Here is a 119,909-nt window from a genome sequence, read left to right on the forward strand (position 1 = left end):
CTGCGAACTGTTTACTGATATTTCTCCACCAACTACATCCAAATTAAATGATGCAGAGATGAACGTCATAGATTTTTTTTAGTAGTTCTGTGTTCTGACTCTCGTGATGTCATCAACTGTGGTTCATTCTGATGAAGCTGTTGAACGTTCTGCTGGTGAAAAAATGTCACCGGTGACTTTGAAACTTTTACAGGTGAAGCATTTTCCACAAAGCTTTGAGTAAAATATAGTGACAGAAAGAGGGTTAGGGTTAGGGCTGGTCACCAGCTTGGTGTGTGACCAAGCTGGTGAGCAGCATGAGGAGGAGGTGCCAGGCTGTTGTGGCTGTGTAAGGTGCTTCCACATGTTACTGAGGCCCCTACTTCTCATGGCCACAACCCACATACACCATTTCATAAACAGGGTTTCCAGCAGTATAAGATTTATTGCCAAGAAGCATAGTTGCAACAAAAAAAAAAAAGACCAAACACAAACTGTCTCACCTTTTGTGCTCAGATTATGTTTGCAAAAATCAGACATGAAGTCACTCAGTTTTATGATAAGGGGTGATATCATGTAAAGGTGGAGCAGGCACTAGTTATCGCTGCAACCCTACAGATGGGAGGAAGCCCATGTTGCACAGGCTAGGACAGGTACCAGGGAGGTTAGACTAGATGGCATGCTTCTGATACTTATTAATATCTGATGAAACATATGGGAGAGATCCGAACTACTTACTCCGATGCAGGATTTAGTCTTCTTTAAGGTTTAGTGTGATAATAAAAGGCAGCTGGTGATCAATTCTGCTGCATGGCACATATGGTGTCCAAAGTTTTTCAAAATTGGACAAAGTACGGAATGCCAGAATATGTATTTATTAAAAGTGCAGTCATTTTTCACTGTTTCACTTCAGAAGGATAAATCTTTGCACAGATGATGTTTATATGTTGATTACTGACTTACTGGATTAAAATGTGAACTAAAGCATATTTTAAAGGGGTTAATGTTTTTATATTAATCACATACATATCCCCTCACACTTCAACACAATAACTCATGGTAAAAATATAAAAAATATATAATATTTGCATTGCCTTGTAATCTAATATATATCTTACATTGCGCAGGATGTAAATTGTTTTGGCGATCTTTTTTCAACATGTTCAATATGAGATTTCCATGTTAACTTGTGTTCCACTATTACACCCAGAAAACGGAGTTCAGCCATAATTTATTTACATCAAACCATTTCTTTTTAGTTTTTTTTCATTTCAATAACCTCAACTTTAGCCAATTTTTTCAAGTTTTCTCCAGAATAATAAAAAGATTGTGTCATCTGCAAACAAAACAAAATGTAACATTTTTGACACATCACAAATGTTGTTTATATATAAATTAAAAAGTAGGACAGGATCAGGAGAACCTAAGCTGCAGGCCCAGGCTGCTGAAAGTTTCCCATGATGCACTGAGCATTTCTTCTTCATTCACCTCTCTTCACTCGGTGTTTATATAGCACTCTGCATTTAATGCTTAATTATTTTTGTCACAGCTTTTGTCCTGCCTCCCTACTGTAACCCCCCAACCGGTCGCAGTACATGGCTGCCCCTCTCTGAGCCTGGTTCTGGGGTCGTCTGGTTGTTGGGATTTTCTCTCTGTAGGGTCTTAAAGGACTTTGAGGGGACTATTGTTTGGTGATATATAATTGATATTAATCATAGCATAATCATACATCAATTCATGTGGTTCACCTAGGTTTATCATTTTAAATGCACATGTGCAGTAGTTGTATTAATCATGCTACATATTATTATTATGACCACTGAGGCAGGGCAGCTATAGCTATACATAGTGTAAGATTAACACGGGATAAACATAACAAAAACAATAAAGTTGTGAATTATTTTTAGGGCCATTCATTTTATTCACTTTATTGGGGCAGAAAAATAGATTCATTTACTACAGTTTGAAACAAGCAAACATACAAAAGTCCGTTTAATGTAATGTAAATTTTCCCTATCAAAAGAAAACACTGGACAATACTAATACAATAAAAACTGCTAGAACATGGATCTAGTTTTATTTGCGGATGAATATCAGTCGATGACGCTTCTCCGGTATAAAAAGTCCTGTTTCCCTTGGCAACTGCAGTTAGAGGGTGGTGTCTGTGTATCTGTGAGAGCAAGGAAACGTAAGTGAACCCAAGCTGTAAGTATGACTATGCGTTTTTTTTAAAAGCGGTTTTTGTTAGATTTCTGACATCAACTGCTTTTCCGCTGATCTGTGAAACACATTTTAAATGTTCTTCATTTAGTTATTTTTTAATGTGCGACCCAACAGCTATATAAAGAGTGACTGTAAAGATGTAACTTGTTTAGCACCTGATATATCAATTCTAAAACGAATACTGTCGTTATGTTACGTTGGAAGCAAGATGCTTTCTATGAACTATGCCGTAAAAACGCTAACGTTAACTAATAAAAATGGCTACCGTCCATTAGGTTGTAACGTCAGCTGGACAAAAAGGAGGCAAACAACAATCGCTTATGTTAAAATGGCGCTGGTACGCGAAACACCGGTTTCCTACCAGTATGTTATAAAACTGGTGTATGACTCAGTCCTGTTTATCGCGCCTGCTGGAAGGATAACTAGTAGACCGACTGATAGTATATAAAGAAAACGTATGCATAAGCCAATTTTGGTGTGCGTTTCTACAAGGAAGAAATAATTGCCCAGCATTTTACAAATACAGTACTATTGCACAGCATGCTGATCAAATATCTTTATTAGTGTGTGTGTGTGTGTGTGCGCGCCTTATGTTTTATTATTGGTAATATGGAATCTTTTTCACAGGAGAAAACATGCAGATCTTTGTGAAAACCCTAACTGGTAAGACCATCACTCTCGAGGTTGAGCCCAGTGACACCATTGAGAATGTCAAGGCCAAAATCCAGGATAAGGAGGGCATTCCCCCCGACCAGCAGAGGCTGATCTTTGCTGGCAAGCAGCTGGAAGATGGCCGCACCCTCTCTGACTACAACATCCAGAAGGAGTCCACCCTCCACCTTGTCCTGCGTCTCAGGGGTGGCATGCAGATCTTCGTGAAGACCCTCACTGGCAAGACCATCACCCTGGAGGTTGAGCCAAGTGACACAATTGAAAACGTGAAGGCCAAAATCCAGGACAAGGAAGGCATTCCCCCCGACCAGCAGAGGCTGATCTTTGCCGGCAAGCAGCTAGAAGATGGCCGCACCCTCTCTGACTACAACATCCAGAAGGAGTCCACCCTCCACCTTGTCCTGCGTCTCAGGGGTGGCATGCAGATCTTCGTGAAGACCCTCACTGGCAAGACCATCACCCTGGAGGTTGAGCCAAGTGACACCATTGAAAACGTGAAGGCCAAAATCCAGGATAAGGAAGGCATTCCCCCTGACCAGCAGAGGCTGATCTTTGCCGGCAAGCAGCTAGAAGATGGCCGCACCCTCTCTGACTACAACATCCAGAAGGAGTCCACCCTCCACCTTGTCCTGCGTCTCAGGGGTGGCCAATAAATGATTAAGTGTTTTTATTTACTTTGCAACAGAACCTAACTGAATAAAGGATTAGATTAAATTCTAGGGCGGTTTCCCTTTGATTCAAATGCATATACAGCCTTACTAAAATGCACTTGCATGATAAATCATCTTATGCTGTATATTAATCAACTTGTGTTATGTTAAGTTGGGCTTTTGATGGCTTAATAAAAATTTGAATAAACTCAGCTTCTGCCCATGCTCTTTAATAATTAGTCTTTGTTGCTTTACACCCTTTATAAGTGGAGCACACTTGTTTTTCTCTTCAGACCAGTTAAGTGAAAAGTGTTATTTACAGTTTACTGAAATTCTGGAACAGAAATTGAGCTTTTGACTGGTCACACTGTGGCAAGATGAAGCTTGTTATTCATGAAATGCCACAGGAATCATTCAATCAATAAAACTTCATTGATCCTGAAGGTTGACCCCGAAGGAAATTGGGTTAAAGCTGCCGACCTTTGCCAGTGCCATCTTACCCTTCCGACCATACATACATTACACAAACATCACATGGGGAAGACGGGTCAGAGAGGTATAACAATGGAAAATGCACAACATGAGAAAAAAGAACTCCCCCCAGACTGAGCTCCAATGGGGAGCTCTGTTTGAGAACAGAAAAAAACACCTCAGCACATGAATCATCACATCTCGCAACATGGAAGACATAAGCTTTAGAGGGGGTGAGTGTAGGTCTGTGTCAGTGTACATGCTTGTGTGTGTGTGTTCCGTGTTCAGTCGAGAGAAAGTGTCCTTTCACCCGGTTAAGCAAAAGTCAACAATCTTCAGTCGACACGCGGGTGGCCTTGAAGGAGGGGGAAGAGAATCACAACACAGTCTTGTTATCTAAGGGAGAGAATTATTATTCTGTCAGCTTTTGCCTTGAGCATCCAGCTGGCACCAGGGAGGCCACATGAGATGAAGATGGTAGTTGTTTTGGTTGGTGCGAACAAAATGCTTCAAATTTTAAAGTTGGTCTAATGTCCGTCACTGGTCACCAGGTCTCTCAATTCCTGTTGTTCTTCTTCAAGATGTTACCTATATTGCAGAGCCATGAGCTTCTCCAAGATCTTATCCATATTGTGTTCCACAAAAACACAGTCTGAGTACTCACAGCCCTGCCCATTGTCTATCATGTTGGCCAGCCTTGTGGCGATAAGCCAGGTCCGAGCCAGCTCCAATCAGCCAGAACTCTGTTATCATGGTTCCGAATTGGTAGATGTCATTCAAAGTCCTCCATCAAGAGTGTCGCCAGACACACGGCGCAACCGACCATCGAGTATCCGGCAGCAAACGTCTCTGCAGGACAATCAGGCTCTCCCAAGCTCAGGAGTTGTCAGTTTCGTTAAGGGACCAGTTGATGAAATCCATAATTCTTCTGTAGGTTTTTAGAGAACAAGTCTGGGAGACTCTCTTGGGGTTAGAGAATAAGCGAGACTATACAAAAGACATGAGAAGTGTAGAACATCTGACTAATATTGTTCATTAATGCTGCTTCAATATACCTGTTCCGTGTAGTACGCTGCGCAAAAGTGAGACCCGCCCCCCCGGGAGTGAGGTGGCTTACGTGTAATGTCTGCTCAGTTACACAGTAAGCAAAGCTTGCTAGTAATCACGAATCCAGAGTCTTTACTGAACATCAAACAAGAAACTAAGCAGGAAAGATAAGGGAGAGGGGAGAGGGAGAAGGAGCTTACTTCTGTGCTTACTACAAGTTCTCCAATCAAATCAATCTTCATTCTGGTTACATGAATTCGCAGAGCCACAGGCTCCAGGTGTTCCAGTGAAATCCAGTCCCAGAAATCTTACCGAACACCGTTTACTGAAATCGAGATTCTAAGGTGAGAGCATGCATGGCATTTTGGTTGGTGTTGGGTCTGTGTTTCCACAAGCCCCGCTAATTCTAGAGACTTATTCATCATGAAGAAAACAAGACAGTCGATCGATCGATTATTTGCGCAAGGGAGGCCTCGTCTGTGTCCACCACGAAAATGACCCCCAGATCTGACCTCCTCCTGCTACCTTTTATTGAGAGACAGTTCACACAAAACACGTCAGAACAAAGCCACGCCCCCTTGGTTCTAAGACAAAGCATTTTATGTATATGTGTGAACTTCTGTAAGAATGTGTGTGTGTGTGTGTGTGTGTGTGTGTGTGCGTGTGTGTGTGTGTGTGTGTGTGTGTGTTATGTGAGAATGTGTGTGTGTGTGTCAGACCTCCTGCTGACCAAAGGGTCGTAAACGCAGGAAGCTTACATCAAAAGAAGATGTAAGCTACAGATGTCATCTACTAGATATTAGCGCATGATGGCATGTAGTGTTAAAGATTTCCTGTACCTGTCCTTCCTGAATGAGTGTTAGCGAAGGCGCTCTGCTGCAGCTTCCTCAACCTTTCTGCAGCATTTCTCAACAATGAATATGTTGTCTTCATTCTCAGTTCTCCTTCCAGTTATAGACGTCAAGTGCCTGTCATTCTTTTTCTTTCTTTCTCTCTTTTTGTTTTTTTGTTTTTTGACTGGCCATCCATTGCAACATAAATTCTATAAATCCCCCCCCCCCCCAAAAAAAAAGAAACCCCGAAACAAAACACTGTGCTGTGATTTGAGCCATCGATAAATAAAAAAAAGTACTAAATGTTTCTGCTCAGCATGTTGATTGTGAACAACATAAACAGAATGCAGTACAAGTGTAGAACAGCACAAAACTACAAACATGGCCGAATTTGGTAAATAGCTTTTTCTATGAAATTTGCTTTTTTCAGGAAGAACAGCTGAAACTCGAGGGTAGTAACCAATGGCAAGTGTGCGTTTCGCTCTGTCCACATTTTAATTTTTAAAAATGCAACAGTTACAAAAATAATTTTACTATACTTGTAAACACTCATGACAGTGTTGGAAAACGCTGTTGGAAAAGTACAAGTCGCCGTATTTGCACAGGAATGAATTATTAGCAAAGGTGCTGCTGCACACAGCTCATGTAAGTCAAAGTGAGTGTGTAATCAAACCATGCAACAACATAAACTTTCCCTGCGTCGCTCTTCCACAAGGAACTGAGTGGAAGACCCCTGTCTCAGTGGGTTTGCCCGCTGCATGACAAGAGAAGCAGCTGTATATATCAGCTGGGGGACTGCGAGCTGCCGTCTCACTCGGCTCCACCGTGCGGGGAGGAATGGCAGGCTGGGGGGGCTTCTTATTTTCTCTTCTCAACTACAAAACGGAGAAATATGTCATTGCAGAAAACAGAAGAATCGGAATATTATTTCGGCTCTACCAGCTGGCAGTGCTGGGATACATTATTGGGTGAGGTGAACTGCATGCACCCCCTCCAACTAGCGTGTTTCCTTTATGGAATAATAAAAGGGAGAGTGACTAACAAAGTTAAAAATAGTGGAGCTTGTGGAAAGGTTTTTACTTTGTGTTAAAGTGGTAGCGCAGTATGGGCCTTTCCTACTAATACTCCCGTGTGGGTTATCTGGTTGAGGACAAACTGTAGTGTGACATTTTTAAGTGGCTGGTGGTTATACAATCAAGCCTGCTATTAACAGTCGATTTTTCGTTCAGTAATCTTTAATTTATGGTATTTTCAAGCGTTTTACCCCTTATGCATGTGCGAGATATTTTCTAAAACACTTTAATAATCATAATATTAGTAATAATAACATAACTCTGCAATGTAGACAAGGGCTACATTGAACACGTCATGAAGTTATGCTGAATGTCCCAGGTGGGTGTTTGTGGTGAAGAAGGGGTACCAGGAGAAAGAAGAGGCCATCCAGAGCTCAGTCATCACCAAGCTTAAAGGTGTCACTCTGACCAACACTTCTGAGACGGGGCCTTACCTGTGGAGTGCCGAGGACTATGTCATACCCCCAAATGTGAGTCTATCTTTTAGTTTGTAGGATAGCAACACTGATGGCACTGATAGCAGCACTCGCTAATTATGTTCCTGTCAAGACATATTACGAGGCTATTGAATGTTTGGGCTGCCTTGTATCATTAGTCTCAATGTCTGCCTCGGCAGATTTAACAATATTGAGCTTCTTGGGGGCACTAATTTGTTTAACATTTTGCTTCTTCATCTCACTGCCAGGACTTAATTTTATTTTGCAGGGTGAGCAGGTGTTCTTTGTTGTAACAAATTACATAGAGACCCCCAATCAAAGGCTGGGCTTCTGTGCTGAGGTGCGTATTGGAAGGAAATTAGCATTTTCTGAAAGCAGAAAAGTCATAGTAAAAAAAATAAAAAAAATAAATAAATAAATAAATATATATATATATATATATATATATATATATATATATATATATATATATATATATATATATATATATATATATATATATATATTTATTTTATTTATCGTGCCTCTAACAGAGTTCCAAGGTGCCAGATGGACGATGCAAAACTGATGATGACTGCATGGAGGGGGAGCCTGTAACAGCAGGTCATGGTGAGGGATGTAAAAATCTGATTGTTTGTTTGGATTTATCCTCGCTTTTTCCATTCTCTGATTTATGATCTGTATAATGAAACAATACAAAATATTGTCCTGATACCGCCACTCTTTAATATTACACATTTCATTATGTCTCTCTGTGTCTTTTCATTTTTTAAGTTCTTGTTCAGCTCCACCACACAGCCTGCCAACTCTTTGCTCTCTCTCTCTCTGTTAGGAATCAAGACTGGCTTGTGTTTAAACAGCACCGGGACCTGCGAGATTCATGCCTGGTGTCCCGTTGAATACAACAAGAGACCCGCGTGAGCATTCATCATCCCTCACAGAACTTTGGAAATTTGCCATTTTGAGCTGCTGCTGCATTAACACTGGCTCTGATCCCTCACACAGACCCAGATATTTCACAGGTTCTATTTATTACTGGCATAGGCTGTCGCCTCCCTTTTCTTTTTTCACACAGCTGCCTGTCTCTTTCATTTCCAGAGAGCCCTTACTGAGTGATGCAGAAAACTTCACCATCTACATCAAGAATTTCATCAGGTTCCCCAAGTTTGAGTTCTCCAAGTAAGTAGCTATAAGTGGCTGCTGATTGCTGGTGTGCCTATGTCTTCCAGGGATTGGGGCATAGAGTGACCTGGGGGGATATGCACACTCCAGTGGCTGCTTTAAATAGCTTTAGGGTGCAGAGAGCTTTCTATTTATACCATTCTGTGCATTGCACTCAGTGAGACAGTGAAACAGTCATCTGAGACGTCCTTGACAGCAAGCCTTGCCCTGGACAGGTGTCCTATCAGAATGGGCTAGCCCATTGAGCTACCCTCTCCGCTGTTCCCTGCACGAGTCCTGCAATAATGCACAGAGATGCCCCAGCTATAGCTAATTCATCTGTCAAGATCTTACTATAATTACGGATACATCTCTTATGTTCCCCTACTAATCTTGGCATGCCTGTGATTAATGAGGTAATGCTTTCGCCTGAATGGAACTTACTTCAAATGGCCGGCAACACTACACATCTTACAGTGTCCTGTATCCAGTTACGTTTTTTTCTTTTGCTTGCAGCTAGAGGGTGTAAGCTTTGGTTTGACTGACATACGCATGCTGCATGCGCCACTTTTGTAGTGTACACTGAAGAAAGCTTAGTCAGATTAGTTGGAGTCCAGACAGTGAAACTCTGAAGTGCACAGTGGTACAGATGCAGAGGCATATGTGCGTATCTGAGGACCAAAGTTAAGGCAAAGTTAAAATGGTATGAGATCACATTAAAAATCTTCTCCCCTTTAAAAAAAAAAAAAAAAAATGTTATAAAGATTTATAATCATATAAAAAAAGGAAGATAAATCTTAGATTCTTCCATATTTCTAGCCAAACTGTGGCACTGAATTTGTTAACATCTTTGTGCAAAAAGTAACATTTTTTGAGTTGTTTCCTTCCCCTGAAGCAGAATAGAACAGGTTGATTTGGAGAACACATATTCCATCATAACTGAGCAAAAGTGTCACTAGTCAGCCTGTTATTCTTAGCAACAAAGAGCTTTGACCGGGTCATTGTGAGTGTGAAGGTTCCCACAGGGCAGAGCTCTAAAATGCTGGAAAATGGATGCAGAGTGTCCAAAAGCAGCCATAGAAGATCAATACATCCAGCTTTATTCACTGCAGGAAAAAAACAAAACAAAAACAGATAAATCAAAAGACATCAATAAAGACCAAGTGAGCAAAAGTCAGCAAAAGTTGTATTAAAAAATGTACATAATGGAAAAAAGTCCTATTTATTGAGAAGACCACCTAGTGCTATGGAAGTAACAGACTACTGGGCACAAGAAAACCATCAGGAGGAAGAAAATGAATGAATCTAACCAAAACTGGCTTAAAAAATCCAGGTCCTGGCAGTCCTGGTAGTTTATGCGAGTAATAAAGTAGCTTCTTTGTGGGCAAGTGACACTAAAAATACACCTACATGCTTCGGCTTACACCTTCTTCTGGATGTGAAGTCTAGAGTTGTTTTCTACCCTGGACAAGTATGTCTATAATAAAGGACCTTCACGCTCAGCCAGTAGCCCCTTCCTGTTCAGAAACATGGCCTCTGTTTTGCATCTGAAGGATTCACAGTGCTGCAGGATAATAGGCCAAGCCCAACATTTTATGGTGTAAAGAAGACCAAAGGTTGGGTCTTAGTAAAGCAAAAGGAAGAAATACCAAAGACTAATATATATTCTAAAAATCATATTTTCAGAGATTCAAGTTTTCAGTCAAATTGTCAATATTATCCTAAGTATGACAACCGGTGGTCAGACTCTGATGTTGCACTTTCAAGTCATCCATCCATCCCATTTTTCTTAAATGCTTATCCATCTAGCTGCCAATGTCAGCTAAGATGCAGGGTACACCCTGAACAGGCAGCCAGTCCATCACAGGGCAAAAAAGAGAGCACACATTCTCACATCCACGCCTGCGGCCACTCAGAATGACCACATAACACAACATGCATGCCTTTGGTCTGTGAGAAGAAACCCCAAACAGGCACATGGAAAACATACAAACTTTAGACAGAAAGAGCACAGCTGGTTCAGGCATGGAACCAGCTGTGCCTTATCTGCTGCCATCAGCAAAACCCCGATAACTCTAACTTCCATCTTTTCACTTAAGTCATTTCATTGAGTGAAAACACAAGTTTCTGATATCATTAACTCCACATCTGCTGTCTATTACTTCTAGAGCCAATGTCCTTGAAACTTCTGATGAAAGCTACCTAAAGAGATGTTTCTATGAAAAAGAGAATCATCCTTACTGCCCCATCTTTCGCCTCAGAGATCTTGTCAGCAGTGCTGGACATGACTTCCAGGAAATGGCTATTAAGGTACAAAGTGAAACAACAACACTCAAAGAGAGCAAATTCCCCTGAAGGCTAAGACCTATGCTAAAACTTTAATGTTTCATGATCATGTCAGCATTGTTAACATGGAAATCTACTGGAGTATATTAGTGTAGCATATTGATCATTTTGTGTCGTTTTGAAGTCGTCAAGCGTTGTATTGAAAAAAGAGCTAAAAAAAAAGAAAGTTCTTATGTTCCCCCCAGTGACGAATATCTTGGTTTAAAGTTTGGAGATGATCCTAGCTCATATGACCCTGACCTTTGACCAATGACCTTTTAAGCATTACATGCTAGAATAGTGTATTTTATGATCTTTACCTTTAATACTGGAGCAGCTCTGGCTGGAATCTTTGACTTCTATAAGCTGTAAAACATGAGCTTTAAAGATATAATTATGTGGTTTTGCAAAGCTTTCCAGCATCATGGTGACGTCATAGGATGTTGTATTGAGAAAATAAAAAGTGCGTCGTACAGCTCTTTGCATGCCCTTTCATATGATATAATACTCAATATGGTTTAATTTTTTTTGGTCAAGGTCAACTTTAACCTTGGGTGCTAACATTAAAGGCCAATGTTAATGGCCAATTTCAGGTACTCATGTCCCCCAGGGTGTAGCATATTGTTGTGAAGTTTGAAGATTTTTTAAACTGATTTTTACATTTGGTGTGACCTTGACTTTAACCAGATTTTGACCAAAATTGAATCAGCTTGAGTTGTTATTGATATCTAACCTCAAACTAAATTTGAGAATGAATGAATGAATTTGAAATTGAAATTTGACAAACTCTGGATGCAAAACAGCAAACAAACACACAGACAGACAAACAATTAAGACTATGTGCGGGAGTGATTTTGGTTCCTCACTTCCTCACAGTTGTTTGCTAACAAACTATAATAGAAATCTGGTCTCAGTAGCTCGCCATCACTTGTTTAGATTTCTTGAGCAGATCTTCTAACATTATAAAATGTTAGAAGAGGACAAAGTACAGTGAAGATTCTGCAATACACAGTTTATCTCTCTGTGGACACACAAACTCAAATCAGTTGATTGATTTATAGGGAGATGGTCTGCTTGCACAAAAAAGCTGATTTCTTTAATGATTTGTGAGAAAATCTGCAAATATCCCACAAACACTTGAATCTCTCTGCAATGCAAATACAGTAAAGCTGTGTATTAAAAGCCAGCTTCTGGTAGACTACTAACAGCAGGGTCATTCATGAACTGGTTAGATCCACATACATGTCGTTATGTGTCGTTGTCGTGAAGCTTTTTGACACATCTTGTGGTCTTCATCTGTATATGTAGATGTATCTGTTATATAATCAGCTGGAAGAAAATGGATGATGGACATGTGGAGTTTTCAGTAGTATTTAATCCTTTTCAGTTTCTGTTTAGAGTTATGAAAAACTGAGTTTCTGGAACTGCGTTTAAGTAAGATATTCCTCTATTAGCTTTGATGCTCCACATTGGCTGGTCCCAAATTAAATCTGTGTTGCCCGTTACAAGCAACTTGAGTTTGAGGCTCTGAGGGAGAAAGATCAGGGCACCTCAACTGAATTACATCCCAAATGAACACAGTTGTTCAAAATAAGCATTTTCTTGCCAAAGCCTCATGTAACTTGATTTTATCTGCGTATGTCTTCTCTGGTCGTGGTATGTTATGTTTAAAAAGTTTTACTTTTTGTAAAGCACTCTGTACGGTATGGTTTGTGGTGTATCCGCTGATGTGCTATTAATATTTACCCTTTGTGTCCATCAGGGCGGCTCTGTTGGCATTCTCATTGAGTGGAACTGTGACCTGGATAAAGATTATTCTCTGTGTAATCCACAGTACAGCTTCACCCGTTTGGACATTAATTTGAACAACTCAATCACATCGGGATACAACTTCAGGTATGGTACCCACTACCTTCACTCTGCTCACTGTTTCCAACATGTTTTCAGCCTTTACATCTTATGTCAACTATTTTTTCTACAGATATGCCAGATACTATAAGGATCAAAATGGGGAAACCTATCGCACGCTGTATAAAGTGTATGGGATTCGCTTTGATATAATGATCAATGGTCAGGTACTGTGGAGATAGTAGCAGTTTAGTTTTTTTCTAAAGCACATCATTCTGGTGGGAGATTAACAGTGAGTTTCTGGTTATTGTTTTACAGGCCGGGAAATTCAATATTGTCCCCACAGTAATTGCCATTGGCTCAGGTGTTGCTCTCCTCGGTGCAGTGAGTAATTTATTAGAATATTCTGCTGACGCATGTGTGGATGATTGCTGTGCAATTACCACGGTGCTAAGTTCAAAAACTGTCATTTTACAGGACAGTGGATGATGTGTAATCCCCACCAAGAAAAGTAATATTCTCTCCTGTTCCAGTTCATTTGTTTATTTTTCTCTTTTAGGGAGCCTTTGCCTGTGATATGATATTATTGTACATGATGAACACGAGCTCCTTCTACAGAGAGAGGAAATTTGAAATCATCAACTTCAAGTAGGACTTCATATGTTTGCAAAAACTTTGCCATTTTCTAAATCTTGCTCCTCACTTTCGCACACCTCTCTAATGCTGTGTGCAACAGAAAAGAGAGGACCAAAGTTAAAGATGAGAAAACGGGCCATCGGGAAAAGAGGTCCAGAAGACCAGGGACAGAGAAAGGGGCTACAAATTCCATCAAAAATCCAGGAGAAACTGAGCCCACTGCAGGATCTTCTGCAGAGAGCCAGCCACCTACAGAGAAAAGGGGTCCCACAATTCCACGTAACACGGGACAGCGATACTCTGCTCCACCCCAAGGCACCGAGACGAAGCATCATATCACTTTCATGGCTCACAATTAGGTCTGCAGGCAGAGCAAGATCACCTGTTTGTTTTCCTGCATGAGGCAGAACCCAAAGGTGGGACTGACGTCCACGTCTTACCTGCCGGCACAACTGCTAGCACGGTCACTAGCATGAATGATGCCCTGACTGAAGATGTGTTGATCCAGGGGAATGTAAATGTTGTGCAAAGTGCATGACATCAGGACGTCAAAGAAAGTAGCAGGGTCAGGATTCAAAACAGATTCATTACCACTCAACTGGCAATTAGCAGTGACAGTAATTACAATATATAGTAATAAAAGTAAAAAAAAGTAGGCATGAAAGTTTTTAAAAACTACACTTAGAAGCAATTCATAAGAAAATGTGTGGTCTTAATTGTGTTTTTACAGCTCAACACATGTATTGTGTTGTTAAAATGCACAAACACTGTTGCTGCTTTCTGCTGTATGTTCAGTTAACTGTACTGATTATGGCTTTGATATGAAGCTTTTACACAGTATTCACTGGCGACACTGAAGAATACAGCCTGACATGCTCTACGAGTCCAAGTGGACATATTCTCTGTGTAATGAATGGAAACTGAAATGCAGAGTCTCCCTTTGTTTGCTGTTCCTGTTTCTATTTATTGAATGTTCTTTGTCATTGGAAACACATTTTTGTCATCACAATTTTATTATTATTAGTGACATTCCCCAGTGAAGAAAAAGTGATCCAAAAAACTTCTAGAGAGATCTTTAATCCAGTCAGTAATTACATCTGCTGTTTTCTGACTTGGTTTAACTTGTGAGGATTTGATCTGTAAACCTACATTATAACTATAGCTCTCTAAGTACAGGTTAGAGTTCATTCTCTGGTAAATATGGAGGAAAGAAAAGGACAGTTAATTCTCTTAACTCATCGTTTAACATATAAACAGTTCACAATGGAAGCCTTCCACTAACAGCCTATCTACAACAGCAGGGCAGACAAACCTAAAGAATTACAGAGCATTAGACAAATATTTCTGAGTTATTTCGAGTAGATGTTCTAGTATACGTGCACCATCCCGTACAAGAAAGTCCAGAACAGGACATATGTGAAGAGGCCTCCGACGAGGCCTCCAGTAAAGAGCAGCCGCCGTGATTTGAAGAATTTGTTCCACCGCCGTCCGGCCTTGAGAATAAGCAGCAGCGAGAGGAGAAAGGATGATAGGAAATAAAAGATGAAGCCGTACAGTCCCGTCAGGCCAAGGATACCGGCTGTTGCTCCCGAGAGCGCAGACACAGAGGTGCGGCAGTAATCCAGCACTGCCGCGTTGCCTCTCACTGCCACTTCACTGATGAACTGTGGTCCCTCGCGCTTGGCCCCAACTCCAGCCATCTTGGCTCTGGTCGGCTACCACAGAAGGTGCTGCTGTAACATCAAAGATTAAGGCAACAATGTTAGAGCAACAGTACCTACTATGATTTTATGTACCTCGCACAATGAGGTTTTTAATTCATAAATAATCAAAATCGAAATAACATGATGAATAGTAGGACTAATGATTTCAAATCCTAAACATCCTGACTCGGGATGCTTTATAGAATTAACACCAAATAGAAACAAAACAAAAATAGCTCATTTAAAACAGAGTCCGATCGGTTTTACTTTAAAAATCCATTGACAGACAATTTTCACCAGGAATAATTTAAGGGCCATCTTACTGCTGGTAATGAAGGTTATTATATTAAAAAAGAAAGACCGATCATCATGACACTGAATCAACATAAAACTACAAATCTGGACACATTAAAGCTCTTCACTCTGCGTGACAAAGAAAGCAAGTCGGGTTCGCTTAGCTATTGCCAAACTTCAAGGTGATTCAAAGCCTCGTTTTGACATAAAAAGGTAAAATTATACGACACAGACATCAGTTTTCAAACTACACAAAGCAGAGTCAGACTATTGGGGGCTAAACTGCACATCAGCTGAACTATTTTAACATTTCTACCAGTGCTAATTCTAGCAGTGCTAGCTCTCCCAGCTGCCCACTGACGGTGACAGGTTCTCACCGGAGATTAATGTAGGGACTTCCTGTCGACTCCTCACGACGCGGTCACAAAAACATAACATGCAAGATTTACTTAGCAAACCTGAATCTAAAGCAGTTACAGGAAAAGTCAGCTGCTGTCACCAAAAGAAAAAGTGCATTCATTCTCGTTCGGATGACACTCCTATACGAAAGTCAGCCATGCTCCTGCGCAGTGCATTGTGGGAAGGCGGTAGTCAGCCTCAGGAGGAGCCGATTTGGTGCATTCCTTGACAGTAAAACAGTAGGAAATTGATCTACCCTGAATAACGTTTAAGCAGGGAAGCTACCTTTGAATTAGTATTGAAGGAGACACTATGTTACATCAAAATGTAAATTCGTTATTTCACATTTTTGGCTAAAACAGCAGTTTTATAACAGCAAATTTAATCTAAGTAGCAAAGAAGCTCTAAACTCCTTTAATCACATGAATGCAGCAGTGAGGACTTTTGCATTTCGGTATGAAAAAAGCTCAAGGTACACATCGTAAACATCAGTCATGTCTAACTTTATCCTGGGTTTGGACGTGGGTACCTCTTCAGTAAAAGCCGTTTTATTAGACAGAGGATGTAGAGCTATAGCTGCCAGTCAGTCTTTACCGACTGTTTCTGATTTAGCCGACGATAGCGGGATAAAGGTGAGTGCGTTCACTTGTCCCGCAATTTTAACTACAGCTCAGTAATCTAAACACCTCTGTGTGATTGTGTGTAACGCAGGCGAAAGAGCAGGACACGGGTCGGATCATAGACACTCTGGACCGGTGCATTGGCCTCCTGCCCAGAGACAAACTGCAGCATGTGTGCTGCATCGGGCTGACCGGACAGATGCACGGAGTTTTATTCTGGAAACCAAAAAGCGGTAAAGTTATTCTGCGCGCGGGCTGTGGCATTTCATCGTCAGTGTGGTAACTTGTGTAACAACGGCTCTATGATTGGGGATTGTTTCTGATTTTCTTTTCACGGGAAATGAGAAAAACATGATCAAAAACAAAATCAGGTGTCAAAGGAAAGATTAGACATGATTTTCAGGCTCACGTGCAGCCCTGTGCCAAATACAGATGACACTGCGCAAGAGCCAAAATAGTCTTTGTTTGGCAAAGTGACGAAACAAGTACTTCGGCTCTTTACTCAAGTAAAAGTCATAATACCAATTAAGAAATGAGTCAAACGATTTCGCACTACATTCAGGAGCTATTTCAGAATTAGAGACATTACTTTGACAGTGCTTTGACTTTTATAATACCACATAACACAGGTTCTGTTTTTTTCATTGTCTACCTCTTTCCTGGGACCCAGATGTGGTAGGGTCAAAGAGTGAAGGTAGAACATGGATAGATTTTAAGATCTACAAATTAATAAGTAACTAAAACATTATCATGAATGTAATGAAGTGCAGTCCTCACTTACATCTCACCATTGATCCTATCTATGCCCTGATCCAATGGCATGAAGCAATGTGTGATTAACAGTGCTCCAGTCTAATGGTAAATTGTGAGTGGGGAGTAGTTGATCATGTTTTAGGACCTTTACCACCCAATGTCCCTTCTCTGAACACAACCATCAGGGATTCAGGAAACATACTGTGTATATCAGTGTAATCTTAATTCTTGTATCTTGGATACATTCATTTAGGTGGAGGATGGAAACATTTGTGTAAAGATGGATGAATTATACCAGGATCATCACAGATTAGGTACTGAAGTGATGCAAATCTTAGATAGATTGGAGAGAATTTTTCTTAGGGTGTTTACAGCCACACATTTGGACACTTATACAGCTTACACTAGGACACACTGGAAACATGTATACCTCCTGCAAAGCTTTCTTGACTTACCATGTAATCACCATTTAAAAGTCCTATAGTTTTCTGACTATCGCGCTGTTTATCAATAGAATATTTTCATTTATTTTCACTAAGTAATTATTTTCTCACTTGTCAATCTGATCTCTTCCCAAGATATTTTAATCTTTCCACACTGCCAAACACTCTGGAACCCCCTTTTTTTTTTAGCATCTGTGTATTCAGTATCAGGGTTCGTAAGGGTGATTGCTTACATTTCAGATGTGGTGCTTAAAAGTGCTTGAAAGTGTAACTGTATTTCATTCACCACAAATAACTATCTAATTGATTTATTTATTTATTTTTATCAGATAGAGAAATAAAATGAGTCGCAAAATGTAAAAGCAAAATTTCTCTGCCTTGCACCTCTGTGGCTGTCTGTTTCAATATGTGACCCGCCTCTCCCCCTAACTGTCGGGATGAGCACGCTAACATACCTGCAGTTATAAAGTTCTTAAACAAAAACAAAAACAAAAAACATACCTGCAGTTGCTGTTTTAATGAGTGTTTGATGGAAAACGACAATGGCGGAGTTTGCGCTCTCCAGTCGCATGATAGGTGAGTCCTAGTGAATAATTTTCCAGTACGTTACACATGCTAATTTTTAAAATTATGATTATTATTTTGCTAGCTATCAAACTCGCTGGAGAAATGATTGAAATGCAATGAGTGTGATGCAATACGGCAGCGCTATTATACAGTTAGTTATGGCATTAAGATTTATGGAATATGCTGTGAACTTAGCTAACATTACTTAGCAGTAGCAGTAATATGTGTTACTTTACTCATGTGAAAGCTTTAAACTAGGGCTGGGCGATATGGGCTAAAATTCATATCGTGGTATAATTTGAAGTATGTGCGGTAACGATATATATCGCGATATATTCTTTTCTTCTGTATAACGTATTTTCCACTCTATAAGGCACACTTAAAATCCTTTAATTTTCTCATAAATCGAGAGTGTGCCTTATATATGAATTCTGGATTGTCAGAGCATTACGGCTGCCATAGTGAGGAGCTTCGCGGAGTAATCTGTGTCCAAAACCTCATCCCCTTCAGGTCCCAAAGTCAAACCAACACTAAGAGTTAAAAACGGTCTAAACTCTTTCATCTTTAATAAAATCATCAGCGTTGCTGCTTTATCAGGTGTAACAATTAAGTTTAACATCCATGCATCCATAAAAACAGAATTTATTAAATTTAATGGAGTTAGAAGTTAACAGGAAGTTAGCTCGCTAGTTTCCACCTAAACATGACATACCATATTCTGACTGAGAGATTTTTGAAACTAATTAAAACGTACAGCTCTGCTACCACTTTCAACATAAATGAAGACAGAAAACTAAACAGCAGTGGTGTTTGCAGAGTTACTGAAGTTGGACTACCTGGTATATAATGTTGTGCTATGTGATTGCTAGCGACACAGCTATGTTAGCATAACATTAGCACAGTGAAGCTGGAGGATGAACAATATGGGAATAGAACAGCTGCGAGAGAATTCAACATTAATGAATCAAGGTTACGGAAGTGGAGGAAGCGCAGTTTTTGGCTTTCCCCATGTTTCAAAAATGTTTCATCTCTTTGCTATGACTGTCGCCCGGCATAATTTGCAGATGATAATGGTTGTAGCAGCTGCGATGCTTTCGACCAAAACAGGCGCAGCTTGATGACATCATCAACATGCGCTATCGTGATATTCAAAATCTCTATCGTTGGCCAAATTTATATCGTTTCTATCGTATATCGTTTATATCGCCCACCCCTACTTTAAACATTTAGCCAGTTACATAACTAGCCAACTTAAGGCTTTCTGATTAACCCTCTAGGGTTGACGGACTGAGTGTTAGTTTCAATTCTAAATAAAACAGTGGTGTTTACAGCGGGAAGAAACCGTAAAAACGGCGTTTTCTACGGACAGCGGTAGCAAACACTCTCTGCTTGGGAGTGAAAAAAAAGAAAAAGTGGAAAAATGTGCCATGTCGACCAATCAAAAATTATGTGGCATTTGGTTGTTTAGGAAGAGGGCGAAGTTTTAGGAGTGACACCGGCGAGAGTGAGCGAGTGAGTTTTGATACATGATAGATTTGTGATGTTTACTGTGTTTGGACTCAAGTTAGTGTGTTGTCTTGTGTAGTTAATGTGTAGTGTAGTCGTTGTTTTGTTTTGTGTGTCACTTCTACTAGTGAATGTCACAGTTGCTGCAAAAAAAGCCACCAAAGGCAGATGTAAACGCTGTCTCCACATGGAAAACAGGAGTGACACACCTTCTGTCATACCTGCAGGATTTATCCCTGTGCTGTTCTCCTCTGTCTTATAGTGGACACAAACTATTTTTGGAGTTGCATATATAATTTGTGTGTCTTCTTATTTGATGCAGAACACCTCATTGTTCTCTAAATAGTTTTAAATGGTTATATAAAAAACGTCTGAGCCTTGGCTGCATTTTTAGATAAATAGTACCATATAACTTTGTTGTTTGCAAAACTTGTGCATATTTTCAAAAAATGTACAATTTCTATTTGCATTTCAAGTTATGAAAATGATTCGTAAAACATGTTTGTGTTTTTTACAGTCAAAAATATAACTTTTTTCTACTCATATTTTAAATTTTGTCTGAATTTAGATCAGTTGTGCTTATACAGTATGTCAAAATGTGAAAATAACAGAATTGGCAAGATAAACAGTTTTTAAAGGTGAAATATAGAGGACAAATCAAAAGTAGTCAAAAAACAACCAGTTATACCCTGAACCCCAGAGGGTTAAAGGCTAAAAGCAAAGTTGTCACCAAGTACTTTTTATATTTGTGTGTATTGTTGCAGCTTTTTTAAGTATTAACTTGGTGCCTTTGGGTGAAATAATGGTAATATGAGGGACCGATCCATATGGTCACAAAGAATAGCGACAGATACGTATAGAGTATCTGTATAGAGTGGTATCTAAAATAAGCATGCAGTTTAGTTTGACTAATGTTTAAGTGGATCCAGAGGCTTTAGAACAACATTGATTGATAATAGGACAGGGCAAAGGACAGAGTCTTTCAAGAACACAGCAGTCAACATAACAACTCAAACAAGGGTTGTATTAAAGTTGTAAGCACTCAGTTGACTGTCTTTTGCACCACCCAGGTTGCGTCTGGTCCAATAGTGATTCCTTAACAGCCAAAGACACCAGTCAGCTGATCACCTGGCAAGATGGACGTTGCAGCAATGACTTCCTCACCTCTCTTCCCAGACCAGACTCTCATCTCAGCGTCGCCACGGGGTTTGGCTGTGCAACAATCTTCTGGTACATGAAACACAAGTAAGCTCACATCTTTAAAAATAAATACATTATAAATAAATACATTTTGCAATTGGGATACAAAAGCTGAAGCTGTGTGGTTTTTTCCGCAGACCCAAATTCCTTGAGGACTTTACGGTTGCAGGTACTATCCAGGACTATGTGGTGTCCATGCTGTGCGGTTTGGACAGGTGTGTGATGACACCCCAGAATGCAGCCAGCTGGGGCTTCTTCAACACGTCATCCAATCAGTGGAACGAAAACATGTTTGTATAGTGTTGAACGTCCTTCCTTTTTACAACACTTTACTAGATGCACCTACTGCATGAAAACTGTTGTGCATGTTTGGTTTGCAGCCTCATTTACCTAACACTTTTTGCATCAGTGCAAGCATACGTAACAAGCACTGTATGTGTGTGTGTGTCCTCTAGTCTGAAGGGTGCTGGCTTCCCTTTGCACCTGCTTCCTAAGTGTGTGCCATCTGGTAGCTTGGCAGGAAAGACCTGCTCTCAGTGGCACGGCATCCCTGCTGGCACGCCAGTAGGGGCCGCGCTAGGAGACTTCCAGTGCTCCGTCTACTCCTGCATGAGCGAACGGACAGATGCAGGTGAAACAGGATATCCATTTATCTCTCTTAATGAACTAAATGCACAATGTTCTCACAGTTGATTGTGGATCTGCATTTATAAGTTAATTCAGATTCGGATAACTTTAATAATCCCAAAAGGGGAATTTGTTTACAGCTTAGCTGAATCACAAACCACACTATTGCCTATTGTAGCCAACATTTACATGGAGGAAGTCGAATGTAAGGCTCTTGGCTCTTTTAAAGGGAGAGTACCCAGCCACTGGTACAGATATGTAGACGACACCTGGGTCAAAATTAAAACACAAGAAGTGGAATCCTTCACTGCGCACATTATCGCTGTGGATAAAAACATCAAGTTCACCAGGGAAGACACAAAGGACAACTGTTTGCCTTTCCTGGACTGCGCTGTGCACCTTGAAGAGAATGGCAACCTCAACATTGAAGTTTACCGGAAGCCCACACACACAGACCAGTACCTCCTCTTTGACTCCCATCACCCTCTGGAACACAAACTTGGGGTAATCTGGACCCTACACCACCGGGCAGAACATGTTCCCTCTAAGCCTGAAGGAAAAAAGAAGGAACACACACATGTAAAGGAAGCACTTAAAACATATGGTTATCCTAATTGGCTGTTTATAAAGTCAGCAAAGATGCACAGAAAAGAAGATCAGACACCAGCGAGGGAGGATAAGAAAGACAGATGCAACAACATTTTCATCTCCTATGTAGCCGGTGTATCAGAGAAACTCAGGAGGCTCTTCTCCAAGCACGACATCCCAGTGTACTTCAGACCCAGCAACACACTCAGACAAAAACTGGTTCACCCGAAAGACAAAACTCCTAAACACAAACTTAACAATGTGGTGTGTGCTGTACAGTGCAGCGAGGAATGCCCAGACCTCTACATCGGAGAGACCAAACAGCCAAGCGCATGGCACAACATAGAAGAGCCACCTCCACGGGACAAGACTCAGCTGTCCATCTGCATCTAAAGGACAAATGTCACTCTTTCGAGGGAGCAAATGTTCCCATTTTGGGCAGAGAAGACAGATGGTTTGAAAGAGGAGTGAAAGAAGCCATTTACGTCCACTGTGAGCGACCATCTTTGAACAGAGGTGGTGGTTTATGACACCAACTGTCTGCCATCTATAATCCAGTTTTGAGATCCCTTCCCAGACGCCTTAACGTCCACTCACATCCTGGGCCATCTGACCTCAGGAAATTGCATGATAAGGTGGGGCCAGGTTTCACAATGAGCTCACCCGAAACCTTGGCTGATTGTAACTAGAGCTGGGCGATAGAACGATAACGATATTTATCGCGATATAACTTTTACTCGATAGAGAAATTAAACTATCGCGATAGACCTCGCCGCTCTTATCCTCTTTAAAAAAAAAAAAAAAAAAAAAAAAGGTCAGCCAATCCAAATTAAGTAGCGCAGAGCCGAACCAATCACAGCCGCAGCGTCACGTCGCGTGACTTGTTACGTACAGCACAACTGCCAGGCCGCACATGTGTTTGGGAAGCAGCCAGCCACTGTACCGCCCGGGTAGTGGAGGAAATGAGTGTGCCGACTAGAAAAATCAACCGAGCGTGACCGAAGGTTACCGAAGAGAAAACAGATGATGGTTCCAATGCCGGAGAGATTGTCGAACGGAAGAGCCATAGAAGTTCCGTAGTGTGAAGGTATTTCGGCTATTTCAAGTCTGACAAAAAACAGAGTAGCGTGCACTGTAAATTGTGCCGAAAGCAAGTCCGGAAATACAATAAACTGGTGCATGCGTCACACTGTGCGCCACGTTATTGTTTCGATGAAATGAATTTCTACAATACTGTTAATTCTACTCTCTGCAGTGTTTAAATGCTTACATATACACACAGTTACTGTCCCTCCACACATACGACTCGGTTCTGCTTCTATGCCCCAGCTTTGTTTACTTTTTCCCACCGAGGCTTCTAGACTTCTGATTGGCCAACATTTCTGCACAGTTAGGAATCTAGCTCCACCTGCTGCTTTGGCATGTTCATAGCAGCGTTTTCCTTCATTTCTGCCTTTATGTGTGGACGGGATTATTTTTTAAAACGGAAACGGAAAATCTCCGTTTTCAAAAATACCCGTGTACGTGTGGACGTAGCCTCAGTCTCTGACTGGAAGCGCTAATTCGTCATTCGGCTTTTGTCAGACTAAAGTAACTGTTAAAACTGTTTGAAAAGCTAAGCTATACAACAAGGAGAGATTGAGAATTTCCTTTTAGTTCTCAGTTTATTTGATATTGACAAAAGTTAGTCAGTTTTGTCTGTTCTTCTGTAAAACAAACTAAGATTTATTTTTAGAATTAATATTTTGTTTCTAAGTGGAATTGACAATTTAGTCTGTTTCGTTTGTTCTATTTTGAAACTTAAACGCTTTAGCGGCTACCTTTTGTGTAGTTTGCAATATTTGCCTTTATTTATCTGAAAAAGTCTCATGTTCCTTAAGTACATCTACCCTGTTGAACTTCATCCATCCATTCACATCCGCTTAATGGATGAACTTATTATGGGAAATAAATATTTAAATAAAAACAAGCTGCTGATTATTTCACATTTTACTTGTGAGCAACGGCACATTTAAATCTTACAAATATAGTTATTTGGCTTATATCGTGATAGATATCGTTATCGCCTGAAATGAAAAAAACATATCGTGATATGAAAAAATCTTATATCGCCCAGCTCTAATTGTAAAGCACACCCGCTTTCACACCTTGGCTCATGTGATTAGGTAGAGGATCATCAGGGGGTCCTTTGTCCCTCTTTGGGGGGAAACTCCCACTGGGTTTAAATCTGGGGCTCTCCACCATTTGACTCTTAGAACTGAAGAAGCTTCTCGGATAAGAGGTGAAACGTCTTCAAGCAACTCAAAGAAGTCCAGACGCTTTTCTTTCCAAGCTCCTTAGACTACGATGACCTGGATGACTGAGAACCTTCACAGACACAAACCACACTGTTGCATGTCAAGTGAGAGATCAACAAACAATAAGGTTGAGGAAAAAATCCAATATAAAACTTATTGTAGCTGACTTAGGGGTTTATATTTCAGGACAAACACATCACTAACCATCACAGCTAATTCTCTTTAGCTGACAGTTTCTTTCTTTTTTTCAAATTTCCCAGTCCTTAACATAAGCACTTCAGCCCAGCTGACCTACGCCATGCCAGCTGACTTCAAACCTCCAGATTCTCTTCAGCCTGCCTCGTCCATCTCCTACTTCCCTTACTTTGAGTCCACATACTTGGCTGTTGCAGCATCGCTCAATGGCGGGAATGTGTTGGCAAGTTTTGTGGAGATGCTGACTTCCTGGATGAGAGAGCTTGGTTTGTATTCTTCTTCTATTTTCTAGACCTTAATCCATCGTCATCCCTCTCAGGAAAACCAAACAGTGCAGGCTGACTTGCAGATGGACACAGACACTGTGATTCCACGTTTTATTTTTTAATCATGATTATTACAAAAGGCTTAAAAAAGTAGAATAGCTTAGTAAAGTCAAGTACAATATAACGAAACAAATTATTTCAACAGTTTCATATTCATAAGGTGACAACTTCTCTAAAAATCCTACCCCCTCTTTACTCTAAAACGGATTAAAATGTAAAATCGCGCATCACATTGTGTATTGATAAGATTTGTGAGACCAAAAACCTCAATAAGAAAATGTTTACTGACACTTTGCATAAACCGGCGGATACCAATATTCAGGGTTGAAAAAGCTGTATTTTGGCCATTTCTTTTCTCTTTTCAGGCACAAATCATAAACAGACTTCCCTAACGTTTGTTATGCGTAGTTATTTATGTAATTATTTAACCTAACTGCTCGGATTAGCTGGATGTTGTGTTTGTGGCTTTCCAAAGAAGTGTGTTGCCAACAACAAGAGCTCCCACTGGTGGGAAAACTATGTAATTTCAAAACTCAAGACATGGTTGAAGGATGTTTCTTCTGTCTCTTCTTTAGTTTTTAAATTTTTTTTATTCATCAGCAGTTATAATATTGATACAGATAGATCAGCAAATAGCTAATGCCAGCTGACATTGTTGATTAATCCTAGTCTTAGTCGTACAAGTGAGCAGCAGGGACGTGTTATCATATACTTTTTTTTACAACTGTTTCAACCAGATGGACCGCTCCCTGTTGGCCATTAGGAAAAATGTAGTTTTAAGGTATATCTTCATTATCTTCACATTTCACACTTGATGATTATGCTGTGCCCATCATTTATATACAGTCTTTACATAAAACCTATAACTAAAGGGAATGGCACTATAGACACCAGGTTTAAAACTGTGGTATATTCTGATATACAGAAAGTTTTATCTGCTGCTTAATCAGGGTTTATGTGAGCTCATTTGGAAAGATCCATGTACACCTCACAGGCTCATATACTTAACATATTCATAGAGATGATAAATGACACCTCTCTAAACTCGTTACTGGAGATGCAAGAACCAAAATACATCCCAGCTTTATTCAGAAACGTTGGCAAACAGTTCTAGGGAAAGGTTATACTTGCAGATCAACAATCAAAGCTGCTTAAAGATGAAAGCAAAGACCAGAGACGGCGCAGAGATTAGAGAAAACTGACATTAAATGAATAATTAATCATGAATGCAATAAACAAAATAACAACTGTAGAACAGTTAAACTAAAGTCTGCACAGATAGATGACACTAAAATGCCCCCCTCTGCTGCACCCCCGCCCCCCCCAATCTCCACAGGTGCAGAGCTGAGTGACTCGTGCTTATACGAAAAGCTGATTCATTGTGCCCTGAACCAGGAAACCAGCAACCTGAGGGTGAGTCCTACTATCTTGGGAGAGAGACATGACCCTCTCTGCCTGGGCCACGTGACTGGCATCTCCACCTCCAATCTCTCCCTGGGTCATGTGATCAGGGCTCTCTGCCATGGAGTCCTGGACAACGTCACCTCGATGATGCCCGTAGAGCATCTGCAGCAGGCGGGGGTCCGCAGGATTGTGGGCAGTGGGAGCGCGCTCGCTCGGAACGAAGTGCTAAGACAGGAAGTGGAGAAGGCGTTCCCTCTGCAGGTGGTATACGGACAGAACGCAGACTCTGCTTTGGGCGTGGCAATGATTCTCTGTGACCGCCTTTGAATTGGAATCGCTATCCAGTTCTGTCTGTTTACATGACTGAGAATTTTGCACATCAACTAAAGCTGACCCTAACAAATCTTACACAGCTCATTTTTATTTTGAATCTTAAAGAAAAGGCTGTGTTTGACAGGATAGAGATCCAATGTTAGCAATTTTATAGGACCAAAAGATAGAAGATGTTCGTGAAAGCTCAAAGATTTTACTGTGACTGAACAGCTCTCATCAATATACTGGGCATTTCTGATATTTGGGGTTGGATTTTGTTACAGTGTAAGTCACAATCAAAGGACGGCATCTTTTTCCTAGACCTAGCTGCTCTTCATTCCTCAGGAAAAAAGTCAGGCCTCTGTCACTTAGCTTTACAGCTGCTTAATCCAGCACCAGACAGATGCATTAAATGATAGAGGCAACAAATTCAAACTTGTTAACTGTAGGTGTCTGAAATTAAATAATGACATGGAGAGAAATCACAGTGAGTTGGAATGCTTTAAAGCTTCTGCATGATTTATGTTCCCTGAGATGAAGATGCAATCAACATGTCAACACTGAAGCAGAAAACAGCATGTTGAGGTGCCTTCATTTTAGGTGTCTGGGACAGATTCATTTGTAGTTTCCTGTGGGATGGGTGTTTCCTTTTCAGCTGCCTGATTGAAACAGGTCGAATCTTTGTGTGTTTGTGGGTTAAGTATTTCAAAACACTGATTGATCAGAATTCAGTCTGATCATGAAGCGCAGATTACCAGGGTGATCCACGCTTGGTTTAGAATCAACCAGTGTCATAATAGCAGGAATCCAATGGAATGGTTTCATTTTTAGCACCTTTTTTCATTCTTGAGAATGATGAGAGACTTGAGTGTTTGTTTCAGTGTAGACTCTCACAGTGCCCGTCAACTCCCACTGAGCCTTATTTTTCTTTTTTAATCGCACTGTCACAGCTTGGCTCACAGGCTCAAAACGGAGGTAGTAACTAGTAATGAATCTTTTAACTAATTGGGCCCAAGTGTAGCTCATGCAGCCAGTTACTTCTACAAGTAACAGCACTATAACCATAGCAGAGACACCTAGTGGCTGGGGGTTGTCACACTCTTCCTGGACACCAGCTGAATCCAAATCATTGCTTTCCCCCCCATTTACACTACTGCATATAAAAGTTTTACTCAGTTACAATGTCTCATTTTCAACCACACTCTGTTGTATCATGTTCACCAAGTTTACTGCAACAGCCTCCCCAGTCAGTGCTAACTCCACTCTCTAACTCAGGAAACCTGGTGCTTGGAATAGGCACTTGAACAGTAGGCTGGAAAAAATGAAGGAGCTGGAAAGCTACCAGAAAACTGAGTATAGTCTCAAGAATAAGTTGCTCTTGACAAAGCACCACAAAACATCAAATCACTGGGTGCTGGTTTATCTCAGTTGGATGAGCAGGCAACCATATGGCGTGTGGCTGAGAGTGGCCTGGCCAGGTTCGAATTTGACCTGCAGCTCTTTGCCACATTTCTCTCTCTCTTTTTCCCATCAATCTTCACTGCATCTGTCTAATAAAGCAAAAAAAAAATGTATATACATATATATACAAAAACCCCATAAGATCCCTGATGTGATGGATGTCTGAGCCATATGATTGCAAAAACAAAAAAGCCAGTGCATTTGGACAACAGAATGAGTGCAGGAAATTGAATGAGTGATAAAGACTGATGTGTCACTTGCTCCGTTAGGGGAACTTGCTAGGAACTGTTCAGTACATCAAGTTTACTGACAAACTGAGCTGAACCCACCCTGTTCACGCAGTCTTCCATCCATGGTAGAGGATAAGCATCTGGTTTAGTCAACCCACTTTTCAGTGATTGGTACAGAACCCGGGAGTTGTTGGCTGTATCCACCAACAAACAGGGAGAAGCCCAGCTTGAAGATGAAGGTTCACAATACTATAATTGAACATATACTGAATTTCCTTCTCCATCACCTTCTCTTTTCTTTCCCAGAAAGTCTTAAAACGCCAGTGAATCAGTTGTGCGTCACCCACATCAATACCATGCTCTGTTAGGTGTGTTTGAGTCTGACAAACGAATAATCATTCATGATGACAGACGTGAACGGGCTTCCAATTTACAGAGGGTCCTTCCTCGGCAGGCTTTCACTGGATGGGTTTACCCCATCACCCTCATGTGCCAGTGAATCCATGCTTCCCACTGTGCTGTGGTATGTCTTCCCCAGTTTTACAGGGCTGGGACACCCTGATGTAATGGGGTTTAAGCAGATTAATATGACAAAAATGAATTTAAAAAACAAATAGTTCTACTCTGAACTTGAATGGCAAAGGGACCATAAAGTGCCCTGAAATGAGACACCACCAAATGGCATCAGAGCTAAAACCTGCTCACCTGGACCGAACTGCTGCAGTTTGGCTTTTGGATAATTAAGATGCTTCATTTCTATAATCCAGAACCGGATTCACTATCTCAATGGGGTTCAGGCTGTACCACAGAATCCCGAAGCAAACCGTGTGACCAAATACCATCTCATTTAGACTAAACCCAGTAATGAGTTGAATTACATCCCTGGCAGCCAGCAACAAACAGCCATGGGTCTTTCCCAAACCTGGCCTAATTCACATTACCCCCACAGCAGTGTTTTCAAAGTTTGATGGAACCAATAAAGTGGCTCTGAATGTGATTATGCCTTACTCAGACTCGTTTCAAAATTTGAGTAAACAGATGTGATGAAAAGTTTGAGGGCTGAACAATCTGTATCACCTTTATGATAATTGTGGCGGGAACGTAAGCGCTGAAACCCTTGAGCCTAGTGAAGCAGCTAGAACCGTCAATGACACCTGCAACCTTGGATGTGCCTCCAAGACAACCTTTTTTGACAAAACACTAAAAAAAACCCTCCCCAACAGACCAGAGAGAATCCACATTCCATCAGGGACAGAACAGCAGCTGCACCTTATACAGACTTAAACACACCAGGCACAGGCCCAGCCAAGCTCAAAGCCACATGAATCACAAGCCGAGGACAGCTCAGTGACCATAACTTTCAGCAAAACAGTAACATAATTTTTTATTTACTACATGTCAGAATCTCCCAAAGCCAGATTGCTCTGGTCTTTATAAGACTTTATAAGCTAGAGTAACAAAGCATCTACTGCCTTGGGGGGGTCATCGCAGCATCCTTTAACTGACCTGTAAGAGCCATGGGAAATCTTCTTTCTGATGTTTACTGCTCTTTATTCACCTCTTCTGACATTCAACCTTAATTTGACCTTTAACTTAGTATATGTTCTACTCAAAAAGTTCATGGATGTCCTTTGTTTGTTTTTTTAATATTCCTTTTCATACTTGTTGTCATTTGGTTTAAGGAGATACGATTATGATTATGAAGATTAAAAGTCATCAACCAGTTAAAGAGAAAACCTGTTTGTCAAGTCTATAGCTTCATATTTTACTATAATCACATAAACACAGTTTTTTTTCCACAGGCACATATAGACGTCACAGTCCACTGCGTTATAAGTGTGTTCACTCACTCATTATGCTGCATTAAGCCACAGTGATAGTGATGCTACTAGAAATAAACCAGTGTTAATAACTGAATTTGCGCCTGACTGTCTTTGAATGTGTTTTTCTGCCTGCGTGAGCTCAGACGGGCTAATAAAGAGAGTTTTAGCTTTGTGCACATTTCTGTTTTGTATTTAATCAAGGCTCCTTTGAGAATGACAAGCTCAGATACAAATGGGATCAAGATCACAGAGAAGTTTTTTTGGGGTTCAAGTGACGGTTTTGGTTATGCCATCATATGCAAACGATAACAATCTCATGCATCCTTTTCAAAAGTAAAAAAAGGAAGTTGTCTCATGCGAGCTCTGCAGCTACAGCTCACGCTGGTAGGCAGATGCTCCGCAACCACACATTTAGTCACAGGACCAGAGCAGCACTAAATAAAACACACAAGTACATCACATTGAGAACACGAAGAGGCTTGTAAGACGTACAGGAAACTCTTGAGCAGCTTTATGGACTAAAAAAAAAACCCCCAGAAGACTTACGACCAAAATCTTCAATTTGATTCTTCAGGGTAAGTTTCTCCTTTTTGAAACTTCTGCTTTCATTTTCTGTGGATTTTCTGTGGACAACACGCCAGTGCTCTTCTGCTTCATGCCTGCTTTTTTGTTCAGCTAAGTGCTTCAGTGGATTATTTAGTTTGTATAAATTCAAAGATAATAAAAGATTTTAACTGTTGTTTTAACACTGCAATCTGCTCTGTAGCTCCTCTTTCCTGAAATCATCAAAAAAAGCCAAGCTCTGTTGTGTTAGGTCAGAAAATACACTGCATTCTCTGTGGTATTTTGTCATGTCCAGTAATGGTCAGTACAGCATCCTTTTAAGCACTCAAGCCCAGAGTAAAGTGCTCTAATTTTCTCAAGGGCAGGTTATCATATTTCCCTCTGCCTTGGTCCTACTATTTCATTTCTCTTAATGCTAAGCAGGCATCTTCAGAGACACAACAGTATTCACACGCCCATGTCTCTGAGGGTGTGTCAATACCTCAGTGGTTTTGACATTAACATCAGATTTTTTTCAAAACTTTTTAAACAAAGGAAACAGTACAGACGACGAAGATTGAAGTCTGGTGAGTCAGCTCGTTTGTTACTGCTTTGATTGCCACTTTATAAAAAAAATGCTTTAGTTCATGAAGAATGTGCTACTGCCGTGGCATGTTGCACTGCTTCGGTATATGGATGGCATGTATGCAGTTAAAGGGATGTTTTTCACAGTTTAGATTGCGCCTCAGTGAGAATACAGAGCAGATTATCTTTATTATTGTAGAGACATGTTTGTGCAGCATTAAAAAAAACATACATGGCTCACATTACTGAGCATCATGGATCAATAAGTCATAAATAATACACCAGGACATAATCACATGATGTCGGAGAGGTTCCTGTACAAGCAGTTTTACAATGAAAACATTTATAGACATGCAAGCTTAGCATTTCTTTCTTTAAAATACTACCGTTTCAGTTGTGCGATTGAAAGCATCTATTTAATTCATCTTTTACATGATGTTCAGCAAAATGTTTTTTTTACCACAACAGATGTTCTTATTCTCGGTTTTTAGTCCGTTGTTGTTTTTTTTGCTGTGTTCCTCCCATGATGTCCATGGGGTATAACACAGTTTCCACTGAATCAGTAATTCCCCATTTTCTGACTCAAAAAGAGGAACAAGAAGCCACAGAAGATTTCTGTACGGTCTCATGGCCCTTAACGCATCTTTCTTTAACATCGGGGCATAGTGTCTGTTTACTATCAGCTGAACTTGGAATCCTTTTAGACTGTGAATGTGTAACCACACTGTAAACCAATTGGTCATGTCACAAAGCAGCAAGCAGCAAGAAGATCGAGTGCTGTGTTTCTACTGTTGTCAAGGAAGTGTTTTAAATAAAAACTCCTTTGTTCCACTGGTTGAGGAAACATCACATGTCTGAAAGCTATGCTCGTGCCATTTAAGACGGATTAGATAAGCCCCTGTGGTAAACATGTTTCCGATTCTGCCGATGCAGCCACGCTACACGCTCTGACCTGAATTATTTACAGTGGCTCATGGCTGTGTTTGTAACCAATTCAATCCAAGCAGTGTAATGACATAGTTTTATATGGTTTAACTTAAATCTTTACTTTGATTCCTCCAATTGTTGTAGATGACTTACTGTGGACACAGATTTGGGTGTACAGTGATTTTATTGCCCTTTTTCTCATGTTTCAAATTTCTGCAGGCTAAATAGGACTCGATTAGTTGCTTTTAGTAGATTTTTTTCAACAAGAAGCACCCAGAGAGAACAAACCTCCACCAAGACAGCCAAGACACTTTTAAGGGAATAATTTGGTATAGTTTGGTATTTTGTAAACAAAATTTTGTAAACAAAATACAAAAATTTGTATTTTGTTATTTTGTTTACAAAATACCAAACTGGTACTTTGTAAACAAAATACCAAACTTGTGTAGGAGAAGCTAACGGATAATAGGTTTGTTATAATATTGATTTTTACAACTTGTAACTAGACGTAAATAACTGACTAGCAGCTCATGCTCTTTCTCTTGACATTACTTTCTTTAAATCTGTAATGCATTTGGGGTTAAATGTAAAAGTGAGGTCAGAGGTTAAATTTTGACATGACACACATACAACCACTACCAAACTTAGTCTCCTTAAAGCTCATAAACCCGGTTAACTACAATTTAAATGAAAATAAAATTTAAAAAAAGCACCAGTAAAATGGTAGTTACTGAGTGTCTTAGTTATTAGGTATTAGCAGTGAAACAGTAACAGTGTCTTGAAAAAAATCTCTACACTTTGTATTGAAAACTCCTTGCAGCACCTCTGTCACTTCTGGATTATGTATAACTGTGTCGTATTTCCATGCAGATCACTGGAGGAAAGGGTGAAAAATGAAGAAATCTGAGATGTTTGGTTTCACTCTGGAGACAGACGACAGGACAGAGGAGGAGAGGTCGCGCCAAAAGATGACTAAGAAAGATGGTCTGGCTTTGAGGTTGAGCCCGGAGGACCCCAAGACACCTATGGACACTGATTACCAGGAAGAAATGGAGAAGACGAAACCTCAGATCAGATTCAATTTCAACTTTGACAAGTGAGCCTCTCCATGCAGTGATAAAATGAAGTTTGCCTCAATATAACACTCATTATAGGATTGGTGCTGGGTATTTTCAAGCCCCAAAGTGCTGATTTAATAACCCTCAGCAACCCAACTGTTACACTTTTTTGGTTTTTTGTATAGAGGGATTCGAGGTGTGGATCAGCATGATAACAGGAGAGACAGCAAGACGTATAACCGTGACAGACTGTTTGAAGCAGTGGCCAGCAGAGATATCAGCAAACTAGATGGCCTTCAAGAGTACTTGCGCCAAAATATGAAGAAACTCTCTGACTCTTTGTGTGAGTGTTGGAGGACCGGTAATGCAACAGCTGCAACTAAAGTAGAACATGCTGACCTATGTGTTAACCACATGGATTTGTGTTTACATCCACAGATCGGTCCTACGGTAAAACGCCCTTAATGAAAGCTCTGCTGCACCTCAAAGATGGCAGGAATGAGACCGTCGAAATGTTGATTGACATTTCAGAGAAGATGGGTGATGTTAAGGAGTTTGTGAACGCAGCCTACACCAACAACTACTACAAAGGTAACAGATTTTCTGTGTCCGGGAGATTTATTTGAAGTCTTTTAACCTTGTCACGATATCCGTATTCCAGTATTTTTTTCCAGTAATGCAGTGGACATGTTTAAATAAGACTCATTTTCTTGCAGGCCAGACAGCTCTGCATATAGCCATCGAGAGGAGAAGTATTTTTTATGTGAAGCTGCTGGTCAGCAAAGGTGCAGACGTCCACGTCAGAGCTTGCGGGAAATTCTTCCAACCACACAAGGGTCCCTACTTCTACTTTGGTGAGCACATGCTGCTGCAGAGAGGAGTTTCCTCATGCAAAGATCATATGCCGACGCAGTGAGTCAGCCAGTTATTTTTGTAGTTTTTAGAATCAGAGCAGAAGTGTGATTTTTTTTTTTTTTGGAAGGAACAATATGATGGCCCAGTTTCCTCGATCAATACTTAATACTCAAATATGTATAGAGGAACAATGTGCAAGTTGTTCAAAGGGAAAGATTGTCCTATTTTTGGACATGCTACTACCTTTCCAAGTTTCTTATTCTTTTGCAAAATGCAGAATTCTGAATTACATGTGAGTACATTAAAAGACCAGTACAGCTTTGAATCTCGAATGAGAAACAAGAGCGAACTCAAGATAAGTAAAGGTTTCCTCGGGTTCCCTTTAACTATGACACCAACTATATTAGTATCCCTATCTACATACTGTTACATAACCTCTGGTACTTATTAAAGCCTTAAAAGTCACATATGATACATTTTTCTTTGGCGTGTAACAGTATACTCTTTAATCAAACATAAAATAATTGTTTCAAATGTACAGAATACCTGGAATATTAAGTAAATATGATCTTCATGTTGGCCATAAATTTCACAATTTATAATCAATTAATTATCTCTCTGTAACTCATCTTCCTCTATTACCAGTTTAACAAAAAGATTATTTGGGTCAAACTTGCTCTTCTTTCGGCCAGATAGTTTTTACAAATGCTGATTTTTTTTTTTTTTTAATCTAGTTAATGGCTAAATCAACGACTTATATTAGCTGATGGTTTCAAGGCGGTTTCACCATATGTGTGTTTTTCTGTTGCTGCCTGGACAGACTTTTTTTCTGCATGAGCAACAAAAGCTTGCTCAAACATCATTGGTCAATGGAAATTTAACTGCAAACACACCACAAAGAAAAACAGAACACTCTTGCTACCAACAGTCTCATCCTTTGCTTAAGGATCCCGAAAATAAATTTTTCCAGTTTTGCATTTGCATCTCTAGCTTCAGAGGGAAGATAGAGATAAAAATGGACAATACGAGTAATGCAGGAATCTTTCCCCCACTGATAGCTTCGTGTGTAGTCCCTAAATCATAGAGGAAACCATGACTGGATTCAAAACTAGTTGTCACAATATAATGCAAGTTACAAAAAAATGTTTCCTCAGCTGCTCGGTGAACCTCAAAAACCAAGCGATGAACTGCAACAGCTGGCAAAATTTATTACAGTGCAAGTCTTGAGTATTTAAAAGTAGAATGGGAGGGAGAGCCTTCAGTTTTCAGGCCCCTCTTCTGTGGAACCAGCTTCCAGTTTGGATTCAGGAGACAGACACTATCTCTACTTTCAAGATTAGGCTTAAAACTTTCCTTTTTGCTAAAGCATATAGTTAGGGCTGGACCAGGTGACCCTGAATCCTCCCTTAGTTATGCTGCAATAGACATAGGCTGCCGGGGGATTCCCATGATGCATTGAGTTTTTCCTTTCCAGTCACCTTTCTCGCTCACTATGTATTAACAGACCTCTCTGCATTGAATCACATCTGTTATTAACCTCTGTCTCTCTTCCACAGCATGTCTTTTATCCTGTCTTCCTTCTCTCACCCCAACCGGTCGCAGCAGATGGCCGCCCCTCCCTGAGCCTGGTTCTGCCGGAGGTTTCTTCCTGTTAAAAGGGAGTTTTTCCTTCCCACTGTTGCCAAAGTGCTGCTCATAGGGGGTCATATGATTGTTGGGTTTTTCTCTGTATCTATGAAGCGCCTTGAGGCGACTTATGTTGTGATTTGGCGCTATATAAATAAAATTGAATTGAATTGAATTGAATTGAGCTAACCGTCTTTTCTTAACATTTTGTTAGGAAAGTGGGAAATAGTTACAGTAATTTACAATTTACCAAATTTTGACAAGATCCCCAACACCTCTGGTTAAAATACAGCCACAACCCATGATAGAGCCTCCACCGTCCTTTACAGATGGGTGTAGACACTATTTGTTGTACCTCTCTCTTGAACTCCTCAGTACCACCTCAGTGCCATTTCTTTCTTTCAGATATTGTTCATCTGTTGCAGATAGTCTTTTTTTAGGCCTGCCAGTTCTTTTGTTCTCCACCTATCCAGTTTCTTCAAACTTTTTAAGGACACTTTGCACACCATGTCGACATATGCCAAGTTCTTCGATAATAGCTCTTTGGGAATCACCTTGTTGGTGCAAAAATATTATTTCATGTCTGTCAAACTGTTGTTTTTGGCATTTTTCATAGATTTAACTAAAGAAATTAGAACAAAACATCTCTTTTTGCAGCAGACTAAGTGACAAAGTGCTTAAAGATACAATTTCAAATCGGTTCATTGTTGTCTGGTATGTGCAGACACAACACTGGTTCGTTCCTTGACTTGGGTATCCTTTTTAATGGTTGAATGAGCAATGGTCAATGCCTATAATACAATAGCTGTAATACTTTTGCACAGTACTGTACTGTTCAGTACTGATAGCATGAATTTGTCAGCTTGCTCTTTAATGGTTTGGATTGACTAGACATAGAATGGACCAGCAAAAAAATAGTCCCTTTTGACTGATTTTTAATTTTCAACCCAGTGATGTGATCGTGGCTCAAGAGTTGGGAGTTTGTCTTGTAATCAGAAGGTTGCCGGTTCGAGCCCTGGCTTGGACAGTCTTAGTCGTTGTGTCCTTGGGCAAGACACTTCACCCGTTGCCTACTGGTGGTGGTCAGAGGGCCCGGTGGCGCCAGTGTCTGGCAGCCTCGCCTCTGTCAGTACGCCCCAGGGTGGCTGTGGCTACAATGTAGCTTCCTATCACCAGTGTGTGAATGACTGGATGTGTAAAGCGCTTATTGGTCCTTAGGGACTAGCAAAGCGCTATACAAATACAGGCCATTTACAATTTGATGTAATGTTCTGTACTGAAAGAAGATGGCGCAAAACACGTTTTAAAGCCTTTAAGCACTTATTTTTTAAATCCAGTTACATCTGTGTCAGTTGTTGAGGGCAGGGCTCCATGGTGTAGCCTTTAAACATTTAGTGTTTCACTTCCACTTTCAACACCCTGATTTTGATTCAAAAAAATAAGTAAGGCTGAAATAAAACTTTAAAATATCATCAAATCTTTGTCTGCAGGTGAGCTGCCCCTGTCTCTGGCAGCCTGCACCAACCAGCCCGACGTGGTAGACTTCTTAATGGACAATGAATACCAGCGAGCAGATGCTAAGATGGTAGATTCTCAAGGCAACACGGTCCTGCATGCCCTTGTGATGGTGGCTGACAACTCCAAGTGCAACACAGAATTCATAGTCAGCATGTACGACCGTATCCTAAAGATCACAGCGAGACTGTATCCCAAGGTGCAGCTGGAAAACATTGAGAACAAGAAGGGCCTGACACCTCTCAAAATGGCTGCCCACACTGGCAAGACTGGGGTAAAACACTGCAGTTTGACATTAAGAGTACTACCAAGTGAGAAAAGCAACAGTGAGAATGAAGTGCAGAGCTCCTTTACTACTGACAGGGCAGAAACTATACGTTTTGGTGGGATCTGTGGGTTTCTGGGTTTTCAGAAATAGATCAGACCTTCACAGACTCTCTTTGTTCTAGCTTTCCTTTTTACTTGTCTACAGCTGTTCTCACACATCTTAAGACGAGAGTTCCAAGAGACTGGAACCAAACACTTGTCCCGTAAATTCACCGAGTGGGTTTATGGGCCCGTCCACTGCTCCCTGTACGACCTGGCCTCCGTGGACTCATATGAGGAGAACTCAGTGCTGAAGATACTGATCTACGGCAGCGACATCCCTGTGAGTTCCAGCATCGTGACACCAGTCAGAGCAGTAGTTGCATGCTGTTCGGTTCTCAAATGTGCATCCCTTCCTTTCTCCTCTCAGAACCGTCACGAGATGCTCGAGACGGAGCCTCTGATCCAACTGCTTGAAGAAAAGTGGAATAGGTTTGCCAGTGGAATGTTTTTCTTCAACTTCCTGTCCTACCTTGTGTACTTGATCATCTTTACTCTCCTAGCCTACTATAAGAAAGAAAGCATGGTAAGCTGACTGACACAAAAGAGGTGAGCTGTGCAAGCATCACAGACAGGCCTGTGTTAATGTGGATGATGTTCTCTCTGTGCCCCACAGCCAATGTTTCACATTAACCTCAAGACTGATGATCACCTGTACATTTTAGCTTGGCTGCTGACAGCAGTTGCGAACTGCTACTTCTTTCTCATAGGGGTATGTAGTTAACTTTGTGTTTGTGTACATCTACTTTCTTATATCACCACCTAGTGGAAGTTGTAGTCCAGTAACATGACTGATTACCTCATCTGAATTCCTAGATTATAGATATGATGAGGAAACGACCAAAGCTGGAGACCCTGCTGGTTGACGGATATTATGAGATTCTTTTGTAAGTAGCAGGCATGCTCAAAATTAAAGTTACCTTGTGGAGTTTTCTCACCTCTTTATAATGCAGTATTATTCCTGATACAGAGTCGCAACTTGCATTCGTGCAGCAATCAGCTGAAGCCCCTTTACTACTAACATTTCCTTTTAATAGTTTCAATTGACTGCAGCAGTTGTTGTGATTTAATGATGTCAAAAGTTTGGACACACCTTCTCATTTAATGTGTTTTTCTATTTACATTGTAGATTCTTACTGAAGGCATCAAAACTGTGAATGAACACATATGGAATTATGTAGTAAACAAAAAAGTGTCAAATACCTCAAAACATGTTTTATATTTTAGATTCTTCAAAATAGCCACCCTTTGCTATGATTACTGCTTTGCACACTCTTGGCATTCTCTCAGTGATCTTCATGAGGTAGTCGCCTGAAATGGTTTTCAAACAGTCTTGAAGGAGTTCCCAGAGATGCTGAGCACTTGTTGGGCCTTTTGCCTTCACTCTGCGGTCAAATCTCATCCCAAACCATCTCAATTTGGTTTAGGTTAGGTGACTGTGGAGGCCAGGCAATCTGGTGCAGCACTCCATCACTCTCCTTCTTGGTCAAATAGGCCTTACAAAGCCTGGAGGTGTGTTTGGGGTCATTGTCCTATTGATAAATAAATGATGCTCCAGCTAAACACAAACCCGGATGGGATGGCATGTTGCTGCAGGATGCTGTGGATGCACTCCGACACCAAAACACCTCCTCCTCCATGCTTCACAGTGGGAACCATGTATGTAGAGACCATCCGTTCACCTTTTCTGCGTCGCACAAAGACACGACGGGTGGAACCAAAGATCTCTAATTTGGACTCATCAGACCAAAGCACAGATTTTCAACGGTCTAATGTCCATTCTTTGTGTTTCTTGGTTTAAACAAATCTCTTCTGCTTGTTGCTTTTCCCTAGTAGGCGTTTCTTAGCAGCTATTTGACCTCTAATCTGCTCTAATCGGTTAACTTGCGATTTCTGAGGCTGGTGATTTGGATGAATTTATCCTCAGCAGCAGAGGTGACTCTTGGTCTTCCTTTCCTGGGGTGGTCCTCATGTGAGCCAGTTTCGTCATAGCACTTGATGGTTTTTGCGAATGCACTTGGGGACACAAAGTTTTTGTAATTTTCCAGAATGATTGAAGGTTTGCAGTGCTGTCGCCAAAGCAAAGGTGGCTACTTTGGGGAATCTAAAAGATAAGACATATTTAGAGTTATTCATAAATTTTTTCTTTGCTACATAATTTCATATATCTTACTTCATAGATTTGATGTATTCAGTTTGTATCCACAATGTAGAAAGTCGTAAAAATAAATAAAAAGCATGTTTGTGTCCAAACATTGGTAAGTTGGTTATATACTTTCTATAGGCATTGTGCTTCTTTTGGGAAAAAATAGGTTTTTCCACAACACTTTGCAAATAAATGGTTTGTGGAAGATGTACAGCACAGTAAAACTCCTCAGCAGTCATGTTAATAGTTATTACAGTGCTGCCGCTGATAGTCTTTTGCAGGGTGTCCTCTTCCTGATCTCCACTGGGCTCCACCTGTTTAGGAGGGATGAGTACCTCAGCTTCCTGGTGTTGTGTCTTGCTCTCAGCTGGGTGAACATACTCTACTTCTCCAGGGGCAACGAGCACATGGGCATCTATAGTGTCATGATACAAAAGGTAGCCCTCGCATGTCACGCAGTTCCACAGAGAAGATAGTAGCAACTGATCCCATCACTGAGGCTCTCTGTCTCCTTGTTTGCAGATGATCCTCAGTGACATCCTGCGCTTCCTGTTTGTCTACATCGTCTTCCTCTTTGGATTTTCAGCAGGTATTATACCCTCTCTAAAAAGGAGAAAGGTTTGCACAAAAACATCTGCATTTTTTGATTCCATTTAAAAAGTTTTACATACAAAATACTCTTTTACAAAAAGAGTATTTTGGGACAGAATCTGCAGCTTGTGTACCCTGATCAGACCTGCTTAACCTGCTGTAACCTGCTTCCTATCACAGCGGTGGTCACCCTGCTCAAAGACCCTACAGCGGACAAGTCTCCTGATAAAGAGCTGAATACAACAAACACCACTAAATCAACTCGTTTTCACCTTGTTGGTCTTGAGGAGGATTGTGTCAAACCCACCTTCTCAAACATCTCCTACACTACCCTGCAGCTCTTCAAGTTCACCATTGGCATGGGCGACATGGAGTTCATCCAGAATTACAAGTACATAGACGTCTTCTATGTGCTCCTCATCATCTATATCATACTTACCTACATCCTGCTGCTCAACATGCTCATCGCGCTCATGAACCGCACTGTGGAGAAGCTCACCAATGAGACCACCAGCATCTGGAAGCTACAGGTCAGAGTGTTCAGAGCTGATGTGAGTATATAAGTGAAGTATGCGTGATTTAAATGATGTGACTGCTTTCAGAGGGCTATCACTATCCTGGACATGGAGAGGAGACTGCCCTGTTGCCTGAAGGGTTATTTTCGCTGTGGGGTGGAGAAAAATCTCAACACTGCTACCGGAAAGGACCGCCGACGGTGTTTCAGGTTGGCTTCTATTCAGTTCAGTGACAGCACAGTGGTTAGTCACACATTTTCAAAGGGCTGCAAATGCCCTGGACATTCTAGCTCCAACATAGGGTTGACATTTGTGGTTTAGCATCTTCATAGCTTTTTTTTTAATGAAATCTAAGCTTTTAACCAATACCATCTAATGTTTCTGTCAGTTTTGTTGACAAAGACAACATGTTAGCAAGCAGACATTAATAGATACCACAAAGATCAACATGAAGCTTCTTCCTTCTTGAATGCTACGCCCTTACCTTAACCCCTACTGGAGATAGAGGCCTCATTTTTTCCAATGACATATTGGCATAGGGCAGGGTTGGAAATCTGTTGATTGAAGTCCCAGCTTCCTGAAGGCTGCAGCTCTTGTACATTCCTAGTTTAAACATGGCAAAAAGTTTCAAATAAAGAAAGATTTATAGTTTATAGTTATATTTATTTATTTATTTTATTTTATTTTTTTGGGGGGGGGGGGGGGGGGGGGGGGAAGAGAAGACACACTTATATAGATATCAAAAGCTCACGTGTCAAATATGATACATTTGGTGTTACAGGGTTAATAAGGCTGTCTCAGGCACATCAGTGAGCCCAGCGGCCACACCCATCTGCTGTTAAAGCCTTTCTTTTATTAGGAGCATCAGTCCAGAAGAATTTTTTTTTTTAACTGTGAGTCATGCAAAGTTACTCTAATGAAGTCCAAGAGTGAAAATATAGAGCTGCACACGATTATAATACAGGAAGTTCCTTTAGTTTTCATCTAGCAGTATTACAAAATCAAATGTTTCATTCTGCATTTATGTTTACTTAACGACGGGTTGCAACACCTCGTCGTTAAGGAGGTGTTATCAAGACGCGGTTTGATAACCATTAGAACAGTTTTTGGGTTTTTCCAAGAATAGCTGAACAGGCAGAGACCACCTTCACTAGCTTCTGATGCACACGCAGTCATTTTGTTCAATAAGGTGAAATATGACAGATACCACTCAGCTCAGAAAAGAGCTTCAGTGGTTTTTCCTAGTAGTTTTCAGGGGTAACAAGTTATTTGTCAATTATTGTTGTTCCAATCAGCCTCATCTGCACTTTGCATTTATTGCACACCAACATACTAAACCAGCTGAACATGGATAATTTAGCACAAAGCACTATGATGCCAAATGCAGCCTCACAAGTTATGGAGGCCCTGTTGGGTCAAAGCTTTTTCTCTTAAAATGTAAAAAAAAAACAAAAAAAAAAAACACTACTACATGGGTCTGCATGTCCTGTGTCATTCTTGCTTTTCCCCTGCTTTACAATTGTCCTTGTCCAAGAAAGACTAAAAATGCCTGACATAAATAATGACTATAATCTAACTTAGTCTAACTTTGAATTATTTCAGCTGACATGATGTTCAAATGTTGCATTTACTTTACTAAATTTGTTAGTTTGATCACTACAACGTGCATTAGCACTAGTTGGCTTCTGTGGCTGCAGAAAAACAAAATCTAGAAAACTGGCTGTTAGTGAGCTGCGGCTTGAACTCGCTTGCAGATAAATCCAGACATGTATAAAGACAGGAGAAAAGAACGCGTTTGGGTATTGAATACATAATTATTAGAGTTATTAGTCATACATTTGGCTACGTTTCAGTATTGGCTATATTATTTGTGTTCAGCTGTGCTAAATTGAACCTCTGCATGTGTGTCAGTCTTTGTGGGTTTGTAGTGGGTTTCCTGGTGACAGGAAGGATGATGTATGAGGTCTAATATTAGACTTATTATCTGACTTTATTGGCCAGGTTTTCATATTAAGATTCTTCATATCAAGGAGTATAAAATCCCTTGCATGAAACTGATCACCACTCTGCTGCTCACAATAAAGGCTGATAAAGGCCAACTTCATCAAGGCACAGTAACAAAGGAGAAACAAAGGTTTAGCATTGAAGAGTTCATCCAAGACGCGGCTGTGTGAGCATAATCGATTGATGCACAGTACACCATGTTGTTCGCTAATTTTGTTGACAGCTGATTGATGTGTCACACGGCAGACAGTAATTGGAGCATGTGTCCTCTTGTCTCCTCAGAGTGGAGGAAGTCAACTGGAACAAATGGAACAGCAACCTGGTCAAAATCGATGAGGATCCCGGCTGTTGGGAGCGTGTCCAGCAGCCAGGCACTGAAACCCCGCCTAGGAGCCAACAAAGAGGTGCGGAAACATGAATTCATGGATTTGTGTGAGGGAGGAAAGTAATTCGAGTCCACTAACATTTTCCTGCTTTACCCACAGGGAGGAGCTGGAGAGGCTTATTCATGGATGGCAGTAGGCGGTGGCAGGCGTACCAGTCCACAGAGATGACACCGGTCTAACAGAGAGCTGCTCTCTGGCTACTCAGCCTGACTGGCTGTTTTACTTGCCCAATAATTTTAACAGACATGGATAATCTACTTTACTGACTGATTGATACCCCAGTGTAACCTTCCCAAGAAAACCTTGTGGACACTTTGGGTTTGACTGACAACAGTGTAAAACAGCAATATTTATCAGTATTGAACGCCAGGCAGTGTTGTGCAAATAGCAAAGAAATTTTAAAGCAAACCTTTAAAGCAGAACATTTAATCCAGCGGCTTCTTCTACATGCTGCTCCTGCACGTCAACTGGATGCACATCCTCTGCTCAAAGGCCATAACCTGCTGGCACCTCTGGTATCGCTCGAAAACCTTCGTGGAGTAATGCCACTCACCAAGGTGCTGATCCTTCCCTCCCACTGTGTGCCCTTTATACTAGGCCCATTTTCATCACAGCCAGACAAGCTAAATCTACTGCGACCAGATCAGTCCCACAGATTTCACAGCTTGCTTTGTCTACTCCACTTCCTGTTCCGGCCTGGATAAATGGCATGAAGCGGCAGCAATTGGTGTAGCAATCACCACCTTTGGCTCTACCTGTCACAGTTACAAATGTGGCTTAGACAAGCCTTTAGAAACACCGAGTCGCTTCTAGGGCTGATTATGAGAGAGACAAATGTGTGTGTGTGTGTGTGTGTGTGTGTAGCTACCTGAACTGTCACAGAGGATGACAAGAGCTAGGCTGCCTGCTGTTAATTTAGACAAATTAATGTTCAAGCGAACTGAGTTCAAAGCATAAATTAGAACTTTATTTTATTATTACAATATTACAAAAAGAGTAGCACAACTCTCACGCTCTTGCCTCTTATCTGTCGTACAGAATGACACAAAAGAAAGGCTCGTGGACCTTCTTCCATTTCACAGCAACAGTACAAGAAATAAAGAAAAAAAATAAAATTTTAAATAACAAGCAAATCAAGTATTATAAATAGTCACAACTGCAAACTGAAGCTTTGAAAGATTGTGGGGAGGGGAGGGAGAAGAAAAAAAAATTGTTACAGCTCAAAAAACTACACATTGCTAAAAATATATAATTACAAAATATTACTCATTTTCCTCACTTTACATAATAAAGAATATCTAAGGAATTGCTCTGCCTATTCAACAAAACTTCATTAAAGTAAAAAGTCAAAAAAAAAAAAAAGAAAAGCAAAATAAAATTGCTGTTTCTGTGGATCCTTACCATTGCCTCTTCCTTCTTATTTGGGGTTTTCATTAAACCATGCTCATTTTCAAAGGAAAGTCCAAGGACCAAACACTTAAGGCTTTTTAAGGGTCATTAGGGGGTTAGGAGAACAAAACATGGGTGCCATTGCGTTATATCTCACACACACACTGTCTACTGCACACACACACACACACACTCACCCTTAACCGTTCCCACATCCACAGGCAGCATTCATACACAATCATTAAACTTTAAAGTTACAGTAGTCTAGTAGGTAAGCCAGTGTACAATAAAATAAACAATGCATTTGCTGTTTCACTTAAAAGTCGGGCTTCGTTTACCTCCGAGTGCTCTTGCAAGTGATCAATTTGGTCTTTTCATTTCAGCATCAGTAGCAACAACATGTAACTCTGTTTGCTGAGGTGCCCATTGTTGGGACCACAAATCTAGCTAGGCGTGTAGTGAGTTCCTACGGGGCATTGACGCGGATTTCATCTACTTCAGAGACTTTTGTCTGTGCCTTTCAATACCTTCAAAACAAATCATCTCAAACATTCAAGTAAACACATTTGTCATAGATACAAAGACGATCTGAAAAGGACACGAACTTTAAAAATGGCACCGCTTCCTAACAGTGTGTCCTTGTTAACCTGACTTTGGTCGCTTTTAAAAAGGTAGGAGTAAATTTTATCACAACCTTCCTTGTCATAAACATTTCACAATCTTGCTGCCAAACGTGGCACTAACGCAGTCTGTTATGCCTTTATTTCTTTTTCTCTTTTTTCTTTCCTTTGTAAACACCTGAATTCATTGCAGCATGTGAAGCAGGACCAAGCATCAAAGTTTTTCAACTTGTTTGCTCCCTCTTGGAACTTAAATATGTACAAACAACCTGATTACAGACTTCCTTAAGTGACGGAGAGGTATCGATCTTGAAGAATCCTATTATACAAATAATGACATTTAAAAAGAAGGAGAACCCCTTTGTGCATGTGTGCATACTGCAAGCTTTGCCCGAGGCCTATTCCAGAAAGCAGATTTAGCCAAACTTTGAGGTTTGTTAACTTTGACATGCTGGATCAGTCAGTTGGCATAACCGACTCTGTGACTCTAACCTGCAGGTTCTTTTTAACCTCCTATTATCCAGCAGTGAATGCAGAGTTGAGAGTTAGGATACTATCTGGTTGAATATTGACTTTGTTGTCCGAGGACTTTCTTCCTTTCAAGACTATCGATCTGGACATACAGCGATCCGTGGACATGGAAGAATAAAATCTATTGCATGCTACATGGTCTTCCGTTATAACTCTGTAGACAGGATGGCAGCTGTCAGGTTCTTAACCACTTTCTCGACACTAAACTGCATATTGGCATAATCCCTGTTTAAATAAAAAAAATCCTCTGCATGAAGCTTGTCCTGTTTATTGGCCATACTATCGTTTATAAGGTACATACTTCGAGTATTATTATCATATCTCATGATATATCCTATTTTATCACAGCGGCATAACATGGTGAAGATGACTGAGGGAGGATGATTGCGTACCTGCTGAAACCAGCTTCTTAAACCAAGCTACATGTAGTTCAGAGTGAGTCTTTGAGTCTTACAGACTGCAGACAGTCCAAAAGTGTTCCCATAGCATGTGAAATATGCACACATGCTGAGGTCAATATATGCTACTGAGCGAATGCAACAAAGCTGTCTTAAAAGGTACAGTCAGTTTTTTTTACTGCAAATCATTACAACACACTTTGACGTTACAGTAATTAAATGCCATCATATCTGTTTGATCCATATTCCAATATTCCACTGCTGTTTCCTGTATTTCAGCCTTCAGATATTGTAGCCAATAAAAGGTAGGATTCCAACTTCCATTAAAAAAAATAAGTAAAATTCAAGCTGAATAAAATGTGGCTTTAAAAAAAAAACGAAAGAAAGAAAAAAAGAAAAATGTGACAGATTGACAAACATTCATATTTCCATTTAAAGTGGAAGATTTGCTCTTTATTTACCCGTTGCCATAGTGATTGTTGGACTCGGAGCTCCACTGATAACTGCTTTTTTTTAAAAAAATTTTTTATATTACCTAAGCTGACTGACCCAGCTGCACTTCATCAACTCAAACTAACTAAACCTGCTTTCTGGAACAGGTCCCAGCTGGACTCTGTTATACTTCACTAACTGATGGCTTTGCATTGAAGCACGGTCATCTCTCTCTCTTTTGTCCTGAAGTGACTGCGTTTAATCATCGAAATGAAACTAATTTAATGAACCTAGTCGGAGCCAAAAAATTTCCTGACATGATCCTGTTACAGGAAGAAGAAAAAAAAATCTATCAGCAGATGTTTTTTCAGAGAGGGATCTGTTTTTCTTTCTTGCATGCATAAGGAAACTTTAGTGGCAGGTCTGAAGTAGAAATGACACAGGATCACTTGAGATCCAGGCACGTAAATTGACAAGTATCATCAAGGGAAAAAAGCAGGTAATAAACAGTATGAAGTGCCAGTTAGAAGCCCTCGTTAACAAACCTAGAATTAGCAATTGATCACTTGCAAGATTAAACAAACAAACAAAAAAAACCTACTGATCTTCATTAAATATATTAATTTACCCTCTTTAACATTAGCAGTCATTTGCTTAAGTTATAAGTTGAGTTTTATTCATGTTTCCTTTCTTAAGACTAAACAAAGGGTGCTGATAACAGTTGTGGAGACAAGGCCATAGCTTATCTGTACCCTGGGTGCTGGATGAGAGCGGTTCTGCCATCCCCAACCTCTGGACCTACCCTGCTCAGAGGGGGCCTGTGCATCTTGCCCATCAACCCTAGATTCTGATCGCGGAAATAGGGCGTCTGAAAGTCCCCACCCAAGTAATCTGCTGTTTGCATCAGATTAGTCTGGGCGGAGGAGGAGGAGGAGGAGCTTGATCCTAGCCGGTAATGGGGAGCCCCAGGGGGCCCACAGTCTAGCGTGGTGCACCCTCCTGGGCCTGCACCGTGGAATGGCATGGCTATGTCCTGAGACCCGGAGCTGTCACTGTTGGGTGTGGGTAGGATGCTGCTGTTCCAAATGTGCGACTGGAAGTAGTGACCGTTAGTGTAGTGGGCCATGGGGCCGGGCATGCCATTGTTGTTAACAGGTGGGGAGGGGGTGGGCCTCTCTACGGGAGGTTTTAGTGAGTAAGGCTGACCCACGCACACCTCTGCAGGGTAGCCCATGCCCTTAAAATGGAAGGTGGCGTCCCTGGAAGGCTGCTTGCAGAGGTGGCTCCCCCCATTCTGAATGTGGGGTACATGAGCCAACTGATGTTGATTCCAAGAGCGCATCTTCTGCTGCTGCTGCGTGGTGTGTTGTAGTTGCTGCTGCTGATTCTGATGTGGGTGCAGTTGGTGCTGCTGCAGCTGGTGCTGCTGCTTGAGATCAGTGTGGTTGGAAGGCAAGTGGTTCATAGCAGCCACACTGGGTGGAGGGTGAGCTCCCACTGGGGCTGTGGCTTTCTCTTGAGAGCCAATGATGCAGTTGGGTGGGGGGAAGCCAGGGGTGGCAGGGTTACTGTGCATGGAAACCCTAGAACAAGCGCTGATAAGCAGGTTGCGACTGATGGGGCTGGGGTTGGCGATCTGGCCCTCACACATGGAGGTGGTTCCTGCACCCTGGGCCCGAGCTTGGCAGAATTGGTTGATCTGATGTACGATGGTGTTCAGGTCAGCCTGGCGGCCCTGGTGCAGACCAGCAGCCATAGAGAGTGGAATGGTTGAGGTAGAGACAGTAACATTAGGTGGTGCATCGCCATCGGGAAGCTTTCTGCTTCCCTGCAGGCCAGGTGGAGGCTGCTGCTGCTGCTGCTGCTGAAGGTGCTGCTGCTGGAGCATGACAGTAGGTGGCCCCTGTGTTTGCCCGAGAGCTGGGTGCTGAGACTGAGTCTGGAGTCTGGCTGGGCCCTGAGGGTGCTGGGCCATTGGGGGAGGCTGTCTGAGACTCTGGGTGTGCACCTGCTGCTGGGGAAGGGGTATATGCACAGTCTGAGGGGGGTCCTGCGGTGGAAGGGGTAACCTCTGCTGGGGCCGGGGAAGGTTCTGCACCTGGTGGTTTAAAGTGCTGGTTGAAGCCACCTGATAGGGTCCCGTAAGGGGGTTCATGATGACGTCAGGGTGCAAGCGAGCCCGGCTACCGTCAAAATCTTTTAGGATGCCTTTGACAGTGGGCACCTTGATGATGGCGAGGAGGCCTGTCTTGGCACTGGCCTGAGAGGAAGGATAAGGGCTGTAGCGCTGGCCTGACGTATCCAGCCCGTTGACAGTACGGCGCACGTGGTTCCTCTGGGGGACCTTGACACTGTTGGGGAAGATCTTAATGGTGAGGGGGTTGTTGGCAACCTTCTTAGCATATGCATCCAATTCTGCAGGGGTTGGAAACGGAGCGGATCTCATCCTTTGTGTGGTGTCCCCTGAGGTGAAGAACAGGATAGATCGGAGGCAAGAAGCAGAAAGCAAAAGGAGACAGAGGGTAGGGGGAAAAAATTAGAGAGAGACATTAGGCAGCAGGCCAAAATCTAGAATGAAAAAAACCCCTACAACTTCAGAAGAGGAAGCTTGAGATATGCTTAGTGATAACTTTTGTCTTCATGCTGTGCTCTCCCATGTCAAAGTCCTTCATTCATCTTACTTCTTATCCTTTATACCACTTACCTTCTACCAGTCTCTCCTCATGGCCTAGATTTTCTAGAGCATGAAAACAGATCTCAGAATAGGTGCAGGAGTCTAGTTTCAACTCACTTAAATCACCATATGCTGAAAGGTTATTATAGATTTTTTTTTAAACCACTGATGCCAAAAACATGTTTCCTACCCCAGCTTTAATTCAGGTAGAAATGTATATGGCACAAAAGAGCACATCAGTTGAAATCAGAGTAGCTGAGTGAACTTGATTTGGAACGCACTCTCATATTTCATACTTGCCTGTTTTTCTCCTAAACCCCCCGTCTCAAAGAAAAAGATTTCCAATCTGAGTCTCTGCAGAATTATCGGTGCCGACACATTCCCAGTCTAAAATCCAATTTGGTGGTATCATTGGGGACTTTGAGGTCAGGAGCTTTTAGTGGCCTTAATTGACGCATTATCTGGGCAAAGAATAAGAATGCATCTGAGGGGTGGGCTGTGCCGCTTGCTACTAAAAAAAATATCACAAGATAAACAGAAAAAAAAGGCTGTGATGGTCCCCTGTGGCTGGCAAGGGGAGAAGGAAAAAAGAGAGAGCGAGATAGACGCAGAGAGCACAGCTCCATGACAGCAGACAAGTAATCAGACACAGAAGCAGCGTCTCTGATCTGTGGGAACACCTCCCAGGCCTCAGCTCGCAGACATTTGTTACACCTGCTAAGCACTGTGGCTAAATTTAACAATGCCAAAGTGACAATGTGAGCACGATTGTGTGTTTGTGTATGCGTGAAGCTCCTTTTAAAAAATTTGTGACAGGATCGTGCAGGTGCTGGCTTGCGCAACAACCGCTTGTGTCCATTTTCAGCCTCGGTGGATGTGACTGCTCGCATCTTTCTAACACACTGATCTCACTTCCACAAAAAAAAAAAAAAAAAAGGCTTCTGTCCCTGCTGTCCTCCACCATGCTACCCCCATCACCTCAGCCCTGCCAGCCTGACCTACTTCCACCACACCTCTCTGACTGATGGACATGAGTGGAGCCGATGTGTGAAGAGAATCGCTGCTCTGACCGGTCTCTGAGCTCCATTTAATTCCCTCTTTCATCCTGTTTGAGGAGGGGGGGGGGATTTTCAGCTCAAGTAAAACACGTCTTTATAGCACACTGGCTACTCCTCTGTTGTTGAGTGAGCAGTAATTTTAAAAGTCTGAAATTCTGGCAGAGGTCTGCGGTTTCAGGCAGCCATGGTCTCACAGCGGGAGGACTGGACATGTGGGATGAGGCACGGAGCTGAATGGAGGGCGCTGACACGGCGGCACCAAGAGTTGTGCCAACTGGCTAATTAATTCGAGCTTTATTTGTGAACAGGAAACAATGGGCAGCGATGTGCGGGGCCGGCATAGGGCGGCACACAGGGGGCGGCTGTAACTAAGCATTCAGCCTGCTGATGGCAGCCTCATTAATGCAGGGGTCTGGGCCAAAGAGCTGGAGCTTGACACCCACCATCACTGAGGCCTAATGTCTGTCACTGAATAAATGCCAGGGTAAGCAAACACAGATAAATGAACACTTACACAGGAGCACACAGACATGATGAGCAGAGGTTTCACCTGTCAAATACAGGAAATGATTAATGAGCCTGCAAAAAACAAAACAAAAAAAACCAAAAAAACCCAAAGGAAGTTTGATCATAACACAAATAAAACCTCACTCCGTTTTTCCAGTAATTAGTAGGTTACCTTTACTACAGAGTGCAAAGAGTATAAAGGAGTATGCATTAATAAATGCAAGTTGTTTGCTCTCTGTGTTCAGTTTGGAAGATCTTGGCACAGCCTCCGTGGTCTGCAGCTGCTGTCAAAACCTCATGTCAGTGTAGCTGTAGAAAGGGTTGTAAGTGGGTGGGAAGTGAGTACATCATCTGTTGCGATGAATAAAACATCTTTTATCATTTTACGGGGATGGAATCTTCTATTTGATACCAAGATTGTGCACAGCATGACAGAATGTTATGCTTTTCCTTACATTCTGTCATATATGTTGGCCAAAGTTTTAAAAACACGAATGTCAGCACACATGAAGGTAATCCCCGTGAGCCACGAATCAGGCTTCAAACTGCTCTGCATGCTCCAGTTGAGTGTTTTTTCTACTCTTGGCTCTGTGTGATGTCAGTCGATGATATCCCAATCACACTCTGAAGCATGAAGCAGCCACACCCACCTGTTGTTGGCGACATCTTTGAAAGAGACGCAGCCATTCACAAGAGAGCTGGTTTTCTTGTTGTTTCAGATAGAAGATGAATGGCACTGAGGTCATGCAAAATTACTGGAGTTAATAGATGTCCACAAATAAAAATAAGGAGATGGAAATAAAAATAATAACCCTGCTTTTTAATAACTACAGCACATCTAAATGCAAAATCACTTCATGTTTTCTGTGCAGGCTTCTAGACTAGTTCACATGAGAGATCCAAATAGAACGAAGGTAAAATACATGCAATTTTAATAAAAACCTTAAATTGACAAGAAAAAGTGTATTTTTTCATATTTCTATGCAGGGGAAGACAACTGTTTCTTTTAGATTGAAATCTACAGCAAGAAAAAAATTAAAACAAACAAAAAAATACTAACCCACAGACATGTAACTGCCTACAGTGTTATTTCTTTGCCACTGGCATTTGTGTAATGAGTTTTATACTTAAGTTGTAAGATTCAGGCAAGTAGCAAAGAAAGCACTGCCAATGGAAAGTGACCAATCCATTAAATTGGAAAAGGGATTATACATTGTTAACACAGCTTAGGCTGACATTTTGGGGAGGGCGGAGGGAAAAAAAGGCAAATCAGGATAAAGGGTTTAACAGCACCGCTGTAAAATGTGTAATGAAATCGGTAAATTACTGTTTAGAGCAGCTTCCCCACTAACAGTGGATAAAATCGACCTCTCGCTGTTTACATCTGCTTAAGGCTCCTGGCAGCTGTTGATTATGGGTTCTAGTAAGCAAGTGTAGCTTATTAGCATTTCAACCTTAACCTGGAACCTGGATTAGTTGAAGGGCTTAAAGCATCAAGGGAGGGTTAATGAGGAATATGAGTGAAGTTTGTAGGCGGCTGCTGGTGGCTGCAAGCACATCATCTCTCAGATCTCCAGCTAAGCACGTTTCCAGGGAGGGAGCAGGGGAAAGAGGGCAGTCTGGCCGCGCGCTAATTATCCCACTGCAAGCGAGCTAGTTGGAACACAAGTGCACAGTCAGCAGGCACTAATTAGGGTTTCTTTTATTCAAACTACTGTTTTTATTGAACAAGGTTTAAGCAGCAGGGAGCAGGGGCTCATGCTGCTGTAAATTGCATTTTTCACACAAGAGCAGGAAATTAGGTCTGAAGCTTCGGCATCAAATTAGACATGAGTTTGGTTTCTCACGTGAAGAGACCTCCCTACATTTTTGCCGAGTTATGAAGAGAGCATAACCTTCAAAGAAAATGAAAACTATTATGAGGAGAGGAGGAAGAGAAGGTTGCTTTTGATCTCAGTGGGGACTAAGATGTGAGAATCAGCCAAGTGGCCCAGCTGTACTCACAGTTTGTTCTGCCTGTGAGATGTGAGGACCAAGGGCCACTTCCTGGTACTTGAGTCATCCTGCCTGGAGGATGAGCAGTTTTCTTCGTGACCCGCTGTCTCTTAGCGTACCTGATCTGCTCCTCCGACAGTCTTTACATTTCACAGCCGTCATCTGTTAGCAGACACTCCCTGATGATAAATAGAGCAGCTGCCCTGGCCTTGCCTCTGACAGCAGCCTGCAAGCTCGTAACTTTAAATGACTCTCCAGTGCGCAGATTCCCCCGCAGGAGGAGAGGCAGGGCACAGCCAGCCTGGCGTTTTGGAGCTCTTGGTGATTATTGAGTGGTGGGAAAGTGTCAAAGACAAGATTGTGTTACACAAGACTCGGCATTAGGGAGCACCGAGTAGCTGAAAGGCTCGAGCTCAAGAATAGCAAAACAAGTAGGAGCTAATTATGTAAACCTCCCATCTGAGCTTTTTTTCCCCCCTTTTTCTTTTTTTGCAAGGACTTGTCAGTGCACTGAATAAAGATTTCAAGTAACAACCAGTCTATGAATTTCACCTAAAAGCAGTCGAGCACATCTCTCACGGAGTCAAGCTGTCAAATTATCTTCTGTGCTGGGTAAGCGATAGAAGCTCTGGAGAGACAGTGAACTCTGTGGACAGCCAGCAGGGAGACGGTGGAGCATTACTCGAGGGTTCAGGCCTGACAACTGCTAAGACTGCTAACATGCAGGAGGTGAGCTACAGGTGATAGATTATGGGTGGTAAAAGAGGCAAACCAGAGAGAGCCTATTTCTTTTCAAATTCACTTTTTTCATGGCACTTTGATAAAAATGATACAGTTCACATGACATTCGGGTCGGCGCCTGTTTGACTAACAGATGAAAAGCATTATGAGAAAATGATAAGAAAAAAAAAAAAAAAAGAGGACTGGAATTACACTTCTAGGAATGGCCGTGGCTGTGGGAAGCACACTCCATCACCTAAATGGATTACAGTCCTGAGCAGAAAAAACAAATTGAGCTCCAGTTGTCTTAGTGTGTCACATAAAGGAAGAGCAGGGAAAGAGTCTGGCTGATGGCTGTACCATGTCACAAGCCTGCCTGAGTGAGGCAACAGACGCTGGCACTTAGCAGACTCCCTCGCGCTTGCCGATCTCCTGGGGGTTGGCTGATTACTGTGATTCTGAAATTACAGTCTTGATGAGCTGGAGCATTTTACAAAAAAAAAGAAAAAGAAAAAAAAAGGGCAGTAGAAATGGGTCACGCCTGGAGCTGAGCTCAGGGAGGAGACAGGAGGAAAAGGAGACCAAGACGTTTTGTGTAAATAAAGCTGACCAAAAGTATTGAGCATAATGTCTCAGACGTGACTGATCTGCTGGGTATAAAAAACTAACTGAAGATGAAACAAAAGGCAAGTATGACTGTGACCTGGCATCAAATGGACAAACTGTGCAATTCATAACAAAATGTGAATATATTTACTCTTAAAAACAAAGAACGGTAATCTACTGTTTCTTTGTGTATTTTTCTCCTTCATCATCACTTGTCAGAGCCTCTGAAGTCTACGCTCTCGCTGGCATTTGCTGACTTCGACTCTCCATTTGTGCTGCTGACACCCAAAAGTGTCCAAGTTTTTCAGCAGTTGTAAAATTCAAACACATTGAATTCAGCGGGCCGGCACTGACTACTCTGCTGTTAAACCGGGCCAGCAGATTGCTTCTTAAATTCACCCACATTACAAGATCATCGGGGCAAAACCACTCAGCCGCAATCTGTCTGCAAGTCTGACAGTAACTGACTCTTCCTGATGGTGAAAAGTAGCTGAGATGCTCATGTTCAAACACATGCAATGTTGCAGTGAGCACACAGGACCACACTCTTGTGACAGACAGATCCTCAGGGGCGATGAGAGAGGGAGGGAGTCGGTTTGCCTTTCATCAGCAAATTAATGGTGCGGTTCATCTTAATTTCCCTTGAAGACAGATCTATGGTCCTGGAGCACTAAAATATTCTCTCTCACTCTCACTCTTTCTGGTTTTAACACAGAGCTGCAGAAGAGATCCAGGCCAGGGTTGGCATGGGGATCTAATGTGGGGCGGCCAGCAGGATTGTAACAGCTTGGTTTGCTGTGTGGGATGATGGTGGTGGTGGTGGTGGTGGTGGTAGTTAACAGTGTGCATGTGTGTCCCGAGAGCAGTACTTACATTTCTGAAGTCCAGTGTTCATCTGCGTGTGGGGGAGAAGCTGGAGGGGGAGGTCACCTGGCCCTGGCAGACAGGCCAGCATTTCACACAGACACTAATGCAACATGGGACACACACTTCTCCTCACACTGTGGAGAGAAAAAGAGAGGGAGAGGTCAGACATAACTCCAAGGCAGCACATGGTGCCTGTCGATGCAGAGGCTGGGTGCAGGCAAATAGAACTCAGTAGCAAGTCCCCTGAGGCACGGGGCTGAGGGAGACATAGTTACCTTTCAATTAGAAACTGATTCACACCTGGAGCATCGGGTAAGGTGACATTTGATGCCAATAACAACTTCAATTAAACATCAAACAGCTGAAGTAAAACGGGCAGGCTGGGCCTGAGGGACTGGCAGCTTTAAATCGACTCAGTCCCTCCTCCTACTCGACTTGCATGTTAGTCACCTAGTTGGACCCCGCTACCCACACTTTAATTCTCTGCCACTATCAGACCGTGGCAGAGGAAATTAATGACTCCTGTATACCCAAAAAGAACACACTCAAGAGGCCTGGCTCTGACAAGTTAGTGCGTCTCTGATCGATACTGCAGTCCTCCAGACCTCAAAGAGGCCCTTATTTCGGGGACATTAAACAATGGAGTCAGCTAGGGACGGGTGGAAAGAAATGAATAAACATGGCTACGGCTCCCATAAATGTCTGCCACTTTGTGCAATAATTTGATGTAACAGTGAGGGAGAAAACGTTAGCCATGCTCCACTTGGCTTACTGCTGTATTCAAAAACACCACAGATGCTTGCTTAATCAGCACTGAAGAACAGTCAGGGAGCAAATTAAGTCTACAGAGTCCGTGCCCTCCCCGTTTGCCGTGTGGCATCAGAGGAGGGTGGCAAGTGAGCGCAGACAAACAAGCGTCTATGAGAGAGGCAATTACCCACATAACAACCTTGCCATGCCTGTCTGCCGCAGGGTGATGGCTTAAAAGTGTCTTCCCCCCTGCGGGGAGAAGAGACAAGTGGAGGAAAGAGTGACAAAGCGAGAGAGAAAGGTGAAAAGGAAGAAAGAAGGGTACCGGGTTTAGGGTGGTAGTAGAGGGGTGGCGGGGGCTGAACTTGCTTTAAAAAGCAGGAGCTCAAAAAGGTCAGGATGACAGCTCATTTAAATCCTCCCAGCAAGAAGTAGAGACACCCCCCCCCCCCCCCCCCAAAAAAAAAAAAAACAAAACAAAAAAACAAGCCTTAATGAAGCTGCCAGTTCTACACAGACACCTGAGGGGATTGCACCTTAGGGTGCTGCATGGGAGGGGGCAGTTCTGAGATGGATCTGAGGATTTCGGGGGTGTTCTGCCGCACTGACACTGCGTCACCTTTTCTGTTGCTTGGCCTCTGCTCCCACTCCTCTCATCCTCCTCCCCTTTCCTGTGCCTTCTGATTTACAGCCTGGACTGCCATATGGCTGCAATCCCTGCCCTCAATTCAGCGTGTCACCATGCATTAACTTTAATTGGGTTGATATGTTATTCTTTTCCCTCTGGCCTTGGAAGGATTTTAGGTACATGGTGCCTTGATGTCAGCAGGCAAGATTTCCAGCCCTCTCTCATTTATCAGGATGCCAAGATTTCACAGAAAGATAACAGCAATCTCTTTGACAACAGGCAGGTTTGGTGTGGAGGAAAGCTAAATATCAAATACAGCAGTGTCTTTGTTAGGAGGGTTTCAAAAGCAGAACGGTGGCAGCAGAGTGAAATGATGTTGGGGAAAACAAAACAAAACCGAGCACATAACTGTCCGTTAATTTGTTGTAAGAACACACACAACACACTACATGCAAAAAAACCCAACCACCCAACAGGCCACCCCCTTCCTGCCTCCCCCACAGCGCCCCTGAATGTCAGAAAAGTGTGCAGTGGGGAGTGCAGAAACAAAGGTCAGCCTATGGTAATGCCCAAGCTGACGCTCTGCTTTGTAGCGCAGAGCAGGCGGACATGAAACCCGACAGACAGAAGCCTGACGTTTACTGACTTGCCTTTCAGCACCACTGCCACAGTGACTTCAAATATACATCACACGCCAAACAGTGGCACTTTCTACAAAGGCGCACACCCCCATGGAGGCTTTCTTTTTTTCCCCCCCTCCCAACACTCAGACTATTTGTATCAGAAGCGGCACGAATACACCTGACAGAGTGTCAGATCCAGACAGGGACCAAGCTCGCGATAGTTGGAGGTGCCTCTCTGCAGGATGTAATTGGACACATGACTCGGTCGCCTGCTGGCTGTCCAAATTGCCCTGTAACTACCAGGGGGTTTAGCCTACTCTAAACAGGGAGCTTGACCCTCAAGCTGCCCATCCATTCAGGTAAATATCTACCCTAATCACCTAATAGTCCTTGTCATACAGAGACAAGCCCCTCCTGTTATAAGTGGAAACACAGTTGCGTATAAGGAGGCCCAGCCAAGCCAGCTGGGAAGGCCTGTGGAGCAGGGATTGGCTTGGTGGAGTTTAGCCAGGCGTCTCACACTATCAGCCCCGTGCAGACAGACACTACGGGGTTCTCAAAGTATTAGGGGGGGGGGGGCGTGACTCGGCAAGTCTCCACCAGCTACTTATAGAACTGTAATAAAGCGTGTGAATAACTGTGCGGCTTTCATTATAGACAAATAAAGGCAAGAAGACAAATCAGGACTTGAGCAAGTGATGCGCATGGCTTGTGTCATGTGTCAAATTGCTCCCATAAAAGCTGACCTATATTTTCTTTTCATTCCTCACTGGGGAAGGAGAAATAGAAAGCCATCTGAAAGTTTGAAAAAAAAAAAGATTACAGAGAAGTGAAGGAGGAAGAGGATAGATGGAAGCCATTTAGGAAATGAGACCAGCTGACTGCATTTATGTGCTGATTGTTTTGATCAATATCCTCTCCATCAACTATAATCTGCATTTGTTAGAAATTTGGAAATAGCATCAGGCTAATTGCATAGCATATTAAAATTGGGGGGGGGGGGGGGGGGGGGGGTCACAGAAAATAAGCTAATTAGAAGCAGACATCTACAATATTTGTGCAGAAATACAATGAAGGAGGGGGAAGGTCGGGGAAATAAGGTGAGAAAGCATGTTTGGATGCTGGTATTATATTAGCAGTTTTTCTATACCAATTATGAGCAAAAGCAATTAGGAGAGCCTAGTCACCATGTTGTACATGGCTTGCGCTAACAGCTGAAGAAGAGAGTGGTGGAGAAAGCAGGCTGCTGTTATTTTAATTGCATGTTTACCCCCAGGTTATGGGTCTGAAATAGAGCCAAGAAAAAAAAATGTTGCAGCAGGAATTCAATGCAACTTCACTGTGTTGATTCTCTCAGGGACAGAAAGAGTGAAATTACTTTTCTTTGCAAGCTGAGTCTGAATAGGAGGTAAAGAAAGAAGAAAAAAAAGAGAGCAGGAAGATGAGAACAGCTTTTTACCCTTGAATACCAAACCAGAGTATTCTGTCAAAAGAAAGGGGAAAAAGCCTTGGCTCTTGAGCACGGTGGGAAGAAATAACACTTTGGTATGGCCTTCATTAGCCCATCAGGCTGCACAAACAACAGAGGCAGGAAGGATTGCTGTTGCTAGCTGAGGGACACGGGCGTGTTAGGCTATGACAGGCTGGTTTCACAGTTTCACACAATGGATCCTGATGACTCCAGCACATCCCGAGGCGTTCGGGATGGGCCGTTTGCTTTTCAGTTAGCAGAGATCCCCTCATCAACCCCGAGTGTTATCTCGCCAAAAGAGAAAGGGCGAGAGAGTGGGAGATAGCTCTGATCACGAGCAGAGGGTTAAAAAAAAAAAAAAAAAAAAGAAAAAAGAAAAGAAAGAAGAAGAAGCAGAAGAGAAGACAGCCAACCCAAACTCAACTTGCACACAAATTGAGAGTCTGTAAAGTAGTGGTTTCCAAGTTGCAAGAGTGTGTCAGGGATAAATCTGTCAAGTAAGGAAACTGCTGCAATACTGTGGGAGAGAGGAAGACAGCTACTTGAAGATGCTCTTCTTTAGAGGGAGGGAGGGGTTTGTGAAACAACTGGGAGACGGTATGAATGCTCAGTAACTAACTGATGAAAGAGTGACAGTTCCCCGAGGTGAGACGGTGGATGTGGAGCGGAGAGAGGCAGCATGCCCCTAGAATACTGCACAGTCCACAGTTGGATTGGCTAAATCTTTGCATAGGTGTCAGATATGGAGGGTTGGTTTCAGGATGAGAACACAGACTCTTAGAGAAGTTGTGCACCATGAAACTGAGAAAAGGACAGTAACCCTGACAGTAAGAGGCCTCTTCTCTTATCAGGCTGACCCCATTTGTCCTGTTTTGTATTTGCATCAGTAGTTCGTAGCCTCTTGGATGATGACCACGGCTCGTCACAGTGGAGATGATGACAGCGACATGGTAGCGAGATGAGAGAATGAAAACGTATCCGCCTGCAAGTGTCCTGGTCTAGCTAGGATATGTATGCCACAGCTATGTCATGGTCATTACCCATCCACCACATAACTGCTGCAAGGACAGCCAGCCAAAGTCCGTTCTTCAACTTGGGGTCAGTTTCACTAACAGCCACTTAAGCCTGCTTGGCTTCCCCAAGAGCTCTACAAAAGTGGAAGGTAGAGCTAAGTGTGCTCAGCCACGTCAAGGCTGGCCAAGGTCAGACGGGCAGACAGAAAGTGCTGGCAGCGGTGCATGCATGGCGTCATGAATGCCAAAATGCTGGGGCCCCTGACTGCGCCGTTTGACAGACATGTTTACACCTGATAGAAAATGCAGTGTGGATGGCCTGCCAAAACAGAGGGGAACCAAAGTGAGGGGTGCCAGCCTAGTTATTTATTTATCTGCAGCAAATCCATCGAGAGCACAGCCAGAAGCTGGGCATGCCTCAGTGAGGAAAGAGCCAGCCTATTCTCAGACATGACTCTTAAAACACTTGAGGGAGGGGAAAAAAAGACCTGACATACAGTAAAAGAAGAGGAAAGCAAAGATTTCATAAAGCAACACTGGAGATTGGAATTGATTTCCTAACTGTTTTAATTCAGCTCAGAGGAGTTCTGATTGGCACGTATTTAAATTACTGAGAGGCTGTTCAAAAGTCACTCGTGATAAGGTTCAAATACTGGCCACGTCTTTGCTCGGTGCTGCAATTACCATTTGACTTGATCGCTTGGAAGCAAATGTAAAAAGGAAGTACGAGTGCTACCAGAGTGAGGCTGTAGCATCTTGACAATAGTCCTAAATAAAGAAGAAGAAAAGTTTAAGAATCATAGCTGCAAGAACTCCAATGCTAATCCAGCCTTCTGGTAACCATCAGATCACACAACCAGATACAGCGCTCACACAAACACACCATTATCATCGCCGCTCTTTTCATCTCCTCACTGGTGCCACCACATCTGTGTTATCTTCACATATCCTCACATCACACCAGACAACAATGTGCTGAGTCACATGCTGCTGTGTCAGATGTTACACTGTGGGCTTTGGTACCGGACTGGAATATTATGGTTAGACACCAACACTAACTAGAGTAGAATGCAGTATTGTGTATTGTGAGTGTGTGCTTGTTGTGGTATGTGCAGCAAGTGATAGAAATCACCAGACCTGAGGCAGCTGTTTTTTTCAAGCTGCTTGCTTTGTATGTGGCTCTGTAACAAATTGCACAGTTGTCTTAGAAGCAGGATAAAGTAATGCGATATACTGCAATTAGACTCAGTGTACAAAACAATTATATTGATGCACAAAAATAACAAGCCCGACAATGAACTTGTCCCAACACGCACAAATGACAATGCACGTCAGCAAGGAAATTGGGCCATTTGGCCTCAATACCTACCTCAAAATATCTCAAAGGATTGACTTCCATACTTAGCCTCACAAGTAAAGCTACACGAAGTACTCTGATGGTCAGAAATCTGAGAATGGAACGTCTCATCCTTAACTTTTCCCATCTTACAGCTATAAACCAAAAAAAAGGAGGGACCTACTAAACAATATTCAGCCAGCAGGAGGAGGATGGTCAGTGTGGAAGAATTTGACATTAAAGGATCAGGCGATGCTACCTATTTGACTGCAAGTCAGCCAGGCCCTCTAGCTGGTTAGTGGGGGGAAATAACTCCAGTTAGTGGGAAATAACTTAATGTGCCGAGAGCTAAGCAAGGCAGCATTGTTCCAGCTGGTGGAAAAGGGGGGAAATGAAGATGGAGTGGTTTGATTTCATTTGTTAGCAGGTGCATCCATTTTGTGTTCTTCCCCACCTCTCCTCTCTCAGTCAAAGCGCTTATCAGAAATTGGACACCCCAGTGACAAATTGAGCCTGCGATTAAAGGCAGAAAGAGGAAAGCTTTGTTAAGTGCTGCTGATTGGGATCCCAGGCTGCCCTCACACATGTGAGGTGTGTGTGTGTGTGCGTTTGTGCATCCATGTATGCTTGGTACAGAGCCAGGGGCAGAGCTGACACCACCACCACCTCTTCTCCCATTTTCCCCACTCTCCAGGTGTTCCCACGGCTTACATTTCTGCTCTGAGTAGACAGCAAACAAAACCAAATCAATGCAGCTGTTCACCCAGCTCTCACTCTCTCCTGCTCTCTCTCTCTCTCTCACATACACATACACAACATGTAAAGAAAACGACATACACACACATACATATGCACTAGTGACTTCCCCCTGTAGGAATAATGACCTCCTCTGTATATCCACTGCCTTATTATTGACATGTATGCTGTGTTTAAGAGAGGGAAAAAAAGTTAAGTCTCTGTGTGTTTGTCCCACTCAGACCCATATTATTGACCCAGTATTAACCAGCTCTGGCCTGTTTGCAAGGGCTGAACTGATTTAGTGGGGGTGCAGGGTCAGAGCAGCTCTGCTTAGCAGAACTGTGTAAGCGCTGACTCTCACAAATCATCCTAAAAGGGCTTAACACACAAAAACAGCTTCCAGTGTTACACAGGCCTGCTGTGAGAGATTTATCCACTGTGCCATTATACTAACTGGCCTCTCTCCCATATGAGCTGTATAGACACCAGTACAAACACATAAAGAAAGAACTTTAATTAGACGTATGCCTGATCCAACTCTGCGGGAAAACTCACGTCAACAATTCTGCTTTAATGCCCTCCATTACAACTGTGTTTACCAGAATTCTTCCTATTTAATGCCGTCGCATTTCTCACATGCTTGGTTTAGATAACTTAAAGTCTTAAGTGTGGCTTGTGAAACACTTGTGAGCACCAAGTGGTGAAAGAATATCAGTAATTTTAAAAATCTAGATGCTTCAATAACTCAGGGCCATGCTGCAATTAATAAACACTGACCTCTAAAAGAATTTTAGTGAACTAGCGCTTCATCTTAAACTCTGGTATGTTGTATGCTGTTTAATTGCTTATTGGTTTATAAAAGGCAATGTGTGGAAAACACTGCAACATGTTTCAGCTTTTAAAGCCAGAAAATGCAGGTTTTTACCGTCCACTTGTTCAGCTGGTAAAAATAGATTAAAGAGTTGCAGGTCTGGTGGCGACGACCAGATCTGTTGTCATACACGTCAAAAACAGATAGCCATTTCCCTGTTATAAACAACATTGTATATGTATTCAGTAAAGGCTAATCTACGTCCCTCCAGTGTCTATTAAAGGTTGGGAAGGTCAGCCGCCTCCATAGCAGCTCTAACATTCAGCCTGGCCTTCCAGCGATGCTGAACCCAGCCCTTCTCGTATCTGGTGGTCATCTGAGAGAGGACAAAAAAAAAAAGAAGGCAAATGCAGCTCTTTCTCCAGTGGACAGCACTGTATGAGAGGTGCTTCTTTTGCCCCTGGCAACACACAAGACATTTGCAGGTTTCTTTCATCTCCAGAGTTTATGTGCGTGCCTCTCCACCCCAGCTCTTTCCCCAGCACACAACAGCTCGGGGTATCGGGCAGCCAGCCGGTGACTCTGTGGAGAGCCAGGCAAATACAGGCCCAGTATGGCAAACATATCACCTCTGTGTCTGCATGGGAACATCTGGCCCTCCCAGGCTGTGAGGGCCCCTCCGTCTGCCTGTCTGACAGTGAGCCTACACACACTCTGTTGGTGTATACTGGTGTTGTCATGGCTCCACAGTTTTTACTCCTACACAGGTACTGGTTTATTATACAAACAATCAACAATCTCTACAATACCAAAGCAAACAGGCTAAATGTCATAATCAAACACAGGACTATTTTATGAATATTAAATTAAATCACTGAGCAGCTTTAATTCAGAATTTGAACACAGCCAGATACTGAAGTTAATACTGTTTTGCACAGACAAATGTGTTTATTTTGCAAGTGAATTGCAAAATTCAGCTGCAAAAGAAACCGTTAACTGCTACATGCAACCATTAGTTTGCTCTTTTCTGTGATGAAAAGAAGCAGATTTAACTTACCTTCTAACCATTTCAGACAGTTCTGACAGAGATTATAAATAAATAAAAGGCCAATTAATCATGAAAATGGTTGATATTTATCTGTGATTTTAAGCTGGTTAAATGTTCCAAGATTTCGCAATGAAGACAAAAATATTTTAAAGCCATTAAATAATGTTTTACGATGGAGATTTCTTCATTTCCCCTAGCACAGATCAGTAAATCACAACAAAAACATGACAAATAAATTGAAAACTGGTAAACATTGGCATTGGCTTCTGAAGCTTAAAATATTTAAGTATACTCCTGTAGCAGTGACATAGGGTCATGTGAGTAACAGAGTTAACCCAGCTGATTAAAACTCCTTTTCCTGTCCCTAGCTCCCCCTCTCTCCCTGTCTTGCATCATGCCTGCTCATACAGATCTCCTGTGGCCGTGCAATGATTCAAGACTGATGAGGCGTGCTCAAAGGTCTATGCCACTGAACACAGCATTAATGCACCCAGCAGCAAATTTTTTGCCATCGACCCCAGTTCCCTGCAATAAGGACAGAGCCATCAATCAGGCAGAGATAGCAGACACCAGACACGGGCTGATGAAGTAGGGGACTTTGGAGCTAATGACAAATGGATCTCTCAGATATGGTCACAGTATAGTATGACAATCCACCGAGAACACTTGACCTTTAGCAAAACCCTCAGCCACTTTTTGCTAACATCATGCAAACTGCTAAGAAGGTTAAAAAAGTGTTGTTGTTGTGTGAGAACTCTGGGGTCCAGCTGAGTCTCAGCCCGGTCACTGTCAGAGCTACTTCTCACTGGCCCAGCCCTCCTTTTTTCTCACACCAAAGCTCTGGGAGTGACCTTCAACAGGCATGCTTGTCCTGCTAATTGGGGTCTCTACAGAGCACAGCAATCCACCCCCCACACTGCACTGGAGGACGAATTGTGGGACAGAGGAAGCAGAGATAGGAAAGCAATGTTTTTGCGGCAGTGGTAAACAGACAAGAAAGTAAGTGTGTGTGTGTAATAATATTATATATATATATATATATATATATATATTCATGCCTTTTTAATTTGTCATTTATTAAAATTATAAAAAGCTTTTAAATTTAATGTTGCTGAAACATCAAAATAATAATAATAAAAATAATCTATCTGATCGGGAAATCACTCATCTTTGGAAAACAGAGTTTGTTACAGAGAAATGGCTCTTTCCAAAATAAAAGCTATACTATACGCTTCTTCTGGGGCATATTCTCAGCAGCATATTACACATATCAGGTTCTGTGAAGTAGCGTAACATAAGCAGCATGGAAAGTGATAGGAAGACAGCATCTGCAGACTGTTCAAGTTTCTTTTAAGTGTTCTTTATTTTCTGGCGTTGCCTTTCAACAATTGTTTCACAAAAACATAAGAACCTGTCAGTCAAAATCTCACCTGCTTTATACAGAATTCCACTCACACCTGGATCTCATTAACCTCTACCATTGGGAAAACAGGGTAGACTAAATAACACAGTCTAGACAAAGAAACAGGAATAAAATAATTTTTCCACTTAACAAACTCATTCACCCAACTAAACAGTTTGAAAAGTCAATCTCTTCACTTCATTAGGTTATTTTAAATGAAATAAACAATTTTACACAAAAGAAACACCCCTTCATTTGGTTACACCCAATTGACATGATCAGTGACATCATATCCTATAAAATCAGGAAGTACTGGGGCGGCCCTTCCGACATACTTGTTTTACACATAGGACCTGCTCAAAGGAACAAACAGTGGTAAGTATAACCAAACTACATAAACAAATGAAAGAATCCAAATCAATTAATGATGAAGTGACATTTAGCTTTAAGTACCTTTGCACAGATGAAATGAATATAACCAATGCTACCACAAACAGACCCGGGATAGTATGTAGAGCCAAGGTTGCATGTGCTGTGTTTACATTAAAGCATTATGATAGACTATAGGATAACGGAACACAAAATAACAATATATGCAAGTGACAAATGGCAAATGAATTCTGTCCTAGCCACTTTGTCACAGGTCCACATAAGGAGAATCATGTGCTGTCTAAATGACTCGGGTAAAGTTTGTAGCATGCCTGCTTGTTGTTTTTGTCTGGTTCCACTTGACTTTGCACTAGGATGATGTCGGTGTAAATGTGCAGTCATATTCGTTGTGTTCCCGCTAGTGCCGTCAGCGTTAATCTCGTTAAAATGACATAATGCGGCAAATCTCCGTTAACACGGATTGTCCCGTGCGTGAGGCTGGACGGTGTCAACACATTAACAAGCTAACTGCGCTAACGCACTAGTTCCCACCAATTGAGCATTGCGTGGCACATCTGACATTGTTTTACTTTTGTCCATGATGCGCTTACCATCAGGGTATATATGTATATGTATATATATGAGAGAGACCTATATTTGAGTGAGTAAATCCATTTATCTCATCAATTAAAACTGTGAAATAACATGATATCAGAAAAAATGCAATATGAATGGGCCAACAGGGTCAGTGCTCAGCTCTCAGGAACATGGAAAAGACAGTGACACGGTTAATTTAGAGCAGGCTCAGGCTGGCTGCAGCTGTACACTCTGCGTTTGCCAACACATCATCATATCAGGGCCACTTCCTATCAGTGTGATCAGCACTCAGTTTAAAAGAGGAAAAAAAAAAAGAAGAGGGAAGAAAGCGTACAGGAAGTCATCCTGTAAAAACAAGATACAGAGAGCCCTTTATGGTGGGAAAAAGTCAGTGGACCATTTTCTCACAAAATGTTTAAGTGTAAAAGACATGTTTGTGAAGGAATTAGAAGACATGGAGTGAACCTGGTAACCATTTTAAAGCAGGTTTGTGATAGATCCAGTGAATGAGACTTTAAGCGAGAATAGCTATGAATAGAAAGGTCTGCATTTAATTTGCTAATCCATCATTCCAATTGTAGTCTGTAACAAAGGAAGAGGAGAGTGGTGGGGCATTCAGAGGCAATGGAGCATGCTGAGGGGTGCGTGTGTGGTTCTCCATGGAGCCAGAGAGGCCATGGCCCTTGGCCCTAAAAGCCTAGCCAGCACTGGGAAGAATTGGTTCTGATGAGCTCAACGCAGGCAAGACTAATCCCTTCATGTCCAAAGAATTGTTTAACTATGTTTGACTGATTAACCCAAACCCCTCGTTTCCACTTACAATCTATTTGTTCAATCAAGTCCCCTGCACTCTTCATGCTGCAGTGTGTGGGTGGTGATGGAGAGGGAGCAAAAGAACGAGGGAGAGTAACAAAGGAGGCTGCAAAACAATCCATTTGGAGGAAGCATACAGAAGTCAAAGGACAGGGTTTTTTGTTCTTCTTGCAATTCTGCAAATGCACGAGTTCCTGCAAACCAGCTGTTGCGAACATTCAAAGGTCAGAACTCTCGCCTTGAGAGATGTCAACTAGAAGGCCAGGAGAAGTGGTGCTAGCATACCACACTGGGATGCTGGTCTTTAGTAGCTTCCTAGGAAAAGGAAATTTAAAGGCACTCTCCCCTGCGTGGAAAAGAGGTTGCCAGGAAGATTAACCCAGCTTCCTTTTATAGCCCCTGACAAGAGGTTAAATCACACATTACACTGCCTGAAATGTCTCTTAGTAATTAGATCAAGAATATTACTCTCTCTTCTTCCCCTTGCAGAATGCAGCTGATCAAAGTCTAATGATGGTGTCAGTGCCATTGGCAGTGCTGGCTGGGTAAATCTCCCCATCGGGATGGCAATCTGTCAGGGCCGCAAGTCCTGCTAAACAGCACAGGACATGAGCACAATGGTGCTTGACACAAAATAGACTAAATGAACCGCATCCTTTACCAACAAGCCGTCCATCAGCGGTGCACCACTAAAATTCATCCCTTTGTTTGAGGTCTACAACTGTGTTTATATGTACACAATCAACTGAGTTATATAGAGAGGCTGGTGACATCTGTGGGTTTTATCCTGATAACTGTAAAACCCACGACCAGCTTATCTGCCGTCTTTCCATGCCAGAGCAGATCTAAGCAGCACCTGGTCCCTTGATGGGGTAAGCGGGCTACTGGCTATTAATTACAGAAAGCTGACACGCAGAGAAGGCAAGCCCTCGCAATGAGACCCTGGGACGTCAGATACACAGCAAGACGAATGCTTTTCTGTCACACAGCAACATGACCTGCCTCAGGACTCTTTACTGCAAGTACTTTCAAGTATGCCTTTCAAATTGTGGCCCACCCTTCTTCCTTTGCTCCCACCCTGTCTCCCCCCTCTATCTCAATCACATTCTGCGGATGTTACACTACTTCAGGGGATATTTTCTGACTAATGCAAAATGCTTGTGCAGTGGCATGATAAAAGTTGGCATTTTCCTTTTCTAATCCAATGCTTCCTTTGTAAACAACCTCCCTTTTTTTATGTGTGCGCATGTGCTCAGGGACGCGGGCAGGGGATGCAAACAAATCGCACGTAATGGTCAATTTCATTATTTGCTCTCAAACTCAATGGCCGCAAACAAAAGGGGGAAATGGCAGGAGATATGCCAATCATTTATTGTTGAAAGATGCCTGACGAAAGAGGCCCTATAAACCTGACAGCTTTTTCCTTTTGTCAGTCCTTAGCACAATCCAGCTTAAAACGGGAACCCAGACAATGGACTTCTGCAAGAGGTCTGACCCTAGTCTTAACCCCATACAGGTGGTACACATGAAGCACAGACGAAACATTGCAATGGGAGGCCTGCTCTCAGAGATCTTTTAGACAAGCACAAAGACAGCTCAATGCCACTAAAGTGAATTTGCTGAAAAGCAAATCCCCTTGAATAGATGAATGGTAAAGTCTCATTAGGTGTGGACTAAAAGCATCTGTTAAAGAGCGAGTCATGAAAAGTAAAACTTTACAACTAAATAGCAGTACCGTATTATGCTGTGAAGGCTGCTCCCTTTCAAGTGTTGTCAGAAATGCAATAGTTGTGGTTCAAAGTTTAAATAGCTCATTTTTCAAACTCTTCATATACAAGAGGGGAAAAATGATCTGAATCTGTTGAGCAAAGAGCAAACTTCATAATAAAACAGCTACATCAAGTGTGGTCTTCCAGTTCAGAAGAATAATGTGACTCTTGTCTGATTGCTGCTCAGTTGAGTCCAACTACAGAGTTGAACTATGAACTGTGATTAAAGCCAACATCCCCCTACAGAGCGACAACTGCATCTCTGCACATTCCAGGAAACTCAGCCAGCTGAACACAGCAAATACACCGGAGAGGAGGAGACATAAACAACGTAAGATAGTTTGAGAGCTCACCGATGTTTACTGTCTCACTAAGTGCATTTCATCCCCATTGCTTTCACAGCAGCAGCGGTATTTCAGCATTCAGTACAGAGGGGCTGCTGATGCCACAGGTCTGTGTACAGAGGGCTCAGTCACAGGCTGAAGAGACTGTTTGGACAATGTAGGTGTCAGACACACTGCCTGTCTGGAATAACGATTCACTTCAGCTGCTACAAAACATCCTCTGGTTCCTTTATGGAGAAGGAAAAAAAAAACCCAAAACTATCTTGACTGTTTTTAAAAGTCTAAGTGTTGAAAACTGATAAGGAATTTCTTTGTTTGAACTGGTGCGTTGCTACCAGGGAGAAAGGTCTGCATTTGCTTCAAATAGGCACTGAATGACATGCCAGAGATTAGCCTCTGAAGGTCACAGTCTTAGCCTATCCTTTCAGATGCTTTTTACAACGGAACCCCAGGCCCTTTTGAACAACAGGAAGAATGTCATCTGGTTACTTTTCAAGGCACGGAGATACCATTCACTGTGGCCAACAATGGAAGCAAACAGGACCAGAGGGTTAGGAGGTTATAAAGGACCCCATTCTAAGCACCACTCTGTCTCCAGCACGCTGCACGGACACAGAAAAAACACACCCACACACTGAGGCCCGGAGAAGTGGTGTAACTGATGATAAGCTGTGGAGGGTCATGGCAAAGCGCTGTGCACTGACCGCTCTCGACAGCTCTCTCAGCACAGCCTACGTCCCTTTCCAGCACAGAGCTTAACACCCAGACCAAGTCTCTGAGCCCCATACCCACTGTCAAAGTCATTCACTGCTTTGTCAGTTTGAAAGACAACTGTATGATACCCTAAAGTATATCCTTCAGGCAACTGTGACCTGCTCAAAATTACATAGAGGAAAAAAACAAAAGTCAAGTAGATGAAGTCAGAATGGACTGACCCAGATGTAGGCCTGCAACTAAGCTTGTATTTGGGCAAAAAAGATGAAATCTAACCTTGTAACAGGAGGGGGAAAAGGGAGAATTTTAATATACCAGTGTGCTATTTTCAATGACCAGGCCTTAACAAAAATTATGCCATTATTCAGGTTGTAAAGCTTGTCCCGAAAAAGGCTCTCAGGCAACAGACAGAGCTGAAATACTTCACCAATTTAGTGTCTAATGAACCCTCTGAAATATTAAAAATAAAGCCCAATTAGCCGAGAGCATTTTACATCTCCTCCCTCTCTAATCCTCTTGTAGCTAAGCTTTATCTAATGTCTGTGCCAACTATGACACTTTGAGCTCACTCTCCCCTATATCCCCACCACTTGATATCCTCTACAGCTTCACTGCTGCTTTGTTGTGGCATTCTTTCTGACCCCACAGACTTGAGTCAGACTCTGAGCCTCCCTGTCGGTGGATAATGATGCCCTGACATGTACAGTTGGCATGGTCAGTGGAAAACTGCAGCAATAACCGTGGACATGCTAATGGCATCTATTAGGATCACTTAAGAGTGATATGGGACTCGTCTGGCGACCTCTTATTAGACAGCGCTTGGTACTAGGAGGCGGAGAGTGCCCGTGGAGGGTCAGTGATCCAACTGAGATGCCCTTCTCTTGTGCCATAAACAGATAACAGTATCTGCCCTGCTCTTCTGCTGTTCCTGTGAAGATGGAGGTGGATAAACAACCCCGTCATCTGCAATGCCTCTGACAAGCCTGATCACACAGATGCTCTCCTAGACCTAGCCCTGTTCGTCCTACTGCACTAACTGTTGTTATTGCTGTGAATGGCACTGTGAGGCTTAGAGATTTGTCCATGATTACCCTCAAGCTGAAGACATAACAGTTTCAGAAAGCCCTTTGCTCCTTGTGTTTGTAACATCACTCCCTGGCTTAAGGGCTCGGCTTTGCTGATTATGCAAACTACCAAGCAAGAGTGGGGCTTTATTTTTCTTTTCTTTTTTTTGTTACCCTAATTGGACCTGCCAGCTAGCATGCAAATCTATGCACAAAAATGCAGCAAACAAAGAAACAAACTGTATCTTCATATGAAGGCTACTGCCTGCGGTCACTGCACAAAATAAAAGCACCCACATGAACCAAACTGAATACCATGCAAACAGCTGACCCACAGCCTCAGTCCTGCAGTTGAGTCTCTTTTCTCAGAGATATCCAGAAGTTGCCCATCATGTTGTAAACACTTGATCTGGATGTATCATGTGGCTGCAGTTCTCTATGCTGAGTCTGACCTGCGTTTGACCCACATACTGAGTCTCCTGACTTTCTCACAGAGGCTACCAAACATCTGTTCACTGTCTGAAACCAGACTCATTCAGCTGAGAAGACATTGGGTGGCCTCAGAGAGAGTTTCTCCAAGTGGTGGGTGGCTGAGTGGGTGAGTGTGGGCTGACAGCTGCCCTGGTGATGGGAGGACTGAAAGGTGGAGCTGGCGGAAAGATCAATGGTACCTAGGAAATCTCAGTCCTTCTGCCTGGCACCTGGGTAGAGGGGCAGCCTTATTTAGCAAATGGAACTAGTCAACAAATCATTCTCATCTAAAATGATCAGGTGTGGAAAATAGAAAATATGCTGGGCATAAAATTCACTGACAACACCTGTGAGCGATTAAACATACACAGGACCCTGCAGGAAAAGAAAAAAAAGAAAGGTACACATGTATTGCACTGGGGGAAGAGCACACGGTTACACATTTCCATTTCAAGTACAGTCTCTAAAATGCTACATCAAATCACTGGCTTTGAATGAGCATCAGCCAAGAGGCTCATTCCGGCACAGATAAATCATTGCATCAAAAATATGTTGGTTAGCTGAGCAATTTCACAGTCAACAATCAGAGGATCGGGACTCTTCCTCATCAATGTGTTTTAATGAGCTCCCCGTGAATCCCAACAACAGCTGAAACATAAAAGCTGCCTAAGTTCTCTGGTTCACTCTTTGTACCTTGTGATCTGTTATTCATAGTCTTGCTCTGAAGTCTCTCAGAAATAAAGCAGAGCTTTGATGTTATCCTCTTATTACTGCTGTCTGAAACAAGCCTAATGTTGGGAATCAGACAGTTTGGCTGTCGAATGGAGAACCTTCTGCAACACAAAACCATCTGGGCTTCAGTGTAAGGTGCTCACAATGATTGGTTTGAACCTTGTGAAGCTAGTCATCACTCACTAATATCTGCTTTGCCATGTGTTTGCAAGAACAACGTGTAAGAATAGCGTCTGGAAAACTGCGTAGGCGTGCATTACAATCACACTCGACTTATTCTAAAGCCTCTAATCATTTGTGTTCTCTACAATATGTAGCTTTCCCCCCCCCCCCATGCCATAGTTTTACGTCACCTGCGGGCCACAACAAACAGAGGCAATAGCAGCCAAGATGCTGCACAAGTACTTTAGAGGAAATTGCCCTCCTCTGCCCTTAGTGTAGATCAATATGTTCAAATTTGTCAGTGGCTGGCTGGGAAGGTGAAAAAAAAAAAAGGGGGAAAAAAAAACTTTGCTTTTCTTTCAGTTTGCCCTCAGCAAAGACTCAGGATTTGTGGTGACAGGTCAAAGAGTCAGCACATGACTCATGGGCAGAGGAGGAGAGACACTTTTGAAAAGGCATGCAGAGATCTAATTAACACATACATTCAAGTGGTATTTCAATTTGCTGGAACGCTGTAATTTTCTACAGAGCTGACCAGCGTGACATGAACGAATGAACCATGCGCTCATGACATCCAGACTTATCTGCAGCCTCTATAACTAAGAGCAAACACGTCATTTTGAGACCTAAATAGAAGCAACCACATACCCAGTGGCACACACACAGAGATATATTCACTGACATAACTGCTGTCATTAGAGGTGAACTGCATTTTACAGATGGGCAGAGGCCTTATATTAATTTGCTGTTGAGCCCCAATTAAGCTTCATTGTGCTGGGAAACATAGCATCCCAATGCAAAGAGGGTTCCTGCTACACGATAATTGCCAAAAAAAATAAAAATAAAAAATACAGTTCTAGGGACACCCCCCGCGCCCCCCGAGTTTCCCCGACAACAAGGTCTGAAATTTAATTATCCGCTCTTTGGAAAATATAGAGGAAGAAAGCTACATTGCAAAACTGCACTTCTGGGCAAGTAATGTGAGGCTCTTGTTTGAGTAAGCGCTGGATATCACAGAGCACATCCTTCCCTCGTTGCTATAGACTAGACAGTCCCACCTTTGTCGTGGTAAAGAAGAGATAAAAGGCTTTTTTACATAACGACAGATTATTATTTTATATATATATATATATATATATATATATATATATATATATATATATATATATAATTTTTTTTTTTTTTTTTTTTTTTTTTTTTTTATTTCAAAGGGGCATGCAAATGTAGACAAAACACTTTTATTAGTTTATTTTTTTAAATCGCTGGATATTTCACAGTTTTATCATCTTACCATGTGAAGCACAAAGCAGATAACTTCCATAGTCCGGTCAGTCATAGAACAGAAGAGTTGCCTTTTAATCAAATCCGTCACAAGCTCCATGACATTACAGACCGATTACAGCAATAAAAGCAGAGCAGCCAAAGACAACACGGACAGGCTGTGACAACATTAACATTCCGCCGTGTAAAGATTGGGCTCGGAGGGGGAGAAACGTCGATATGATCCCATTAGTTAAGTGCGCCCTTAGGATACCCGAAATTTGATCAGAGATAGACCTTTTCCTTCCAGACACGAACCATTAGACGTGCTAGCATTAAAAACAGAAGCTGTTCTCGTCCTCTGAAACTACTCCTGCACTCCTCCTCCTCCTCCTCCACCTCCTCAGCGGTCGAGGTTGTGCGGCAGGATCAGGATGAGCTCGGTGACGTCAACCTTTTGTTATCACCTTTAACACTTGCTTTTGCAGGTGGAAACACTTCCCCGTGGCGTTATGTTTAAGAGGTGCCATTTGCAGACGCGCCTGGAGAGCAAGGAGGGCGCACAGCATCTGTACAGTCGAGTGGAGACGGCCGAGACTCTAAATCTTGGCAAATGGTTGCACGCTTTCATGATTATATCGGACACTAGCCAGGGGTAGACAACTTTGAAGGTAGCAAGCAGTATAAAATAACCTAACTTGTAACTTTCATCCGCAACTGGCTTCTTATTGGAGAACCACTTACGATTTAGCTTGAGATGAGGCGCAAAACTACCTGCATCATTGTTGATGACATTTTTAATCTGTGAACATACGAGTGTGATGATGATGACGATGATACTTTAGCAGGCAAATACAGCTCAGCTTAATCCGCACTGGTGGCTGTCACATTGCACAATATAAACTAGCTAACCAGCTGAACACAACACAACATAAGCCCAGTTTGTACAGTTATCATCAGCTCTAATCGAGAATTTATGGCTTTTCCCTCTAACTAAAACATAGTTGAGTATCAGAGAGATTTAAGCCTTTGATGGGAGCTTTACAGTAGATACAGGGCCAATGCAGGAGAGCAGTACAGTTGCTATAAACCTGTATGTTACCAGTCAGCGTGCCAGCTGACTGCCCAGGCTCCTGGCTAGCTAACCTAGCCAGCCAGTCTGAAACATACACAGTCCCATTGTTGCCTTCTCAACCTTTCCTAATATTTACGCCACACTCTCAGAGGACGTCACACGGTGTCGGACAGCAGGCGTGTTATAAAGATACAACTACTTACTCTCCGTTTACCTCTGCGAAAGGCATCGTTTAGTACGTCGCCATGGTTTAAAACGGACAGATTTTCTCCCGTTGCCCTGTGCTGCCGAATCACTGCTGTCTGCGGCAGCAACTTCTGGCGCATGCGCTGTAGCTGGGACCGTTCCAGACTGCGCCGTGCGCTGAGCAGGACGCCCGAGTGGTTTAAAGGGACAGTGAACTTGAAGCGCGATTGGACGGCTGAATATTTAGACGTGAAATTAGTGAAATACATTAAAATAGTTCCTACATAGGCCAGTAAATAAATATTAGCCTTTAGCTGTCTATTTTTCTTCAGTCTAATTAGATTTGGTTAACGAGCTTTGTAGACAAAATAACAGCAGCTTCATCAGCTGTGGTAAGGTATGAAACATATTATGGACTTACATATATGACAGTGCTCCTATCTAAAGGGTACACGCGTTTACTGAATGGTTTCAGGAGTGTGAAAATGGTGTAAATCATGTGCTATGGCATTCAAGTCAAGTCAAGTCAAGTGGCTTTTATTATCATTTCAACCATGTACAGTGGTACAGTACAGAGTGAAATGAGACAGCATTCATCGGAGTTGGATTTATAATTTATTCATCACAGAAAATTGGAAATTCTTTTGTTACAGCAGTTGGAAAACTTAAACACAACCTATGTCAAAATAGCTTAAATAATCAGAATAGTGTATGGCAAAATAAAATACGACATAAACAAAAACAAACAAAATTCCCTGTAAAGTCCAAACTAATCTAAAAGCAAAGTAAATACAATAAAGTATAATGGGTACAAATCAAAATTTAAAAAACAAGTAATAATTCAATTCAATAATTAAGCAAATGATCTAAAATTCACTAAAGCAAAATCAAACAGAATTAAACACATACCTGTTAACATTAACGCAACTCAGTATATGAAAGAGGTGTCAGAGTGGAATAAAATGTAAGCTTGAGAGAGTGCAGAAACTCGGTGAAACAATGCATCAGTCCACTGAAATTGTATTGAAGGTATTTTTTCCCTTTAATCTGATACAGGTCTCTAGTTTGCAATGCTGTAAGCATCTGAACATGATGGAGACTAAAAGCTGAATCAAATGTTTTTAAGGCAGCACAAATGTTTTCAGGGATTGCTGTGAAGAGCAGCTGTCAGTCAGGGTTGAGACCCAGTGACATTAAGTACTGTGGCATGATTTCATACTCATCAATGTATATATTTTCACGTCAGTACATGTATAGGTATATACAAGGTGTATAGGTGTTATGCTTCATATTTTTGGACATGTAGCTCAAGTAAAGTTCAGTCACCCATTTGTATATTCCCTCCTAGATGTCTTGAAATTCATTTATGAATTTAAAGCATAATCCGGAAAACTTCACGAAAAGAAAACGAGTGAGCAGCCTTGAGGTGAGGATGTTTTGACCTGCCATTTAACTTCAATAATCAGTATTCTAACCTTGAATATTGAATATTGCTCATTTACCTCTAAGCTTGTTTGTGCGCATCTCTGACCAAAATTTCCTACTCATCTGGAAGAATGGCACATGACTTGCCTTGAGCATGAGCTATATTATGCTATATTCTGCTTGCATTTTGCCTCATTGTGCTGCTCACATATTGTATTATGAATCTTGTTGGGGAAGATAAAAACCCAGATAGAGGACTCCTGGTCAATAGTGTCACATGCTTTGTGATTTGATGAAAGGTTCTATTTGTGCAGCCTGATGTGTATAGCTCCCTAATCAAAGACTTATTTTTCTGTGACAACTAAAATAAATTACTCCATTACAATCGCCCACCTGCCCTCTCTGCAGTATTGATACCATTTTTATTACAAGAGAGAGACAGACCGACAACACTGAAGACCGTGGCCAGTTGTGGAAGCTTAAGAATGTGTGCTCACGGCTATGTAATGTCTTGTCACGTTGGAGCCTCCGCAAAAGTAATCAGATAAGATTATTACAGAGAAAATTACACGTGCTCAGTCCCGTAAACATTTCTGATACAAAGCTTTGTGAAGCCGCGGCCTGAGCTCCAGTATGGACCGGGCTTATTACAATACTTCAGCCAATTTAGGCCTGCAAGCTTCACTTCCCCCCATCAGCAAGTGAAAGAAGGGAGAATTTGGTCTGAAAGCCCAATCACACAGAGCGCTCCGAGTTCAGCAGGTGGGGAAGTAGCAGCAGCAGGCTCCATCAGGCAATAATACAAAGTTAATGATGCAGAATGGTGTCTTTCTCCACACCAAAGAAGACGTCAATACAGGATGTTTAAGAACGCTGTTCCTAATTACGCTTTTTAAATTCACCACTGACGTGATTGATGATTTCAAAGGGAGGCATTATTGATCCACTTCACAGACAAGTCCCATCGATTGCAAGTCTGGAATGAATAAAAGTTTTTTTTTTCCACCCCACTTTATCTCCCCCACGGAGAGAGAGATTGTACAATCAGAGCATCAGTGTGACCTATATGGGTAGTTTAGGAGCTAAATCACCTCTTTAACAAAAAAAAAAAAAAAAGCAGGCAGAGCAAGGACGTCTCGAGCAGTGATTGCTGAATCGAGGGACCTTGGGGGACCTTCAGGGCGTCACATAAAATGTAACAGTTGAATCTCATTTCTCACATGTGGAAATTCATCCATCCGTTCATTAATCTGTGGGATCCCTCGCAAATAGCCGATCTGTGTTGGAGTTCTCAGCATGATAAAGTTCAGGAGCGGCTGTTTGAGAGAAAGTCAGCCGGCTGTGCCCCATCACGCCTCTCACTGCAATCAGTGGTGATGGAGTGATGGATGCTCTGACGCACTGACAGATTGTTTTTCCCCCACCTCTGCTCCCTGTTGACATGCCCCGTGGCTCGTGCTTATAGTTCTTTGTTATTCCTCGTGCTGAGCAAGCTCTCCTTATTAGCACAGAAACTGCCAGTTATTGCTCATCTAATTCCAGCTAGCGTTATTAATAAATCAAAAATAGAAGTTTGAGAAAATCTCCACATCGGGCTGCAGAAAATTCTGCATATTCGGGGAGATCTGACTCGTACAACGTCAGTGCCGCGTGTTCTTTTGAATTACTGAAAATAAAGATTGATTAGGAATCAACAGCATGCTGAATCGCTGTAGCAGAGAGGTTTTCCATCACACCGTGCAGCATCTCATTGGCAAGTGCACTTCACATACCAAAGTGGGCTACAGCTTATGATTAAATGGTCTGCAGGCGAAGCCTTTTTGTCTTTTTTTTCTAGAGAGAGAGAGAGAGAGCTCTTTCTGAAGGCCAAAGTTAATGCAGTCATAGAAAGACTCTGATACACTCCCACGTGAAGTGGCCATGTGAGGAAAGCCCGGAGGGAGAAAATGCCTTGAATGAATTTGAGAGAGAGAAAGAGAGAGGCAGATAGAGGGGAAGTTCAAACATTACTGATCCTCAAATATCCTTTTGGTTTCTGGTTCAATTGGAATTTGGCAGTAAGTGTCTGCTAAAAGCTCCATTTTTGTTGCCCCTCCATTGCTGCTGAGCTTTTAGAGTTAGATGATGACAGATTGTGAGCTACCTGATATCCTTCATCATCCTCCCCAGTGGAGGTGTTTGTTCCACCCCGAGCAAGTCCTCCAGGACTAACAAACAGCCGGTGAGCTTGATGGACTACAGGGAGACATCTGCTCTGCTTGGCTTTCCCTTGCATATTGAAAACAACGTATTACAGTAAACAATCACCACGCAAACTGCGTCCTTTTAGTCCGACTATTAACCTCATGCACTTTGTGGTTATCAGGCCATTATATCAGCTCATCCTCATGAATTAGTGCTTAAATCTTACGGGGAGGTGAGTGAGTTTGTCAGCATGCATGCTTTCTTCAGGTTAGTATGCTGCTTTAGGCGACCCATGCTCAATATATCCTCAACAACACTGTCAAAACTGTGCTTCAAGCACCCTTGGGGATCAGCTCTGTTGTGTGCGCTCATGGGACAAGAGGGAAAGAAAATGTCTGAGCAGTGCAATCTGATTTGCGGTTGTGGGTGCAGCATTGCTCACAAAGTAATCTAGAGAATATCACCTCTTCTAAAAGTCCCTTTGAGGTCTGTCAAACTGCAGGTTGGCAGACGCGTTTATGCATTGTGATGAGCTGATTTGGGATTGCCGTCGGCTGATTTCAGCTTGTCTCTGTCCTTCCTGCTGTAGACAGGTGGTTCCTAAGCTGGGGCCTCGGGGGACTTCTGGGAGTTAAAGAGGGTTTGCTGCAAAATGACACACAACAGTTATATTATTTTGTTATGTAGAAGTAAGGCCTAGAGAACAGTTGTGCCCACTCGAATAATTTCCTCCATCGCATAGTTCCTCCAAACTCAATGATCTCTCTTCTCATTCCTCAGCCTTTATTTGTTTGTTTCCTTGTTTCTCTTCTTATGCAATCATTTTCAGTCACTCAGACCATGAACTGTCATTTTCGATTTAGTCAGTGAAGAGTACGCAACTGGTACAGTCTTTACTGAGTCATTAGGAGAGTAGTTGGATATTATGATGTAAATCTTGTCACACAATAAATATTTCAGTTTTATTTGCCTTGAAAAAAATCAGTTTAATCAGTGGGTTGTGATTAATTTGCTATCTGACTTTAACGTTTCAGATGAATGCGAGTAGGATGTTCAGGGATGCAGTTGACCCTGCAGCCGCTAGGGGGCGGTGTAGCTTTCACAAGCACACTCATACAGACCCTCTCCAGAGCGGAAGATACCTCTCTTTGGTTAAAGCAACATGGTTTTACCTTACAGGCAATGTGAATGTAAACAAGTGACCCAATTCTTCGCAGACGAACAACGTCTTATTAGCTAAAACACAGCAGCTGTTGTTTTGTCAAAGTAAGATGGCTCTCAGAGTGTGTGGTCGCTTTTTCAGAGACTCGGCTGTCCTCTCCAGGCGGCTCGCCGTGTCTGCTCGACAGGAAAGTGCGTCATGGTTTCTGACAGCGGGTCAGTGGAGACATTATTTTTCTGCTTATCGTTTATTTTGTTCATTTTTGAAAGGAGAAATATTTGAGGCTCGGGGTTAATACCAAATGGGGAAAAGTGTAGCTCGGAATGAATGAATGAATGAATGCTAATACCATAGACATTATAATGACATCTACATGGATGAAGATGTCATTGCTGCTTTGATTAACTGTATAGACGCCGTGTAAAGGACCGTGAACAGACAGAAAATATGGCTGATAATTTGAGGCGGAAAAGATGAGCTATTGTTATCGATATGATATTATCTCAATGCTTTACCTGGGTTTTCTTACATGCTGAGAACTCAAAACTGGATTATAGATGGCAGACAGTTGGTGTCGTAAACCACCGCCTCTGTTCAAAGATGGTCGCTCACAGTGGACATAAATGGCTTCTTTCACTCCTCTTTCAAACCATCTGTCTTCTCTGTCCAAAATGTGAACATTGGCATCCTTGAAAGAGTGTCCTTTATCTTTAAGATGCAGATGGACTGCTGAGTCTTGTCCTATGGAGGTGGCTTTGAGAACATTCACAGACACTTTTCTCACTACAGATGTTTTTTGACTGAAAAATGAGACGTTCTCCAACACGTCATTAAAACCTGCCATGTTGTTGTAAGACTGAGTCAGTCTGGCATCAGTCTGCAATTGATTGGGGTCAAGTTAGTAATAACATACAAGAAAGCGTGTCTGGAGCTGCTGTTGTTGTTACCTGTTGTTACCTACCGGCAAGCACTCACAAAAACTCTTGAATCCCTTTTTTCTAAAGGTACATGTTTAGATCATTACCAGTAAATAGCTGTAAGGTTAAAGCGCTTTGTAAGTGGATGACTCTTTCTGATACACCCTGTAATATATTTGTGCTGAGCAACCATCCTCTTCTATAGGAATATAACCAGCTGGCAGTCAACTGTGTCGAGTAGACTCAGTTGACAGTGTGTATTTGTTTCACACTGATTGGTTTACACTGTCATTTTTTTTTTTTAATTGATACATTTTGTAAAATTTACTTTGAATTATGTAGGCTGTTCGCATCCCAGACCCAACCAATTCTGATTTTTATTTTTTTGAATACACCATCAAGTCAGTTAAACTTCTGAGATATTGATCTTTGTAGTTAGGTAGTAGAGGGGCTGTTAATCCGTCTTAAGAGTGTAGAGGAAAGTCCAGGAGAAAACCAGTTACTCTAGGACAGAGGTTCCCAAAGGGGGGAGGGGGGGGGGGGGGGGGCGCAGAGCCATTGCAGGGGTGGTATGAAAGAAAAAAACAAAACAAAAAAGAACTCTTGGACACTGCTAGCATAATGGACAGGCTTTTGACGGGGCTCTCACACAAACGCAAAACAGGAGATTAAGCATCGCCAAATATGTTTCCAAACCAACTTCCTTCCAAGCCAAAGACTAGAAAATATGTTGAAGCATATCTTTCCTTTGGCTTCACCTGAACAAGTGCCAAGGTAAGGTATCCCCTGCAGAATTGGTTTGGACAAACAGTATCCCACATTCTCGATTTTTAGTTCACAAACACTTCTTGACTAACTACTCCTGACATTTTGGAGATGTTAGCTCTTTATAGAGTAAAATTACAGTGGGATAGAAATAATATCAGGCTGATCTGGCCACAATTTGTTCCCCCTGTCCAAATCACAGACAAACAGTATCCCACAGTTGTTTTTGTTTTTGAATCCATTTTGTCACAGAGAGGCATTTTTTTGAAAAATGTGTTGATAGCAATGTTGAATATTATTACACAGGAAAAAAAAACTACACGTAAAATAATTACACCATGACCTCTCTGCCTTTCTAAATGGAGGGACAGTAACTGCGTGTGTGTATGTAAGCGTGTAAAACCTGCAGATAGTCAGATTAACAGTATTTTGTCTCTATATGCCATTCTGCAATTCATCTCATGTAAACAATAACGTGGCAGTGGCACACAGCGTGATGTGAAAAAAGGCACATACCTTTGACGTTGCGCGATGAACTCTGTATTCCTCGCAAAAGAGTTTTAAAAAATCTCAGTTTTCTGTGATTCGAAACACCGTTTACGTGTTGACGAAAGGCCCAAACGCACAGAAACAGCTGCGTTTTTCGAAAATACCCATGCAGGTGTGGATGTAGTGTAAAAGAGTTAGTAGTGTATTTTATTACTACCTGTAATTTATTGCAGTTTACTAGTATTTGCTTAATTGTTTACTAAATGTTTGAGGCGTGAAATAAACCGCAATGGAGTTTGAAAACAAAATATGGGCGTGTGTGGTTGGAGTATGTGTTTGTGCAGGGGGGGGGACCACTACTCTAGGAGAACTGGACAGGGCTGTAGAAGGTCCATAAGCGATCACCAGGATCGGCATCTGCTCCATTTGTGTAAGGAGGAACAGGATGAGCTTCGCCAGAATGACCTGCTACAGCCTGCTGGTGTGAGTGTCTCTGACCACACAATCAAAAACAGACTACATAAGGTGGCCTGAGTACTGACATCCTCTGTTGGTCCCTATGATGTTGATCCTGATTGGATTTTGCCATCAGAATACCAGAATTGGCAGGTCATCACTGATGCCCTTTGCTTTTTAGAGATGAGAGCAGATTCACCCTGACCATATGTGACAGAGTCTGGAGAAGCCGTGGAGAACGTTATGCTGCCTGTAACATCGTTCAGTATAACCGGTTTGGTACTGGGTCAGTGATGGTCTGGGGATCCATATTGATGGAGGGACACAAAGACCTCTACAGGCTAGGCAACAGCACCATGATTGCCATTAGGTATCGGGATGAAATCCTCGGACATTGTCAGACCCTACTGCCCTACTGCCCGGCCTCATGTAGTGAGAGTAGAGCAGTGAGTTTCTGGAAGATGATCCTGTTGATTTTGGTCCAGCTCAAGGAGGAATCCCCCCTCCTCTTACTATTAAAGTCCTTTCTTATTAAACTTTTGGAAAGCTGATTTTAAAAGTAGTTTAAATCATAAATTGATTACATTTATATTTGCTAGATAAAGTGAATCATTTCTCTCCTGCACAGTGCTAACAGGAGCAGCCTGAGACTTTATACCTCCACTAAGGCTCAAAATTCTCTGCAAAAGTAACAACAAATTGCTTGTTAACACATTTCTCCATAAAAGTGCTTGTTATCCAAAACGACTTTTAAAAGCTGCAGTTTTGGGGGTAAGACAGCACAAAAATCTTGGAGTTACAGTGGGGCAAAAAAGTATTTAGTCAGCCACCGATTGTGCAAGTTCCCCCACTTAAAATGATGACAGAGGTCAGTAATTTGCACCAGAGGTACACTTCAACTGTGAGAGACAGAATGTGAAAAAAAAATCCATGAATCCACATGGTAGGATTTGTAAAGAATTTATTCGTAAATCAGGGTGGAAAATAAGTATTTGGTCAATAACAAAAATACAAGTCAATACTTTGTAACATAACCTTTGTTGGCAATAACAGAGGTCAAACGTTTACTATAGGTCTTTACCAGGTTTGCACACACAGTAGCTGGTATTTTGGCCCATTCCTCCATGCAGATCTTCTCGAGAGCAGTGATGTTTTGGGGCTGTCGCCGAGCAACACGGACTTTCAACTCCCGCCACAGATTTTCTATGGGGTTGAGGTCTGGAGACTGGCTAGGCCACTCCAGGACTTTCAAATGCTTCTTACGGAGCCACTCCTTTGTTGCCCGGGCGGTGTGTTTTGGATCATTGTCATGTTGGAAGACCCAGCCTCATTTCATCTTCAAAGTTCTCACTGATGGAAGGAGGTTTTGGCTCAAAATCTCACGATACATGGCCCCATTCATTCTGTCCTTAACACGGATCAGTCGTCCTGTCCCCTTGGCAGAAAAACAGCCCCATAGCATGATGTTTCCACCCCCATGCTTCACAGTAGGTATGGTGTTCTTGGGATGCAACTCAGTATTCTTCTTCCTCCAAACACAACGAGTTGAGTTTATACCAAAAAGTTCTACTTTGGTTTCATCTGACCACATGGCATTCTCCCAATCCTCTGCTGTATCATCCATGTGCTCTCTGGCAAACTTCAGACGGGCCTGGACATGCACTGGCTTCAGCAGCGGAACACGTCTGGCACTGCGAGATTTGATTCCCTGCCGTTGTAGTGTGTTACTGATGGTGACCTTTGTTACTTTGGTCCCAGCTCTCTGCAGGTCATTCACCAGGTCCCCCTGTGTGGTTCTGGGATCTTTGCTCACCGTTCTCATGATCATTTTGACCCCACGGGATGAGATCTTGCGTGGAGCCCCAGATCGAGGGAGATTATCAGTGGTCTTGTATGTCTTCCATTTTCTGATGATTGCTCCCACAGTTGATTTTTTCACACCAAGCTGCTTGCCTATTGTAGATTCACTCTTCCCAGTCTGGTGCAGGTCTACAATACTTTTCCTGGTGTCCTTCGAAAGCTCTTTGGTCTTGGCCATGGCGGAGTTTGGAGTCTGACTGTTTGAGGCTGTGGACAGGTGTCTTTTATACAGATGATGAGTTCAAACAGGTGCCATTCATACAGGTAACGAGTGGGGGACAGAAAAGCTTCTTATAGAAGACGTTACAGGTCTGTGAGAGCCAGAGATTTTCCTTGTTTGAGGTGACCAAATACTTATTTTCCACCCTAATTTACGAATAAATTCTTTACAAATCCTACCATGTGGATTCATGGATTTTTTTTTCACATTCTGTCTCTCACAGTTGAAGTGTACCTCTGGTGCAAATTACTGACCTCTGTCATCATTTTAGGTGGGGGAACTTGCACAATCGGTGGCTGACTAAATACTTTTTTGCCCCACTGTATGTGATGATGTATGGTTTATTTTGTGAACTGTTTTTTTTTTGGGGGGAGGCAGGGCAGGAGAGGGTTTGGACAAAGAAAATCTGAATGCGTCACTATTCTGTGTCATATTAACATCCCAGTAAGAATAATCAGTCAGTCAGCTTGCGGGCCAGCTGGCAGTGAAGTGATGGAGATTTTGATGTCTTTACAGGAAATGCTGCCTGCAGCCGTGGAGGGGGGAACGGATTTATCTTCACTCCTGCTTGTTTTATTACATCAGAGGCATTTCTCAGCAGACTGATGAAAGGCAAAGCAGCAGAGGCAGACGGCAACATTTATCGCCTTCCAGCCTCAGTTCCGCCAGACAGCGGTAACCAGACCACTGCCTCAGAGATTTACATCTCTAAATTTGCCTGATCATTCCAACTCAGCCTTTTTCCAAAAATTGCACATGTCATCCTTCTGTCGTGTTTATGGTCTGTCTAATGTTTAGTGTTGTGTCTTTTTAGGTGAACAGTTGTCTCTGTTAATGAAACATCCAGATCAACCTGAAAACTCAAAGGTTTTGAAAGTGGCTATAATAGGTGCCCCAAATGCTGGGAAATCCACATTGTCCAATCAGCTCCTTGGCAGAAAGGTTTTTGTTTTTGTTTTTAAAAATCTTTACTCTGTAAAATATTTGTCTTATTTCTCACCTTCTAAAATCTGTAATCTTGTCTTAAAGGTGTTTGCTGTGTCCAAGAAAGTACACACTACACGGTCACGTGCACTGGGCGTCCTAACAGAGGAAGACACACAGATAGTACGAACCTTTTTGCTTCCTTTCTGTTTTAATCCAGGAATGTTGCTCAGAAGTTATATCCCTTTGTCAATAAATTGTTTGTTTTTTGTAGATCTTGCTTGATACTCCTGGTCTTACTACTCCATCAAAGGTCAAAAGGTGCTTTTCCCATTTAGATATTACTCAAGTCTGTCTCCCTCTGGTTTTATTCTGCTGTGTAATACATGAATAAATTCTGTCTTCAAAGACACCAGCTGGAGAAGTCTTTACTTGTGGATCCCTGGAACACGGTCAAAGAAGCTGACCTAAGTATGATATATTCACTCTGGGTCATTTATTAACCGCAATTGAGCAGTCTCTATTTTTTTATTATTATTCTTTGTGCTGATCTAATGTGAACAGTGGTGCGCAGTGCTCCCTTTTAAATGCTTATAATTGCATTTCCAGTGGTAGTCATGGTGGATGTGGCAGACAAATGGATGTGCAGCAGGCTCGACTTTGAGGTGCTGAAATGCCTGGCCCAGCACCCGGATATTCCGGCAGTCCTAGTCCTGAATAAGGTACTTTTTGCTGGAGTAAAATGTGCATGTTTCGCATGATTCATAAAAGCAGAAACTACAAGGCAGGAAGAAATCTGATTGATAAAAGCTTATGTAGTAATGTAGTCTAGCCTTTCTCTTGTATGAATGCCTCATATTGTAACCTCTTGACAAGGACTTAGTAATAACTGTAGTTATACGACCTCACATGCTTGTTTATAACTATTTAAAACAAGCAGTATTTGCAGGGATAGTAGCAGTTAATGTACTGTACACTTTACAAGAAGCACTTTTTTGCCTATAACATCCTAATTCATTATTATTATTGAAGCTAAAAGCTAAAGCTGGCATCATTCAGTGTTTGTGTCACTGTCACCAAACCAAATAAAGAGCCCAAAATCAGTTCATCTCACAGTAGCTTCTAGTTTCAGAATCATGTCAGTGGCCTTCCATCCCAAACCCCACAGGATGATTAAAAAAAAAAGAAAATACAAGAATTTACAGCAGCAGGGAAAGGTCATTAAGTACAATGTTGCTGCCAATATGTGTTTATGTTACAGCTTTGTTCCTTTCATTAGGTTTGTCCACAGTAAGGAATAATATGGGATTCATTGCAGTGAATTCCACTGCAGTGATTAATTCAAATCACTCGATAATAGAAAATCCTCAATGCAAAGTTTTTTGTTTGGTGCTTTGTGTAATCCACGACTCTGTAGCGCTCAGTTAGAGCAAAGAGGTGGAGCTGTTACGGAGACCGTGAGCTCAGGTGGAGTGAAAGAAAAGGGTTTTCTAGTGTACAGAATAGCAGCGCTTGTTACTGTAATTGCCATAAAGTCCTTTACTGGGAAAAAGCTGGCTTGAGTCCTTAACCAAACCGCCTGTTCAACAAGCTCCAATGTGAAGAAAAGCGAGCTTTGTAGCTGCTCTCATCCACCGCTGATTGTTTTACACAGAGAATATCTGAAGCAAAGCTACAGAAGTTAAAGTGCACATAAGCAGGGGTGAGTCTAAAGGGGGGCATGGGGTGTACGAGACCATATTTATTTCAAGACTTTAGTAACACTGTTTTGCAGATTATATAATATATAATATATGCACACACAAAAACTGTCAACTGTTTACCTCCTGCTTGTGTAACTAAGCCTTCTAAGAAGAAAGAGTGAGCTTGCATCTATACCTAATTTTATTTGACATTACTGTAGTTATGATTATTTATTTTTGCATCTAAGATTGTTTTTAATATGGCAGGTAAATACCTAAATGCTTTGCTTTTTTATAGATACTGTATGCAAGTATTAAAACACTTCAGTCTAAAATAGAAACCAATGAGCAGTTCATTTTAAAAGAGCTATGTTTTTCTCTTTTGAGTATTTATTATTGCTCAAAAGTATTTTTACCCGATTGCTTAATTAAACAATCGATAAAACGCTCTCTTACTGCAAGAATTAAAGGTTTTAATTGACTTTTCAAGTGTTGTCGGAGTTGGATGTAGGAACTACTACTTTCTTTCTACAGAGCTACAACTGCCAAACAGAGCAAGTGTGCATGTGGCTGCCTTTACAGTTTCCATCACCGTGATAGTATAAAGAAAATAGTTCCTGCATGAAAAGGCGATAATGTTTGCATATTTTATTTTATTTTAAGGTGGACCTCATGAAGGCTAAAGATAGACTGCTGGATATCACGGCTCAGTTGACGTGTGGAGTGGTGAATGGATGCAAAATGCGGATCAGGCCAGTGATCAAGCCCCCGTGGGCAGAGAAAAGATCAGAAAGGGCTTCAGAGGGTGAGGAAAACGCAGAACCTGAGGATGGGAGTGAGCCGACCTCTGCGCTGAGCAAAGAACAGCTGAAGACACTGAGAAACCAGCAGGGCTGGCCTCACTTCAAGGACGTGTTCATGCTGTCGTCAGTGGACAGAGAGGACGTGGACACTCTGAAGGTAAATGTTATATGACCACATCAAGATGCACTGTAATGTTCATGTGGTATAACTGTGTTCTGTTTTTCTGTTCTTAAAGAGCTACTTCATGGTTGCTGCCAAGCCAGGATCATGGCAATATCACAGTGAAGTCCTGACTGACCAAAGTCCAGAGGAGGTCTGCACTAACATCATCAGAGAGAAGCTTCTGGAGTATCTGCCCCAGGAAGTGCCCTATTCAATGACACAGGTGACTAATGAACCAGTGAACTCTCTGAAGTCACATGTGACCGTAAGCTGACAGCAAACTGCACTCGTCACATCTGGCTGCACTGATTAAAGCCTATTTAAAGAGCTTCATACTTGCTTCCATTCTACATGTTGACATGTGCTTGATGCAGCTGTTTGTTGCTGCTTCTAAAGAAACCCAAGGGTCATTTTTGAATACACCATTATAAAATCTGTCATTACAGAATCGCACAACCATGTCAAAGGCGTACTGTGGGCTTGATTAGTTATTAGCAGCTCTTGGAGTTATGCGACATGAGTTTCTCTCCGCACAGAATATATTATCTGCTCTTGCTTTGACTCTGCTGCCATTTTTAAAAACTTTATTTGCCTAATGTGTGAAGAATACATTTCTAAGATCAAAATGTCTCTATTTTTTAGTCTGTTGAACTCTGGCAAGATGGAGAAGATGGAGTGCTGGATATTTCTGTGAAACTTTACACAAAGAAAGAAACCCACATGGTAAGCATTCTCACCCTTTATTGGGCTTTTATCACGTGCATCTGTGTTAGTGAAGTGCTGTACTTGGCCTGCATACCAAATGAGACAACCGTAAACGTGCTGTATGTCCATGTAGTTGTTTGAAATCACTCTTTTTTTTTTTTTTTTTTTTCTTTTTTTTTATTCCCAGAAACATCTAGTGTAAAACTAGTACAGTATTTCATAAAAAGAACCTCACACCAACAATCAAACATGCTGGTGGTAGTGTGATGCGTCTGGGGCCACTGTTCTGCTTCAGCAGCTGGATAACTTGCCATAGTTCACCTCTAAATGTCTCAAAAAGCAAAAAAAAAAAAAAAAATGAAGGTTTTGGAGTGGTTTAGTCAAAGTGTTGAATCCAGTTGGCATGCTTTGAGGTTTCTTCCTGTTAACAGAGTTTTTTCTTCCCACTTTTGCCACAGTGCTTGCTCATAGGGGCTCAAATGATTGTTGGGTTTTTCTCTGTATGTGTTATTGTAGGGTCTACCTTACAATATAAAGCACCTTGAGGCAACTGATGTTGGGATTTGGCGCTGTGTAAATAACTTTTAATTACTTCCGCATGCTTTAGCAAGAGTTGCATATTTTGAGTATTGATGGGAAGTCAATTCCTTGAAAGTACTTTTGTGTTCAGTGGTGTGACCACATCTACTGCAGTATCCATATAATCACATAGCCAGGACAGCCATCCATCTGTTTTCTTAACACTTTATCCAACTTTGGGTCAAAGGGGTGATTGCAGTCGTGCTGCCTACTACTAGGATCAACTCTTTATTTCTACTTCTGTGTGTGGACATGTAATTTAATGATAGGCTGCCATTCTGAAGTGTCAGTGCATGCTGGGCTGAAAGAAGTGAAATCTTTACCTCTCTTACTGACACCTGTAGCCTCTCTGATGGCTTCTGGTATTTGTTTGCCACGTATCTCCAAAAATTCTTTTTCCTTGTGTTTTTAACTCATAAATATTAGAGCAGCCTTTCTAAGCCATGCATTTTTAACGACAGGGAATATTTGAAGCTACGTCTGTTGTGCTGAAAATGTTTCAAGGTCGGTGACCTCCAAGAAAAGTTATGAAGATCATCGCTGTTCTTCACAGTTTGCATGTCACACAGGAATGATTCAAGAAATGTAGAGGTAGAACTCGAATCAGTAACTGACCAATAAACACTGAATTTAGTGTTTTTCCTGACACAAAGCTACTTTTTACCCATGCATGCAACCATACATGGGTGAAACCAAAGACCAGAGATATAAAGGACACTGACTGATTTATAGAGGTTTTAATCAAATGAGGTAACGATATAAAGATATGAATAATCAGCATCTTGAATCACAAATGTTTCATCTTTGACAAGTTCATTTTCCTGCAGTTTTGATATGACGCTGAGGTTATGATGCTCGTCTAAACTTTTCCTGAAGGAAACTATTCTTCCGTAAATGAAATAAAACCTTTCATGTGCTCAGTGGTGCCTGATGCTGATGTTTCTGTTTCTATTGTGTGCGTAGAGGATGGTGATCGGCACAGCTGGACAGATGGTAGCGCGGATCGCACAAGAAGCGAGCGAAGACCTGAGCAGAGTATACCTGAGGGAAGTCAGGTTGAAGCTCTCAGTCAAGCTGAAAAAGTGAAAATGGATGAAGGACTTGCAATAGGAAGAGAAAAGGACAGACCTCTCATCATGAGTTTGATATGGCGCTGTAACTTAACATATAAAATCTTCTCAGACCCAGAACTCCTTTGACCTGACACCTCTCTGAAGAAAAGGAATTCTACTATAAATTGTGACTTTTGCAGCCTCCATTCATCCCGTGCATTATTAAAGCTTTTACATAGAGATGTTACAGAATGCGGTTCATAGATTGATGTTGAAGTGCAAAGAGCACCTTGGTTTTTCTGCAAAAAACCAAAGTGTTGATTAAATGCAGCTTCCACAAGCCACAGAGCCCCCACCCCCACCCGAATTATTATTATTTTTTTATTATTATTGTTATTAAGCAGTGATATATTTTCAGTAACAAACATGACATAGACTCCCATCAAATGAGTGTTTTGACACAAGTTTGACAGTGTGCTCATGGCTGAGCAGGTTTGGCGAGCTGTGAAAAAGCCGATGGTTTATCTTTGGCTCTCAGAGCTTTTTACTTGGCGGGCGCCTCGTGCAAACACGGGCTGTAGATAAACTGAAGCAGGACCTGCGCAGTCATGTTCACTCAAATGTCCCTGATGTACCATCCAACCCTGTTCCCTCCACTCCCACATCACTTTAGCCTCCTCCACTGCCTTTGAAGTGTGGCCATCCATCCCTGCAACTATCACTTTTTTGTTCTACTTCTTTCTTCCTTTTTCTCCCCCCCTCTCACCTCCCTTCTCTGCTTCCCACTTCTCCCTCCTTCTGCTTTTTTGGCTCTTATAAAGCCCAGCTTTGCCCCTGAGGGCTGAATTGTCTCCCTAATGGATGGCAAAATGGAGCACTAACCTGATGCTAAAATGGGTCAGATAATGGTGATTAGATTCATTCCTGCTGCCTGTGAGTTAACTTGACGGTTACTCTATTCGGGGCATCTTGATGAATAACCAGCTAGTGGCCTTAAGCAGGGGAGGGAGGGAGAGGCCTCGAATGTCTCTCAGAAGCTGTGTCAGCCTCTCAAGCTCCCCCTACTCTCAAAAACGGCTGCTTCCCAGTGATTAGACAAGCCCGTTGCACAGCAGAGATCGCCACTTTGACAAGCCGACAGCAGTTGGGAAATATTTAAACCGATGCACGTCGGCCAGGGAAGGAAAGCAATCCCTCAAACACAATCAGTTTAAAGTGCTGATATGCTGCACCGAGATGAACAAAAAACAATGAGAAGCTTATTTAAGAACCATCTGCTTTATTTCATATGCACCTATTTAAAAAAAAAAAAAAAAAAAAAAGGGAAATACCCTTTTTTGTGAGTGACACATCCCGGTCTAGATGACATTGAGAGAAGGCTGTAGAACCCTTACCATTACTAAAACTCAGTAATGGTAACGGTTTGACAGCCTCCCTCGGTGTTCAGGCTCAGTTACAGTGTTGGTGTGCTGATAGCAGCGGAGGGGGAATGAAACCCTGGATAGTACATCATCTATACTGTAGTGTCTCTTTTTTAAACTTACAGTATAAGATGATATCCTGTCCAGGGCACAAGACAGAACCATGAGCAGGGAGTCCCTGTAGTTTGTAATCTGCAAGAACAAGGAGGATAACTGTTAGAGTAGAACAACCAATTAAAATGTTTGTAATATGAAATCTGTTTTGTATTTAAATTAAAAGAAAGGGATCCTGTCGCAGAGCCTCCAGGCCTCAGTTACCACATCTCTGTCACATACTCGCCTCTTTGCCTTCAGTGTGTGTCATCGTCTGGTCTCCTTACTGGTCCCTGTGTTGGGTTCCAGCACTTAAAGGCCCCACTCTGGCTCATTAACATATTGTGATGACATCTGGGGTGGACCAGACTGTACTTTTTTTTTCTTCTTATCTCTGTCCAACCTGATTGCCTCTGTCAAGTGATGGCCCACACCCTTTCTACACCCAGCTGGACTCAAAACACACACAAATACTATTTTTCTTTTAAAAACATACAGTAGGGGAATAATATATTCAAGTGTTTGTTGAAGGAAAAAACTGATTATCGTCTACAACAGCTTTTATGGCTAATTTTCTGCCAGATCTTTCACATATTTCAAAAAATATTCCTTGAATATTTTTGATTTGTTATTCAGAATATATGTTATTCTTTCATTTGCCATTCATTGTCTTGTCCAATGGGATTAGGGATTTTATTGTCCCCAAATAATGCATTTAGGTTTTTGGTGTTTAATGCAGTGGGTTCATTTTTCTTCACAGTTACACATACAAAAGGCTGGATAAGCCGCGCACAAAGGTTTGGGTCCAGGGGAATTTCTTTTAAAATAATTTTCACATGTTGCTCTGACCTCTTGCCAAAATGTCCTGCACTGCAAAAGCAGTAGTCTCATTTAGTGCACATATCATTTGGCAGGAGCATATGTTCACTTTACCCAGGTATGTCAGTCTGCGGTATGAACTCTGTGACATAAGTAGGCGTCCAATCTTCTGCTGACATTTCAGTTTCAAAATGTTCTAGTGAGCAGATTCTAAAACAACGCCTGCGATTGGTGGCGACCTTGCTGGGACGTCCACACCTGTGAAAACTGCCTTTAATTTTTTTCCCACTTATGAATAATCTTTCTCACTGTAGAATGATGGACTTCAAATTCTTTGGAAAGGTTAAAAAAGATTGATGAGCAGCAACAATTGCTTCTGTCGTGTTTTGTAATTCAGCCGAGGTTGAATCTGAGTCATTTTCAGATTTGCTAAAGACCACACCATTTGTTTTATTACGTCCAGATATATAAAACTTTATGATGACTGTTTGAAAAACTGCTTTAAGATCTTCTAACTTGGATATCCCATGCTTTCGATTCAGTTCTTTGAAGGACATCATAACATCTTGACTCATTTTAAGTACTTTGGAAATGCTAAAGTTTAAATTTAGCAGCGTTTTTTCCTGTGGTAAGAAAATTGTTTACCCGCTTTGAGACAAAGAGTCCTGGTTTTTAAAATATTTTCTGCCTTCACTGCATTTGCGGCCTTTTCACTGTGTCTAAATATGTGGGGAGTGGTAGTTTTTGACCTTAAGATTGCACATGAAATTTAAAAAAATAAAGGTATAATAGACTTAAGCTGTGCAGCCCAGTCATACAATGATGGGTCTAGACATTCTTCACCCCCAGAATCAAAAGACAAGTGTAATTATATTCTAATATGATGAACTGCAACATTGCAAAAGTTAGGCTCCTTTTTCTTTCTCGCTAAGCAGTATAAACTTTCAATTATATACTTCATCAATTTAAGGACTTTTAGAAGAACTACATGTTTCTCATTTTCCCAAATGTTCCTCCATCTCACCAATGTTAATTGTTAGTTTTGACCTTTCTCTGTCACACATGGCTAATTGCAAGAATTCAAGCAGTCAGCCAATGCAAGGTATCTCCTGTCATTTATTAAAAAAAATAAATAAAAAAAAGCTTGGAACTTTATCTCGCCGCATAGTAATAAATCGAATGCTCGCCATCTCTACAATCCTCTGAATCTCATATACTTTGGATTTATGTGCAATGGTTTGGAATTTAATGCCACGATATGTCAGCTGATGTCATGTTATCTGACTTATTAAACGGGCTCTATTCCTCTTTCTCACGCTTAGCTAGATTGCGGGATATGGAGAGCTGAGATGTAATTTTTTATTAGATATGCCACATACACGCCGAACATCAAATTCACAGTGTCAAATTATGGCTGGACTGTGATCGAGCGGGTTGCCTGCTGTGGTTTGTCTTTAATCCCTGACAGTTTGTCTGCATCCCTTCAAAACAGACTGTTTTTCAGGAGAAAATTAGTCTTCCTGGGGGGTTTAGCTGTCTCTTGCTCCTCGTGTAGAAACTCGTTGAATTCCAAGTTCAAAATTGGTGCAAAAGCTTGTTAAGCTGTAAATGACTCTGGTGGGAGTCATGTAGTGCAGGATGTATGCAGGAATACATAATGTACACCACATCTTTTTCAGGTGTAGGGACTCCTCAAGCAGCACTGATGAAAGCACTAGTTCCAAAACCAAGTTATTCATATAGAAAAACACTATTCACCTCTATTTTAAGGGCGGGTTCATTTATCATAGCTCAATGTGTACCTACAGAGGGAATACCTAATATTTTGAACCAAATCTAATCATTCAATTCAGTAACTACGTGCATGCCGTGTATGAACCCTGGGAGCACGTTAGGTGGAACGTGACAGTTGCCATGGTAAAACACTCCCTAGTTAGGGTGTGGGATCTGGCGGGGGGTGTGAGAGGTGAGATAAAGATGTGTGAGAGGTGAGATAAAGATGGAGGTATTACTATCTGGGGTTTGCTTTGCCTTGAGCTCTTTATCTGCTGTAGAAATGCTTCTACTCCTTCTACAACTTTCCATTTGCATGCATAGATAAGCTTTTTTTTTATTCTCCAGCACTCATTAGCACAACAGGGAATGATGCCTTTATTGTGCCACAAATTTGGTTTTGAATCTTTACATGATTGGAGGAAATTTGCTGGAAGTTTTATTAAAATGTTAGCTCAAAGAAAATTGTAAAGTAAAGATACAACCCCCCCCCCCCCCTTGCCAATCCCCAATGCAATGGTAAATGCATTGGGGACTGCAGGCAGGCTAATTAACAGCGATGGAATTTGGAAATAATAGAGAGATTTTCTGATTCACAGATTTATTTTTATTATGAACAGAAGGTAGTTCCATCAGAGATATGAAACATCTGGCCAGTGGTCACATTACTGAAGGTTTCTAAGTGGGACTCCAAACGGGGCTCTGTTTGGGTTTGACTCCTTATAAAAGGTTCTGAAGATTCTTGGCCTGTGATTACTGAGTGCGTGACATGCTGAAATATTCTGGCAAGTTTAGCATTTGTGTGTTCAGTTATATTAAAGCACCAGAAGGTGAGATGGGAGATTTATTTAAGTACTGGAGAACAATTTGGAGGAACTTCAGATTAAGGGTTTTGTATTAAGGTGCTTAAATCTAATGCACTGTTGGAGATTAGATCATTTTCCCAGCCACACTAGTTTTTGACTTCTTAGATTAAAGTTACAGAAGTGAATAAAAATGTGTGCTGCTGAGCTTTGATCTACTTTCTTCTTCCATTAATCGTTCTACAGTCCTTTTAATCCTACAGCCTGACCCATAGACTGGAAACCACAGAAGTGAAGTACCTGAATGTATATGATCTCAGGAATTCGCATGATAAGGTGGGGCCAGGTTTCACAATGAACTCACCCGAAACTCTGGCTGATTGGGACCCACACCCAGTTTCACACCTTGGCTCAGGCGATTAGAGGATCATCAGGGGGTCCTTTTGTCCCTCTGTGGGAGGATACTCCCACTGGGTTTATATCTGGGACTCTCCACCATTTGACCTTAGAACTGAAGAAGCTTCTCGGATGAGAGGTGAAACGTCTTCAAGTAACTTAAAGAAGTCCAGACGCTTTTCTTTGCAAGCTCCTTTGACCTGAATGTATATGATTGGTTGAACTAGCTCTATCTCGGCACTGTTGTACATGGTCATTTGCATCATAGTTAATCTAACAGCATCGCACATTAGAGAAGGATATTTTAGTCAGAGCTTGATATGTAAATAAAAATTACACATTTGTCCAAATTTGCAGGATTTCAGTCTTTATTATTACATTGTGTACTTTGATTTGAAGTACATCCCCTGGAGTTTTTTTTTTTTAACCAGACATTTGGACAAATAAATATCAGATCCCTTTTGAAAAGGCAACTACAGAAATGGGTAATATAAAACCTTTATTTGTCACACCTCAGGATGTTAGAATCAGGGCTTCCAGATTAGGTGGTAAAGATCTGAAGTTAGAAGTTAGAGATAGACATGGAGGTATGTGTAGCGTCATCGTGCCGAGATCTTAAGTCTTTCTTAAGCCTTCCGAGAAAAGGATGTGGTTGCCTATGAGTCTGGCAAATGGTAATTATATAAAATGATATATTTAAAATGAATGATCCCCCTGTGGGGAAAATCCTTTACAAATGGTCTAGATTTAAAACTACTGCACATTTGCCCCGGACTGGCAGCCCCAGCAACTGTAGTCCAAAAGCAGACTGTCTGATGCTTGCAGTCAGTTGATTTAATTATGAACTCTTCATTATATCAAAGAGTTTTAAGATGACGTGAGACTGACTCTAGAAAAGTTGAGGTAAAGTTTGAAGTGGGTTAAAACAGATTATGGATAGATCTAAAGAAGAAAAATAACAGATTAGAATTCTAATTTTTTGCAGCTGAAGGAATTCTGAGTGGTGAACAAAGTCAGTAAACTAATGTCAGCGGGTTGCAAAATACCTACAAACAGTTATAACAGTTAATGATAAGCTTGTTGAGTAAGTGGCTGGCAAGCAGAAAACAGCTTTTATCTTTAACCATCTATTTTAAAGAGTATTTGCTTGTTCAAGTAGCCTACTGTATAAAAGGACCTGACCACTGAGAAACATGAGGACCATGTATCCTGTAAGGACCATTTGCACAACAATTATATGTATCATGTGATTAGACCTGGAAAACTACGTAAAATTGTAGAGACTTGTAACCTGCCCCACCACTACCACCAACACACACTGACACAGGTCAAGGAAAATGCCAGGCAGCATTGTAAGGTCCCAACACCAAAAATATTTTGTTGTCGCAGACTGCTTTTTTTTTTTTTAAATGACAAATAACAAAAGCAGTGTCTCTTAAAACAATTGCATAAAATAACTCCCCATTAACTGACTTAAAGTGGACATGACATGATTGGCTGTCCCTCACAAACAAACGTTTGGGCACAATACTGTTAAAATCTGATTTGACGTAACTTTAGCTACATTTTACAGTTTGCATAGAAGCTTAAATTTCTGTATAATCTCAATATTCAGTCACACCTTGTAAGTTAACAATAATAGTAATTGTGTTGCACTTTTAATGAATTTTCATCTAAATAATATCCTAAATCCTTTATTTCCTTAACTTTTCTTTTCCCCCCCCTAGGCGTCACTAATACAGCAGATGGCACTGAGTGTGAGATGAAACCCTCCTAATTTAACTGAGACAGTGAGGTCAACAGTAAGTGGTAAAACATTTATTTAGAGGGTGGAACACAACGCAGAATAACATGGACACATGCTTAAAATGCCATGCTGGATCCAAGACCATGAGAAATATATTCACAATATCATTTTATAGAAGTTACATTTATCTCTGACAGATGGACATGTTTCACATGAAGACAGGAGTTAAGGCATAATGTTTGGTCATTCTCCTCTCAAATGCTACTCAGAGGTTGCCACTACATTGATAAGACAAAGCAAATGTAGGTATCATATCCTACATTTGCTGGCCAAAATAATGAATGACCTTCAAGAGGTCCAGGTTACAAAGGAATAATGCTAGAATGCTTCATTTATCATCTAAATACATACATACATACATACTTGTGTGTGTTCCAATATACATTAGTAGGATAGATGTTAAAGTACAGGTATAATAGAGTTTGAACAATCTAAAACAAAAGTATAACAAATCATCCCATCAGTATTTCCGAGTGTATGAATGGTATTCAACTATCTGCACATTTAAGTAGACCAACATTATTCAACAAAGGCACTGTGTACAGAATTCTGTCTAAATAAAAGGAGCAATGCAAACAAGAAGTTGTTAACCATTTTGTTCAGTTACAATGTCTTCTGCAGACAGAAATGGTGCCGTTGGTGAATGTTACAATGATGACTTTCAACGGTAACTTGCATGTAACACCTCCGTTACCTGCTGACTGAAGCAGACATAAAATAAAAGACATTCTACTTTTAAGTGAGTACTTTTGGTGAAATTTGGGAAATTTTCATGATCAGCCACATTTGGCCGTATGACCAGCAGTAAGAGGCAGTGTCGCGCCTGAGTGAAGAAGAAAACTGCCAGTGATCTGCTGTCCAGCTGAATTAAAATGAGGACTCTCACTCATCCACACTGCAGTGAAATCTGCACTCCGGCTTCAAACCGGGACAGTGAATTCATTATCAGCTGATCTTTGACAGGTCTGAATGACCTGTATCGGTAAACAGCGGCTTCTCACAGTAGGAACATTAAACATCAAAAGGTTCACCATAACTGTGTTTCAGGCACAAATACAACACTTTAACAACAGGTGGAACTGTAACATTAATGTGGGGAAAAAACAGAAACAAGATGAAATTTGCCACAGACCAAAAGAGCCACATGGACGGTGTTTATTTCACAGAGGAGAGAAACAGTACGATAAATGATCACTGGCAATTAAAAAAAAACCAAAACATTATGGTCACAGATTTGGAAAAGTGGTTAATGAATGTTCACAATATTGTTTATGAGAGGCACAAAATTAATTCAGAGGTGGGCAGGCCAGCTGTGCACAATAAGCTGGTTTGGGAAAGCAGAGAAGGATGGTACAAAAGTACAACATTTAGATTTAGGACATGTAGCAACAAAGGACTCACTGAGACTCAAATCATGCTAAGATTCTGCCATCTACAGGTTGAAACTTGCAAGTACATGTCAAAACTTCTGATACTGAACAATTACTTTGAACACTGACTTTTGTATAAAGGTGAATGAATTTATATAACCTTACAACAGGGTAACCAAATCTACAAGCAATGATTAAACCTGTGAAACTCTTAATTGTTTATCATCTCAAGGTCGCGCAGAACTTGCCAAGATCGGAACATGTTTAAAGAAATGTTTCATTTTCTATCACAGTAACAGACTACAGTAGAAATCTGACATGAAAACAAATCATGTTTTCTTTGACATGCAGCAGCAGAAACAGCTACAGATCCAGCTGCTCAGACCCCAACATGAACTTCACTTTGCTTTCATCAAACTGAGAACAAACCTGAGCACAAACACTGCGTACAGCGTTTACCATCAAATCACCTGCTTGTTTCCCAACTTGTGACTGACTGTAACATTCCTGCTTTGTCATTACAGACTGGGTGCACTGGGAACTTAACCCACAGAGGTCAGAGTGACGATGCTTTTCCTTCATCACTGTGGAGTTTCTCCTTAAATTACAAATAACACAATCACACAAGTGACATCTGGGAAATATGTTAGCAAGACTAAGTTTATCTGAGGCGGGGGAACAGGACAAAAGAAATTACACACACACACAAAAAAAGCCCAGACCCTGAATGTCCACCACATGCCATTTGAGGTAATACAGAACTGTTCAGTAGCCTTGGTGGGCATGCAGGGTCACTGTTGGGCTAATCATTTCCAAATATGGCTTTGTTTTATGCTGACATGTCCAAACGTGACAAAAGAGAAGCGGGAGCACTGCTGTCAGTATACGCATAGAACTAACAACATTCATCTATAACAGTGATACAGTCAGACAGAAATCCAACTAAAGCCAAACCGCTTTCGTCTGGTTTGGGCACTTGAGTGGTGAACAGGCACTGCACATAGGAGCAAGAAGACAGACAACATAACATCCTGCGAGGTAAGCCTTATCATACAAGTGACTGGTAACAGGTAACGTGTCATTGTATCTATATAATCACGGTGAGTACACTAATCTTTAAGAAGTCTGTTTAAAAGCAAAGAGGGAATTACACACTCTGTTCAGTCTACTGCAAACTACTTCAACAACTGAGCACTGAATGACTGTGTAATTAGGAGGCAGGAGCTGCACCTATTGCTCCATTTCCAATCATCAATGAATGTCAACATATCAGACAGGAACATATGCTTGAATTCCAGGCATATACTTAGAAAGCTCTGGAGAGGAGTACAGTATTCTGATTAGTTCTCTGTGTCTGAATTTCTCTCGCCTACTTTGCGTCTGGACTTTTTTAATCTATGAAGGATTTAGTAGGACTGCGAAGAACTGCAGCATATAATCCTGGCTAACTAGTGCAGAATATTAAGGGTGACCGTGTTTAAAACAAGAACTAAAAACAACAGAAAATACAAACAATCTGATCTTTCAGAGGTAAGGCCGCATTATTTTCTCCTTTAGAAAATTAAAAACCTCTTAAAAATATAAAAACCTCTGATTTGGTGTCAAGTGTTTCTGGTCAAAGGCAGTTGCATAAGGGGTCAAGGGCTAAACAAAGTTTTCATGCTTGAGGCAGATACACAGCAAATGATTGAGAATAACGAGTCCCAGGCCTGCTTCATCAGAAGGCTGCTTGGCTCTGTGGGGTGGTCATCTTCTGGAGCAGAGGTATCTGTGTGATCACAATGATTAGCACATTGGAACAGTGTTTAATAGACATCTGTCATGCTCACACAGCACAGCTGTACATTATATTCATCTGTCATAGCAACTGTTCCCTTAGACATGATGAGGTTTCAGAGGAAGTCACTGACATTTAACTCATCAGTACAGATTCACACATCAAATATGAACACTTAATTTGAGTATGTCTAAAAATATTTTTCTGTAATTACAAAAAAATGTAGTCACAAAGAATTAACTAGCTGAGACCACATCTTCAATTAAGTTTGACAGCATTTCTAGTAGATACTAGCAGATGGAGCGAGCATGAACTGAGGCTGCGGTTTGGGCAAGGCCTCAGTCGGGACTGGCGGCGGCAGATCCTCATGTACTAATGAGAATGAATTGGAAAAGGGAGGGAGGGGTGTGAAAACGAGTGCAAACAGCGTGCAGTGCAGAGGTTCATATATAGACAGAGAACTGGAAGGGGCATGTATGAGGTGTGGTCCTGCTCCAGGAATTCATTACAAATATATTCATTGTGTCTGTAACACGAATAAACAAAAGTAATTTTAAAAAGGATGTAAAGTGTTAATAACTACAGTACAGTGCATCTGTTGCTTCTTAAAGCTGCCTTGATTTCTCTTATTTCGAGAGCCACTGAACAAGCTAAAAATACAACTCTGGCTGTGTTAACAAAGTGTTGCTTATTTACACAACAAGAGTTTCAGTGTTTAGTAATAACTGTCAGAGTTTGTTCATATGTGGGTGGTGAAATTCTCCATTTGATTTCCCAGACGGTTCCTAAACAGCACAGCATTCCTGTGCTACATTTTTGGGAAATCTCTTAAGAAGTGAATAATGAGCTGACAGCATGGAAATTGCAGCTTGCAGATGGGGAGAAAAAATATTTATGTCTAACCAAAAGTATTCAGAGACTTTCTTTATTTATAAGCAATCATTACCCAAATATACAACTAACCATAAAGATGACATATAGCAGTAAACAAAAAAGTGACTTTTTGCTGCACCAAAGCCCTTTCAATACAAACCCACATATGGTGATTAAGTCTCTCGGGATCTAACTGCAGGCTTATGGACCCAACAAGCCAATGTCATAATTCATAAATATGTTTGCCTGAAAAGGCAATTAGTGATTGCAATGGAGACAGACAGCAACTCGAAGTATGACGGAAAAACTTATAACACTTAAAAACGCAGATTACTTAGTGGTTTAACTTTTCCTTATTGGCTACACCCATCATAAACATATGGCAAGTGTGTTTGTGTAATTACTTTCATTGACAGAAGGGGGAGAAAAAAAAAAGCTCTGTACTATGTTTCATATTCAGCAGAGAGCTCTGAACAGTACAGTGCCTTCTTACCTTGGTGAGATCCACCCCAGTGAGGGCATTGACTGAGACCGGGAGTTCAGCTAATAGACGGTTCACTTCACCAGTTACACGGCTGCCTTCTCCACTCAGGATGACAATCTCATTGGTCTTGGACAGAGGTGCAGCCACTTTACCAGCAATCTGGAAAAAACAGTGTGAATACCAGTTTGAGACCTTCAATAACTGAGGACGGATTTTTTTATTTATTTTTTTCCAAGACAGTAATCATGTGATAAAAACAGAACAAACCCTTTGCAGCTCTGTTCAGTAAAAATGCTAAATGTTTAACAAAGTCTATGTTCAAAGTTATCAGAGAAAGACAGTATATGTGAGACAATTAATGCTTTTCTAGCATTTGTAAGACAGAAATGTTAGTTATAATTGTGTAATTGTTCTAAAACTAATCCTGAAGTTGAGCTGCTTGTTAATGGTTTATATCACAACGAAAAAAACCCCCAGAAACCATATGTCTACAATTTCTTCCTCATAACTGAATTGTGATGAAACAAAAATATTAGAGGCTGTCCTGCTATCCAAGCAGTCCACTCTGAAAAAGTCATAACCTTGATCACAGAGACCAGAGAACCTGCTAGTCCAATCTGCTAAACAGTCTGAAAAAGTTCATAAAATCACTTTGGTACTCAAAGCTCTTATGGTGTAGACACTGTAAAAAACAAACAAACAAAAAACACTAAACAAAAATCCACAAATGGTACTGTTTTTAAATCTGTATCACAAACCTTGGGTAGAGCCTCCAGGACTAAGGCGGTCTTGGCAGCATCGCCATACTGCTGGTAGGCTTCGGCTTTCAGCCTCATCTTCTCAGCTTCTGCCTTCCCCACAGCTTCAATGGAGGCAGCCTCTGCCTCACCAATACAGCGGATCTTCTCAGCCTCTGCCTGTGCTGTCAGCACCTTCTTTATCCTGACAGACATCAGTGTTAGAGGGACAGCAAAATAATTCTTTATTGGTTTACATAACCAATATCTCATTACTAATAGACACACGACCTTTGACATGCAGACATAAACAGGCATTACACATTACACGTGGTATATGTGAGAATGAATAATAAATAGCAGTATAATTAATATTACTATGATGTTTCTTGGGTGCTGAGCTATAATGTGGCATTTTTTTTAGCATTAGAAAAACACAATAATTTCAGATATTGATAAAGATTGGGGCCCACTGTCCAACTAATCAGCTGCTCTGCTTTAGGGAAAGGAGCAACAGCAGATTTCAATAGGAATGGGAGAAGTGTGAAAAAAATGTTCAAAGATTCAAAATACAGCATGAAAAGTAGAAACAGCGGCTGCAGTGGACACTTCACTGTTTTTAACACTCAGGTTCAGTTCAATTCTTGTAGGTTATAACTTTGTCTTCTGCATGACCAGCTGATGGACCAATAACAGCACAAGCAAGAGTAGCCCATATTATGTTTTACATATATGGTAAATGGCCTGTATTTATATAGCGCTTTACTAGTCCCTAAGGGTTTACATATCCAGTCATCCACCCATTCACACACACTGGTGATGGCAAGCTACATTGTAGCCACAGCCACCCTGGGGCGCACTGACAGAGGCGAGGCTGCCGGACACTGGCGACACCAGGCCCTCTGACCACCACCAGTAGGCAACGGGTGAAGTGTCTTGCCCAAGGACACAACGACCGAGACTGTCCAAGCCGGGGCTCAAACCGGCAACCTTCCGATTACAAGGCGAACTCCCAACTCTTGAGCCACGATCGCCCACATATATGTATATGTATTACATATTTTGCACACTTCCTCCATCTACAAAGCATTATTTACATAGTGGCGAGTTATTCAATTATGCCTAAAGAGACTGAACATTATATGGTTAAAAAAATGTCTTTAAATATAGCAAACCGCTATGACAGTCTCAGTTAAGAAATAAATGAAATAGCCCTTTAACATTTTCCCCCTCTCACTGAAAGTGATTTCTTTTTGACTGATAAGAGGATTTGTCAGCAAAGTACTCACTTCTGGCCTTCAGCCAGCTGCTGCATCTTGTAGGCTTCTGCCTCGGCAGGTCTCTTCACAGTAGCGATGAGCTCCTTTTCAGTGCGTTCAATCTCCTTTTCCTCAATTTTGATCTGTTTTTTCCTCTGCACCACCTCAATTTCTATCTCCTCCAGACGGATCTTCTGTTGCTCTTTAGCTGCCTGCAGCTCATATGCCAGTTGCGCCTCAGCTTTCTACAGAAGCAGGAATTTTTTTTAAAAGGGTAAACTTTCACAATTGTTGCTGACACATTCAACCCAACAAACACAACTTCATACCTTTGTGTTCACTTCCTGATTGAAAGAAGCTTTCTGCATTTCCAGCTCTCTTTTGGAGTCAGCCATTTTGGTGTCTGCGACGAACTTGACATCCATCATTTCTTTCTTACATTCAGCTTCCTGTAAAAGACAGAGTGCAACAACTAATGACAGAGAGATGGATCAGGTGCTGTATGGTGGTTTCTTAATGTAATAATAGCCATTAGCAATAGATGATAGAAGTTTTAACGTCGTCTTAAAGCTTTTCTTACCCTAATGCCAGCATCTCTCTCTGCCTCTGCTACTCCGATGTCTGCATCCCTCTGTACTGCAGCTGTCTGAGTTTTACCCAGCGAGCTCAGATAGTCCACTTTATCATATACATCCTTTAAGGAAGAAAGGTTAACACTAATGTACACAGTTCTAGGCAGTTAACCTAATGAAATTAAAAAGCAAACAAACAAATATTTGAAAAATAGAGTCAGAATAACATGAACTTGACGTTCTCTTTCTTATACCTTGATGGTGAAGCTGAGAATCTCGATACCCATGCGGCCAACATCAGGTGCTGCCACCTCTCGTACCAAGGAGGCAAATTTGTCTCTGTCTTGGTAAATCTGCTCAACAGTTAGCGTGCCTGGAAGATCGGTCAGTGTGTTTAGTGCCTCAAAAATCATGGTCCTGTAATACATTTGAATAAAACCAAACACACTGACAAATAGGGCCAATATGTCAAGAGGGGGAAAAAAAATCCTCCAATCACTGTCATAGTCATATGGCGCAGATACCAAAAAGAACAAAAAGCAGGAAAACACCACAGAGTCACCATATGGTTTGGAGAAGCTACCCACCAAGGATGGCACGCAGGTGACCCTCTAGGGTCTGCAGGATAACACTCTTGATCTCCATGACTGACTTTCCCAGGAACTGTTCGCAGGCATAACCGAGCAGTTCTTTTTCAGTCATCACCTTCACCTAACGCCAACATGGACAGAGAACATCATTCATTGTGCCTGTGTTTGTGAATACACAAAGACAGGCACAACACACAGGTGTGGCACACATAAGGACAACACATACTAGCTTTTAATATTATACAAAGATTTTTTAAAATCCTTTTACTTAGAATGTATTTTTTTTTCTGTTCACCTTCATTGCATCAGTAATGCAAAGAGCTGAAATTACAAAGCCTAAAATTCACAATAATATCAATAATAATAATAACAGTTGTTATTATTGTTATTGTTATTATTGTTATCATTATTATTATTATGCCAGTGTGTGTTGGATGTATGCATGTCATTATGCTTTTTACACATGAAAAGAACTATGGACATAGTAATCAGCAAAATGTTTGAAGAACATCTTGCATGCTGTCAGCCCACCTAAAAGAGGAAGCCAAAACTGTCAGCCATCAATGACATGGCCAAACAAATGTTCAACAATACTTTCTTAGTTTGCCTTTGGGTAAAGTCGATCCACACGACTCACATTTCATTTAAACAAATTTCTTGTAATTGATATACTTATTTATAGAGTAAATACAATGCCGTGAAATGTATTTAATTAATATTTAATTTATTTATTTTAACATTTTTCAGTTAAAACCAATTTCAATATTAGACAAAGATACCCTGTCTTACCCTGAGATACACTTTTCAGATAGGGCCAGGTTGTTTTGATAACTTTTTTCCTTTAATAAATGAAATCATTTAAAAATGCTGCTGGCTGCCAGTGTTACCCGTCAGCCTCCTACTACATTCACCTTTCTCATCATTTTGAAAATCACAGGTGACATCATTCTCGATTTATTACGTTCACAAGATTTTGAGAAAACTTGACCTCTGATTTTTAGTAGATGGACCTTTGGTATCAGGTTGAAAATCGTATGTTGTCTCATTCTCGAGTTATATTTGCCTAATATTAAAATTTGTTTGCCGATCTGAAACATGTCAGCACGATACAGATGCAAAAATCTAAGAAATTGGGAAGGGAGTAAATAATTTTTTTACAGCATCTCTCCATTTTCAATAAAAGTATTTTGGAAATGTTATTATGGCTTTTACAGAATACATGGCCGTCTAATGTCAGATGAAGTCAGTATTCTGCTTTTAGATTTTTTGCTCTTCTTAAATGCAAGGACTTAGATTTTCACATCAATGTTGCACAGGTTAATTCAAATATATAGAAATAAACAGGGGAGAAAAATATGATGGACACGTAACATTTAAAAAAAAAAAACAACAAGAAAGAAACAAAGAAAAATGAATGTCACTGACCTGAGGTTTAAAAGATAGAAACAGTCAGTGATAGAAAGAGAGATCATTTACAAACAGACAGTCATGTAATCAAAAAATGGGTTAAAAAGGTTTGGGATAAAATTGTTGTCCATCAGAGCTGTAAGAAAAGAAAAGAGTGAGCTGGGTCCTTAGGCGAGAGGTCTGCACACGGGTATGTTTTACAACATGCACTCATAACAGAAATAAGGGCAACACAAAGTCAGGAAAGACTGTCGTCACTTCCAGAAAACAGAAAAGGCCACAAGACAGCCAAGGAAAGCTCTAACAGACAGCAGGGGGCGCTGTGCAACGGCTGACATTGGAATAAAGACTTGAACAATTTTCATTTGTTGCCCTGAGCTCTTAATCTGCTACCTAGCCCCACTCCAACTTGTAACACCACCCTTCCTCCTGCCTCCTCTAAATGCACAGACTGTACAGAAAAGAATCTCAGTAGACAGTTTTGTTTTTTAAAATTTGTTAGGTCCTTCCAGTGCAAATTGACTATTAAGTTATCGAAGGATTCAAAAACAGTCCTACCTAAAGTAACAAGGCAAAATATGATTGAAGAATTCAATACAGAAATGAAACGCACATCCTAGATTGAAATTCTGCTCATTTCCTTTAAATGGATGTCTCCCACCAAGTCTAATTCATTTGTCTCTTTGAATTAGGAAAGACTTTGCTGTTACCATGGGACACAAATTTCACAGTGGCTTTGGCTTAGACTGGACCAATCTGACGGACACCATTATGAGTCTGCTGGAAGTAAACTGTGTGAAAGTGGGGGGGTTTTCAACTCCAGACAGTGGCCTCATTGTCAGCACACATGTAGAAAAACACAGAGAAGAGGAACATACAGTGGCAAAATGGTGGTCAAAACAGAGAACTGATAATGAGGCGTCATCATTCAAACAAAAGAACTAATGGCATGCGGGCAAAGAAAAAATTCAGGAAGTAATTAAGAGCAAGATATGGAAATGCACAAAACACTGTGATGATACGTACATTTTCTTAAACAGAAAATCCACAAAATAATTGCTTTCTATTACAAATTAGAACTCAGTCAACATTTGTGCTTAAAAAGTATCTACAAGGCAAAATAAGACATTCTGGAGTCTTGACTCTGTTTGTAGGCAAAGTCCAAGGCCAGGGAGCGCTGCCTGGCTACATGGGTTTTGATTTGTACTTCAGCATCTGTGGAATTAATGTGACTGACAGAATGAAAGCAGCTGTGCAGTATTGTGCTTACTTTACTTCATGCACTGCTTTAAGCGAGGTTATGAGGTTTGCTTTGTGTTACACGAAATAATTAGTTCACCAATGCAAATATTCTCTACTATTTTTGAATTACCATAAGCTGACACACCAGGGCGCAGTTAGAATTGGTTTGAATAAGCAGAGAATGATTAGAGTGAAGAGTCAACAATAAGTTTTTGCCATCATAAACTGGGGAAAGAAAAATCCTGTACATGCTGCTCTGCAAGTAAAACCTTCACTTGTGAATAAATGAGCAGCTGAAAGTAGCTTTAAGTAATACATTTAAGACAGCAAAAATAATGTGAAATGTTGATTTAAATGGTGCTACGTAAAAGGCATAGGGCATAAAGAAGCTATTAGTTAAAAAGTCAGCCTGTAGCCCCGCTACTCCTCAATTTCTTCTTCTAGTAACAAAGAGACAATTGCAGAGGATAAGACAGTTTGCTTCTATTTTCACTACAAACAGTGCCAATCAGCATCAGGCACGTGTAGAGGCAATGCTGAACTATCGGTCTTGTAGCCTTGGTATCGCTGAAGTCACTGTTATCCTGATGTGCAGTATGATTTTTAGGAGGGCACCTATGGTGTAAGCCAGGGGTCGGCAACCTGCGGCTCTTTAGTCCTTATACTGCGGCTCGGCGTGGTTTGGGAAAATAAATTTGAAGTATTTAGCTGAACTGTATTTTATTTATGTTAGTTCTTTTTTTTAAACTTGTACTCCTAAATTGGAAGATTACTGTGATATTGAAATATAAAAATAAAATTATATTTTATTATTTTTTATCGCTCTAAATAAGCGTCACACTCGCGGAAGCCGGTATACCTGCCGAAATGGCGTGCATTTATCGAGACTTTCAACCCCAGGTAGGCCAATTATGGATCTTCGGATCCACATTATGTCAGCAGCTGTTCTCCACCATGAACTATGTTAAAAACAAACACCGCTCACGCCTCATAGATGACAGCTTACAGTCCTGCGTAAAGATGAAAGTGACTTCGTACAGCCCCGATTTGCAGACGCTGTGCGCATATGGGATATGCGCAGAGGTTCAGGAGCAGAAGTCCCATTGTAAACATATCACAGCAGACCCGATGATGTTTGCATGAACACGCTTTTCAGCATCTCTTTATTGACCACTTTTCACACACGGTTGCTGTAGCATACAGCTGTAGCTTTTCAGCTCACAGCCCGACACACACCAACAACAGCATAGATGGCACAGACGTTAAGGCAGCGAGGCGTGATTGCGGGTGCCGCTCAGGTGCGTCCGCCTCCCTTTCAGCGGCGCTGCAGACCACGCCCCGCCACACATCTTAACCTGGTAAAATACATATTTAGGCAGAATTTTGCAAATATCTATTTTTCTTCTTTTTTTTTAGCAGCATAGTGCTTTTTTTCCCCAATTATTTTTTAAAAGTCAGGTCAAGGCTCCAAAAGCCCAAAGGCGATATAAGGGTGGCGGCTCACAATATTTTTTGTTTGCTACATGGATCATTTTAGTTCAGCTGGGTGTCTTTCCTTTCGTTATATTTCTTTAAGAGTTCAAAATGTGTTAATTACATAAATAAAATGTAACTTTCTCTATAGCACTTCATGGATTTCATAAGCAACACACCTTAGTTCTTCACACAAAGCATAAAGGTAAAAAACAATATATACAGTGTTATCTTAATTTGAAACGGTATGAACAAAATCTGATGTGGTATCTCTGTTGGTTCATCTGGATGGTGTAACAGGAAAGTGCTCAGGTTTTTTCTTTGTTATAGAGTGAGGCAAGTGTCTTATAATAAAAGTTGACTCTGTGGTTTTAACACAGGGGTCTAAGTATGAATAAATAAATAGAGATTATATAAATCTGGACAATTTACCCTTGAAGCATGTCTCCTTGGGCACCTTTGGAACACTGCAGCTGCTATTGGTAGCTCAGTACCTGGGGGTCCTGTTCTAACCATTTTACAAATATTATTTACATCATCAGAACAATTGAAAAAAAAAAATCAAACACAGAAATTTCAGGTGTGTCTGCATTTTCATGAGGACTTTAAGTAGTTTAAGACAGAAAACATCAACTTCTGTAAAACTGACATGACTGTCATCTCAGACCACTGAAAAGTGGAACTCGTCCTACGATCCACAGACTAAAGAGGACTTTTCTTTGAAAGAATCTATAATGTTCATGCCAGGCAGTAAGGCCTAAATCTGGGCTGGTAGTAAGAGCCTGCATTATGATCCACAATAATTTAGAGTCCTCTATCGCAGTGTTTCCCAACCACTGTGCTGCAGCACATAGGTGTGCCATGAGGGGATCAAGGGGTCATGGAAGATTATCTGGTTTCCCCTGATTGGTACTCTAAGCAACTGGCTTCTTCTTCCTCCAATTAAATGGGTTGCCAGTAAAACAGAAGACGAAGAAAAAAATGACGTAGTCATGCTGCGAGTGAGACAAAGCAGCACATAATAGCAATAGATGAATATTTGAAAAGAAAAGGTAGTCAATCTGGGTCCTGGAGACAATTCCGACCCAGTTGAAGGCCATAGCATGAGTAGTGGTCAGAAGAAAGAAAAAGGTTATGGTGGGGACAAACCGAGCCAATTCTGATATACCTGGTGTGCGGGGCGCACACTGAAGAGGCACGAATGAAAAAGCTAAGAGCACAATTCCCACAGAGCCTCTGAGAATAGCAGCTGCACTGGAAGAAGTCTGGAGGTGCGCAAGAAGATGACTATTTAAAAACTCCCCTGCAAATTCCAGTGACACCTAGTGCAATAATATGGATCCAACATATGATACACTGCTTCTCAGATGTTTTGGTATTGTGACTACCCAAGTTATTCTTTAGCGTCTGTGAATTTTAAACAAAAATGTGACAGACCCAGAACTGAATAATTAAAAAAAAAAAAAAGCAGAAATAAACAGCATACAAAATAACATAATATACTGAGATTGACCACAAAACACCAATTAGGCTTTTCATAGACCCATTTTTGTGTGCCATGCTAATTCACTGAAAGACTGAAAATAACACTGTATCATCAGCATAGAAAATTGGTGGGGGTGTACTGCTGCAGGGAGCAGTGGGGTGACAAATTACAAATCAGAAAATCAAGTTTGAAGACTCGGACACAGAATACCAGCTGAAGTTGTATAATATTGCCTATGGTTTTACAAAAATAAATAAGGAAGCATTTGACACAGTGCTATTGTCAATTCGACTCCAGCTTGGTCAGATTATGTTACACATACGCACTTGAGACCCCTGTATGAAATACCACCTCAGCTGTGATTAGAGGCTGATGCCAGAGAAAGGGAGGGAGGGAGGGGTTAGTGAAATCTGAACTGGGAGTCCCAAAAATGTGTGGTGATTTACCTGAGCCACCCCAGTGACAGTAATAGCTACACCCTCCGCTGTCTCTACATCATCACACTTGGGCTGCAGGGTCATAATCTCAAGCGTTATCCTGTGAAGAATGTGGAAAAATATAAAATAAAAATTGACATGATCTCAGGGAAAGCAAATGAGGGGAAGGGACTGAACACAAGAAAAGAAAAACAAGACAAAGTGAAACCATTCACCCAAGGACTCCAGATCACTAACAACGGAGCAAAATGAGATGCCATCCACAATCCAATCGATTTTGCATTAAGGAGTTGCATTTGATTTAAAAATTAGCCTTATTATATTAGTTGTGATTGGTCTCTGGACTTCTGATATCCTCTTTTTAATTTCTATAGCATTCATTTAGAGGCCCCGTTGCTGAAGGTGACTCAGAGCACAGCATTACAGCAAAGTTATTAACAGCTGACTGTCTCCTCTGACTGCAGAAGAAAGAAGAAAAGAGGATGAAAACACACAGACAATGTTAGCCGATTAGCTGAACCATCACCTTTTGTCTTCCTTCGGCCTCAAACACCAGCCACTGCTTTTTTTTTCTTTTTTTTCCCCCCCAGCCTTCTGAAATGTATTACCTGAGCCACCCCTGTCACATCCAGGGGTACACCCTCCGAGGTTTCGATATTCTCACAGCGACAGAGGATGGTCATAACCTCCAGAGACATTCTACGTAGGCAGGCAGGCAGGCAGGCAGCGGGGATAGCAAAGGCAAAAACAGTAAGTTGGACAACAGCTGTTAGGAATAACAGTAGCGAAGGTCAAGAGGCAGAGAAAAGCGAGAAAGGGCAAAACACAAAACTTGCCCTTCTGCTTTGCTGGTTTTAAGCCTGTTTTACATATGATGTGCTGCTGATGATACCGCTTTTAAAACCATAATTTTTGTCATAGTCGCTGTTATAAACAATTTAAATGAAGTGTGATAACACACAACATCACTAATGGAATCAAGCCAGTAGGGCTGGGCGATATGGCCTAAAATCAATATCACGATAAATTGAGCAGTTAACCTCGATAACGATAAATGGACGATAACCACCCCAAGTGCCAAAAAAAACAAACGTTTTTTTTTTTTCATTTAATGGGGCTGTGGCAGGCAGCATAGTTCCTCCAGTTATTTTGATAATATTATTCCCCCTAGACCTATTAATTGCAATTATATTATTACCACTTTAAAGGACTGTAAAATGTCACTGAAAATAAATGAAGACAATAGTAGTAAGTACTTTTAGTGGTTAAGATTTATTAACTGAACAAAATAAAAAGTGTAGGATACAATATGTAACCATGCTCTCTAAAAAATGTGTATCCCTTGTAAACAAAATAGTTTAATAATAAATATGTTTCACATTGGCTATTCACAAAGTAAACAATGATTGTGCAAATGTAATGCCATCATGGACAAAGGCCTATCTCTGCTAAGGCCTTGAGGTACTATAACTTGTAAACAAATAATGTCACAAACACAAATGTCAATTGAACACAGAAAAAACTATAATAAATACTAAGCACTGCCATGTGACTAGTGAAAACTATAAACTCTTAAACAAAAACTTGTGCTGCAGGTGGTGGAAGAGGTTGGTTGTGTTACCTTGACTTGACGCAACAGTCTTTTTGCAGAGTTTACATTTAACAATTTTTTGATCAATATCATCCTTGTTGAATCCAAAATGTTGCCAAACAATTGATGATGCATTTTTTTTTGTTAACAAGCGTCTCCTCTTCCTCCTCCACCAGCTCTACCTCCGTCGCTGCTGCTTCAACATTTAAATCGTCCTCCATTTGTTCACCCGTGTCTCGTCTTGTTATGCTGGGCTTACACTGTGCGATTTTTGGCCCATTTTGAGCCGATTTTTGAGTCGTGCGACCGTTTTGGCGATCGGCCCGATTTTGGCCTTCATCGTGCGTCATGCATCGTATAGTATACGTGGGGTAACGAGAAGCGATTGACACCTCACGACGAGCTCCCGATCATCAATCGCTTGGTCGTGAGGATTTCAAACCTGTTTGAAATCCTCGCGACCGTCGTGAGGGTGTCACCGCAGTTTGTCACACTGCGCACGCGCAAACACAAATGTCAGCGAAAAAGACGGCGCAGCACGGCAGTGCAGCGTGTGATCTGGACACAAGCGATGGAGGCACAACTTGTAGAACTTTGGAAAGCTCATCCGAGCCTTTTCGATGTGGCCTCACAAAATTATCACGACCACAACAACCGTGAAAATAGTTGGATCTACATTGCTGCTCAATCACAGCTGCCTGATCAATGTTTTTCATTAGCAATTTAGCAAAGTTGATGGTGGTGGTGTGCGTGTCTGTGTGAGTGAAAGACAGAGAGAGCAAGCGACAGAATTTCTGTTATAACCTTCATTTTATGGACGCACAGTGTGAGCACTCAGGTCGCATCAGAGCATCAGTATAGTGTGAGACCCTGCATCGTGACCTATGAACTTCTAACCCCTGCGAGTCAATCGTACAGTTTGAGCAGGAGCTGAATCGCGCGACTGAAAAAAAAAATCGCACAGTGTCTGCCCAGCATAAAAAGGTAGTAGAGTCATGTGACTCCACCCCGTCAAGTCTGTAACGTAGCACAGCGTCTTAAAGGGACATGAACATTGCCAACCTGCACATGCCTTTTCCTTTTTTTTAAAATACCGAATTTACCGACATGGGCAAAATGACGTCGATGAGAGTCATAAATTTCGGTAACGATAAATTTTTGATATATCGCCCAGCCCTACAAGCCAGTGTTAACAGGATCCTTGATCCTTTACGTTTGCATCACAAATACACAGGAATGTCCATTACAAACGATCCTATCCCGTGCTTCAACACTGAACTGTTTACATATGACTATGTTTCAGAGCAGATAAAAGAGGCTTACCACCCTTGTATTATGATAAACACACTACATTCATACCAAGTTGTTTGGGTCAGTTTCAGTCAAAGACATGGGAGGATGACTGCAGCAACACTGGGAACCAGAGACTCTGCTGAACAGCTCCACCTCCCTTTCTTTCCAAGAGAACTGGATCAATGAGTGAGGAGCCTCAACTCAACATTAACAAGATTACTGCATCACAAGCAGGAAGTCCTCCACCACCACCAGCACCATAATAATGCTGTCCAGCTACTGGCTTATGCACACAGGGCTGTTAGCAGACATGATGACTACTACTCTGAGTGGCACAAGATCCTTCCTGCTGCTCTTAATAATATTAATACTAAAAATATAAGAAGGGATTCCTGAGACTACTTAACTCTAAATGGAGATAAATCCAGACATGTTTCAACTTTTGCATCTTGTTTTTAAGGTCAAACCATTATGTTTCCTAGCAACTAGAGCCAATGAGCAGCACTTATAGCGAAATGGGTGTGAAGGAGGCACACAAGGACTGAGAAAGGGCAAGATCAATATGACACAAAGCAAAGCAAGTTAGCAAAGTTGAAATAAAGAGGCAGGCAAACAAAAGATAGTTAATATCAGGACTTCCACAGACAAGAAGTATCAATGCTGCTTTTTTACAGGATTATGCTATACAGCATATGACATCTGAACAAAAACAAAAGGAGCAGTTTTTATTTCTTGATATGGAATATATATGAACAAGAGCCAACTAAAGAGCTTGTTTTCGGTTTCTGGCAGAGAAACAAAGAGGCACAAATTTAATTTGGTGTAGCTCATTATGAAACCATTAGTGAGTAGCTTCTCGCAGGTTTATATTTCCTTTGATGGCTTTTATTTCAGAACAGGAGTTTAGCTCATTTTCAGTTTACAGTAGTTTTACAAATATTGTTAGTACTTCTCCCTCAGATCATCATTACGAAACATCTGTTTGTCTTTCCACTAATGCTTCTTCATTGGTGCTGGAAAAAAGCAGACTATACTCAGCTGCAATTCTCACTAATCTGTTAAACACTAGTTTCTAATATTAGAGCGTTTCTATTAGCCACAAATAGCTTATTTATTCATCATTAAACTCTGAATAATGTCTTCTGTTTTGTGTGTGTGTATATGTATGGGAATATGTTTAGGTGTGCACACACACACACACACACACGTTATAAAATAAAGTTACAAAATGACTTGCACAAAATTAAAGTTTTTTATTAACTTTTAGTTTCATATAATTTGATGTCAATATATATTATTCATCTTTGATAATTAATGCACTACATTATTTATTTCCTATAGAGGCAATTCATTACATTACTACATTACATCATATTACATTACTTTTGAATTACTGCACAAGAGATCATCTGAGATTGTCACATGATTACCCGTTAACAATCATTCTTTCAAACTGATCCAAATCCTTACTGTAATGAGGACATACACAATCTCTTTTAGTGCTTCTGTTTTAATACAAAGTCGACAACACAGTTGTTTAGAGCAAGACCAAAGAAAACTTAAAAATCTATATGATCTTTACTTGTTAACTTTACTTAACTCACTATTGGCCTACTGTCACTGCAATACTGCTGCATCACTAACAATTACTGAGGAATTTATGGCTAAAAGGTAAAAATATAGCAATCTTAATAAAATATCTACATTCTCAGTATGTTTTAGGGCTAAAAATCACAGCCTGCACGTAACTATTAGGAAACTAGACTGAACTGATAAAGTATTGCACATTTGCACTCTTCTCCTCTTAATGATAACCATAACTGAACAACAAAAGTAATGACTTAAGTCAACTACTTATTGTGCACAAATATAACAGACAGACAGACAGACCGATAGATATCTGTCTATCTATTTGAAAATCCAAACACAAGCCCTTGTTACTCAAAATGCAAAGCTGAGATCTTACAGGGGCATGTGCCCTAATAAAAGGGGTCTAGCCAAACATAATCCAATTAGATAAACAGGAGACGTATACTACATCACCATGTCTTTGTTGAAATTATCTGATTAACTCACAGTGTAAGGTGGGAAAACAAATTAACTCTTGAATTTATTAACTTAAAAGATCTCTGAACAGCAAAACCCTGTAAAAAAAAATCCTATACAACTATTACCATTCATGAATATTTATAAATGATCTCATAACTTGCTTGATTATGGCTCTTCATATGGTTCATAGATCTTTTGTGTTTGTTCTCTTAAAAAACCTTGAGTCATGACCATAAGGACATAAAGGTATTATAGAACCTTTTGTGGGGACCTGCAGATACCCTCATCTTAAAAGTTTCCTGATTGAGTTTGTGAGCACATTTGTTCAGGTTAAAGCTAGAACAGACAGATCTTACCTCTGGATGTCAGAGACGAGCCACCAGCCCCATGCCCAGCCTCCCACGACATAAGTCTTCTGATCTGAGCCACAGCAGCCACCTTTGGAGCAACACATATAAAACACATCACATGGCTGCAATCAATGTAGCAAAAGGTCACATGCTGTTGTATGTGACTTTTTCAATATGACATCCAGTCTGGGTTCTTTTAAACTTTGTGCACAAACCACCCGAATTCATACTAATGCACACTTCTAACTCTAGAAGCAAATTTAATGCAAACCGAAATTAGTATCACTGTTTTGAAAAGGATCAATTAGTGACCCACTTTTCTGTTCTGCACTCAGTTTCTAAACAGGATCATGTGTAGCTTTAAGACAGAAAACCAAAAACCCTTCTCTCAATCTTCCAACCACATCACCCACAGCAGCTACGTGAGAAAGGTTCTCCAAAACAAAGCAGGTAAAGGGTGAAACACTCAAGCTCTCATTTAAATACATCAGCCTCATGGAACCATTCTTTCTGATTTTGTGGGTTTGTTATTATTACAACTGTGGATTCCAAGGACAATTAAAACGTATTATCCAGTTTTAATTGTGCAATAATAATCATCATTATTGTGATGCATTCTGTTTTGCAATAATTCTCGTTTTGCCTTTCAGCACAACCTCTCTCATTTTGCCTCACCAGAGTCCAAGTCCAAATTCTGCCAGGCTGCTGTTTAGTTCACTTGAATGTTAGTTTATGTTTTATTAAGAGCAAGAAAATACATTTACATAAAAATACATTTTTTTGTTTTGAAGATATAAATGTATCCAGCAACCATGTTGAAAATGTAAGATCTCAATATTGATCCAAACAACAGAGACTAAAATATGAAGGGACATGCTGCACATGTGGTGCAGCATGTGATTTCTCTGATAGCGGTTGTTCATTTAATTAAATGTAACCTGTTGAGCCACCTCATCAGTAAGTTTGCAGAACCAATAAAACTATTTTCAATATTTTATAAGCCATTACCCTCCTAACCTCTAAAAATGACACTGACAAGAGTTTCCAAATGAGACTGAGTTAGGTTAGGCAGCCCCTTTCACTAGCCTCAGCGTCATGGTGTAATCATGAGTGATTAGTGTGACATTCTCAGCTGTCACATGATAACAGAAAGGGGAGGATGGCCAGGAGTAGACTATCCTTATTAACACATACTTCCCTAACTCAAATACTTTTAGTAAACCGTTCAACATCTGAAATTATAGGTCTGTAGCAGACCTCTTCCTTTATGACGCAGCAGGCCTTTAAGCTTCCAACAACAGGGCACTTTGCTGCCTGACTGACTAACATCTGACAGGAAACAGCAGCACTTGTGTACATAAACCAGAAAAAGTACACACTATCCTTGGTAAAACTGTGACTACTGTGATACCATAACTAAGTTTGTCTGCAATACAGGACATCACATTACCTGAATATTACTGTTTCTTACCTCAAAACCTTAAAATTAAATTTAAATTAAATTTGAACAAGAGGTCAAAATTTTTAGAGTTTAAAACTAAAGTAAAATTAGAACTAGATGTGAAAAACATTTTAGTTGACTTAAAAAGTAAAAACTAGACTTTTTAAAAAAATAAAAAAATAAAATAAAACTAACTAAAACAATTTTGTAAATGTTTAAATCTAACTAAAATGAAAAAATAGGGAGAAATAGTCTTAGTTTTAGTAATTTTTAGTTAAGTAAAATGTTATTACATGTTTTATTACTATTATCTTTTATTATTGATTTTATTACACGAATCATTGGCTGTGTTTATTGATATTTTGGATGTGTAAAAGACTGCAAGTCAACGACTTTCAAAAAATAGTGTAATACCTGTACTGATTTTCCTCTTGCCTCTGACATATGCCCTTTATACAATAATAACTAAACAGACGAAAACTAACACTGAAACTAATTAAACTAAAATAAAACTAAACATTTTCACACAATAAAAACTGAACTGAAACAAAAAAAAATCCACTCTGGTAACAAACTGAAACTAAACTGATTTAAAAAGTCAAAAATGGAATAAAAGTAAAAACTAAATTGGAAAAAAACAAAACTATAGTAACTCTGGTCTGGTCACATGATTATCAACATACTGATTTTATGGAGGAATGCTGAAGCGACAACTATCCTGCTAATGCATTCATTCTACAGGTCAATAAATCACGTCAATAAATGACACTTTAGGAAAACTACAAATAATCCTTTACCAGCTTCAGTTTTCTTGACAAAAAGCCATGCATATCCTAAATCACACTATGGAGAGATGGTGGCATTAATATACAATTGAGGCCATGAAAAGTACGTTGTGTTTTGGCCCCTAAACATGTAAACAGCAAAGCTATTTCTTTTCGACATCCGAGACTAATCGGGTCATAGGATCAGAATGTGCAACTCACACCCACTCAACTTTGCTCTTAAACAACATTCCTCGAAGTGATGAATTACATGCTGATTTTTGCACAATGGAAAATCCCAAAGTTGTTATTTGTTCATCACAAGAGAATCAGACAGGAAACGGCACTTAACGATTCAGTTACAGAGGCGTGCTGGACATCTTTCCTGCAACACGTTCCCAAACCGTAGTTTGAACCTACAGTAGGATTCTCAAACAATCAATAGCGAATGCATGAAATTATTATTATCTGGTTCTAATATTTGTTTTGTTTTCTACATGGCCAGTAGCTTTTAAAATTTTAAGGACTATATTCTGTGTACCCTGTGTTATGGGTATTAGAAACATCAGTGGTGACAGACGCAGTCTGCAAATCCGGGAGCGTGCACAAGCCCTTCTCTCATAATTCAATTAATCCTGCTGTAGTCCTGTAGGCCAAGAGTACCAGTGAGCCACCAGTGCAAATAAACATCAAGTCCAGCTTCGTGTGGTCCTGTTCCTACCCTGTTACATTACGCTTGTTTGACTCTTACTAAAATGATCATATAAAGCCAGACTCGTGAGCACACATGTAGAAACCGAAATATAAACAGCGGAAACCAAAACCATCTAAAGGCTGCTTGACAAACTAGTATTCGTACTTGAACAAGCGTCACTGCAATCGGATGAAATACTGCAATAATAGAGTATTAACAGAGGAAATCGGCGGACCTAGAATATAAATTATCTGGGGAAAAATACAGAAAGATACACACGCTGGCTCGTCCACTTATTACCAAATTTCGACCTAACTGTCCAGATACATGTACTCCCGTCAACATGTGGGAAAAGAAAACATGGAGATGCGTCTGATTTCCTAAAGAGGCAAGGATCGCGGGGCTGTCGCCCGCTTTAGTGCTTCACATGGTGATTTTACCGTGATATAACAGGTCACGTTATTTCCCATTTTATAATGCACACAATAAAAGCCATTAGTTGCTTTTCGTATAATGGCTATATTAAACATTTTTTCGTTTCTTCTACTTCAGCGACCCTGAAGCGCCAAGCAGCTAAACACACATCGACCACGAAGCGTTTACGTTACCTGAAACCACAAGGGCCTCGTTTGGTCCAACGGTATGACAGTTTCCCATTTCAGCAGCAGAAAAAACGTGTATCCACACCTTTTCGACGCATACAAAACTCACTTTTTTTAAAAAAAAAAAACACCTTTTGCTCCTTTTCCCCACTATCTATAAAATATTTCTCTCACGCCCCTACCGACGATTCCTTTTTTCTTTTTTCAAAATGGAGATTTTTACTTTGTAGTTGCGTCACTCTATACTTAATGAGACACACTACTTCCGCTGATAAATTTTTCAAAATAAAGTCACGTTGGCAAAGCTGTGTGGTGAATACCGGTTTAAATTAGCCGTTTGGTTTTATTTTGAATATTACTTTGCTCTACTTATGTGCTTGTTTTGCGGCCACTTGACTCACGTGACCACAGCTCTCCCTGCCTTCTTTCGGGCCCCTCCTCTCCGGATCATAAGTTTAAATGTCTTCTCACGCAAATAACCAAAACAACACTCGCTGTAATTTGCAAGAAACACTCATACTGAGTGA

At 41.2% G+C, this 119,909-nt stretch overlaps 8 protein-coding genes across 17 annotated transcripts; 5 read left to right on the forward strand and 3 right to left on the reverse strand.

Moving 5' to 3' along the window:
* Positions 1 to 2,036: 2,036 nt before the first annotated feature.
* Positions 2,037 to 3,736, forward strand: LOC147321312 (polyubiquitin-B). Of its 2 annotated transcripts, none has more exons than XM_086309708.1 (2): positions 2,037 to 2,167; positions 2,830 to 3,736. In XM_086309708.1, the coding sequence occupies exons 1-2, from the start codon at positions 2,044 to 2,046 to the stop codon at positions 3,525 to 3,527; spliced, it is 822 nt and encodes a 273-aa protein (XP_086165834.1). In that variant the 5' UTR covers positions 2,037 to 2,043; the 3' UTR covers positions 3,528 to 3,736. The 2 variants fall into 2 exon arrangements, with proteins under 2 accessions (XP_086165834.1, XP_086165835.1); XM_086309709.1 differs by having other exon boundaries at positions 2,074 to 2,184.
* Positions 3,737 to 6,624: 2,888 nt separating this feature from the next.
* Positions 6,625 to 14,290, forward strand: p2rx5 (purinergic receptor P2X, ligand-gated ion channel, 5). The gene is made up of 12 exons (XM_086309705.1): positions 6,625 to 6,843; positions 7,268 to 7,418; positions 7,654 to 7,725; positions 7,919 to 7,994; positions 8,218 to 8,302; positions 8,484 to 8,564; positions 10,715 to 10,856; positions 12,634 to 12,767; positions 12,853 to 12,946; positions 13,038 to 13,103; positions 13,279 to 13,367; positions 13,456 to 14,290. Exons 1-12 carry the CDS (start codon positions 6,713 to 6,715, stop codon positions 13,712 to 13,714), a joined length of 1,380 nt encoding a protein of 459 aa, XP_086165831.1. The 5' UTR covers positions 6,625 to 6,712; the 3' UTR covers positions 13,715 to 14,290.
* A 4-nt stretch (positions 14,291 to 14,294) lies between these two features.
* On the reverse strand, positions 14,295 to 15,939 carry emc6 (ER membrane protein complex subunit 6). The gene is made up of 2 exons (XM_086309714.1): positions 15,730 to 15,939; positions 14,295 to 15,088 (listed from the first exon to the last, which is right to left on the reverse strand). Exon 2 carries the CDS (start codon positions 15,053 to 15,055, stop codon positions 14,723 to 14,725), a length of 333 nt encoding a protein of 110 aa, XP_086165840.1. The 5' UTR covers positions 15,056 to 15,088; positions 15,730 to 15,939; the 3' UTR covers positions 14,295 to 14,722.
* Positions 15,940 to 15,950: 11 nt separating this feature from the next.
* On the forward strand, positions 15,951 to 30,254 carry shpk (sedoheptulokinase). Of its 2 annotated transcripts, XM_086309706.1 has the most exons (7): positions 15,951 to 16,383; positions 16,463 to 16,604; positions 20,711 to 20,885; positions 20,978 to 21,130; positions 21,296 to 21,471; positions 24,613 to 24,813; positions 26,210 to 30,254. In XM_086309706.1, the coding sequence occupies exons 1-7, from the start codon at positions 16,246 to 16,248 to the stop codon at positions 26,602 to 26,604; spliced, it is 1,380 nt and encodes a 459-aa protein (XP_086165832.1). In that variant the 5' UTR covers positions 15,951 to 16,245; the 3' UTR covers positions 26,605 to 30,254. The 2 variants fall into 2 exon arrangements, with proteins under 2 accessions (XP_086165832.1, XP_086165833.1); XM_086309707.1 differs by lacking the exons at positions 15,951 to 16,383; positions 16,463 to 16,604 and adding an exon at positions 18,108 to 18,143.
* A 223-nt stretch (positions 30,255 to 30,477) lies between these two features.
* trpv1 (transient receptor potential cation channel, subfamily V, member 1) lies at positions 30,478 to 46,558 on the forward strand. 2 transcript variants are annotated; one of them, XM_086309715.1, is made up of 16 exons: positions 30,478 to 30,678; positions 33,029 to 33,254; positions 33,402 to 33,559; positions 33,655 to 33,807; positions 33,933 to 34,070; positions 37,188 to 37,486; positions 37,685 to 37,861; positions 37,949 to 38,104; positions 38,195 to 38,290; positions 38,395 to 38,465; positions 39,996 to 40,161; positions 40,247 to 40,313; positions 40,496 to 40,845; positions 40,918 to 41,039; positions 43,117 to 43,238; positions 43,320 to 46,558. In XM_086309715.1, the coding sequence occupies exons 2-16, from the start codon at positions 33,052 to 33,054 to the stop codon at positions 43,397 to 43,399; spliced, it is 2,358 nt and encodes a 785-aa protein (XP_086165841.1). In that variant the 5' UTR covers positions 30,478 to 30,678; positions 33,029 to 33,051; the 3' UTR covers positions 43,400 to 46,558. The 2 variants fall into 2 exon arrangements, with proteins under 2 accessions (XP_086165841.1, XP_086165842.1); XM_086309716.1 differs by lacking the exon at positions 30,478 to 30,678 and adding an exon at positions 31,120 to 31,233.
* Positions 44,162 to 74,540, reverse strand: fam222ba (family with sequence similarity 222 member Ba). 3 transcript variants are annotated; one of them, XM_086309718.1, is made up of 3 exons: positions 74,411 to 74,540; positions 55,024 to 55,151; positions 44,162 to 49,053 (listed from the first exon to the last, which is right to left on the reverse strand). In XM_086309718.1, the coding sequence occupies exons 2-3, from the start codon at positions 55,103 to 55,105 to the stop codon at positions 47,333 to 47,335; spliced, it is 1,803 nt and encodes a 600-aa protein (XP_086165844.1). In that variant the 5' UTR covers positions 55,106 to 55,151; positions 74,411 to 74,540; the 3' UTR covers positions 44,162 to 47,332. The 3 variants fall into 3 exon arrangements, with proteins under 3 accessions (XP_086165844.1, XP_086165845.1, XP_086165846.1); XM_086309719.1 differs by having other exon boundaries at positions 74,422 to 74,525; XM_086309720.1 differs by lacking the exon at positions 74,411 to 74,540 and adding an exon at positions 73,164 to 74,404.
* A 4,607-nt stretch (positions 74,541 to 79,147) lies between these two features.
* On the forward strand, positions 79,148 to 98,109 carry eral1 (Era-like 12S mitochondrial rRNA chaperone 1). Of its 2 annotated transcripts, none has more exons than XM_086309721.1 (11): positions 79,148 to 79,379; positions 84,388 to 84,546; positions 84,686 to 84,813; positions 84,901 to 84,978; positions 85,070 to 85,116; positions 85,205 to 85,266; positions 85,405 to 85,517; positions 87,141 to 87,437; positions 87,517 to 87,666; positions 88,086 to 88,166; positions 89,691 to 98,109. In XM_086309721.1, the coding sequence occupies exons 1-11, from the start codon at positions 79,274 to 79,276 to the stop codon at positions 89,811 to 89,813; spliced, it is 1,344 nt and encodes a 447-aa protein (XP_086165847.1). In that variant the 5' UTR covers positions 79,148 to 79,273; the 3' UTR covers positions 89,814 to 98,109. The 2 variants fall into 2 exon arrangements, with proteins under 2 accessions (XP_086165847.1, XP_086165848.1); XM_086309722.1 differs by lacking the exon at positions 79,148 to 79,379 and adding an exon at positions 80,652 to 81,818.
* On the reverse strand, positions 96,881 to 119,615 carry LOC147321319 (flotillin-2a). 4 transcript variants are annotated; one of them, XM_086309724.1, is made up of 11 exons: positions 119,389 to 119,615; positions 115,888 to 115,969; positions 111,207 to 111,297; positions 104,551 to 104,674; positions 104,218 to 104,336; positions 103,972 to 104,085; positions 103,721 to 103,840; positions 103,422 to 103,636; positions 102,154 to 102,337; positions 101,405 to 101,554; positions 96,881 to 100,029 (listed from the first exon to the last, which is right to left on the reverse strand). In XM_086309724.1, exons 1-11 carry the CDS (start codon positions 119,435 to 119,437, stop codon positions 99,979 to 99,981), a joined length of 1,299 nt encoding a protein of 432 aa, XP_086165850.1. In that variant the 5' UTR covers positions 119,438 to 119,615; the 3' UTR covers positions 96,881 to 99,978. The 4 variants fall into 4 exon arrangements, with proteins under 4 accessions (XP_086165850.1, XP_086165849.1, XP_086165851.1 ...); XM_086309723.1 differs by lacking the exon at positions 111,207 to 111,297 and adding an exon at positions 110,608 to 110,698 and having other exon boundaries at positions 119,389 to 119,614; XM_086309725.1 differs by lacking the exons at positions 115,888 to 115,969; positions 119,389 to 119,615 and adding an exon at positions 110,608 to 110,698 and having other exon boundaries at positions 111,207 to 111,292.
* Between the last annotated feature and the right edge of the window lie 294 nt (positions 119,616 to 119,909).

Source organism: Aulonocara sp. 'chitande type north' Nkhata Bay, linkage group LG10, assembly GCF_057382095.1.
Source record: "Aulonocara sp. 'chitande type north' Nkhata Bay isolate Kocher_YH1m ecotype deep benthic linkage group LG10, A_spYH_male_GT1.1, whole genome shotgun sequence".
NCBI classification, from domain to species: Eukaryota; Metazoa; Chordata; class Actinopteri; order Cichliformes; family Cichlidae; genus Aulonocara; species Aulonocara sp. 'chitande type north' Nkhata Bay.

Excerpts from the sequence above, each read along its gene's own strand:
- LOC147321312 (XM_086309708.1), top strand. The coding sequence starts at position 2,044 with ATGGATCTAGTTTTATTTGCGGATGAATATCAGTCGATGACGCTTCTC. Across the intron at positions 2,168-2,829 it reads ATCTGTGAGAGCAAGGAAAC|GAGAAAACATGCAGATCTTT; the intron begins GTAAGTGAACCC and ends TCTTTTTCACAG.
- p2rx5 (XM_086309705.1), top strand. The coding sequence starts at position 6,713 with ATGGCAGGCTGGGGGGGCTTCTTATTTTCTCTTCTCAACTACAAAACG. Across the intron at positions 8,303-8,483 it reads GAATACAACAAGAGACCCGC|AGAGCCCTTACTGAGTGATG; the intron begins GTGAGCATTCAT and ends TTTCATTTCCAG. Across the intron at positions 8,565-10,714 it reads CCCAAGTTTGAGTTCTCCAA|AGCCAATGTCCTTGAAACTT; the intron begins GTAAGTAGCTAT and ends TATTACTTCTAG.
- emc6 (XM_086309714.1), bottom strand. The coding sequence starts at position 15,055 with ATGGCTGGAGTTGGGGCCAAGCGCGAGGGACCACAGTTCATCAGTGAA.
- shpk (XM_086309706.1), top strand. The coding sequence starts at position 16,246 with ATGTCTAACTTTATCCTGGGTTTGGACGTGGGTACCTCTTCAGTAAAA. Across the intron at positions 20,886-20,977 it reads TTCTGGTACATGAAACACAA|ACCCAAATTCCTTGAGGACT; the intron begins GTAAGCTCACAT and ends TTTTTTCCGCAG. Across the intron at positions 21,131-21,295 it reads AATCAGTGGAACGAAAACAT|TCTGAAGGGTGCTGGCTTCC; the intron begins GTTTGTATAGTG and ends TGTGTCCTCTAG.
- trpv1 (XM_086309715.1), top strand. The coding sequence starts at position 33,052 with ATGAAGAAATCTGAGATGTTTGGTTTCACTCTGGAGACAGACGACAGG. Across the intron at positions 37,862-37,948 it reads TCTACGGCAGCGACATCCCT|AACCGTCACGAGATGCTCGA; the intron begins GTGAGTTCCAGC and ends TTCTCCTCTCAG. Across the intron at positions 38,466-39,995 it reads GGATATTATGAGATTCTTTT|TCTTTTGCAGGGTGTCCTCT; the intron begins GTAAGTAGCAGG and ends TGCCGCTGATAG.
- fam222ba (XM_086309718.1), bottom strand. The coding sequence starts at position 55,105 with ATGCTGGCCTGTCTGCCAGGGCCAGGTGACCTCCCCCTCCAGCTTCTC. Across the intron at positions 49,054-55,023 it reads GAACACTGGACTTCAGAAAT|GGGACACCACACAAAGGATG; the intron begins GTAAGTACTGCT and ends TCTTCACCTCAG.
- eral1 (XM_086309721.1), top strand. The coding sequence starts at position 79,274 with ATGGCTCTCAGAGTGTGTGGTCGCTTTTTCAGAGACTCGGCTGTCCTC. Across the intron at positions 79,380-84,387 it reads GTCATGGTTTCTGACAGCGG|GAAATGCTGCCTGCAGCCGT; the intron begins GTCAGTGGAGAC and ends ATGTCTTTACAG. Across the intron at positions 87,438-87,516 it reads AGGACGTGGACACTCTGAAG|AGCTACTTCATGGTTGCTGC; the intron begins GTAAATGTTATA and ends CTGTTCTTAAAG.
- LOC147321319 (XM_086309724.1), bottom strand. The coding sequence starts at position 119,437 with ATGGGAAACTGTCATACCGTTGGACCAAACGAGGCCCTTGTGGTTTCA. Across the intron at positions 115,970-119,388 it reads CGAGGCCCTTGTGGTTTCAG|GTGGCTGCTGTGGCTCAGAT; the intron begins GTAACGTAAACG and ends GTTGCTCCAAAG. Across the intron at positions 102,338-103,421 it reads CAGCTGGCTGAAGGCCAGAA|GATAAAGAAGGTGCTGACAG; the intron begins GTGAGTACTTTG and ends GATGTCTGTCAG.